Here is a 144,179-nt window from a genome sequence, read left to right as displayed (position 1 = left end):
TGGGGGGTGGGGGCTGAAGTGGGGTGCAAGGGGGTCCATGGGGTGAAAGGGGCATCTGTAATACTTAACAATAATAAAGATAAAGAAAAGAAAAAACAACCACGAGCACAATAGGAAAGGAGGCAAATAACAGCAACAGGCCAAGAATTGCAAGTGTCCAGTAGATATGGGAAACGAGTATCGGCACACAGGGCCCATGGTGTTGGCAAACATTTAGCACCGGAGGGACAGGTAAGTGAGTCACCTCATGCCCTTTCGGCGGCAGAGGGTGCTGGCACTGTTTCTCCTAGACTAGAGGGCAATGAGGCAGGACCTATCCAAATGTTGAAAGCACATACTCTTTGACGCACAAGCCTGGTTCTGGGTGTTATTCTAGAAAAACAGAATTGCGCAGAGATGCGCAGCGCAGCACTGTCTGTATTTGCTGGGGGACATGGGGCAGGGGTCTTGCTCTGACCCATGAAGAAAGGAGAATGCTGGTGTTAAGGCTGGTGAGAGGCCAGGCCAGAGGGGAGACTGCAGGGCCTGAGCAGGCCAAGAGGGTGGACTCTGGCCAGGTGAGCAAAGAGGCCCTTAGTGGCCCTGACCCACACAGCTCAGGCCGGGTGTCCTGTCAGTGCTCTGTGCTGGCTGGCGCCACCAGGGATGCCTTTGTTCACCCCTCACCTGCCCAGCTTTCAAGCCCTCACAGACCCTCAGGCTGAGTCCAGGGCCTCTCTCAGCCGCCCCCCCGCCCCCCAAGACCACAGGTCACCTCTGCTCTTCACAAGCCTCATCGGGAGCCACCGATGCATGGGCCTCCCTGAAGTCAGGGAGTGGGCGGCAGTTTCGCTCCCCCGCTCTTGGCTCAGCCTGGCTGAGCAGGCCTCTATCAGTTGGCTGCAAGGACGGGTGAGCTCTTTGCCCAGCTCCTCCTTTTATTTCCAGTTTCGCCCTTGGGTACCAGGCCTCCCTGGGGGAGCTAGGAGCTCCCCCCCCCTCCATCTCTGTAAAGGGCCACATTCTTGTACTCTCACCCGCACCCGCCCAGGGATCAGATTCTGGCTGGGGAAGGCCTGGGGGGAGCCGGATGTGACGCCTCCCACGCAGCCCCGGGTCTTTTTCCGTGGCTCAGAACACGCTACACCAGGTGGCCGCCTTTGCCGGGAGGCACCTTATTTCTCACAGCCCCCTCGCTACTCACATCCTGTTTCCACTCCTCTGACACCCGGGCCCCTGCCCTGGGCCCCCACTCCCGCCCCCGACCCCTGGGTTTTCCTGGGTCGGTCTGGGGGGCACAGGCCTCTTGTTTTCAACTCCTGGGGGTTAGAAGGAATTGATACTCGATTCTGCTCTCCTGAAGGGATGGTCTTAATGTGTCAAATGTGGTCTGAGCAGCAGGCTCAGCTTAGGCAAGTGCCAAGGTGGAGGGAAAGGAGTGAGGGTGAGGGTCAGGTCAGGGCCAGGAGGCTGGGCTCCCAACCTGGTCCCTCCCAAGTTGCCACATGGCCTTGGTCGAGACCCTTAAGTGACCCGAACCCCACCTTCCTTGGCTACCAAGTAGGACCCGAGGGGGTGGCCTCTCTGGTGAAAGCCAGCAACAAGGGCACCACAGACCGGCCAGGAGGCCCGGAGACCCCAGTCCCGTCTCTCCAGGGACAGAAGCCTCATCATCACACCCACCGCACACATTATCACACATGTGTTATTTCCCTCGTTGTCCCAGAAGTCTCTCCACTCTACGGAAGCTGGAACAGGGGGAGGGGGAGACAGTGCAGCATCACCCATAACTCCCCCTCGGCTCACTGTCTCACTGTGGTGTCACTTCCTTCCCAGGTGTGAGCCCTTTGTAGTCGTAAGAAAGGGCGGGAAGGGGCCCCAGTAGCACGGAGGAACCCCCACCCCTTCCTTCCTGAAGGCTGGTCTCACAGCCCCTCTGTGGGGGGGGGGGGGGGGTAGGCCTCCCTGGGCCCTGCAAGGCCTCCATCAGCAACATGTCCCCTCCAGGGCAGGTTCCTGGTGGTCTGGAAGCCCAGGCAGGCCCAGGAGAAGGCCAGTCCTGAGCCATCGCACATCCTGTGGTGGAGGTGACTGCTGGTGGCAGGTGGGCAGAGCCAGAGGACACATTCCAGCTATTGAAATGTCACTTCTAAGCTGAGGCCTACAGAGCCCTGTGGGATTGTCCGCTCTGGGTCTCCTCCTCTGCCCCACGGGTGGGGAGTCCCTCGAGGCAGAGCAGCCTATCGTCGGGAGGCCTGGGAGCCAGCCCTGAACCTTTGTTGACGGTTATGGGATACGTGGCTGGCATGTGGGACTGTAACGAAGTGTCACCCAGCCCCCTGACCACCATGGCTCAGCTGCAGAGCTCCACCTCTGCTTCCACTGGGACAAACCTGCTCCCCTGCCCCCCAGCTTCCCTCTCACATCTAGGACTGTTAGATCCCTCTGCTTCCTGCCACCTACCACCACCCTGGTCCCCAACGTCTCCACAGCCTTCAGACAGCTAGTATATAATATTTGGTTTCACAAATAAAATAAACTATTACAGAATTCTAATTTAGTATATACAAGGATTTTTTGCAATTCAAGAAGAAAAAAGAAGAATTACATAAAAATATCAATAATGGATATATCCATAATGGACAATTCACATAAGGGAAATATGAATGGTTAATAAGTTAATAAGTTTAAGAAATACTTAAACTTCCTAGCAACTAGAGAAATCAACAATAAAACTGTGAGATATCCCTCTACACCATCCAGAAAAAAAATCAAAAGTACTATAATACCAGGTGTTGTCAAAGATGGAGAGAAAAGTGACAGTATTGAATCAAAAAAGTATGCTACATATTGGCAAAATATCTCTGTATCTTTACTGTTAAAAAAAGACAAGCATGAAAAACATAACCCAGAAAAACCTTCCCTATAAGGGGTGTGAGATGGGTGGAATAGGCTAAGAAGAAGAATGATACTCCCATTTTGCTTCACGTGAAAGATAAAATAAAATTCAATGTTAACATATATGTAATAACATAGAACAAGAAATAATTGGCCTGGCCGGTGTGGCTCAGTGGTTGAGTGTCAACCTATGAACCAGGAGATTACGGTTGCAGGCTCGATCCCCAGTAGGGGGCATGCAGGAGGCAGCCGATCAGTGATTCTCTTCATTGATGTGTCTATCTCTCTCCCTTTCCCTTCCTTCCTAAAATCAATAAAAATATTTTTTTAAAAAGAAATAATTGGAAATATCCTCGGTCAAACATGATGCTTACCTCACATCATATTCAGAAATACTTGAGCAGATCACAAACCTAAATGTAAAACCTAAAACTGTAAATGTCTAAAAGAGAACATAGGGGGAAATCCTTGCATCTTTGAGTTAGGCAGACGTTTCTTAGATAGAACACAAAACATAAAATAAAAAATGATAAAGTGGACTTTATCAAAATTATATACTTGTGCTCTTTGAAAGATCCAATTAAAAAAAAAAAAAAGGCAAGCCACAATCAGGGAGAAAATATCCCCAACACATATATCAAACAAAGGACTTGCATCTGAAATATATAAGTCTACAACTCCACAATAAAATGACAAATGACCCAATTAAAAATAGGCAAAGGTTTATAGCAGACATTACACCAAAGAAGATATCATTAGTCATCAGGGAAATGTAAGTCAAAACCACATTGAGATACCACGTCACACCCACTTGAAAAAACAACAACAATAACAACTGTTGGTGAGGATGTGCAGAAACCGAACCCGTGTAAGTTGCTGGTGGGATGCAAAATGGCGCAGCTGCTTTGGAAAACGGTCGGGCAGTTCCTAAAAAGGTAGACACAGGCTTACCATGTGACCCGGCAATTCCACTCCTAGGTGTTTACTCAAGAGAATTGTAAGCATGTGTCCATACAAAAACGTGTACACACTTTTTCACAATGGCATTATTATTCATAATAGCCAAAGTAAGAAAAACTCAAATGTCCAGCAACTGACGAATGGATAAACAAAATGCGATTTGTCCTCCATACAGTGAAATATTATTTGGTCATAAACTGGAATGAAGTACAGATTCATACCACAGCATGGATGAGCCTTGAAAACATGATGCTGAGTGAAAGAAGCCAGGCACAAAAGATCACATATTGTGTTAATTCCATTTGTATCAAATTTCCCATAGAGACAGAAAGTAGAATTGTGGTTGCCAAGGACTAGGGGGAGGGGGTTGGAGGTGTGATTGCTAAGGGTCTGGGGATTATTGAGGGGGGGATGTTTGGGGTTAGGTAGTGGTGATGATTGCACAACTTTGTGAATATGCTTTAAAACCCACTGAACTATACTCTTCAAAAGGGTGAATTTTATGGTATGTGAACTATAACTCATTTTTTAAAGGAGAAAAAATTAAAATTCTTATGTTGTAAAAACATTTACAGTGTAATAAGACAAACAAGCCAGTAAAAATGAGCAAAAGATTTAAAATGACACTTTACAGAAGATTTATGGATGCCAATAAGCACATAAAAAGATGCTAAACATCATTAGTCATTAGGGAAATGCAGATTAAAGTTATAATGAGAAGACTGGTCATAACAAGTTTGGGCAAGAAGGTGGAGCAGCTGGAACTCTCATATACTACTAGTGGGAATATAAAATGTTACAACCACTTTGGAAAACAGTTGGGTAGTTACTCAAAAACGTTTAAACATACACCTACCACATGACTCATCCACTCCACTTGTAGGTAGTTACCTTAAAAAACCCTCAAAAGCATATTCACACAAAGACTTGTACATAAATGTTTAGATTAGCTCTACTTATAATAGCCAAATCTAGAAATAATGCAACATGTCCCTCAATAGTGAATGAATAAACAAATTGGTATATCCATTCAATAGATAATACTTAGCCATATAAAGGAATGAACTATTGATAATGCAACATGAACAATCTCAGAATCATTGTGCTGAATGAAAGAAAAAAAAAAAAGCCATAGAAAACATTTGGTATAGCCCTGGCCCAGTAGCTCAGGTGGTTAGAGTGTCATCCTGATTCACCAAGGTTTCGGGTTTGATCCGTGGTCAGGGCACATACAAGAATCAACCAATAGGGAACATTTGAGATTTTTTTTATATATATATTTTTATTCATTTCAGAGAGGAAGGGTGAGGGGGAGAGAGATAGAAACATCAATGATGAGAGTCATTGATCAGCTGCCTCCTGCATGCCCCAGGGGATCGAGCCCACAACCTGGGCATGTGCCCTGCCTGCCTGGTTCATCAGTCAATGCTGCCCTAGCTGGTTTGGCTCAGTGGTTAGAGTGTTGGCCTGTGGACTGAAGGGTCCCAGGTTTGATTCCGGTCAAAGGCACATGCCCGGGTTTTGGTCTCGATCCCCAGAAGGGAGTATGCAGGAAGTAGCCAATCAATGATTCTCTCTCATTATTGATGTTTCTATTTCTCTCCCTCTCTAAAATCAATAATAAAAAGAAAAACAACCATCAGTCAATGCTCAACCACTGAGCAACATCGGCTGGGCAACATTTGAGATTTTGTTCCCCAGCACATGTCATCAATTTGGCTCCAATAAACTCTTACAAAAATAAAAATAAAAAAGAATCAACCAATGAATTCATAAATAATTGGAACAACAAATCGAGATTTCTCTCTCCTTCCCTCTCTCTAAAATCAATCAATAAAAATGTGTAAAAGAAAAAGTTAGTATATACTATGTAATTTCATTTATATAAAATTCTAGAAAATATAGACTATTTTATGGAGACAGAAAGCAGATCACCCTGGCTAGGTGGCTCAGTTGGTTAGAGCATCGTCCTGATATGCCAAGATTGAGAGTTCCATCCTGGGTCAGGGCACATGCAAGGATCAACCAGTGAATGCATAAATAAGTGGAACAATAAATTGATGTTTCTCTCTCTCTCTCTCTTCCTCTCTAAAAAAATCAATTAAAAAAAAAAAAGTATTGCCCTGACTGGGTGACTCAGTTGGTTGGAGAGTCGTGCCATACACCAGAAGGTAGCGGGTTTGATTCCTGCTCAGGGCACATACCTGGGTTGCAGGTTCAATCCCTGGCTGGAGAATGTACAGGAGACAACTGATCGATGTTCTCTCTCTCTCTCTCTCTCTCTCTCTTTCAAATCAAAAAAAAAAAAAAATCCTCAGGAGAGGATTAAAACATATTCTTGGGTGAGGATTTTTTAAAAGTATTAAAAAAAAAAAAAAAGAAAGAAAGTGGATGAGTGGTTGCCTGGGGATGGGGCTGGGAAGAATGTCAAAGGGATTCAAGGAAACCTTTGTGGGTGATGAAGTATTCATTATCTTAATTGTGATGATGATGTCACGGGTGTATACACATATCAAAATGGAATAGATTGTTCAATTTAAATACATGTAGTTAACTGTGCTTTGATTAAACATCAATAGAGTTGATGTAATAAAGTATATAAATAAATAAACAAAACATACCCAAGTAAAGATGTCAGGTTGAAAACACAGGTTTACTTTTGCTCACTCTTGCAACCCCACTTCAACAAGAGTAAAGGAGGCAGAGTTTAAGGCAAACCCCTCATGATCAAGGAGAGGGAAAACAGGAGAATGTTCTGGAAACTGGAAAGCGGGACACAAAATGGTAAGGGGCTTAGGAGAAACAAAAAAATTGAATTCCTAGCCAGGAGTGGGGACAAGAGCCAATCCAATTTACACAGCAGAATCCCTAAAAGGCTCAGGATATGTGAGACACGGGGCCGGGGGTGGGGGTGGGGGTGCTGAGGAGAGTAGGGGAGGAAGAGGTTAAAGAGAGGGGCTCTGTGTATTACATAGCAGAAAGTCTGTGCAATACACAGCCAGCCCGCCCTACAGTGAGTGAAGCTCACAGCCAGCCACCGACACATACATGCCCAGAGCCCCAGTCTGAGTTTCTTCTTAATATGAACTAACAGACAATAGCTTTTAGCCACTCTTGCTCAAGAGGGGGATCTAATAGAAAAAAAGCAACTCGGACTAAACAAATTAAGTGGGGAAGAGAATACTTTAACAAAACTCACAAATATCCTTAGAGGGGGAAGATATTGCACTCATAAAACAAGGATGGTTACCACAAAAAGGGAACATTCAGAAAGCAATTCTCTTGGGTAGTGAAAATAAGAAAGCAGAAATTAAAATTCAATATCAGGGCTGAAAGATAAAGATGAGGGAAACTTCCAGAAAGCAGAGCAAGAAGACAAATGGGTGAAGATCAGAAGAAAAAAGAAAATAAGAGGACAAGTTCAAGTGAGTGGACATCTGAATAACAGAAGGGCCAAAAGGGAGAGAGAGAAAATGAAATAATTCCAGGAAATTCTCCAGAACTGAGAGGCATGAATTTACAAATGAGGGTCCAGTAAGAGCACAATAGGTAAAACAACTCAGACAGAAACCAGGAATGAAGAGCAGAGCTCACAGCCCTAGCCAGTTTGCTTAGTGGTTAGGATGTTGTCCCAATGACTGAAGGGCCAGGGTTCGATTCCCAGTCAAGGGATGTACCTCATTTGCAGGCTCCATCCCCGGCCCTGGTCAGGAATTAATCATTCAATGAGTTTCTCTCACATCAATGTTTCTCTCTGTCTCTCCCCATCACTTCCACTCTCTCTAAAAACCAATGGAGGGATGCTGCATGGACATGCTCCCAGGAAAAAGCTGGAATTATAACTAAACTATGGAAAGGCTTCCTGAATAATCAATGGAAAACTCACAGGAGAGAACCCTGATACTTGAGGATCAAAGGTGGAGACCACATAGAGACTGGTAGGAGGGGCAGAGGCGCGAAAGGGCTGGCCCAGCACCCACAGACAGCAACTGAAGTCCTGGAGAGATATCTCAGCAGTGGGGGCGGGAGGGGGGAGAGTGGGGGGGGGGTGTCACTGAGAATTCTGGGATCTAATCCCCAAGCTGGGCTCCCCAGCAGAGAGCACCAAATCTGAGGGGGGTACCCACATAACATCTAGCTGTGAAAAGCAGTGGGATACTGTCTGCCAGGGAGTGGCAGCTGACAGTTCGAGCACCCTCTTGAAGGGCCAACGCACAAAAATTCCCTGTGGAGCCACCCACCTTGCTCTGGCAGAGGAAGGGTGAAGTGGACTGGAGCTGTGAGAGCAGAAACCAGGACTGGGGACTCAGAGGGATAAAGCTTAGAAGGCATACACCCCAAGTTTCCTGGACTGAGTCATTCCCTCACACAGCACAGGGCATCTTCCCCACATAGACATCTGCCTTGCCTGCGGGGAGGACAGTCTACTCCAGCTGTGGGCAAACTACGGCCCGTGGGCCAGATCCAGCCCGTTTGAAATGAATAAAACTAAAAAAAAAAAAAGACCGTGCCCTTTTATGTAATGATGTTTACTTTGAATTTATATTAGTTCACACAAACACTCCATCCATGCTTTTGATCTCTCCTCCAGTCCAGTTTAAGAACCCATTGTGGCCCTCGAGTCAAAAAGTTTGCCCACCCCTGGTCTTCTCTATTGGAGAACACCTTGCCCTGAGGCCACTTAAGAAATTGAAAGACAAAAATTACATGATATGATCATATCAATAGAAGCAGAAAAAGCATTTGACAAAATCCAACACTCATTTTTGATAAAAACTCTCAGCAAAGTGGGAATAGAGGGAGTATATCTCAACATGATAAAGGCCATATATGACAAACCTACAGCCAACATCATACTCAATGGGCAAAAACTAAAACCATTTCCCCTAAGAACAGGAACAGAACAGGGATACCCACTTTCACCACTTCTGTTCGACATAGTACTAGAAGTGCTAGCCATAACGATCAGACAAGAAGAAGAAATAAAAGGCATCCAAATTGGAAAAGAAGAAGTAAAATTGTTATTATTCGAAGATGACATGATATTGTACATAGAAAACCCCAAAGACTCCATCAAAAAACTACTAGACTTAATAAATGAATTCAGCAATGTAGCGGGATACAAAATTAACACCCAGAAATCTATGGCTTTTTTTAAAAAACATATTTTATTGATTTTTTTACAGAGAGGAAGGGAGAGGGATAGAGAGTTAGAAACATTGATGAGAGAGAAACATTGATCAGCTGCCTCTTGCACACTCCCTACTAGGGTTGTGCCTGCAACCAAGGTACATGCCCTTGACCGGAATCGAACCTGGGACCCTTCAGTCTGCAGGCCGACGCTCTATCCGCTGAGCCAAACTGATTAGGGATCTATGGCTTTTTATACACCAATCATGAACTCACAGAAAAAGAGACTAAAAAATCAATCCCATTTACCATTGTACTGAAAAAATTAAGATACCTAAGAATAAACTTAACTAAGGAGGTAAAAGACCTGTACTCAGAAAACTACAGGACATTGAAAAAAGAGACAGAGGAAGACATAAACAAATGGAAGAATATACCGTGTTCTTGGATGGATAGAATCAACATCATTAACATGTCCATACTACTCAAAGCAATCTATAGATTCAATGCAATCCCCATTAAGATACCAACAGCATATTTCACAGAACTAGAACAAACTCTACAAAGGTTCATCTGGAATGGAAGAAGACCCCAAATTGCTGCAGCAATCCTGAGAAGAAGAACAAAATTGGAGGGATCACAATACCAGATATCAAGCTATATTCCAAGGCTGCTGTTCTCAAAACTTCCTGGTATTTGCACATATAGACCAATGGAACAGAACAGAGAACCCAGAAATTGACCCAAGCCATTGTATTCAATTAATATTTGACAAAGGAGGCAAGAGCATACAATGGAGTCAAGACAGTCTTTTCAATGAGGGGTGTTGGGAAAGTTGGACAGATACATGCAAAAAAATGAAACTAGACCACCAACTTACACCATACACAAAAATAAACTCAAAATGGATAAAGGACTTAAACATAAGACAGGAAACCATAAAAATTTTAGAAGAATCTATAGGCAGCAAAATTGCAGACATATGTCATAGCAATATCTTTACCGATACAGCTCCTAGGGCAATGGAAACTAAAGAGAAAATAAACAAATGGGACTACATCAAAATAAAAAGCTTTTGCACAGAAAAAGAAACCATCAACAAAACAATAAGAAAGTCCACTACATGGGAGAACATATTTGCCAATGTTATCTCCAATAAGGATTTAATAGCCAACATTTACAGGGAACTCATACAACTTAACAAAAGGAAGATAAACAACCCAATCAAAAAAGGGGCAATGGACCTAAATAGATACTCTTTGAAAGAAGACATAAGGAAGGCCAAGAGACATATGAAAACATGCTCAAAGTCACTAATCATCAGAGAGATGTAAATCAAAATGACAATAAGGTACCATCTCACATCTGTCAGAATGGCTATCATCAACAAATCAACAAACGACAAGTGCTGGCGAGGATGCGGAGAAAAAGGAACCCTTGTGCACTGGGAATGCAGACTGGTGCAACCACTGTGGAAAACAGTATGGAGTTTCCTCAAAAAATTAAAAATGGAGCTCCCATTTGACCCAATAATCCAACTTCTAGAAATATATCCAAAGAAATCAGAAACACCAATCAGAAAGAAGGTGTGTACCCCTATGTTCATGGCAGCACAATTTACAATAAGATTTGGAAACAGCCTAAGACTTAGCCTAAGTGCTCATCAGCAGATGAGTGGATTAGAAAACTGTGGTACATCTACAAAATGGACTACTACGCTGCAGTAGAAAAGAAGGAACTCCTGCTGTAACCAGTTTGGCTCAGTGGATAGAGCGTCGGCCTGAGGACTGAAGGGTCCCAGGTTCGATTCTGGTTGGGGGCATGTACCTTGGTTGCGGGCACATCCCCAGTAGGGGGTGTGCGGGAGGCAGCTGATGGATATTTCTCTCTCACTGATGTTTTTAACTCCCTATCCCTCTTCCTTCCTCTCTGTAAAAAAATCAATAAAATATATATTAAAAAAAAAAAAAACCTCCTACCATTTGCAACAGCATAAATCGGCCTGGAGAGCATCATGCTAAGCAAAATAAGCCAGTTGGAGAAAGATAAATATCACATGATCTCACTCATATGTGGGATATAATGATCAACATAAACTGATGAACAAAAATAGAGCCAGAGGGAAAAAATAATATTTTAGAATATAGTAGAAGTAATCCTGTTACTTGCAGATTTTTAATATTTTCACAGCTTTTGTGATATCATACTATTTTAGTACAGTTTTGGTAATATTATTATACTTAAAATCCTTTTTTTCTTGAAATATTAATGTTTATTGCATGTAATATTATTATATTTAAGATCGTTTTTCTTGAATAATTGGTTCTTACTGCATGTAACATTATTATATTTAAAAAAATTTTCTTGAGATATTAATTTTTATTGCATGTAGTATTATATTTAAGATTGTTTTTCTAAAAAAAAAAAAAGAATCAATGGGGGTGAGCAGAAAAGCAGAACTCACAACTTGGTTGGGGGAGCTACACATCACGGATAAAGGATCAGGAACCAAAGCATTGTCAGACTTCACCCAAATTCTAAAGGCAAACTATTTCCAGCTGATAATTCTCATGACATACCAGGACTCACTGAATTAGCCAGCCCATAAGAAGCTGAAAAATTCTACCTTCTGTGGACCCGTTCTCCTATGACCATCAAGGAAAACAGAGGGAGAATGGGATACAGATCACCCGGGTGGACATGGAAGGGTCCCAGGTGAAAGGGAAGGGAGGTCTTAGGTGCCAAATGGGCACCAAGCTAGGCACCATCTGCCCAGACCTCCCGAGGGAGGGGAAACTTAATACCTGATTGACTGAACATCGAGGGTTCATGAGGGCTACAGAGGATAGAGTTGAATTTGTGATAACACAACAAAGGAAGCAAAAGAAACACCAAGCACTCACTCTCAGAAATGAAAAGGTGTGCAAGAAAGAAGTCACTGTGGTGCCTTGTCTTGTCTGTGAATAACATTTCCATGCTCATCTCAACATAAATGTGCAATAATGCTGGGACTGAAATTCAAGGTAACTTAGAGGGGATAAGGGGATGGGAGGGTTAGAGGAAGAGAGGAATCTATAATAATAAAAGCATAATATTCTAATTAGACTGGAATCCTTCTGGATGACCTTCTGGATGAAGCTGGGGCTGTGAGGGAAGCCCGAGTCCCTCCTGGATGCCAGAGGGAAGCCGGTGCCAGCAGCTGGAGGAAGGAAGGCCTACTCTTGCATGAATTTCGTGCATTGGGTCTCTAATCCTATCTAATAATAGAGAAACATGGTAATTAGCCGTACGTCCGCTACCCTTCCCATTGGCTAATCAGCGAGATATGCAAATTAACTGCCAGCCAAGATGGCGGCCGGCAGCCAGGCAGCTTGAAGCGAACATGAGGCTTGCTTGCTTCAGTGAAGGAGGACTCCAACGTTCCCTGCTTGCCGCTGCCGGCCTCTGAGCTTGCAGTTTGAAACATTGTTACAAATATAGAAGCTAAACAAAACCCCAGAAACCTGCTTTCAGCCCACCGGGATCTCAGAGCTGGAGTTGAAACAGTGTTTCAATTATAGAACCCAAACAAACCAGATACCTGCTTTCAGCAGCGGGGGCCTAAGAGCTGGAGCCAAGCCTCAGAGCTAAAGCTGGCCCAGAATAAAAAAAGAAAAAAGAAAAAAAGGAGCGGTTGGGAGCTTCAGTCACCCGCCAGCCTGAAAACAGTCCTCAGCCCCTCACCCAGACTGGCCAGACACCTCAGTGGGGACCCCCACCCTGAAGGGTCTGTGACCAGCTGCAAAAAGCCATCATCCCCTCATCCAGGCTGGCCAGACACCCCAGTGGGGACCCCCACCCTGATCCAGGACACCCTTCAGGGCAAACCAGCCAGCACCCACCCATGCACCAGGCCTCTATCCTGTATAGTAAAAGGGTAATATGCCTCCCAGCACTGGGATCAGCGGAGCCGCGAGGCCTCCCGGCACCGGGATCAGCGAGACAGGGGGCAGCGCCCAAACCCCCTGATCGCCCTGTGGCTCTGTGTGTGACAGGCTGCAGTGCCCCAACCCCCTCATCAGCCCTGCTCTGTGTGTGACAGGGTGCGGCGCCCCAACCTCCCCCCCTCCCCCCGCCACGGACCCTGCTCTGTGCGTGACGGGGTAGAGACATAACTTCCCCATCGGCCCTGCCCTGAGTGTGACAGGGTACAGCGCCCCAACCTCCTGATCCGCCCTGCTCTATGTGTGACAGGGGGCGGTGCCCCAACTCCCCTATCGGTCCTACTCTGTGCGTGACAGGGGGGAGCTCCCCAACCCCCTGATCGACCCTGCTCTGTGGGTGACAGGGGGTGGCGCCGCAACCTCCCCATTAACCCTACCTTGAGTGTGACAGGGGGCAGTGCCCCAATCGGCCCTACCCTGAGCGTGACTGAGGGTGGTATTGCAAACTCCCGATCTGCCCTGCTCTGTGCATGACAGGAGACAGCGCCCCAACTCCCCAATCGGCCCTGCTCTGAGCCCGATCAGGGGCTGCACCTAGGGATTGGGCCTGCCCTCTGTCACCCGGGAGCAGGCCTAAGCCAGCAGGTCATTATCTCCCGAGGGTCCCAGACTGCGAGAGGGCACCGGCTGGGCTGAGGGACCCCCCCTCTCCCCCGAGTGCACAGATTTTTGTGCACCGGGCCTCTAGTCTATATATATATAAGCCTAATATGCAAAGTGTCCCCTCAGGAGTTCAACTGACTGAGAGTTCAATCACTTGCTATGATGTGGGCTGCCACTAGGGGGTGGCGCTAAAAGACGGAGGGCCCCGGATGGCAGCCAGCAGCTGGCAGCTGGGGAAAGGAGGCTCTGGCTGGTGGCCGGCACGAATTTCGTGCTCTGGGACTCTAGTTTTCATATAATGCCTAAAATGACAAGTCAGGGAGTGGTAATGTAGGACATTCTCTACTGACCTGGAGGAAAATACTAATATAATCCCTTTGAGAGATGAAGCAGGCCATCCCTGGGAAGGGGAAGTGGCAGTTTGTTACTTTACAAGAACAAGTTGACTTTTTAAACTGTGTGCACAAATGTTTAGATAAAACTACAAAAATGTTATGTACAGATAGAGGTAGAAAAGGACTGATTTCTTTGGTTTGTAAGGATTATAGTTCATTTTTCTTTATATTTTTATGCATAAAATGTTTTACCCTTTCAATCACACAATTACTTTGGAAAACAAAAATATGAAGGAAAATCCAAAAGAGTGTCAAGAATGTTCTCAGTGAAGAATCAATCAGCAGACAGTGGTCTCTGCATGTTCCAGGCTATTTGGCTCTCCTGACGGCCTGCCCTCTCCTCACCACTCAGAAATCATGCTCCTTCATACCGTCTACTTTAGTGTCACCTCCCTAGGGCTTCTGAAAACCCTTGGGCAAATAGTGGGCCTTCATTAATTTCTTCTGAATATCAAAGAACACAGCAGGCAAAAAAGAAGGATTGGAACCTCACAGGGCTGGGTCCCCCACTTGGCCTACCAGTCCTGCCTGGACCTGAGGGTACCCCACCTCCTTAGACTGAGAATTGGATGGGCCACCAGGAGCAAGAAGGCTGAGAGGGAGGAGGCAGCAAATCAGGGCTTCTGCCTCCTTCTCTTCACCTCTGTCCCTGACTGGTGCATGGTTCGGGGCTAGGAACTGGGAGTCTCCCACTGGCCCACAGCCTCCAACGCACCCCCCCCCCCCCCGTTCCCCACCTCCCCGCTCCCTGCCCCCTTCCCCCACCCCAGCCTACATGTACGCACACAGGTTGTGGTCGTCTGACCCACTTCCTCTCATTTATTCATAGGCTTCGAGGACAGTCAAGGCTTTGCAGGTGGGGTGGCGGTGCCCAAATAGACTCACATTGAACCTTGGGTTTTTATGGGCTAAGATCCCTCTGCAGCCCAGGGCAGCCTGAGAGGCTCCTGGTAGGAGGTGCAGCCCTGCCCCCTGCTGCCAACACATGGACACTACAGGACCGGGGATCCGCCAGGCAGGGAAGTCTGTCCGGACTCCGTAAGGGGCCTTTTCTTTTGAAAAGCTATCCTTCAACTGCATTCTCTGCAGTCTCCCTTTGTTGTGAATTGAATTGTGTCCCCTCAGAATTCATATGCTGCAGTCCTAGCCCCCAGGACCACAGAATGTGACTTAACTGGAACTAGTGCTGGTGCAAATGTAATTAGGTGGTTTAAGAGGATACGGGAATAAAGTGGGCCTCTAATCCCACGTGACTGGTGTCCTGACAAAAGGAGACATTTGGACAGAGGCATGCACACAGGGAGAAGGCCGTGTAGACAGGGAAGCAGAGATCGGGGTGATGTATCCACAAGCCGAGGAGGCCACCAGCCATCAGGAGCTCCATGACGCTCACGCCTCACAAGGAACCCACCCTGCCTCACCTCAAGCTCAGACTTCTGTGCAAGTCACTCAGTTTGTGGTTCTTTGTCACAGTGGCCCCAGAAAATTTGCTGGGAGTTTTTTTGCCTTTCTGGGGTAGGTTAGTAAGAAACTGGGAAAATTCCCTGGCAAGTGGAAAAGATATCGGACCAACTGAGGGGTCCTCTTCTCCACTGGGAGCTGCTGAGGGTGGACTTCTTACGATATCCCCAGAAAAAGAATTTTCTAAGACTCACATGGGAGAACGAGGGATTTTTATTTGCTTGCAATTAAATCCCTGTGTTTCTAAAGTCCCATTTCCCTTAGTCCAGTCAGAGGAGTGTAGCTGGGGTTTCAGTAGAGCTAGAAGCCAGTGTCCAGTGTCTGTTCCATGTTGTAGCAGGTCCAGTACAGCATCACACTAAATGCAGTCCATCAGTCCATTGTGTGTGGGGGTCCGCATGGCAGTGCGCCAAGAAGCCAAGCATGAACCATGAGCTAGCGTGCCAAGAGGAACCAAGAGAGCGAGTGTCTTTGTTCAGGGTATTAAGTATCCCAAATCTTTATGAGTTTGCATTGGCCATGCCCATTCTAGCCAACCACCTGTCCCCAGGTGTGACTGACAGGCAACTATCTACCCTGTCACCCCAACTTAACTGGGCATGTCTTTATCTTCCATTTGTCCAGTCTCCTTGCCCAATGTTTTGCAGGGAATGTGCCTATGTCTAGCCTTCCTTTTGCTCCTTTACTGTTATTAATAACTAGTGGCCCGGTGCATGAAATTCATGCACGTTAAAAGGGAATTAGAGGAAATATTCTAATATTGCTATTTGCCCTTTCTCTATAACAAAGTGTCATAGATGAAAGAAAATTAGTAAAATGTATATAAAAATCTCCCTCCTCTCAGAGTCTGCGGCACACCATGGTACCCAGAGTCAAGTCCCAGCCCACCCACATACGCCTTGAAATTGTGCAAGAACCAGACCCAGCTGGCCCCACCCCCATCAAGCCCTGCAGGGCAGGGGGCGCAGCCTCAGGTCCCCCGGCCCCAGTGCTGCGGGTGTGAGGGCGTGATGATCATTTGCATATTAGCTCTTTATTATATAGGATTAGCTAATTCCAGTGGTATCAGAATGAGGAAACAAACAGCCCGAGCGGCTGAGCAATCACCAGCCAGCTAATAAACCACAGGGCCCTGTCCTCCCTAACCAAAGACACCTAGGAGCGATGGTTTAAATCTCTCCTCCCCAACCAAAGATATCTAAGAGCAAATGGCTTAAGTCACCCTACTCAGGGGAACACGTAACAAAAACCCAAACCCAGAAAACCAATTAGATCAAGAGTAATCCAAGATAGAGCTGAAAGTGACCAAGCTCATTCTGATAAATCGACATACTCAAGGACACACCTGGAGAGCTAAATATTGTTAAGATCCTCACCAGGGACCTCCCCTAAAATCCCCGCCTAGGAAAACAGGTAAAACCCTCAAGACAAAGGACCCAGCACTTGCCCTGCTCTCGCTCCCTTGAGCCTCCCTTTCCTCCCATGTACTTGACTTTCTAAGCTCAAGGACCCTCTTCTTGCCTCACTTTTCTCAGGTCCAAAGCAGCTCTCTCAGCTCAGTCCCACTCCTGATTTTGCTTCCTCGATCCTGTCCCAAGTTTTAATATACTTTCACCTGGATTCCTGTCTTGACATGTTGTCTGCATAAGAACCCACAGCCCTAGCTGGTTTACTCAGTGGTTAGGTCATTGGCCTGCAGACTGAAGGTTCCAGGGTTTGATTCCAGTCAAGGGCACATGCCCAGGTTGCGGTCTTGATCCCCAGTAGAGGGCGTGCAGGAGGCAGCCGATCAATGATTCTCTCTCATCATTGATGTTTCTATCTCTCCCTCTCCCTTCCTCTCTGAAATAAATTAAACACACACACACACACACACCCCAGACTGTGCCAGGGCAGACCTGCTGGGGGCTTGGCCCCTTCCTGGTGACATTTCTAACTGAATCCAGTCTTTGAAGAGATGCCTTTAAAGTTATAGGTAAATATGTTTTAGCAATAATTTGGCAAAGCCTGTCAGTTACCCCCATTTCCATTCTGGCTGCCTGAAGCACAGGTTCTCTCAGCAGTTGGATGTGGCCTTGTGACTGAGTTCTGGCACTGGGATGTAAGCAGGAATGGCGTGGCATTCTGGGGAGTGTCCTCAAGGGGAGGGACATTTTCTTCCCACCCGAGGCACCGAGGACTGGGCAAGCCGGCAATGAGCAGACACAGCCTCTGTCCTTCGGGTGCTTACCCACCAGGGAGCACTCGAGTCCAGTCCTGGATTCCACATTTTAGGAAAAGCACTAACAAATTATAGTTTATCAAGAAATAGAACACAATGCCATGTGATGGAAGGGGGTTCAAGACAGCAGTAGCAGGGGTCTGGGAGGACATAATCCTAACTCATACACACACACAGCAGAGTTTTAAGATATGAAAAAATGCACTAACCAAAAAACACCTAAATATTACTACTTTCAAACATTCACCCTACATTTCTGGGCATGGTTAGGCTCTTTAAAAGTAGATAAAGTTAGGCCATTTTGTAAGTTGTTTGAAAAAATTTTAAGTGTATTTGTGGAGCATAATCACCCATGAGGCTCTAAGAGCAATTGTGACGACAGTGTATGCCCTGAGGATTCTTTTAGAATGATGCTCTATCAAGTAATCACTGAAGTTAGTAGAAACAAGCTTATTTTACATTGCGATCACTTCCATCCACGTGCTATAGTTTTTTTAGACACTTTCAAGTTTATTCATTAGAAATCAGAGTTGTTAAATTTTATGAAGATTATTTTCAGACCCCTGTCCTACCACACTGGGTACAGAGACAGGTCATCTTGTAATAAACATTTTTAGAACATGAGTCCTCAAGATGTCCCCAAGAATACTGCCCCTCCCTTTATACTAAGTATTGTACACCCTGAAAGTTTCAGTAAAGATATTTATGCTTTGATCCTCCAAGAGGAGTGGAAGTAGGGATTTAAAGCACATAAAAGTTAACAAAGATAGATAAAAAGAAAGCCTACGATCCAGGTTCTGAAGTAAGTCAATAACCCCAGGAAGAAATTTGCAATGCAGCATTTATGAGAAACTAACCGAGCCATGCTGCTAGAAGTGTCTTTGGAAAGGTCACAGCCAGGTCTGTGTTAAGGCTCTGTCACTTCTTGTGACCTTGAGCAACGTAATTTCTCTGGTCTGTTTCCTTCCTGTAAAACAGGATAGCTACATACTCACAGGGAGGTTGAAGCAGTGTCCAGCACAGGGAGCGCTCAGTAATCCCAACGAGAGCGAACAGCATGATGAATTAACGACAGCTCAGCTTATATTGGTAGTTCCAGATCAAGAGAGGCTGCATAAACATGCCACTTTGGACCCCAGCAATTCTGTGATTTGCCTTTGCAGGTGGGGCCCAGGCCCAGCCGAGTTGGAGAACCCCTGCACTAAACTGTGCTACCCAAAAGCACCCGTGAAGCTAATTCCACCTGAAGGACAGGCTGCGGCTGCCTTAGTTACTTGGTCGCTATTACAACACGGGACACTTAACTGGAGCCTGGATCTGGGGGAGGTGCTAGGAAAGTCCTTTGGGGGCACAACTGGGGAACTTTTAATATGGTCGTTAGATAGATTAGTTATGTGTGTGCGAATGGTAGTGTGGTTACACAGACCATTATAAAAGAGCACACTCAGATGTTTAGGAGTGAAATATGGTGATGATTACAACTTACTTTCAAATAGTGATGAAAGTGTATCAATCTACTTTGGTTGCCGTAACAAAATCTTATGAACAACAGAATTTCTGACAGTTCTAGTGGCTAAAAGTCCAGGATTGATGTGCTGGCCAATTGTTCCTGGCGAGAGCTGTCTCCCTGGTAAAGCTTGCCAATGGCCACCTTCTGTCCTCACCTGGCGAGAAGGTAGAACAAGCAAGGGCACTAATCCTATCATGGGGGCCGCACACTCTGACCTCATCTAATACTAATTACCCCCCAAAGGCTCCGCCTAGAATGCCATCACATGGGCCCCGGCACATGAATTTCACAGGGACACAGTTCAGTCCACAGCAGTATGTGTAGAGAGAAAAAGCACACACCACAGCAAGCTCTTAACTATCTGCAAAGGTAGGGGAGGGGAAGAAGTCTACAAGGTTTATTACAGGGTGGGGCAAAAGTAGGTTTACAGCTGTGAGGACACAAAAGTTAATGAAGCTACTGTAATAATCACAACCGGCCTTTTTCCATTCAAACTATAAACGTACTTCTGCCCCACCCTGTACTGTTACTCTTTCAACTTGGAAGATTTTTGAAGCTGCTGGAGACATGAAGCCTGAGAAAAGCTGAATCCCATAAACACTGTCTCCAAGAATGGCAGCATTTTTCCTGCCAATCCAAGGACATAAAGAACTTGCTGGGAGCCAGAGCTGTCCGACCCAGGACATGTTGCTCTCAGCCAGAGCTCAGCTGCTGAGGATCAGCATTCAACTCAGCCTGGAGAACCACAGCAGGGACATGTGCAGGGGCCTCTGCAGTGGGGAGACCGGAACAGCACCTGTAAGCATACACTCCGACGTTCTCTCCAGTCATCTTGGAGAAATTTGGGAGAAAAGAGTTAAGAGTCTGGGTGTGCATTTGTGTTGACCTAGTGTGTTTCCCATGAGCAAAATCACATATCAATTCGAGTTTCACATTATGTTCCCAGTGTCTCCATCAATTGCCTTGGAACAAATCTGCATTCTAGCATAATTGCCTGTGTGACACTACTTTCCACAGGCCATGTGCGTTTTGAGCTCACCACCCTCCCTCTCCAACAGAGCCCTGATTCACCCCTCCATAATCTAGACTTGGGCTTGCTCAAGTCCCCTCCTCTCCTCATTTCCTCAAGTCTTTATCAGCAAAGCTCTATCTCTGTTTCCTCCAAGTTGACCCTACTTTAAAGAACAAAGGACATGGGTTAGTAGATCGGCACAAAGTGGAAATAGCTGGCTTGTTTTCAGCTGCCAACTGGTCACCTGGAAAGGGCTCAGTGTCTAGACCAGCCGTGGGCAAACTACGGCCCGTGGGCCGGATCCAGCTCGTTTGAAATGAATAAAACTAAAAAACAAAAAGACCGTACCCTTTTATGTAATGATGTTTACTTTGAATTTATATTAGTTCACACAAACACTCCATCCATGCTTTTGTTCCGGCCCTCCGGTCCAGTTTAAGAACCCATTGTGGCCCTTGAGTCAAAAAGTTTGCCCACCCCTGGTCTAGACAAAGTGGTTAGCTGTGCCAGCCACCAGCAGGAAAGATCATGACTACTTCCACATGCCAATCAATGAGTAGAAACACTATTCTTCTCAAACTTTACAGTCAGTCAGGAAGAAATGATAAGCAAAATATGCAGTATTTCCCCACCACCAACTGTCCAAAAACAAACACTCTTTTATACCAATCTTTATGTATTTATTCACACATTTGAAAAAAAAAAAGATCAGGAGAGAAATCATTATGATGACATAAGTAACTGTACAGACCTACCCCAATGCAGTCAAATTCCTCAATATCAGAACATGAGCAACACCCAGCTCCTTGACACCTCCGCACTCACACTAATGCCCACATCCACCCATGCCTGGCAATCACAGGTGCTAAGTGCAGACATAACCCAGGGCCTCTTCCTGGCCTGTCAGGCTCTAGGGATGAGAAGAGAGAACTGATCAATAAAAGCTGGGGCTGTTTGGTGCATCTCTGCTCTGCCAGACTCAAAGAAGGCAAGACACGAAACACCAGGCAGTTATTTCCTTGGCACAAAACTTCACAGGCAACAAAAAGGTTGAGGGGCTTAAGTTAGTCTCAGTTTTAGAACCAAGTTAAAAAAAAAAAAAAAAAGGGTGGGGGAAAAAAAATCTGATCATTTTGATTATTTTTTTAAAGGGGGAAGGAGGAATTTAAAACTTGATCCCTTTCTTCCAGCAGATGGCAGCATGACCATAAGCAGAATCAGCGAGGCCAAACTGATGCATACCATCTGACTGTGACTTCATCCAAACAGCACAGTTTGCTTTTATTTTAGCTCTGAAGAGAAGAGGAAAAACTTTCAGAGGAATAAGAGAGTCACATAAACCCATTACATTAGTGTTTGGGGCAAGATTTCATCTAATGGCTCACACAGCTTGTCTATAGCTCTGAGAGCTCCAGGGAGTGGCCCAACCCCATTCCTCTGCCTTTAGGCTTCTGAGGTGGACAAGTCCTCAGGATCCAACCGTGAGTGTGAAAAATAATGCCTAAATCAAAATGTTTTCTAGACAATGGACTAGAGAAATTCTGTTCAACTCCCCAATCCCTGCTTATTGACACAAAGATTAAAAATATATATATACTTCAAATTCAATAAGTGAAACACTGAACTAATAAACTTTTAACATCAAAAATATATATATTAATGTGGGATGTTTTGAGCATCTCCACTGATCCTATCAAAACAGTAATAATACAGGAAGCTACTGTCTGAAAGGATTCATTTCCCAGTGTTCTTGGTAAATGAGCCAAGAAAGGAGGAGCCAAGCCAAATTAACATAGTGTTTGAATATAGCCAGTCCAAAAGAAAAGGCTTTGGGTAGTCAGTGGGTGGTATTTGGGAGGCGAAGAAATTTCCTGGTACAAACTTGATGTTCCTAAAGATAGAAGCAAGGTGAGGACAAGGCACTTACACTGCCAAGCAACAGTTCACATCCATTCAACAACAGGACTACCTAGTACCAAGGGACTCCCAATGACCCCTCAGAGAACCATCAAATGGCCACCTTCACTTTCCAGTTGCACCTTCTGACTAAAGGAAGTCCAAATGCTGCAGGACTGATGGTAGAAACTGGAATGTTGGCAGAGGAAACTATTCAGAGGAAGCAAAACAAGTTATCCTCTTCCGGCCTGAGGTGCGGTTTGTTCCAGATTAGCTCAATGGAATACTGAATTGCAAAATGCCTGGCCTGAGAATATGACAACGCCCCCATGGATGCCTCCTTCTTCTCTGTTTTGATAAAGAGAAACGGCAGTTCTGAATGAAATCAGACACCAGTTGTTGAATTATCTTGCACTGGTGGTTACAGCAGACGCGTTCTGTATCAGAGTGATAGGGACCGAGACAGGACTAGCAGCAGCCTGTCCCTCCTTATCCCAAAGCCCTTCAAGCATACTCGATCCGGGCAGGGCCACAACTACTCTCGTTCTTCCGCTCAGAAGACGGGGTGGTGGCCTTGGCTTCACTACCCATTTCCACAGGCTTAGATGAGATATAGTCCTTTACTTTGATCTCCATGTTCTTGGCTTTCAGAGTGGCCATGTGCAGCTTCTCCAGGAAATCTGGCATGCCTGTTGGGAGAGAGGGGAATGTGAATAGGCTGACAAACCAGCAGTGGGCTCAAAATTCCTTCATGGTGGAGCCTATCCTCCCTTAATGTATAGGGAGTAAAAACAACTCATGACCTCTGAAATCCTTTAAAAAGGCATGTGAATCAGGCCACTTAAATCCTAAATAGCTCTTTCAGGTGATAGACATCACTTTTCAGTGGCACAGCCTACATACCTGCCTATTTTATTTTGGTAAATATCCTCTGCATTCTGCCCCGGCGGTACAAGAAGATTTCAGAAGAAAATCACATCAGGGTGCTTTAAAAGGCAAGACACTGAAAGGGAAAGGTGTAGGCACAGCCGTGATGTGTAGCCTTTGTTAGGACAGCTGCTGCCCCTTTCTCTAGGCGACTGTCCTATAACCACAACATTTTCTCTGCCAGTATAAGTCCCCAATATTATCCAAGAAGAAACATTTTAAGTGCATTAATGCCCACAGTTCATATTTAAGGCTTCAAGCAAATGCTCTTCTTAAAACTCCCCTGAACACAGGTCCTTTCTGGGGCTTCATATTTCTCATCCCTCCAAATCCAGCTGGAGGCTTCCTCAGCTTTGTAATATTCAAGCACAAGTTTGGAAGGACATTTAATTTCCGCAACAGGGCTCCAGTGACATAAGTACTAATCTTGCTGCTGTCAATAAGAAGCTAGAGAAAAACAAAACGCTCAACAGAGGTTCTAGACCAGGGGTGGGCAAACTTTTTGACTCAAGGGCCACAATGGGTTCTTAAACTGGACCGGAGGGCCGGAACAAAAGCATGGTGGAGTGTTTGTGTGAACTAATATAAATTCAAAGTAAACATCATTACATAAAAGGGTACGGTCTTTTTTTTTTTTAGTTTTATTCATTTCAAACGGGCCGGATCCGGCCCGCGGGCCGTAGTTTGCCCACGGCTGTTCTAGACCCTGCACACAAGTGCCCACTTACCACTGGAAACCATCCAACTAACACAGTAGCGAGGAAACACAGTCTGGGGATTGTCACTGTATGTCAGCAAGTAGTCAAAGCCATTCTGGAAAAGAAAAACAGCAAAGATGAAGGTACCAGAATTACCCACCACAGCCTCCACTATCCAGGCCCTCAGGATAACCATGACCTGAGTGTGGGTTAGAGTGCCATTTTTTTTACACTAAGCAGAGGAGTTCATTAACACTGAAGACTGGGAGGTTGGCATCCACAGAAGGCCTGCTTGCGAGGCTGGCGTCTGGGAACTTGGCTCCCAGAGTGTCCCCAGTCAACTGCTAAGGGTGACCCCCTGTGTGTCTATTAGTACAAACCAAGCAATTTATATTGAGCACTTGCTTTCCTCCTGGGGCTCTGCAATTTTGTTGTGTTGGACAGAGGGTGACTAGGTAACCATCCCCAATAACAATATCAGGTGCCAGGTGTCTAATGGGCTTCCCTGGGCAGGAACATTACAACCATGTTGCTGCACTGTTGTTGCTGGCAGAAGAATGGGCTCTCTGTGACTCCCACACAGAAAGAGGGTACGGGAAGCATGCACGTGCTTTTCATCTTCTGAGGTGGACTCTGCCTTTTCCCCATGGTCCAGCTGTGCAGTCTGATATGTCGCTGTGATGATCTTAGCTGTGAGGACAACTACATGCTGAGTCCCGTGAGTACTTCTAGTGAATTTTCTAATGTGAGGTGGTCTTGAGTACCCCAACACATACCCACCATGTTTAAAGATCTTAATCTTTGCCAGAATGGTATTAACTCTACTACTGACAGCAAACATTTACATAGTGCTTAACTATGTGTCAGAAACTGCTTCAGTTCTTCACACAATCCCAGGATGCAGGACCTATTAGCCCTAGTTTTACAAATGAGGAAACTCAGTTCAGAGAGGTTAAATAACTTGGCCCAAGGTCACCCCCCATATACTCAACGAGAGCGAGAGCCAACATGAACCCAGGACTCTGACCATGGGGCCCATGTATCCACGTTTTCTAGGTCACCCCCTCACTGCCTGACAGTGTGGAGGAGGAGGACTAAGAGACTTATAGGTGTCCTGATCTTAGGAGGGGGCCGAATCAATTATGCTCCAACCAAAGGAGCAAGAGGGAACTACTTTGTGTCTGCATTTTGTAGGGCAGATGGCCACAACTCCAGGTGGCAGACCTAGACTTTCTCTTGTGCCTTTATAACAAAGTCCATATCCTTTTCCCTGAGTGAATGGTTTATTCTTTTATCCAGGTACTCAATATTATCTGAATGTCGGCTATATGTCTGGCATTGTGCTAGGCACTATAAAGAAAAGAAAAATGTGCTAGTCCTTGTCCTTGGGGACTTCCAATTAGTAGGCTAACTGGGTACCTAAATGTGGGCCATAACAGAGCCACAGAGGAATACTAAGGAGAGGTAAGGCCCAGGCAACGGGAATGGGAATAGTACCCACCGCAGAGGCCAGTTATAAGACTTAGGAGACACATTTTTCTCAGTCATCACATTATTAATCTTGTTGGTATTACTAGTCTGAGGCTGATTTGTGTGTTTTAGGTTAAAGTAAATGAGTGTTACCTTGGAGTGGTGGTGAGAATTTAGATTCAGCACAGGGAAAAAGGGTAGATATAAATATAAATAACAACTATACAATCCTTGCCCTGGACGGCGTGGCTCATTGGCTCTAGATTGTCAGCTTGTGCTACCAAAAGGTCACAGGTTCGATCCCTGGGTCCGGTTGGGGCTTATGCAAGAAGCAACCAGTCTATGTGTCTCTCTCACATTGATGTTTCTCCCCCCTGCCTTCTACTCCCTCTAAAAATCAGCGGGAAAATATCGTTGAATGAGGATTAGCAAAACAAAACAAAAAATTCTTCTCTAGAAATAGTTCTGAATTAAACACAGAGATCTCCCAGTAAAAAGAGAGGCATACACCATATTGCCTGAGGTGAACCACAATTTCTATGTGGTTTTTAAAGTCCCACTTCAGGTGGTATAAATAAAACAACTTGAGCCCTGGCCAGTGTGGCTCAGTTGGTTGGATCATCATTGCATACACTGTAAGGTTATGGGTGACCACTTGATGAAACAATAAAACCGTACTAAAGAATACAGTTCATATAGCTTTAAAAGGCAGCACAAAAATATGAAGTGAAGTAGAACTAAAAACAGCAAACATTAAAATCAACATGTACATTCAACAAAAATTTTGCTAAAAACAAATAAAACACCCACTAAGTTAAAGAAAATATTTTCAAAAAATGGCTACAGAATTTTAAGGAAGGCAGAGAGCATTAGTCTAACCCAGTGATTTTCAACCATTGTGCCACAAGAATTTTTAAAACATGCAACACCTGACTATTTAGTCAGGGGCACTGCCCTCTTTCCTTTAAACTGTTAAATTAAAAAATGACAACAGCCCACACAACAATAGTTGTCTGGTGTGAATGATCAATTATACCTATTTTTTTTTTGTCAGTTCAGCAAAAATTATATTTTTTGGTGTGCCACAGAATTTAAGTAATTAGCTTAAATGTGCCATAAGATGAAAAGGTTAAATATCGCTGGTCTAACCCTCTCATTTTATAGACAAGGAAATGGAAGTCGAGAAAGGTTATATCTGATCTGCTGATTGTGGTGAAATTTTAATGATTCCTAAAGAATGCTGCTAACCATAGGCTGAGTTAGGGGCTGTCATCTTCTCTTATCTCTCAGATAAATGGGACTTTGTCATATGGGGGTCCCCCAGGTCTATCAGCCCACAGCAGAGGTTCCCAAAGTGTGGTCTCCAGTCCAGTAGCATTAGCCTCATCTGGGAACTTCTTAAAAATGCAACTTTTCAGGCTCCAGCAGATTCTGAGAACCAATGCACCCATGCCCTCTCCATTTCAGATAAAAGGCATTCCTTGAGAAAATTCCAAAGCCACATCACATCACCTCTTGAATGATGTAAACTCACCTCATCAAATGACTTGTGGGGACGGATAACCATTTGGGATTCATATGATTTGACCCTTACAAATTCTGGAGATTCTGGCACACTAGGGTGCTCCACAGCACTGATAAGGAGAAAAATTAAGGAAAATTAAGGAAACTGAGTAATGTCTACATACAAAATAGCACAGGAGCTAAAGTTATGAGAAAAATCTAAAAAGCTGACGCTAATATTTAAAATACAACAGAGAAGCCCAGCCACAATGGCTCAGTTGTTTGAGTGTCATCTCATACACCGAAAGGTTGCAGGTTTGATTCCTGGTCAGGGCACATACCTGGGTTGTGGGTTCAATCCCCAGTTGGGGAGTGTACAGAAAGCAACTAATTGATGTTCTTCTCATATTATCAATATTTCTCTCTCTCTCCCTCCCTCTGGTGAAGATTAAAGAAATAAAATGAAACTCTCTCCTCCCTGCCTCTCTTCCACTCTCTAAAAAACAATGGAAAAAATAACCTCAGGTGAGGATTAACCCCCCCCCAAAAATAAATAAATAACAGACGAGTCACCAAGACAAACTTGTGCTACTCACTTCTAAAACAAAGTGAGATTACATGGTAAATCCCAGTTCACTAGGCCTTGTGTTGAAGACAGAGCACTTCTTTTTTAAATCATCAATATTAAGAAACTGAAGAAATGATTTAATGAAAAGCATATATCCCTTCAAACTCATGTTCTAGTTGGGATGGATGGGCCTGGGCTTCACTTATATAAGGGCACTGAGAACATGCAAACCCACTACAGACATATATGAGTAAAGGACACAGCTAACAGAACTCAGCAGGAGTAACCATACATACCGTGACACCAATACCATCACATTGTTTTCCTGATCCACGCTGTACCGCCGAACATAAACATAATCCCGTGAGTACATTGGATACTAAAAAACAAAAAGGAGCAGGATTATTGTTCTGCCTCATATGTATGTGGTAAAAGTAAAACCAGAAGTAAAAATACTCACAGGAAAATGTGTTACCCAGTGAAGAACCTCAGAACCACTAATGACATCCCTCTCAATCACTTCCAGCTTGATTACCAGGGCATCCCACTTTTTTCTGTACTCTGTATCAAGCTATGGAAAGAGACAAGACCCAAGGGATTTAAAACAAAGCTGCAGAAGCCTTCCCCAGATGCTTGGGCCGCTGACCTAAGAACTTTCTTGTAAAATTGTGATCCAACCTAAAAGACAGCGTTAACTGTGAAAGACATGGTTGTGTTTACTACATATAAGTCTTAAAATCTCTTCTTGTAGGCCAATACCAGTACCTTGAAAGCAAATCTTAACAAGAAAAAGATAAACTAAAGAACAATGTAAGAAAAAAGAAATACTCTAACAGGTAAGTACGACTGAGAAAAATACAAGAGATAGTGACACAGATGTGTAAGGGTAAAACAATTCTAAAAGTTTTAAACAGACAAAAAGTACAAAAGGATGAACAGACACCTCATACAAAGAAATGCAAGTAGTGTATTTTTTTAAATTTCCAGTATCACTAGTAACTAAGGAATTGCAAAATAACACACTATCATACACATCTAAACAAATAAAAATTCAATGTAAATTCACAAAGTTCAGTCCTTAAGGGAAATGTGTGCACTTGCATATTACAGTGGGTGCTATAATCAACTAGTTATTGAGGGGGTAGAATTGGTCCTGTCCCCACTGGACAAAGAAATTGTAAGTCCAATGTTTACCCCGATGCTATTCAATGTGAGACGAGGGGTACAGAGGTAGATGAATGTATTGAAGCCACAATATATTTTCTGAGTCAGAGAAATTATTCATGTGGATGGTGAATTTCTAGGCTTAAAGGCTCCAAATTAGGGAAGAAAAATTACTCACCTGAACATTGAAGAACTGCCGGGGCGTAACATCTGTGTAGGTTCCAAAAACTAGAATGATAAGAATCAGGGATGTTTACCACACTCTCATCACTCACCACATTCCTATCATTTTACTGTATTTCAATTATAATACTGACAGATCTTAAAGGCAGATTCAGAAACTAGAAGTCATACTGGGGTGGCAAAGACACCCTACTGCATAGTACAGCAAAGAAGACATTGGGAGACTCTTGTCATCTAGGAGAGGAAAAACAACAAACAGTAAACCATGTAAAATTTCCTGAGAAACAACCAGAACAGACAATTTAGTCTGAGGAACAGAAGTCCTGAGCACCTGGGGTAACCATGGAACCCACAAGGCAGCCAAGCTGGACTCACCTCTGTACTGGTAATGATGGCTGCCTGTAATAGGGCGACGCCACAGCTTAAAGTGTTTCTTATCCATCACCATTTCCCATGGTGCCTTTTTGCCCCCTGAATCTTCATTTCCTTCTGTTTGGCATTTTGGTTCTGGAGGGTGGCGCTCAACACCAGGGCTCTGAAACACAGCTGACATTTCCTCCAACCGTTTCATCTCATCAATGGACCTGGAAAGGAGAAAAACAATAGTTATGTTGCAGGTGGTTGGAATTACCCTGGGAAATAACATATCCACACAGAGACTTGTAAAAGAATTGTGTGGGTTTAAAACAGTATAAAGTGTGAATAAAATGTGAGTTCTCTCTCTAAGCATGTCCTCCAATGAGGATTAAAAAAATAACATAAGACAGCCCTGGCCGCTGTGTTCAGTGGTTAAAGCATCGGCCTATGCACCAAAGGGTTGTGGGTTCGATTCTGACTCCAATATTCATTAAATAGTATATTGAATTACTGTCCCTATTTCTTAACCTGTAAAGTGGGAATAACAATAGTGCCTATCTCAAAGTTGATTATAAAAATTAAATACATTTATATCTAAAGTGCTTTGTACCTGGCACATAATTAGTCCTCATATGTTAACTATTAAGGTTTAGGACTGTCAAAGGTCATTTAATACCCTTTGCCCATTTTTTACTGTTGGTTTTTTTTTATTGGGTCCTTTACCTTCCTATTACGTTATGAGTATTTATATATATTTCCTCCCCTCTTAAAAAAAATTCATATACCACAAGAATCATCCTTTTACAGTATACAATTTAGTGCTTTTTAGTATAGTCATAAGGTTGTGCAACCATCACCATTAATTCCACATTTTCATCACACCCGAAAGAAATCTATACCCATCAACAGTCACTTTCCATTCCTGTCTCCCCAGCTCCTGGCAACCACTAATCTACTCTCTCTGTGGACATTTTATATATATGGAATCCTACACTATGATCTCATGTGCCTTTTTTTCTTTTTTTTTACATTTAACCTATTTTCAAGGTTCAGTCATGATTTTATTCTTGTATGACTAATAAATAATATTGCATTGTGTGGATACATCACATTTTATTTATTCATTCTTTGGATGATGGATATTTAAATTGTTTTCACTTTTTGGCTACTATAATATGGCTTTGAATATCTGTATACATGTTTTTGTGTAAATGTAGGTTTTTAGTGCTCTAAATCCTAGGAATGGATTTGCTGGGTCATGTTTAACTCTATTTTTAACTTTCTGAGGAACTGCCAAATTATTTTTCAAAGCAGCTGCATCATTTTATATTCCCACCACAATGTATGAGAGTTCCAAGTGCTTCACATCCTTGTCAACACTTGTCATTGTCCATCTTTTTTATTCCAGCAATCCTAGAGCATGTGAAATGGTATCTCATGTGGCCTTCAATTTGTATTTCCTTAATGTCTAATGATGAGCATATTTTCATGTGCTTATTGGCCATCTGTGTCTCTTTTGGAGAATATCTACTGAAATATTTGCCTATTTTTAAATTGAGTTATCTTTTTATTGCTGAATTATAAGAGTTCTTTATATATTCTAGAGATACTAATTCCTTACCAGATATACAATGTATAAATATTTTCTCTCATTCTGGGGGGTTGTCTTTTCACTTTCTTGATAGTGACCTTTTATGCACAAAAGTTTAACTTTGATAAAGTCCAATTAATCTATTTTTCTCTGATTGCTTATGTATTTGGAATTACGTCACACCTTTGCCCAACCCACGGTCTTAAGGAGTTATGCCTATATTTTCTTCTAAGAGTTTGTTTATATTTAGGTCTTTGATCCACTGAGTACATTTTTGTGTATGATGTGAGGTAGAGGGTCTAAATTCATTATTTTGCATGTGTATCTCCAGTTGTCCCAGTACCATCTGTTGAAGACTATTCTTTCCTCACTGAATTGTCTTGGTACCTTTGCTAAAAATTAATTCACCATAAACGTAAGGGCTTATTTCCAAACTCAATTTTTATTCCAAAAATTTTGGGTTGTAGGCTTGATCCTCAGTAGGGGGCATGCAGAAGGCAGCTAATCAATGATTCTCTCTCATCACTGATGTTTTCGGGTTTTTTTTTGGTTAAACATATTTTCATTTATTTTTTTTCCCTTTATTGTTGAAAGTGTTGCAGATGCCCCCTTTGTTTGTTGAGTCAAATGGGAGTTCCATTTTTTTTATTTTTTGAGGAAACTCCATACTGTTTTCCACAGTGGCTGCACATTGATTCCCCTCAACTCTGTCCACCTCAACCCACCTCTCCCAGTCCTTCACCACTCTTGTCTGTGTCCATATATACATACTAGAAGCCCGGTGCACGAAATTCGTGCACTTAGGTGGGGGCCCCTCAGCCGCGCCTGCGCCCTCTTGTAGTCCAGTAGCCCTCGGGGGATGTCTGACTGACAGCTTAGACCCGCTCCCCATGGGGAGTGGCATCCTTAGGGCTACCATGGAGGTGGGAGAGGCTCCCGCCAACACCGCTGCACTTGCCAGCGGCGCTCCCTCTGTGGGAGCGCACTGACCACGAGGGAGCAGCTCCTGCATTGAGCGTCTGCCCCCCTGGTGGTCAGTGTACATCATAGCGACCGGTTGTTCCACCATTCGGTCAATTTGCATATTAGCCTTTATATTATACTAGAGGCCCGGTGCACAAAAATTTGTGCACTCGGGGGGGGGGGGGGAGGGGGGTCCCTCAGCCTACCCTGTGCCCTCTCGCAGTGTGGGACCCCTCGGGAGATAACGCCCTGCTGGCTTAGGCCTGCTCCCGGGTGGCAGAGGGCAGGCCCAATCCCTAGGTACAGCCCCTGGTCAGACTCAGAGTAGGGCCGATAGGGGAGTTGGGGCGCCACCCCCTGTCGTGCACAGAGCAGGGCGGATTGGGAGGTTGCAATGCCACCCTCAGTCACGCTCAGGGTAGGGCCGATTGGGGGGTTGGGGCACCGCCCCGTCAACTCAAGGCAGGGTCGATGGGGAGGTTGCAGTGCCACCTCCTGTCACGCACAGAGCAGGGCCCATCAGTGGGGTTGGGGCTCCTTACCCTGTCACGCACAGAGCAAGGCCCATCAGGGGGGTTGGGGAGCTTCCCCCTGTCACACACAAAGCAGGGCCCATCAGGGGGTTGGGGAGCTCCCCCGTCACACACAAAGCAGGGCCCATCAGGGGGTTGGGGAGCTCCCCCCTGTCACGCACAGAGCAGGGCCGATCAGGGGGTTGAGGAGTTCCCCCCTGTCACTCACAGAGTAGGGCCGATAGGGGAGTTGGGGCACCGCCCTGTCACACATAGAGCAGGGCGGATCAGGGGGTTGGGGCACCGCTCTCTATCACCCACAGAGCAGGGCCGATCAGGGTGCTGGGGCGCCGCCACTGTCACACTCAGGGCAGGGCCGATGGGGAGGTTATTGCTCTACCCCATCACACACAGAGCAGGGCCAGTGGGGGGAGGGAGGGTTGGGGAGCCGCCCTCTATCACCCACAGAGCAGGGCCGATCAGGGGGTTGGGGCACCGCCACTTTCACACTCAGGGCAGGGCCGATGGGGAGGTTATGGCTCTACCCTGTCACACACAGAGCAGGGCCCATGGGGGGGGTGGGGAGGCCTTGGGGCACCGCACCCTGTCATACACAGAGCAGGGCAGATCAGGGAGTTGAGGCGCTGCACCCTGTCATACACAGGGGGTTGGGGAGCTCCCCCCTATCAGGCACAGAGCAGGGCTGATCCAGGGGTTGGGGCACCTTCCCCTGTCACACACAGAGCTGCAGGGCGATCAGGGGGTTTGGGCGCTGCCCCCTGTCACGCTGATCCCAGTGCTGGGAGGCATATTACCCTTTTACTATATAGGATAGAGGCCTGGTGCACGGGTCGGGGCCGGCTGGTTCGCCCTGAAGGGTGTCCTGGATCAGGGTGGGAGTCCCCACTGGGGTGCCTGGCCAGCCTGGGTGAGGGGATGATGGCTGTTTGCAGCTGGTCACACACCCTTCAGGGTGGGGGTCCCCACTGGGGTGCCTGGCCAATCTGGGTGAGGGGCTGAGGGCTGTTTTCAGGCCGAATGAAGCTCCCAACTGCTCCGTTTTTTCTTTTTTTTTTTTTTTATTCTGGGCCAGCTTTAGCTCTGGCTCCAGCTCTGAGGCCTCTGCTGCTGAAAGAAGGTATCTGGTTTGTTTAGGTTCTATAATCGAAAAAATGTATAACTCCAGCTCTGAGATCCCGGGCTTGCTGAAAGCAGGTTTCTGGGGTTTTGTTTAGCTTCTATATTTGTTACAATGTTTCTTAAACTGGAAGCTCAGAGTCCGGCAAGGCAGGTGGGGAACGTTGCAGTCCTCCCTCACTGAAGCAAGCAAGCCTCATGTTAGTTTCAAGCTGCCTGGCTGCCGGCCGCCATCTTGGCTGGCAGTTAATTGGCATATCTCGCTGATTAGCCAATGGGAAGGGTAGCAGTTGTACGCCAATTAGCATGTTTCTCTTTTATTAGATAGGATAGCATACTTTCCCAAGTTAATCACTCCCCACCCACACTTTCCCTATGAAATTCATCAGTCTGTTTATTCCATGCTTCTATGTCTCTGGATCTAGTTTGTTCAATAGTTTATTTTGTTCATTTGATTCCACATATGAGGTCATGTGATAATCTTTCTCTGACTGGCTTATTTTGCTCTACGCCCATTTATGCTGTCTCAAAGGGTAATAGTCCTTTCACTTTTACTGCTGCATAGTATTCTATTGTGTAAATGTACCAAAGCTTTTTTATCCACTCATCTGCTGATGGGCACTTGAGCTGTTTCCAAATCTTAACTATCCTAAATTGCACAACTATGAACATAGGGTACATATATTCTTTTGATTGGCATCTCTGGTTTCTTAGGATATATTCCTAGAAGTGGGATCACTGGGTCAAATGGGAGTTTTTGCATTCCCACCAGCAGGTACTAGAGTTCCCTTTTTCCACATTCTCTCATCATTGATGTTTCTATTTCTCTCTCCCTCTCCTTTCCTCTCTGAAATCACTAAAAGTACTTTTTAGTTTTCCATAAAATAGCCTATGATTTTAATAGGAATTGTGTTGAATTTGGGTAGTACTGCCATCTTAACAATATTAAGTCTTCTAATTCATGAACATAGTAATCGTTCCATTTAGCTCTTTCAGTGACCTTTTGTAGTTTTCAGTATCATGCACTTTTGTTAAATTTATTCCTTGGATTTTATTCTTTTTATATTAATTATAAATGGAATTGTTTTAATTTTATTTTTGGATTGTTCATTGCTAGTGTATAGAAATACCATTTTAAAATATTGATCATTTATCTGTTAGGGGCAGAAATAGAATATTGGAATCATATAAGATTCAACCCTGTCTCTGCTTAATTAGTTCGAGTAGTGACAGGCAGCTCAGACCCATTGGTTGTCTGGTTACATATCCTGCAACCTTGGTGAACTCATTTATTAGCTCTAATAGGTACCTGTGGATTCCTTAGGATTGTCTATATATATAAGACCAGGTCAGCTTCAAAGAAGAGATAGTATTACTACTTCTGTTCCCATCTGAATGCCTTTTATTTCATTGTCTTGCCTGATTTCCCGGGCAAAAACATGCAGTACAATCTATCCTATCTAATAAAAGAGAAACTTGGTAATTAGCCGTACGTCTGCTACCTTTCCCATTGGCTAATCAGCGAGATATGCAAATTAACTGCCAGCCAAGATGGCGGCCGGCAGCCAGGCAGCTTGAAACTAACATGAGGCTTGCTTGCTTAAGTGACGGAGGACTCCAACGTTCCCGCCTGCCTTGCCGGCCTCTGAACTTGCAGTTTGAAACATTGTTACAAATATAGAAGCTAAAAAATACACACACACACACACACATATATATATATATATATATATATATATATATATATATATATATATATATATATATATATATATATATATATGGCAGCTAAACAAAACCCCAGAAAACTGCTTTCAGCCAGCCGGGATCTCAGAGCTGGAGTTGATACAGTGTTTCGATAATAGAACCCAAACAAACCAGATACCTGCTTTCAGCAGCAGAGGCCTCAGAGCTGGAGCCAGAGCTAAAGCTGGCCCAGAATAAATAAAAAAAAAAGAAAAAAAGGAGCAGTTGGGAGCTTTAGTCACCCGCCAGCCAGAAAACAGCCCTCAGCCCCTCACCCAGGCTGGCCAGGCACCCCAGTGGGGACCCCCACCCTGAAGGGTGTGTGACCAGCTGCAAACAGCCATCATCCCCTCATCCAGGCTGGCCAGGCACCCCAGTGGGGACTCCCACCCTGATCCAGGACACCCTTCAGGGCGAACCAGCCGGCCCCGACCCGTGCACCAGGCCTCTATCCTATATAGTAAAAGGGTAATATGCCTCCCAGCACCGGGATCAGCGTGACAGGGGGCAGCGCCCAAACCCCCTGATCGCCCTGCGGCTCTGTGTGTGACAGGGGGCGGGGCCACAACCTCCCTATCCACCCTGCTCTCTTTGTGACAGGGGAAGGTGCCAAAACCCCGATCAGCCCTGCTCTGTGCCTGATAGTGGGGAGCTCCCCAACCCCCTGATCGCCCTGCGGGTCTGTGTGTGATAGGGTGTGGCGCCCCAAGTCCCTGATCGGCCCTGCTCTGTGTGTGACAGGGTGCGGCGCCCCAACCCCCCCCCCCCCCACACACACACACAGGCCCTGCTCTGTGTGTGATGGGGTAGAGCCATAAACTCCCCATCAGCCCTGCCCTGAGTGTGACAGTGGCGGCGCCGCAACCCCCTGATCAGCCCTGCTCTGTGGGTGATAGAGGGCGGGGCCCAACCCCCTGATCCGCCCTGCTCTGTGCACGACAGGGGGCGCGGCGCCCCAACTCCCCAATCGGCCCTGCTCTGAACCCGACCAGGGACTGCACCTAGGGATTGGGCCTGCCCTCTGCCACCCGGGAGCAGGCCTAAGCTAACAGGTCGTTATCTCCCGAGGGGTCCCAGACTGCGAGAGGGCACAGGCCAGGCTGAGGGACCCCCCCCCCCCAAGTGCACAAATTTTTGTGCACCGTGCCTCTAGTATATATATAAAAGTCCAGTATATGGAAAAGCGGGACAACTGGAATGACTGGTCGCTATAATGTACACTGCAGTGGCCAACTGGCCTGATCAGGGCCCTGATTGGCCACCCCCCCCCAATCTCCTGTGGCCCCTCCCCCAGGCCAGCCCCACCCCCAATCGGATCCCCACCTCAATTGGGGGCAGGGCTGGCCAGCCAACAGCCCACAGCCCCTCCCCCTAGCCAGCCCCACACCCAATCAGTCCCAACCCCTGATTGGCCAACCACCCACAGCCCTCTCGCCCCGATCCAGCCCAGCCCTGATCAGTCCCCATTGGAGCGGGTTGGCTGGACCCCACCTGTGCACAAATTTGTGCACTGGGCTTCTCGTGTTAAATAAAAGCTGTGAGAACACATTGTCTTGTTCCTGATCTTAGGGGGAAAACTTTCAGTCTTTCACTATTTACTATGCAGTTAGCTGGCTGTTTTCCACAGATGCTCTTTATCAGCTTGAGGAAGTTTCCTTCTATTCTTTGTCAATTTTTTTTTTAAACATGAAAGGTTGGATTATGTCAATTTTCCCCGCAGCATTTATTGAGATGATCATGTGGTTTTTGTCCTTTATTTTATTTTTTAATTTATTTTTTATTGTTGACAATATTACAGATGCCCTCTATTTTCCTTTATTGTATCAACATAGTATATTAAATTGATTTTTAAAATTTTTAGTTATTCATTTTTTCAATATATTTTTATTTATTTCAGAGAGGAAGAGAGAGAGAGAGAGAGAAAGAGAGAGAAACATCAGTGATGAAAGAGAATCATTGATAGGCTGCCTCTTGCAAATCCCCCACTGGGAATCAAGCCCGCAACCTAGGCATGTGCCCTGACCAGGAATCAAACTGTGACCTCCTGGTTCATAGGTCGATAGCTCAACCACTGAGCCATGCCAGCCGGGTTTTTTTGTTGTTGTTGTTGTTTTTATGATGAATTAACCTTGCTTTTCTGGAGTCAATCCCACTTGTTCATGTGTATAAAATCCTTTTTATATGCTGCTGAATTCAATTTGTTACTATTTTGTACAGGACTGCATAAAGCTTTAAAACATTCAAAGCAATACTGTTACAGGACAGTGAAAAGCTAGGAAAATTCCATAGCAAGTGGAATAGGGAAACTGAGACAAGAAAGTTAAGCAAGGCCAAACAGTGTGGCATTTTGCAGCCAACTTGTAAATGTACAGCCCTTTATCTTCCCCAGCTAAGGATACTTGAGAGAAAATGGTTAAAAGCCTCCTTAAGAAGAGAATGCAGGAAAGGACAGGGGAAGGGGAAAGGAAAAGGGGCAGTTTTTGTCTTTTTAACTCCTTAACAGAGAAGCCAGCAGTCTCAAGACTTGGTAAGATAAATTGCCAGGTACTTCTCATGAATTCTGGGAAGGCCACAACAAAGTAAAAAAAGACCATGAGAATTAATCTATACCATGATATTCAACAGAGGAATTTGAAACCTATAGACAGGAGGATACATAAAGAAAGCCTCAAACCCCCACCCAACTCACTCTTCAGATTAGCTGAGAAGCCATGTGCACATTATGTTGGATGACAGATGTGCTTCTTTAGTAAATTTGTTTGCTTTAATAAATTGGGTTTATCACAATATGATCAGGATCTCATTTAAATTCATTTGTACTAGAATCGAGGTAGGAACAAGCCCTCTCCCTCTGACTTGGGGCTCTCTGACAACACATTTTCTGGGGTCTGGGCTGCCTGTAACAATACCGTATATCACGCTACGTGTCATTTTAAGACAGGCCAGTAAGCCAGGACAAGTGGAATAGAGAAACTGAGACAGTGCTGACCAAACTGACAACGCAATTTAGAGCAGATACAGGTCGCCTCGCTAGAAATAACATCCAGGCCTCAGTTGTATTTTAGCTCCAGATCAAGAAAAGCGCAAAACCAGTTGTGATGACTGACAACCCCCTGACACTGACCAACCAGTGAAGACCATGACTCTGAAGGAGGACACCTAGAAAACATGAATATTCTGCTGAAACCCTCCCCTGAGCCTCCCCTAAGATTCCCACCTGTGAAAAAGAAAGAAAGCCTCAAGACAAAGGAGCCAATGTGTGCTCTCCCTCTGGGGAGCACCTCCCCATTCCCTTTCCCCTCTTCTTCCCCCAAGGGCATGCATCTTCTATGAGACTTGCAACCTAGGGATCAATGGGCAGTGGCAGCTTATTGCAGGCTAGACCCTTGAACCTGTTCCCAAGGCCCCCTTTTTCTCTGACTTCCCAGAGAGCTAGGGCAGCCCAGCCTAGGCTCTTCTGTTGCTTCTGCTATACTAAGTCCTTTCTTGTTTTACTGTCCCCAGCTTTAATAAATGTTCCCTCACAGTCATCTGGACTCACCTTGTAAAATTTTTCCTGCATAAAGTAAAGAACCCACACACTACAGGCTGGCCCCTAGACAGACTAGCCAAGAGCCAGGTCCCCTTTCCAGTAATAATTATGCATCATATATAAAATACAACAGAATAAACCGAAGGACTTGTATGCATGCATATAAGCATAACCAATGGACACAAGACACTGGGGGGTAGGGGAAGCTGGGGGAAGGTCAAGAGGGGAAAAAAAGGAGACATATGTACTACTCTTTGTAATACTTTAAGCATTAAAAAAAAATAAAAAAAATACAACAGATAGGTTTTATTTATAATATTTTATTTCTTAAAAATAACTGTATAACATTCATGTTACTCTTTAAATCTTTTTATATATCTGGGAGCATTTCATAATTTTTAAAAATATGGCTTGTATTTTCCCCTTAACCTTTAAATAGCAGACATGAAAGAAAGATTGTTTGTTGGTTGTCCATGTCATTTACAACTAACTCTTCTGTGATTCAAGACTAAAAGGTATGGGATCTTTTGGAGATTATTCTCAGTGATCCTGAGGGAGTTGAGAGTGCAGTAGTGCAACCAGTCTAGGGGAAACAAAATCAGCAACAATGCCCTAAGATTATTCCTATAGCTAGATAGTCTTGGCAGTTCTCTTGGTCAACCTGTTCTTTGGCATTCTTACCAATGCTTTGACTGACCTAATACCTTTCTGATTAATTCCTTTTTGTCTTAAGTTAACCAATATTGGTTTCTTTATTTGCAAACAAGAACCTTTTATTTATACTGATGTCCTGATAAAAGATTTAACCATTTTAGAAAAGTTTTAGCTTGAATTAAAAGTTGCAAAATAGGATTGACTGCTACCACTGCAAACAGGTACAGAAATAGGGAAGGAACTCTAGAGTAGGCAATAAGATCTTGCAGAGGAAAAAAACAAAACCACAGCCAAACTTGCTCAGAGAACAAGTCAGGCATCACATGGCTACTTTTCAGGACTAGTAAAGCATCCTTTAATTAAAATAAACAACACTCCCAAATGTCATTCTTATCACATAATAAAGACAAGCAGGAACATCTTATTAAAATTACATGAGAGGCTCACTAAATTACACAGTAATAAGGTTTTGAGAAAATTAAACTACAGAACTATAAGCTTAATGGCCTTCTAAGACTCCAGGTGGCACAGAGCTCTGACCCATATAATTGAAGTAGCCTTTTATTAAAATTATGAGACTAAGTTCCTACAGGGGACAAGAAATAGCCTGTGAAGAAATAACATTTATTCTTTGAATAGCACAATATGAATGCTGGAGCAAGATTGCATCAGGAAAAGGTAAATGATTACCTCCCCAGGTTCAAAATCTCTGAAAGGTCTCAACTGCTAAATGCTGACATGACAGATCCAGGTGCACAAAGCCACTCAATACCCTGTATGCAAAGGAAGGAAAACCTCTCACTACATGTATCTGTGTAGCCTGCTGTGCCAAATCTTGTTTGGGCAGGATGGATGTCTACACCTTGTTATCTAAGAGACTTAAACAAGTAATGAGAAGGAAAGAAGGACAAAAAAGATTATTCCAAAAATAGTAACAGAACCAGCAGATTAGTAAGAGGATCAAGGAAAGATAGTCGATGCTTCTTTCCTTTCTCCAAAACTAAAGTGGGCTCAATATTTGAGAAAGGCCGGACTGAGAGCTATGAAAATTGAAGGCATAAAACGGACGAATAAGTATAACCATGGTTGGTTCATTTCTATGGGGTCCTGCCGTCAGTGTAGAGTTTGATACAAGGCTCAAAAATGACACAAATGAAGCCAACCCTTCATTACAACAACTAATTCATTTCACATAATCCCCTCCTCAAATTCCATATTGTCAAAGTTAGAGACTTTTAAGTATAACTGTTACGGGACTCACCTAGAAATAAAAGACATCAACTACCTCATTGCAATTCTTGGCCAACTGGCTAATGATAAAATAGTGAAAACAATATAAAAAAGTTCAAGTAAGCTTTTATGTAGTTCTATAAGAAGGGTATGTTAGTAAAATACCCTCAAGTGAAATGGTTTTAAAAAAAATCCTTTAAGCCAAAAGGACATTTTATTGATCATTTATCTAGTTAATAGGATACTAAAAAGTATTCTGACGCCCTGAAAGGCAAAAATGAGAGTTTTCTGTATGAAACTTTACTGGCACTTATTTACTCAAATTTCTAGAGCAATGAACTGTAATCTTTTTAAAAAGACGGGAGGTTAATGGGAGATTTTCCCCTAGCCTTGCATATTTCTTAATTTCCTTCCTCTTTTTGTTCCTGCAATTTTTTCTTAATGTTTCAAAGTAATCAAAACGTACTATTGCCTGACCGGTATTGCTCAGTGGTTGAGCGTCAATCCATGAACCAAGAGGTCCCAGGTACGATTCCTAGTCAGGGGATATGCCCGGATTGCAGGCTCAATCCCCGGTACAGGTGGTAGGTAATCTATGTTTCTCTCTCATCAATATTTCTATGTCTCTATCTCTCTCCCTTTCTAAAAATTCATAAAAACATTTTCTAAAAAAAAAATTACTATTGTGTTTTTCCATAAGATTTGCCCTGGGCTCACAGAACTCAAGGTAGCACCAAAAATAGTAATTGAATTTTTTTGTTTGTTTAATTAAAGCTAAGTGGGTAAGAATACTAGACACCAAGCATTAAGAGGCTTGATTTCTACATCTGGTGCCCTTCTTTTCTCAAATTTTCTTCCTGTTGCTAGATTAATGAGACCCTATTTATTGTTAAGATGATCTTAAACACAAAAGAATAGAAAGCAAGGTTATTCTTTCTCATTCTGAGTAGAAACTCCAATAACATAAGAAAACATAAGCCACTTTAAAGCACACATTCAAAGAGATATCCTGCACACTCCATCACTGTTTAACCAAGACAGCAGTCATTGAATTAGTTTGTACCAGCTCAAGTTGGTACAGAAACAGCACAGAAGAGCTAAAGGCTGTGATTTAAGGGCCATGGGACAATTATTCTCTTCTTCCATTAACAATGAAAGAAATGCACTTGTCCTGAGGCACACTCAACTGTGTTCCACAGAAGCTACCCAAAATCATCTCACCAGAACAAAAATCTAAGATGTTCTAAGCTAGCTATGACAACCTCAGCAGTGCCTGTTAAAGCAAACACTAGGCAAAAGAAGTTAACCTGTACCCAGAATATTGTATTAAATAAAATGTAAATATGACAAGCTATCAGAACAAAGATCTATGGAACTACTGTACAACCAAGATATAGTTGAATAGCATACTGTTTGCCTTCCTATCACGATAACAAATATTTTTTTTTAAATCTGAAAAATGGGTAACTTGATCAAATTTTAAATATATGATTGAATTCAAGCATGAACTGGACAATAAAGTGTAGATGAGGCCCTTTACTATAACAACCCTGGAGAGGGTCAACAGGCACCTTAAGTGTTCTGACTGGCCTTCACCTAAGCTTAAGAAATTCCCAAGCAGGTTAACCCCAAGCAATATCCTTTTAGGAGTTGGATTAGAACCAACATTATTTCAACTACCTCCCCCTTTCAGAAACACCCGGAAGAGAGGGAAATGGAATAAATACTAGGCCTGGTCATCAACTGGTCTGATCTTTCTGCTCCAGTGGACAGTTAACTACTAAATCCAAACATTTACAGCTTCGATTTCCTATCTAATTTTCCCCTCTAACTCCTGCAAATGGGAGATCTACAGAGACTCCAGGCCATTTTTCCATAAAAACACACGGAGTAAGCCAAAGAATGTCACCTGCCCCCTAGGCTCCAACACCATTCAACTCCCACCCCCAAAACAGCTTCCCTCTCTTTTGTACCCAGTAGCCCCTTTCTGGACTTTCTCCTCTTCCCCAAAGAGATCCAACGGGAATTTCCCCACAAACGTCACCCCTGTAGAACAAGCGTATTTCATCATCAAAAACAAAATGAAAATTCAAACAGCTAATGGATAATTTCTCAATTTAAAAGTTTCCTTTTATTTCTTACACCTGAGATTGCTTCATTAGAACAAAAGGCCAAGTAGCAAAAGAATACTAACAAAACTAGGCAAACTACCAATCATGCTTTGATACCTTAACTTTTTTGTGAATAAGGCTATTTGTGGTTATGACTTTAAATTGCATGTATAGAACAGTCATCCTTCCTGCTAGGAAAAGTATTACCAATTCTTCAGGTAAACTTGCAATACCCACAACTCAGTGTTGCACAAATATGCCTGGCATCTGGGTGCTACACCGCCAAACAGGTCACAATATTCACGTTAGTTAACTATGTCCATTTTTAACCAAACTAAAAATGTGAAATAACAGAAGAAATATCTGGGATAAATAGACTTGTATGGGATTTACAGCGGGGCGGGGCAGTCCTAGGTTCCTGAAATCAGTTTCATAGTTCAAGGGGCACGGTGTATGTGTGGTGGAGAGAGAGAACAGTTTAAGAACATCTGTTAAAAAGAAAATACAGAGACAGTGTACAGCAAGAGCCGAAGCGAAGGCTTCTCTGGGATATTACTTGAAAACTACAAAGCCTCCGACGTCAAGTCGCAGGTTGACAAATTCAGCCAATGACACGCACTGCTCCCGCGGAGGTTTAACGGAGAGCACAACCTCGGAGCCTAACGAAACAGTGCCCTCCAAGGCCCGGTCACAGCGGTAAACACCGACCCAATCCTTACAGGCTGCAGTGTCCGGGCTATGGCTTGTGACAGGAGGGCAAAATCCCTTCCAGCTTCATCCTTCTCAACGAGGAGAGCTCTCCTGGCCCTTCCGACCAAGTCCCATCTGAATGAAGTCGCTCTGTGAACTGCACGTCTGTCCCCTTACGTCAGATCTGCAGCTTGCCTTGAATGTGCACCTTTCTGGGTGTGCGAACGATTAGGCGAACGATGGCCGCATGTAAGTGCCGTCAACATCTCGTATTATTTGCTGCTCCCCATTCCAAGTCTCTCTCTACATTAACTGACGCGAGCTGCTATTTCCGGCAGGACAAGTCAAATTAACAGAGGAAATTAAAAGCAACAACAACAGGGATGGCTAAAACAGGAGCCAGCTCCTGCACCACCGCTTCCAGGACTACCGGGTGCGGCCCCAGGTTCAAGGTCCCGCCCTACCCTCGGGAGCAGCGCCATTCCCCCCCCCGCCCCCCCCCCCCCCACCTCCCGCCCCGAAAGCAGCGACCTCGCCCCAGGGCCTACCTCTGCAGCTCCTCCTCCTTGATCCGCTCCTCGTCCCAAACGAAGCCCGCAACCGCCGCCATCACGGCCGAGACATGGCCAGCGCGGCCCCGCAGCCGGCGCCACAGGCGGCCCAGGAGGACGAGCCGCGCACTCTCCGAGTAGAGGCGGCCGTAGAGCTGCGCGATCTGCTGCGCGCGGCGCACGCGCAGGCCCGTCACGAAGCGGCACTGATTGGCCAGCAGGGCGAGCAGGCCACCGCCCCGCGGCACCGCGCCGGCCGCCACCACCGCTGCCGCCGCGGCCGCGGCTCCCACCAGCCTCCGCGGGAACATGCCACCAGCCGGGCGCCCTGGACAGAGAGAGGAGCGAGTCTTCGCGGTCTCGGCGGGCTCCTGCCGACCCTCCTAGTTGGTCACCGCCAAGCCTGCCATGTCTCTCTGCAGCAGCCGCTGAGGAGGGTCCCCTTTGAAGAGGTGGCCTGTGACCGCTGCAGGCAGCGGACGTGGGCCAGGGATGGGAACCTGGCGGGCAGCCGGCACCGGCCTCCTCAGTGTTCTCACGCCGGCTACCGGGTCGCAGTGCGGAGCGCGCGGGAAGCAGCGAGGCGGACGGCTAGACCCCAGGCATTCCTCACCCGCCACACACGCTGCCCACCTACAACCTACTCGCCTCGCTGCAGCCCGGGCTCTAATTGGGCGCCGCCCGGACTCCTCGCTGCTGACTGGCCGCTCCAAGTGCTCGTGACCATTCCTTCCCGCCCCTTCGCGCACGCGCAGGGGCCCCTTTCTAGCAAGGTAGGTGGCGCGGCGATGGGAACTAGTCAAGGGCGCCCCGAGAATGACCGTCGAGCCCCGCCGTCGCCGCCATGTTCGGGCTGTCCGGTTCCGCCCCGCGGAGGAAGGGGTGTGGCCAGGTGCCTAAGGGATCCGGCGCGGTGCTGCAGGGCCGCACTTAACTAATTCGAGGTTTGGGTGGGATGGGGACTTGGCTTGCCTCTGTGGAGGCTCCGGGGTGCCCAATTAGTGGGGGTGTTCAGTTAGTTGCGGTAGTGTGGCCTGACGGCAGTTGCCATCTCTCCGTTCTCGGCCTCCCCTCTGGCTGTCCCCGGATATCTGGGACGCGGACACGGTTCCCCCGGGTCGGAGTCTGAGCACCCGTCTAATCTTTGCAAATCAGGGAGGACAGCCTTAGAGCCCCACACTTTTTGGAGAGCCACGTGGACAGGTGGCCCGGCTAAGTCTGGGAAAGCGGTCGCCCTTTGCAGTTAGTTGCATACACCCTGGGTCGGGGAGTACCTGCTCCTCTCCTTGTGACCCAACGGTACCAGCTTGAGGGGTGAGCAGGTTCCCTAAAACCTACTTTGCAGCTCGCATGAAAAGCCTGGCTAAATGACCTCAGAGGGCATTCAATGACTACTCTGTCCCTGACCTCATAGAAATGAAGCTGCTGAGTGTCCAGTAGGAAAACCTTACACCAAATTGCCCCTCGGTTTTTTTCCACGTGCATTAAGCACCTTGTAGACAAAATATTGAGAAGGACATCTTGATGTTAAAGGGACTGTGCTCATTCCAAGGCAATGCACTAGAAACTTTTCTCTTTATCTAGTGGAGCAATTTTAGATGTTTTTAATAAAATATGTTTTTCCAAAAAGAGAAAAAGAAAATCATGCTTTACTGGGAGCTGAAATTTATATCTATCCTATCAGACTGTCTGATTTTACTCTGGGGGTTGGTATTGATGTTTATTTTCCCTTGAAAGCAGGTAAGGAGAAATGGACATATAACAGAAAGTAGTATTTGACACTTTGTTGAGCCAGGCTTTTTCTCAATGATGGTAAGATGGCCAGGAGGGGGCAGTTGGCAGAAAGGTTGAACTTTCCTACTGTCCTGCTTCCCATGATTAAAAGAAGCTTAGCACTTCTGCTTCGTCTTTTTGTTGTGTTCCTGTTTTTAATTTGTTTTGTTTATCAAATTGAGCCCCTCTAATCCCTCCATTTTTCTCCATCTCTACTGCCTCTTTCTCTTAGTACATAAACACAATCAAGCCCATCTTCAAATATCTTTGGGAAAAAATGAGGCTTTAACACTTCTTTCCAGATACCACCCCCTTCTCTTTTCTTTCACAGCTATGGTTTTGTTTTTAAAAGGATAGCATAAATGTACTTGCTGTCTCCATTTCTGTATCTACCTGTCACTTCTTCCTCCTTAGAATTTTAAAAATTAATATCTTCTATACCATTTTCTCAACCACTTTTTTGTTTAGACCCTAATAGTACTCTCTAGCCTAACCTCCCAATCCATTGTCAATAAACTTGCTTGTGTATTCCAGAACAATATTGAAAAATTTAATTCCCTTTGTATATTTTTAAGTTGATCCAAAGTACTTCATCATGAGCTCATCTTATTTAAGTTAGGTTCTGCCTATTAGATCACCAAAACATAGAGTGGAGTAGGCCCAAAAATAACCCATAGTAAGACAGGAGTGGTACATTCAGAATTGGGCATGAGTAGGGCCAGGGAGTACTGATAAGCTACACTGCAGATTGCCTAGACACCCATGTCACCTACCATTTTGCACCAACATGTAGGGAGCAGCTCTAGAATTAAGCCTCAGATTGGCATGTGGCAAAGCCACAGACAAGTCCCAGCTTAGAGGGCAGAGCCCTCTTAGCATAATTAAGCTTAACCTTATAGGCTCCCTAGATCCTTCCTGGGTAGCTAATGGGCTGTGGGAGCTGCAGCAAGTGCTGCCAAAACAAGTGAAACTCACAAGAATATTGTAACTATGTTGACCACTGCCTTGTTTTTCTCTGACTATAAAATAAAGCCTCAGCTTTCTGGCTGGATCCTTCTCTCTGGACTCATCCAGGCACAGGAAATCCACCGAGCCCCAGCTATAGTCTCTTTGTCTGTCTTTTCTTTAATCCTGTGCCCCCCCCCCCCCAGTCTCACCGACCCCTTAGCTGTGCTGGCACAGCACACCAACACCTCTCCCTTAGCTTACACATATGACTGCATAAGACATGGGTCCCTTTATGACCAGCTGACCAAGGAGGGGGGAAAAAAGCAAAGTTTGATTTACTGATATATCCGAATGGTTTGTGGGTGCAAGCCAAAAATGAATGATGGCTGTACTATAGCTCCACTCGGGTGATCTTGAAAGACAGTGGCAAGGGAAATTCTCCCAATGGATAAATTCTCTCATTGGCGTACCTGGTCATTCACTTGGCATGGACAGAAATGTAGCCAAGGTTAGAATATATACGAGCTCATGTCACCAGCTGTTGGCTTGGCTGGTTGACCAGGTTCTGGGAGGAGAAAGATTAGAATATCAAAGACGAGGACTGGGTGGATGGACTATGTGGGTGAGAAAGAAATGTGTGGAATCCCTCCAGACAGCATCTTCATGAAAGAGGCATTGAACAACTAAATAGAGAGAATGACTTACCAATTAATGTCAGATGCTACTAGCCATCTCATTACTGGCACAATGGGAACATGGAGTAGCCATGGTGGCAGAGATGGGAGCCATACATGGACCCCAGAGCATGGGCTCCATTCACAAAGGCTGAAAGAGATACTGCCATTGCTGAATGTCCAACCTGCCAGCAACAAATTCAGTGCTGTCCCCCTCCCCCCCTCCCAAAATAGCTGTCTTCCTCTAGGAGAGCAACCAGCCACTTAATGACAAGATGACTACATTGGATACCTTCCATCCTGGAAATGGCAGCAATTTATTTTGACTGCAGGTATCACATTCTGGATATGGTTTGCTTTTTCTGCCTGTAGGGCCTCAGCCAGCACCACTATCTTGTGTTTACTGAATGTCTGACCCATTGGTAGATCCCACATAACATCATATCAGACCAAAGGACCCCTTACACAGCAAAGGAGTCATGACAGTGGGACAAGACCATGGGATACACTAGCCCTATCTCATTCTGTACCATCCAGAAGATGCCACCCTGAGAGAGAAGGAATGGCCTGTGAAGGCATAGCTGGGTTGCCAGCACAGAAATGCTACTATCTAAGGATGGGGCACCATCTTCCAGGACACAGTGTATACCAGCAGTTGACAAACTTTCGGACCTCACAGACCACTAAATTCATAATTTTAAATCCTGTGGACCACTAATATGATTTTTTAAAAAGATAAATACATTTGTAAAATAATGATCTGAGACCTTCCATTTTATTAATATGAAATGCGCCTATTTATTATAACAACATTATAAATACTTATTTAATCATAACAAAATCTTCAGAGGTTGCTTAATCAAAACAAATTTATTAAAGTAAGCTTAATTTTTACAAAATAATTGAAGCTTATTTAAGTATTACACATTTTTACAGTGTGATATTTGCTCCTCTTTATTTGAAATAAGTTAATGGATTTTTGGCTGCAATGACGTTACTGCAAGACAGAGAGCCATATTTATTTCAAGCCGAGACTAGTTCTGAGCTTTAATTGCTGTGACAGATGAAAATGTTTTTTTGCACAAATATGTTGTTGAAACTTGAATCAAAATTTTCATTGCTTTTTCACTCAGCAATGGGTATTCACTTTTAATGGAGATCCAAAAATGTGGTCTTGATAAGGATGACTGGAATTTAGCTTTGAGACTGTTGTCAGATGATAGATCGATGAGGCTTTCTTTTTCATTCACGTTTAAATTGCTATCTTCAGTGTTTGCTGCAGATGGATCTATTATCCATGTATTACCATGTCTGGGATCTTCTTTCTTTGGGTAATAACGACCAAAAGGTTCTGTGAGTGATTTAAGTGCTGTTGAACAATGGTTACCACCTGCCGGTTGACATCCTTCTCTCTCATTTATTCATCAAAGTCTGAAAACATTTGCAGATCTTCTTCAGCCAACCGCGTTTGCCACAGTAATATTTTCTTTTGAAAAGCATCCATTTTACCTCGTAGTGTGAACACATCCTTACATTGTCCTTGCAAGGATATGTTTAGTTCATTTAATAGCAAAAAAATATCTGCCAGGTATGCAAGCTTGGCTACCCTCACATCGTCGGAGAAGAGTTCTTATAATTTCGGATTATTTTGCCTCTGGAAAAATATTTTTACTTGTTCGCGCAGAGCAAACAGGTTAATATCTTGCCCCTCGACAGCCATCTCACCTCAGCGTGAAGAAGGTGAGTATACTGGAAACCCATTTCTTCACAAAGTGCCTCAAATATTTAAGGATTGAGCTCTTTGTGTCGAATTTCATTTATAATTTTAATAACATCTGATAATACTTCATGTAATACTTCTGGGTACATTTTCCCCCCCGCAAGTTGCTCATTATGTATAATGCAGTGTATAGACAAAATGTCTGGGTGACCCAACATTTTTCACCTTTGCAACAATTCCTGAAAGATGTCCAGTCACGTTTGCAGCACCGTCTGTACATATCCCAATACATTTTTTCCATTCAGTTCCGTGTTCCAGGGAATAACTATTAAGTGCTTCAAAAATCTCAGAGCTAGTTGTTCCACCCGGCAAGTTGAGCGAACAAAGTAGTTCTTCCTGTAACTCTCCTTTACACTCATCCCTCACAAAGCAAAGAAGTGCCTTGTTACTTACATCCGTTGATTCAGGTTGAATTGAATAAAATGGTAAATTTTTCACCATTTTTATAACTTGATTTTCAATATCTTCAGCCATGTCTTCAGTTCTGCGTTTGACAGTGTTAGCGGATATAGGAATTGCTTTCAGTTTCTGGACAGCCTACTTTCCCAAAACCTCTTCACAGGCTTGTAACATGCAAGGCTTAATTAATTCTTCTCCAATCGTATTCGATTTTTTTTAAAAATATATTTTATTGATTTTTTACAGAGAGGAAGGGAGAGAGATAGAGAGTTAGAAACATCGATGAGAGAGAAACATCGATCAGCTGCCTCCTGCACACCCCCCACTGGGGATGTGCCCGCAACCCAGGTACATGCCCTTGACCGGAATCGAACCCGGGACCCCTCAGTCCGCAGGCTGACGCTCTATCCACTGAGCCAAACCGGTGCTGGCCGATTTTTTTTTTCTCAATCTGAAGCACTATCAGATAAGAAGCCTTTAATAAGGATTTATCTCCAACAGTCATTTTTGTTAAAGCAATTACTTGCTTTTGCATATTTTCACGCATTCTTTGAAAATATTCAAGTGGTTTTTCAGATAAATCCAGGTGTTTTGATTGCAAGTGTCTTTGAGTTTCGAAGGCTTCATGGCATCATTGGATAAACTCTCAGAACACACAACACAAAGCGGCCGTGGATCCAGCTAACTATCAAGTTCTTGAACAAATCCAAATTTCAAGTAGTTCGAATCATATTTTCTTGATATTTTGAGTTTTTTCTTCTCTCCGCCTCCAGTTCAAATATTCTTCCTAATGGTGCCTGACGAGGGCTCTGGAGACTCACTCATTGATCAGCTCACGGTTAAGTGAAGTACACATATTATTATTGTTATTATTATCATTAGTTGCATTATCTTTTGAATTACTAAAGAAATGCAAAATATTCCTTTGCCTTTTTTCACTCATTATGGGTTTATTTCATTTGAATCTAAAACCAAACAAGAAATGATAGTTATTAAAGTCAAGCTATTTTATGCCATTAAACATAACAGTTAAAGAAAATACACAGTTACATACAATACACAAATAAAACAATCAGATGAGAATCAGTAATCGCGGAGCGGGTGACTGCCATAATGGTCGAAACAATACAGATGCCACTTGCACCTCTCTTGTTTCCCCCTCTCTAGTTACTGGAAAGGAGAATTCACAAAATGTACTAGACCAGTGGTTCTCAACCTTCCTAATGCCGCGACCCTTTAATATAGTTCCTCATGTTGTGGTGACCCCCAACCATAAAATTACTTTCGTTGCTACTTCATAACTGTACTTTTGCTACTGTTATGAATCGTCATGTATATATCTGATATGCAGGGTGTATTCTCATTGTTACAAATTGAACATAACTAATGCATAGTGATTAATCACAAAAACAATATGTAATTATATATGTGTTTTCCGATGGTCTTAGGCGACCCCTGTGAAAGGGTTGTTCGACCCCCAAAGGGGTCGCAACCCACAGGTTGAGAACCGCTGTACTAGACTCTAGTACATTTCGTGAATTTAGTACAATGTAAAGGCAAAAATTGTCATTCAGTCAGAATATAAGAATTTCTTAGAATATTTTTGGTTTTATTATTTATTAGGATTAATAAAATGTAAAAAATGCAAATAATGTCCAAATTTTTCTACAGACCACCAAAATTTTCTTGTGGACCACCGGCTGGTGACCGCTGGCGTATACTCTATCAACAATCAATATGGTGCTATGTCCCAATAAGAAGAATGGGTAGGTCCAGGGACCAAGGGGTGGAACTAGGAGTGGCTCCTCTTGCCATTAATCCCAATGATCCCACTACAGGTATTTCTGTCACGACAACTCTGAGCTTTGAGTGGTTTGAAGCCCTGCTTCCTAAAAAGGAAATATTTCCATTAGAGGATAAGAGCAAGAGCCCTCTTGAACTTTAATTTACACTTGCCACCAGGCACTTTGAACTCCTCATGTCAAGGGACTCGCAGGCAAGAAGGGCAAGGCACCGTCCTGGAAGGAACAATTGACCCTGCTCATCAGGAAGAGCTAGGGCTTTGGTTACACAATGGAGCAAAAAAGATGTTTGGCACCCAGATGATCCAGTTGGGTGTCTGTTACACCCTTGCTCAGTTTTAATGGTAAGTAGACAGGTACAGCAGCCCTGGCCTGAAAATGGCATGGTGACCAGAGGCTTAGCAAAGATCCTTCCTGAGGGCGAGAAGAATCTAAAATGGCCCTGGCCAGTTTGGCTCAGTGGATAAGTGTTGGCCTGCGGACTGAAGGGTGCCAGGTTCGGATCCTGTCGAGCACATGCCCGGGTTTCGGGCTCGATCCCCAGTAGGGGGCATGCAGGAGGCAGCCAGTCAATGATTCTCTATTGATGTTTCTATCTCTCCCTCGCCCTCTCTGAAATCAATAAAAATACATTTTTTTAAAAAATGAATCTAGAATGGCTAGTAGAAGAGGGAGATGACAATTGGGGCTTCAAAACCAGCTGCATAGGTTGGGACTGTGGTTTATCCCATTAACCATCACTTTCCTCCAGGAAAAGGAGAGCTGCTTCCAGAACTTACACAGAGAAGTGACTCTTGAGTAGCAAAAGAGTAATGGACAACGTGATAAACCATCCAGGTCTACCTTCATGACTAAAGGTAGTTGCTGGAAGTGTAGGGCTGGCTACAGCTCTCTTCGGGAATGTCCCCCAAGTGAAGAGAGCTACATAACCCAAGGTCACCCCTCCTTTCTGGGGACAGCAAGCATTTACAGACTGGCTGAAGCTGGGGTATAAAGACTGTCCCTCAGGACACCTCAAAAGGCCATTCAGTTTCAGAACTCTCTCAATGGGGTCAGCTGAGGCCTTTGTCGAAACTATACCCCACCTTCTCCCTCTAACCCAGGGCTGCTTCCTTCCCTTCCTCCATAGGTGATGAACCTGAGAGCAACCCAATACCATCTCAAAGTCAGCTGTCCAGGGAACCCAACCTTCAACAGACTGTCATTGAGCTCAATAGAGTGCCTGTTCAGAGAAGTTGTATTGAGGTTTAGGTCATGGGCTCTCCATCTCTCTGACCAGGAAGTGCTGGGAGCACTGCACACTCCCTTCTGCAGCCAGCCGTCTCCACTGTCCCTCAACAAATATCCTTGCCCTCTGCCCTGCCCTTCCTCGTGGCTTGCAGGTGAGATGACTGGACATCATCTCTCCCAGTTTGGGAACCTGGCAGAGAGTGAAGAAGCACCAATTAGCAGTGTTGTATGTAGAAATTTCTCCCCAAGTACCAGGCTCCAACTGTCAGGCCACAAGGCAGCAATAATTGCCTTTCTTTTCCTTCAAAGTGATATATAACCCGAAGCTCTATTATTCAGAATGGAAAGGGTTTACAGTGTCCATCCAGTTACTAATCAGTATGTGAATCTCTTCATAGCAGGCAATTTCCCCCTGATTCATAATCTAAAACAGTTCATGAAAGCATCCGGGTTTGTCATCAAGGATGCAGCTGCATATAGGTCAACCCTTCTCAGAACCAGGTGAAAATTCCCAGTGAAAATCTTCAGCCAGCCTCCACCAACCCTGCTCTGGGAGCAAGGCTTCCCTGCCTCCTGTAGGCAAGAATTTCCCCAAGTGGACAGTGGAGGGCCTAGAGCTCGGAGTGAATTACATGAGACTCCTACCCCTCCCTCCCTTCATCCAGCCCTCCCTCCCTCCCTCCCTCCCTCCCTTCCTTACAGTCAGCACTTTGCTGGCTCAGCTTTGGTTACTATCTGTCTCCAGCCTGGCCCAATGCACAATGAGAAGAAGTCAAACAGCTGGGGCTGCCACACCTGAAGATGGACTGGCTCATTGCAAGGTAGCAGATGCAGAGAAACCAAGCCAGCTGGAGCTGGGAGAGTATCTTAGGGTTCAGAGATGCAAAACCATGTGCCAGCAACTCAGAACCCAAACACCAGGATGTAGAGGTTCTGCATATAGCAGCCCAGGCCGGGAGGTAAATAGAAGGGTGGTCATTAGAGCCTTGAGACAACGGTAGGACCACAGTGGGGTGACAAGAAGCTGCATCTAAGAGTGTTGGCCTGAACGCCCTCAATCCCTCCTGCTTAGGACCTAGGTAGACCCATCTTAAATGCCACTTTTTACAAACCTTTGGAAACCTGACCTGTTGCCTTCTGCATGCAGGGAGCTCTAATAGGGGTAATACTCCTGTCCTCTCGCTGCTCAGGAAAAGTAAAAGATGACCACTCTGGTGATGGGGATGGAAAACTGGTCATGCACGGGCCAGCTCCTTCTTGTGAGTGTGAGCTGCCTGCAGGGTACAGAATCCCACTGCTCTTGCTGAGGTGGGCTCTGTGACTACAGGGGCCGGGCAGCAGCTGGGGGCTTTCTCTAGGTAGGTGGGTCAGCCTCATGGGATTTGTATTAGCCCAAACAAACCTGACACTATGTACTCCGGCCCAGCCTCTCTAACAAGGATACATTTTTGGACCCTGGCTGCCACTCCACTGTTTCTAGAGACCCTAGAATCGCTTTCCTGATCCCTTCAGTCTTGCCCTTGAGTTCCCACTGCATTTTTTAAAAATATATTTTATTGATTTTTTACAGAGAGGAAGGGAGAGGGATAGAGAATTAGAGACACTGATGAGAGAGAAACATCGATCAGCTGCCTCCTGCACACCTCCTACTGGGGATGTGCCTGCAACCAAGGTACATGCCCTTGACCAGACTCGAACCCGGGACCCTTCTGTCCGCAGGCCGACGTTCTGTCCACTGAGCCAAACCGGTTAGGGTGAAACGGTGTCTTTAACACATGGTGCTGGGAATACTGGATATACACATGCAAAAGAATGGATGTGAATCCTTTTGTCACACCATGTACAAAAACTAAAAGTGGAGGAAACATAAATTTAAGAGCTGGAAGTATAAAATTCTTAAAAGAAAACAAAGGGGTAAATTGTATAATGTTGGATTTGGTAATGGATTCTTAGATATAAGATCCAAAGCCTAAGCAAGAAAAGAAACAATAAATTCCTGAGACTTAATCTATTAAGACTTCATAAATATGATACACTTATTGCATCAAAGGACACTCTCAGGAGAGTGAAGAGACAACCGATGGAACGAGGGAAATATTTGCAAATCAAAAATCTGGTAAGGCTCTAATGTTCAGAATACATAAAGAACTCTTGCCATGCCGAAACCGGTTTGGCTCAGTGGATAGAGCGTCGGCCTGCGGACTGAAGGGTCCCGGGTTCGATTCCGGTCAAGGGCATGTGCCTGGGTTGCGGGCATATCCCCGGTGGGGGATGTGCAGGAGGCGGCTGGTCGATGTTTCTCTCTCATCGATGTTTCTGACTCTCTATCTCTCTCCCTTCCTCTCTGTAAAAAATCAATAAAATATATTAAAAAAAAAAAAAAAAAAAAAAAAGAACTCTTGCCGCTTGTGATGGTTTGTCTGGTATATCAACTTGGCTAGTTATAGTACCTTGTGACTGAATCAAACACATCTGCAATCAGTTGACTTTGGAAGCTACTACCCTTGAAAACATGGGTGAGTCTCAGTTGAAACATTTAAGAGGAAAAACTAAAGGTTCCCAGTGAAATCATGCCTCAGATTGCAATATAAAATCCTGCTGAATTTCTAGTCTGCTGCTCTACCCTACAGACTTCACACTTGGAAGCCCCCACAATCACAAGAAAATTTCAAGACATAAGTTCATTCGCATTTTTCTCTTTGTGTACCTATACACATGCATACATGTGTTCATATATGTATATACACACATGTACATATGCACACACATATTTTCATGTTGTAAATATAGTTGTTTTTTTTTTCTCTGAAGACCACTGACTGATGTGACTAAGGCAGATTTTGGTCACTAGGATGGTTCTTGAGGAACAGAATCTTAAAAGATGTGTTTTCTGAAATGGTTCTGAGGTTTCTGGTTTTCTAATATGAATAAATTTAAAGGTCCTAACAGCTCTATTTTGGTGTTAAAGAAGGCATTGATAGACCATGGTACAATGTGGCAATAAAGATATACAAAAGATCCTCACTGGATATTCTTTTTATTTTATTTTATTAAATTTTTTTTTATTGATTTCAGAGAGGAAAGGAGAGGGAGATAGAAACATCAATGATGAGAGAGAATCATTGATTGGCTGCCTCCTGCACGCCCCCTACTGGGCATCAAGCCCGCAACCCAGGCATATGCCCTTGACTGGAATCAAACCCGCGACCCTTCAGTCCGCAGGCCTATGCTCTATCCACTGAGCCAAGCCGGCTAGGGCATCACTGGATATTCTTAATCAGATAGTTTTAAAAGGCAAAATTCTAGGTGGTTATGGGAATCACTAAAAAAGACTGACAAGGAAGTTTTCCCAGTAGGTAGGACATTGAGCAGTGCATCTGGTTGCTGATGGTGCTTGAAAGATAAATGGCGAGAAATATGTCTATGTTATTTCATGATTTGGCTGAATGTTCCAGGGCTTGGAAAAATGGTGGGAAAATTGGTGATAAACAGGTGTGGGGAATAAGCACACACTTAGACTTCTGTGAATGGGCAAAAAAATGTGAGTTTATTTTAGACCCATAAAAATGATCGCCAAGAGCGAGAGGGGAGGGGCTGGGTGAAGTAGGGTAGAGGAGGGAAACGGGGGACCTCTGTAATACTGTCAATAATAAAAAAAATTTTTAAATAAGTAAATTAGGCCTGGCTGGCATGGCTCAGTGGTTGTGTGTGGACCTATGAACTGTGGAGGTCACAGTTCAATTCCTGGTCAGGGAATATGCCCAGGTTGTGGGCTCGAGCCCTAGTGTGGGGTGTTCAGGAGTCAGCCAATCAGTGACTCTCTCAGCATTGGTGTTTCTCTCCCTCTCTCTTCCTCTCTGAAATCAATAAAAATATATTAAATAAATAAATATCTAGTGGGTGTCTAAATGTAAAAACAAATTAATAAGGTTCACCAAAGGGTGCCCTCAGCCAATGAGGAATTTAATAATCCAATGGATAGGATGACCTATTCTGTGGATACTACTCAGACCTTTCCCTAGCCACTCTTCAGGGAGACTGTCAGGGCACTTTTGGACATTGGATGCCCAAAGATGCAATATATTGTCCCTCCTCTGCTATATCCTTAGGCACAGGAATTATTATTGCTACTAGTATATGCAGGATCGGCTCTCAGGAGCTTCACAGTCCTGCAGTGGAAACCATTTGGGGACCCTGCCTTCCCCTGGCCATATGTAGCCCTGGAAACTGGCACGTTTCTTTCTCTGTGAAGGTGTGGTCTTACCTGTCTTTCTTTGAACAAATCATGTTCCTGGAGGGCTGTGCCATGTCAGAAAGAGCCTGGGCTATTGGGAATTGGGATCCATACTCAGCCCCTGGCTACACAGAAAAGGCCTCCCTGGCAGAGCCAGCCTGCTGTGAGTCTGAGTGATACCTGCAGCCTTCGGATGGAGAGGAAGAACTCAGAACTGCTGAGCAGTTCATCTTAGTCTTGCTTTTACAGAGTGTTTCCAGGGCATGATGTTCAAATGGCCAGGTGGTAACCCTTTGGTTCCCGATCATGGGCTGCGTCCTCAGGGTGAGCTCAGAGCAGTAACTGTTTCCCACCCAGATGGGAAGCATTTCAGTAGAGCATTTCTATGGAATTTTCCAGAAGCTGGCATGGTGTAAAGTGAAGTGATTACCCCTAATTTCTATGGCAAATTTTTTCAATACAGGCGTAATGTCTTTACTTTGTTCATTGTGACCGAAATGCTTGATTACATCGAGTTTTACACCAATGTAACACCCTTTTGAGCTCTTTTAGGCTTCTCTGCTACCCTAGGACACAGCTTGCTAACAGACACACAAAATCAGTGGAGACAAAGCCCAGACTCTCACAGACACAGCTCAGAATTCTGGGTCGATGCTGAGATGCTGAGATATTGAGAGTGGTTCCGGGGAAGAAACTCAGCAGGGCCAGTCTCACTGCTGGGGTCCTCCTGCCTCTATTAGCTGCTGCAGAACAGCTCTTTTTGCTTTTTGCCTTTTTTGGTAAAAGAAAACATCCTCCTCAGATTTCTTTCAGTTAGCAAAGAGAAGTAGGTCTTTTATCAACGTTCACCTTCTTGTATGCCTAGTTATCATATAGGAATCATTTGTTCTTATTTGGTTAGACACCCACTCTGGATACAGAGTTGCCTTCCCTTCACACAGCGTTCCTGTTAACTACCATCCGTGGACTCGCAGAGTCCCGTATCCACCATCATCATATTCCACTCAACATGGCTTCTGATTAAGGGACTCACCGCTGAGGAATAAAGTGTGGCCATCAGCCCAGGCCCGTGAATTTCCTGGTCTTCCCCGATCCCCATCGTCCTGAAGTAGCCGACTTGAAAGGGCTGTGATGTCTGAGTTGAAGCACCACCTGGGTGGCCACACCTTGCAGTGTGGGGCAGAGTTCCCAGGAGGCTGCTTAGGCTCTAAGTCTGTCAGGGCCCTCAGAGGTCTTGCCTGGAGAGGCAGACTTGAAGAAGTGTGTTTTGGATTCTGTCAAAGAGAAGGATGGAGGCTCAGCTTTCTCCACAGCATCCCTGCATGCTTGTCCATGCACTAAGAGGAAATGATTCGCCCTAGGGTCCTACAATCAGGCACATTTACTTAACACTGCTTACCTACCTCCCCTACTCCCAGGCTCTCAGAGTGTGTGCCGTGGGACAGGCGAGTGAGTTCAGCACAACACCCAACCACACAGGGACTCCTCTGCCCACTCACCACAGGGCATGGTAATACTCAGAAAGCCCTAAGGAATCTCCTGCATTTTTATCTCCACTATAGAGCAGCAGTCCGATTTCCCCCTGCTAATCAGAATCACTCACCCAGCCAGTAGAACCTCCCTTCTTTGCTTGTTGATTCACAGATCTGAAGAGCCCTAAGGGGCCGGGTGCCTGTCTTAATTTTCAGTCCAGTGAAATCACTGTGTTTCCTGGTTGAAGCTTTTCTCCCTTTGGAATGAAGACCCACTGACCATGAGGTCACATGGACATGAAGCATAAACTATGCTAGCAAATCACTAGGGGTAGCAGTGTTAATAGTGGGTGGGGCCACACCCATGTCCACCCTTGATTGTTGGACTCGAGAATCAGTGCTATATAATGGACACAGATTTAGAGCCTAAGCAGTCTGTTTCCCACCCAGACGGGAAGCATGTAAGTACATTATTTAATAGGGAAGGCTGTGTCCATCATGCCCATGGATCATCAGTTTGGTGGCATTTTCCTACTGGATCCCCCTGTACATGGCTCAGCGGGCAGAGGGAGCCATGGAGACAAACATTCTTGCACAGGATCTAGCATCTTGTGAGCCGGCTGACCACACAACTCCCTCCAACCCAGGCGATTTCTACTGCTTGTTAATAGCAATCAGGGCCCAGCAAGGTGAACCTCAGTGCAGTCTTAGTGAAAACCTAGAATCTAAATTTTGAACTGCAGCAGATGTCCAGATGGGAGAAGAGAAACTGGAATCAAAGTCTGCCCAGCTTCCTGACAAGTTGAAAATCTCAGTCCTCAACAAAACCTGGACCTGCTGTCAGGCCACCCTTCTGCCCTGAATTCCCAAGGAGAAAGTGTTTCTACAAATATTGAATTGAACTTCTTACCTGTCCTTATTCTCATTTTCCTTTTTTTTACTCTAAATACTTTTTATAAGATATGTTTTTAATGATTTTAGAGAGAGGAAGGAAGAAAAATAGAAACATCGATGAGAAACATCGATTGGCTGGCTCTTGCACACCCCCTACTGGGGATTGAGCCTGCAACCCAGACATGTGCCCTGACCGGGACTTGAACTGGTGACCTCTTGGTTCATGGGTCGATGTTTAACCACTGAGCAACACTGGCCGGGCATTTTTTATTTTTCAATCACAGTTTTGAAGCTCTCTGAGAAGTCACTCTGGACTCCTTGGGCATGATCAGGTGCCTGTCTGGGTGTCTTCAAGGGCTCTTGCCCCATCTCAGCTCCTACTGTGGCTTTCTTCCCACCAGGACTCCCAGTACCCAGCACGGTGCCCGCTGCAGCAGACCCAACACGTGCCTGTTGAAAAAGTGAAGGCATGCATGAAAATGAATACAGTAAAAGCATAATTTTTGGCTAAGAGCCCACATTTTATTTGATGCAACATAACATCTAGTGGTGACTAGTGTCCATCATGAACCCAACAAAACCAGTTTAAGTCCATCGGGCATTTCCTTTTGGTCCAGCAAGGGCCTTCTGAGTGCCAGCTATGAGCCAGGGACCATGTGGGAACATGGGGACACTTGGATGCCTTGGTCAGTACCAACCCTCAAGGGGCTTTAGGCCAGAAGCATGGACTGCTGCTCACGGCACAGCCAGCATTGGCACTGATACCACACCATGGTAGGGAGAAAGGAAGGACACGTGGGTTCGAATGGTCATGGAATGGGCGTGGAGAAGAGCGACCTCTGAGGGCAGTGGAAGCTATCACACGAGCTACCTCAACACCATCCTGTTTCTCATCCCTTAAAGGAAACTTGGGGGTTCCAATTCTATTTCTGGCTTCGGCCGACATTTCTGGGAAGCTCACACCTGAAGCCATCCTGGCTCCCTTTATTTCTGGTCCTCTGAGCAGAGAGGATGCTGGGAGGGGGGTTCAGAGAGGACCCGGCCCTGCTTTTTAGCCGCTGTTTTCTGCCGCCTCTTTTTTCTCCACCTTTCCAACCAAGGCTTTAAAAATAAATCCTGATTGGCTAGCCACTTGGGAAGCAAAAATAGAGTTGGGTCTCTTATACTAAAATTATAACAGAATAAAAGAAGATAAAAAGACTAAAATACCAGGGGGGAAAACATAAATGGCTTTTTTTAAAAAAAAAACCTGTGCAACCAGATATTTAAAGGAAAACACTGAAACATTTAACACTGTAGCACTTCTACATGGCAATAATGGAATAAAATAGAAATAAACAACTTCAAAACAGATAACCAGAGGAAAAAAATACAAGTAAACACATGACAAAATGCTAGTACCCTTAATATGCAAAGAACAATTACAAATTTTAAAAAGGAAATACCTCAATAAAAATGGGTAAAAAACAGTCATACAAATGACCAATTATATGAAAAACTAGAGGCCTGGTGCATGAAAATTCATGCACTGGAGGGGGTGTCCCTCAGCCCAGCCTGCCCCCTCTCACAGTCCAGGAGACCTCAGGAGCAGGAGGCAATCCACCGATCAGGGGAAGGCGACACCCCCATCACACCTCTGCTGCTGCCACTGCCAGAAGCGCAAGCCTCAGCCAGCCCTTGTTACCTGAGCCTCGGGCGGCCCTGGGAGGCTGGGAAGCTGCCATCTGAGTCTTGCCTGCACCTCGGGCATCATCTGGGCATCTGCCATCCGAGGCTTGCCTGTGCTGGGGGGCTAAGGGCGGGCCAGTCACACTGTGCACCTGCCACCCCTCCGGCGGGGCTGAAAGGACTGGGGGACTCCGGTGGGGCTGAGGGGTTTGGGCACCACCATCTTTGTGACAGTATGATGGTCAATTTGCATATTCCCTCTTTATTAGGATAAAACTGCTTGCCCTACCACTGTGGCTCATCGACAAGTGGTTGAGCATCAACCTATGAATCAGGAGATCGCTGGTTCAATTCCCGGTCAGGGCACATGCCCAGGGTTGTGGGCTTGATTTCCCGGTAGGGCGTGTGCAGGAGGCAGCCAATCAATGATTCTCTCTTATCATTGATGTTTCTCTCTCTCTCTCCCCCTCTCCCTATCTCTCTGAAATCAATAAAAATGTATTTTTTAAATAATAAAACTGCTTGATTGATATTATATAGCTTGATTGATATGATTTGTTTGTTTACAAATCTTGGTATATACCTAATGCTGACAAAGGTGTTTGTGGGAGGGTAAACTGGTACATTTCCAAGGGGGAACTTCAGTAATCGAAATCTCAAAATAGTAAATGTATACATCTTTTACTCAAGGACACATACATCTTTTACTTCTAGGAATATATACCAAGAAAATAATTAGCCAACTGCATAAGGATGAATGTGCAACATGTTCATTAAAGCATCCTAGATATCCTATATAATAAAACCCTAATATGCAAATCAACTGAGCAGTGGAATGACTGGTCGCTATGAACTGACCACCAGGGGGCAGACACTCAATGCAGGAGCTGCCCCCTGGTGGTCAGTGAGCTCCCACAGGGGGAGCACCATTCAGCCAGAAGCCAGGCTCACGTCTGGCGAGTGCAGTGGCGGTGGCAGGAATCTCTGTGGCAGCACTAAGGAGCAGCAAGCCGAGCAGTAGGGACCAGCAAGCAGGAGAGGGGTCCTGGACTGTGAGAGGGCACAGGCTGGGCTGAGGGACCGCCCCCCCCTCCAGTGCAAGAATTTTGTGCACTGGGCCTCTAGTATATATATAAACATGAAATCATCTGTCTTTCAATATGTAAAAGAATAATTTTTAGCTATAGGCCAAATTTTCCTTGGCTCATTATGACACATAGTGTTATTAAATAAGTTATGGGGTACTGATCCTTTGGAATGCGTTTGCCATTACTAGGTATTATCATAAAAATAGGTCCCAGAATATATTTAACATCAGCAATAAAACAGAATTATCTCTAAATTCACAAAAATATTGTGATTTGAAAGTATATTCATCAAAAAGTTAACAGTGCTTTATTTGTGTGTGGCTGGATTTAAGATAGTTTACTTTGTATATTTTTAAAATTTTTATATGGTAAGAATGTATTAATTTAAAATCAGAAAAACACAAACTTTTTTTCACATAAGAAAACATTAAGCCCTGCCTTTCAAATATGTCCAATCCAGCCCTTGACTGCTAAGGCAGGAGATATATGGAAATGTAGAAACAATAGGTATGTAGATTAATAGATATACAGCATATATAGAAATATAGAAACGTTGCTCAGTGAGAACAAGGGAAAAGCTACATTCTGAGATTGAAGGTAAACTAGCCCAGCCGGATGGCTCAGTTGATTGGAGTATCATCCAGTGCACCAAAAGGTTGCAGGTTTGATTCCCGGTCTGGGTGTGTACAGGAGGCACCTGATCAATTTTTCTCTCCCCCTCTCTCTAAAAAATCAATAAAAACATATCCTCAGGTGAGGTTTAAAAAAAGAAAAAGAAAAAAAAATGAACTATAGGGTTCTTACTTTCCTTTGGAGTGGCAGGGTCCTTTTAAATAGCCCTGGTAAGAAGGACACTGAGAACTATCCATAACAAAACACACTATAAACATTCAAAACACAAAAGCAGCAGTCGGCTAATGATTTGGGTTTTCCATGTCACAAGCACGATAGAGCGTCTCTGCCTAGAACAGACTCTTCCTCGAGCTCACACTTACAGTAAATGTAGTTATATTTCAATGACATTCATCTCATTCTGCCACTTTTCCCAACCCTCCTATTTTTAATCATCACCATGGGAACATTTGTCCTCGGATTCACTGATGAGTTTTCAGGCCAGGAGTGTGGCTTTTAAGAGGATAGTATCCTTAACCCCATGGCTGATTTTAAAAGTGAATTAGCAACCTATAACTAAAACCATGGAGCACAGGCAACCTCAGTGGGCTAAAGATAGCAATGCAGCACTAGTTCAGGTACCAGGATATATCAGCCTGGTGCTGGAAGGCAGGACATGCAGAGCAAGGTTCAGATCCTGGCATTGTGGCCTTGCCAGTCACTTCAAAGTCCTGCACCACAGTCCCTATGCAAAGTGGCATGAGTCTTAGAGTCCTCTCAGGCAGGCCCACCTAGCAGGGGTGACCGGAGTCAATGCAGGGCTCTGCTCCTCTGGGAGCACCCTGGGTGGCAGCTCTGCCCACTCACTCAGTGCACATGGGACTCCCAAAGCAGACGGGGCTGTGGAGGCTCTCCTGTCCCATAAAATACCATGGAGAGGAGGGGTCTATATCACCTCCCCTTGAATATCAGCCTGGGTGACAGCTTCAGCCAGTACAGGGTAGTGGGGGTGACTCCCTGTGACGTCTGGGGCTCAGAAACAAAGGGCAACATGGCTTCCTTCTGACTCTTTCACATGCTCTTGAAACACACTCTTGGAACCCAGCTCCCAGGATGTGCAAAGCCAGGCCATGACCAAAGCATGAGCAGGCGCTCTGCCCATGGTCCCATCTGGCCTCAGAAACATGAGTGAAGGACCGGCCCCAGCCACCTGAGTCCCCCCAGCATTCAAGTCTTCCTTGCCAAGGCCCCCAACGTTATGGAGCAAAGGCAAGCCATGCCTACTGGATCTTGACCACACAACATGTGAGCATACTAAAAGGGTGGTTGTTTATGCCACTTGGTTTGTGATGGGTTATTGGGCAGTAATGGTACCTGGAACTCCAGGTCTGATATATGAGTTCACTTAACACATTGTATGCGGGAAACGTATTTATACGTTTTACGTATTTATGCGTTCTACCAGTGTAGTAGAGCGCAGGACATGTAGTAATACGTTTTTTATAGACTAGCAGTAGAATGCGGGTAACGTATAAATACGTAAACTAAAGTTATCGTAATTTTACTGAACGTTGCCATTTGCGCAAAAAATTAGCAAAAATGGCCCATGCCACCTGTTAGCGTGCTATAAAAACTACCCACAAACAATGTGTTAATAAACAATTACCTAATGCTTACTATGTGCGAGTCCCTGTTCCAAGTAAGATACAAATATTACTTTGTATTATAATCTAATCTAATAAAAGAGAAACATGCAAATTGACCATACCTTCGCGACACCCCCAAGCCACGCCCACCAACCAATCAGAGTGACTATATGCAAATTAACCCAACCAAGATGGCAGCCGCCAGCCACGGAGCTGGAGCAAGCAGGAGGCTTGGTTGCCCTGGCGATGGAGGAAGCCAAGCTTCCCGCCTGTCCTGGCTGGCTGTGAGCTCCACTCAAGGCAACAAAGTTTCAATTATAGAAGATAAACAAACCCCAGATACCTGCTTCCAGCCAGCCTCCACTGGGAGCTTGGGTGGCTGGGGGCCGTGGCCAGCCTGCAAACAGCCATCAGCCCCTCACCCAGGCTGGCCAGGCACCCCAGCAGGGACCCCCACCCTGAAGGGGCTGTGGCCAGCCTACAAACAGCCATTAGCCACTCACCCAAGCTGGCCAGGCACCCCAGCAGAATCCCCCTCCCTGATGGGGGTGTGGCCAGCCTGAAAACAGCCCTCAGCCCCTCACCCAGGCTGGCCAGGCACTCCAGTGGGGATCCACACTCTGAAGGGGGTGTGGCCAGTCTGAAAACGGCCCTCAGCCCCTCACCCAGACTGACTAGGCACCCCAGCAGGACCCCACCCTGATCCGGGACACCCTTCAGGGCAAACCAGCTGGCTCCCACCCATGCACCAGGCCTCTATCCTATATAAGAAAAGGATAATATGCAAAGTGACCCTAACAGCAGAACGACTGGGAATGACTGGTTACTATGACACACATTGACCACCAGGGGATAGACCAGGGGTGGGCAAACTTTTTGACTCGAGGGCCACAATGGGTTCTTAAACTGGACCGAAGGGCCGGAACAAAAGCATGGATGGAGTGTTTGTGTGAACTAATATAAATTCAAAGTAAACATCATTACACAAAAGGGTACGGTCTTTTTTTTCAATAGTTTTATTCATTTCAAACGGGCCGGATCCGGCCCGCGGGCCGTAGTTTGCCCACGGCTGGGATAGACGCTCAATGCAGAAGCTGCCCCCTGGTGGTCAGTGTGCTCCCACAGGAGGAGCTCTGCTCAGCCACAAGCCAGGGTGACAGCTGCCAGTACAGCGGTGGTGGTGGGAGCCTGTCCCGCCTCCTCAGCAGCGCTAAGGATGTCTGACTGCAGCTTAGGTCTGCTCCCTGCTGGCAAGTGAACATCCCCCGAGGGCTGCCGGGCTGCCAGAGGGATGTCTGATTGCCATCTCAGGCCCAATCCCCCAGGGAGCAGGCCTAAGCCAGCAGGTGGTCATCCCCTGAGGGGTCCCAGACTGTGAGAGGGCACAGGCCGGGCTGAGGACCTGTTCCCCCTCTCCCCCCCAAGTGCACAAATTTTTGTGCACCGGGCCTCTAGTTATAATATAAACCTTATAACATCCTGGTGTTATATTATTGTCTGTATTTTACAGTTGAGGAAACTGAAGCTCAGAGAAGTTAAGTAACTGGTCCAAAGTTACACTGTTACTAAGGGGCAAAGGTAGCATTCAAACCAAGGGGCTCTAGCTCTGGAATGCATACTCTTTTTAAAAAATATGTAATTTTATTGAGTTCAGAGAAGAAGGGAGAGGGAGAGAGAGAAACATCAATGATGAGAGAGAATCATTGATTGGCGCTTCCTGCATGCCCCACACTGGAGATCAAACCCAGGCATGTGCCCAGACCGAGAATCGAACCATGACCTCCTGGTTCACAGATCAACGCTCAACCACTGAGACATGCTGGCCAGGCTAGAATGCATACTCTTAGACCACAGGACATGAACTTTGTTTCTGCCCAAATCTTTGGGGCTAAAACTTTCTGCATCAGCACCACCTGTGGGCCTAGCACCCAGGCAGCATCCTTTGTTTCTTTCTGCTTTGTTGCTAAGATGTGATCAGACACTCCAGGGCAGTGGTTCTCAACCTTCCTAATGCTGCAACCCTTTAATACAGTTCCTCATGTTGTGGTGACCCCCAACCATAAAATTATTTTTGTTGCTACTTTATAACTATAATTTTGCTACTGTTATGAATCATCCTGCATAATCTGATATGCAGGATGTATTTTCATTGTTACAAATTGAACATAATTAAAGCATAGTGATTAATCACAAAAACAATATGTAATTATATATGTGTTTTCCAATGGTCATAGGCAACCCTGTGAAAGGGTTATTCGACCCCCAAAGGGGTCGCAACCCACAGGTTGAGAACCGCTGCTCTAGGGAAACACACCTATTTTGCACACCTGGACAAAAATCTCATAAAAAGACACTTTCTCCCTAGGAAAGGGCAAGTTTATTATTCACCTTTCATACCAACCCCATGATGACTCCTGGTCCTGCCCTGATGTTCTTCAGGCCACAGGCAGCAGCTACTTGACATCACGGCAGCCATTCATGCAGCCAAAAATTGCTTCTTGAGCTAAAGGCCCTGCTTAGCAGTTGTTTTATTTGGGTACATGTGAATATCTTGCATTCTTGTGTGCTTACTCAGTAGGCCTGCTGTCTCCCAGTAGCATATCCTTATCAATAAAAGACAATGCCATTTTAAAGGTTTTCCTAGAATCACAGGGTCAAATCCTGAGTGCAGTGCCATTCGATATGCAAAAATCCTATACGTAAGTCTCCTCTACTCCAGTGATCAATCTAAAATGAACAAAACTGCCCAACTCGTGTGGCTCAGTGGTTCAGCGTCAACCTATGAACCAGGAGGTCACGGTTCAATTCCCAGTCAGGGCATATGCCCTGGCTGCTGACTCAATCCCCAGTAGGGGGCATGCAGGAGGCAGCCAATCAATGATTCTCTCTCATCATTGATGTTTCTGATAAAAAAAAAAAATGCAGGCAGATAGGGCTGGGGTCCAGTGAAAAACAAAGGCAGGTGGGACATAGACAGGGGCTGACATGGTAGTTTGAGCAGCTGAACTACAGGAACCAACCAAGCAGAAATAATAAATTGTTTCTGGACTCAAATCAGGAGGCCTAGGAAATCAAGGGAGGGTCTGCAATAAACAAGTTGTACGAACACATAGAAACAGAGAAAGTTCAGCATAGGAACAGAGAAGAGCACATAGAAACAGGGAAAGTTTAGGTCCGTCGCTGGGCAAAATCAATTGAGAGAGTCAATCAGGTGCCAACACAGGCAGACATAGAGCAGGCTTGTAGCAAATATATACCCCTGGACTACAAGGCTTTAATGGACACCCATTATTGGGCCCTCCTTCCCTTGCGGGGAGTCTGAATCTGCTTGTAATAAATCTTCCACACTTTTGTTTAAATTTTCTGGTCCACAGAGCTCATTCTTCGACATCATGAGACATGATCCCGGGTAAAACACCTTGGCTCACCGTTCCAGTTATCATTTCTATCTCTCTCCCCCTCTCCCTTCCTCTCTGCAATCAATAAAAGTATCTATAATAATAAAAGCATAATATGCTAGTTAGACTGGATGTCCTTCTGGACGAAGCTGGGGCTGCAAGGGAAGCCCAGGTCCTGGGTGCCAGAGAGAAGCCAGTGCCAGCAGCCGAGGGAAGGAAGGCCTACTCTTGCACGAATTTCGTGCATCGGGCCTCTAGTATAAAAGAAAATGAACAAAACCTTCCATTTGGTTGATCCTTTCCAAACAAATAAAAGCCCTGAATAAAAAAGGCTTAGCTTCTTACCAACCTACTATTCTGCCACCTACTAATCTGTCTGCGTAAGAGAAGACACAAACGTATTAACTTAAAAATAACTGCCAAGGCAGAGCCTCCAAACATCATTGATTCTTCCCTCTCTCTTCTTCCATCCCTCCCCATTTCCATCTTTCTTTCCCTGCCTCCCTCACTTTCTTTATTCTTTCTTTAGATTATGTGCTTTTGGGGTTTAGGGTAAGACTGGGAAAGTGCTGGGAGAACTTCATGTGTTTGACATAAGCCATAGCATGTTACAAGATCAGGAGAGACAGACCCTATATGACTCAGAGTTCATTTTGAACAGCCCCGCTCCCCCGTTGTTTTCTTAGAGGCATAAAAACATATCCACTAACACTGGAAGTTCATTCTCTCAAGACCTCTCACTGCCAAGAACATGTAGGGCATAATATAAGCAGCAGGACCTGCTGAGGCAAGTTAGGGGAGATTAAACAAGATGCCTGGGAGGGAGGCCTCAAGGTCAGAGAACTTCCATTCTACTTCACATTCTGCTCCTGTCGGAGTTTATTTTCCTCTCATACTCATTTAACAAAATGAAAATTATGCCTTGAACCCAGTGACCTTCATGTTTCTCTCTCTGAATGTGGCTCTGGGCTTCCATTAGCTGTACATTATTCTAAAAGAATTCATGACTTGGAATCCTGGAAGAGAACAGGTATGGCCCAGATGCTACAGCCCAGCACATGGCCTGATATTGCTCAAATCCCCTCTCCCTCTCCATGTTAATGACATTCTGTAATACAGAGGGTTCAGCCATAAAGAGGGCTGATGAACACTCCGAGATAGCCCATTTAACTGTCACGCAAGAGACGTTAGATTAGGGGTGGGGAACCTGTTTATCTGCCAAGGGCCATTTGGATACTTATAACATCATTCGCTTAATATAATTAACTTAATATAAACTTATGTTGCTATGAAAAAAGTTTCTAGATTTATTGAATTGCGAGCCCTGCCTGCGGTTGCCTTGGCAGGGCCAGACCAAATGATTTCCCGGGCCTTACACAGCTCACAGGTCAGACGCCCCCCCCGCCCCCCGCTTTAGAGAGAGAAAATCAGTGTGAAAAACAGCACTTACTCCGTGTGCAGGAGAGTTGGTTGCCTTGGAAAGTGACCAATGTGTCACACTGTGAGAACATGGAAGCTTCATGTGCTTTATACTGAGATTTTTACTCAGTAGGACACCAAATAGTAAAGGATAACTGTGTGAGAGAGAGATGGGCATTTCTTAACATGCTGAGAAAAATGTAAAAGAGCATTAAAAAAGTAGATTATGCAATGAAGATTATGTAGGGGTGGAAATATAAAGGAGAAGAAAGCTATATGAAGTTCCTCAAATAAGAATGCTAAAAGATATAATTTAAGATTTTTTAACCTGTATAATCTTATTAACCAATGCCATTCCAATAAATTTCATTTAAAACAATTTAAAAAAAAAGTTTTTTCCCTAAATGTATTGACACACTTACCGTAAGAGTTCTTGGGTTATGTGAGGCCCAGTTCATGATTGCAAGTATTAGGACCTAGCAAGTAATCTCAAATGAGCAAATCTATCATGATGCCAAAACCTAAATGTCCTCAAAAAATAGGATGCTGGTGACAATGATGATGATGTTGATGACAATTACTATTATCACATCAACAATAAAACTTCTGAGAACTATTCTAAGTACTTTACAAATCTGAGCTCATTAATTCCTCACAATACCCACTTGAGTTGGATTCTTTTTAGATAGAAAAATGGAAGCACAGGGACCGTAAACACACTTGAATGGCCCTATGGGAAGCCACCAGCTCTGCAGCAGGTAATGACAAAGAAGAAGCTGTTTGCTTCATGAAGGCTGGTTCTATTGAGGGACTTTGGAGTCACCCCAGGTTTCAGGGTGTAGCCCTCAGCTTTTGAATATCCTTTGTTGAGTTAATCCACAGGTAATCAAGACCCAGGATGGATCTGTACCCACCAAAATAATCTCAGATTTAATTATAAACCGAATGCCAATTTGTCAAGTTAGAAGTTCCCAACTTCCATTAGCTCATAGCTTAGAAGTTGTTTCACTGTTGTCCCTAAGCCAAAAATAAATAAATAAATAAATAAATAAAATAAAAATCTGTCTCTTTTAGTAAGTAGCTAAGCCCAAACAACTTAATAAGCATTTATGCCCCCAAATGTTTAGCTGTTTGAAAAAATATTTGAAAAATTGAAGAAAAATATTGCTTACTTATCACTTATTAATGTGATGTGAGTGCCTGGTGGGCTCTGGGCACTTTACCCAGCTGTGACATTTGCTAAGGCGCTACCACTCATTTCCTGCTCCACGTTGACTTTTGAGCTGTACCTGCTTTAATCGCAGCAACTGCTAAACCCCCTCTCTGGAAAGATATGACACCGTCCAAAGGAATGTAGTGAAGTAAGTGTTGACTGTGAACTCCTCGGAGCTGGAAGCTCCTGTGGTGTTCGATCAATAGGCAGTATTGCTACGTTCCCCTTGAAACCTTAGAATATTCTTCTCCCATAAAGTTCCTGAGGGCACGGAGGCATGTCGGCACACAGTTCAGGAAATACATTAATTCACACTAGGAAATATAACTAACTGCCAAGTGTACTGGATTTGTCACATTTTCTTCCCAGTTGCATTGGGAAACCAAAACAGAATCAGAAAGCCTTTGGGAACTGACAGATCTCCCCTGACTTCGATTTAGTTAGTTAGTCCAGTTCAGTTCCGTTTGCTTTTGTGTGTGTGTATCAAACTATGTCATTTGGATCTCTCAGATCCCAGGATAGAACAAAAAGTTTCTTGTTATTCTTTTGTATAACATTTGCTAAAAGACAAAGGATTTAACATTTTACAAACTACAACTTTTTATGAAATATACTAGTGGCCCAGTGCACAGATTCGTGCACATTGAAAGGAAATTAATTAGAATAAATATTTTAATATTTCTATTTGCCCTTTCTCTATAATAAAAGTGTCAGAGATGAAAGAAAATTAGTAAAATGTATATGAAAAGTATAAATTGATTAATAAACAATAACAACATGATATAACAACAAAGAAATGACATAAAAACAAAAACATGATATAAAAACTACATTGATATAAACAGTGACTGATAAATTGATTGAACTTATTCCAATATCTCCCTGTATATCACATTAGGAGTAAAAAACACTTTCAGAGTGCTTGACTAGTTTCCCTTGTGATGAAGTATTTACAACTTTAACTTTAACGTCACATGCTCTTCGAACTCGAGAGAAAGCAACATATAACTGACCATGTCCGAAAACAGGTTCAGGTAGGACTATTCCTACTCTGTCTAGAGTTTGTCCTCATGATTTATTAATAGTCATCGCAAATGCTGGCATCACTGGAAACTGTCTTTGAATTAATTTAAATGAGAGGCCAGTCTCAGACAGGGATGACAAATCAATTCTTGGAATCAGAACAAACACTCCTTCCGCAGATCCTGTGAATACTTCAGCTTCAATTATGTTAGGTCGCAATCTTTTGATAATAAATCTTTAATTTCTTTTTGGCTCTGCTTTTCCTTTACAGAAACCTTATGCTTTTGATGCAAGAGGGAGTTGGACATTTATGCATAGATTATTTGCTTAGCTCTTTTTTTTTTTTTTTGCATTAGTATTGAATTTAAGTAAATGTATATTAAATTCTAGGAAGAAACACACGCGTGCGATTGGCACCAGCGAGAGCTTTATATGTATCATGCATGCGCGAGTCAATGCTTATTTCTAAATTGCCAGTGCACGTCATATGTACCAACTGGACAGTCTGTCGGTTGGATGGTTGGTCACGTAGCCTTTTATATATATAGATATGTATTGTGAAATGTTTTTTTAAAACTTTTAATCACCATCTCAGAGAAAGTTACTTACAAAAGAGAAATATTGGTTTCTAAAAAACTGTATTTGCTTTAATAGGTATACAAGAAAAAATAGCAGCATTTTTTCTATTAGCTAGTTGGTATTTTCAATATTTTAAATGTGGAAACGCAGATTCAGTTAATGATTTGCTTTCAAAGTTAAAAGCTAGAATGGTCAAGTTAAAATAACCAATGCATCTTCATCCACTGTGAAATATAACTACCTCATTTCATCAGTTCCAAGTACATTTCCCCTCAATTCTTTTGTTGTTGTTGTTGTTAATTCTCACCCAAAGATATTTTTCCATTGATTTTTAGAGAGAGGGAGGGGGAAGAGTCAGAGAGACAGAGAAACATCGATGTGAGAGAGACGCATTCATTCCAAGGCTGGGGATGGAGCCTGCAACCGAGGTTTGTGCCCTGAGACAAAATCGAACCCAGGACCCTCAGACCGTGAGCCAACACTCCATCCACTGAGCCAAACTGACTAGGACCTCCCTCATTCTTAACATCTCTGAGGCCAGGGTGCATTTTGCTGTAGTTGCTGTTGTCCAAGCAGCAACTGTGATCAGGTTGTCACTGCCTGCCACCTTTTGGTTGGATCGGGGAAGTGCAGCATCAAATCTAGCAGAATATGGAGTCAGAACTGGTCTCTTCCTGGAAGGCCATTTTAGGAATACCTTAACCAATTTATTTTGATTCTATTTTTCTTTGTATGTATGCACAAGAAATATACATGACAACAATATATGTTTGAATGTGTCTAAGCAAGCTCTTTCAAATGTATAAATTAGAACTAATTTTCATGCAATTCCAACTCATCTTGCACCACCAGCATCCCACCTAAAAGACACACCATGTCTGTCTGTCCAGATCCTTCTCCCAGACACAGATACTTGCTCAGCCTTGGTGCAAACACAGCCCAGAATTGCAAGGACATGAACCCCGCTGGGAGCAGCCTTCAAGCAGTAGGGGCCAGGATTGGGAGGTAAATAACTCAGGCTCCCATGTGTAGGTGGACAACTCTGCTTCTTAGAGGGATCGAGTTTTCACTGCCTACAGCACTGACCTCAGTCTCTCACCCGTATGTTTGCCCTTTCCCCTTCCCTGCCGCCCTCTCTCAGCTCCTCATTCTTGCATCCTGGGATTACCTCTCAATTATAACTAATGTCAGAAAGGTGGCACTCTGTTCTTGTCAGGTGTCTATAGTTTGGGTCTGTCCAAATGCAGAGCCATAGCCAAGGATTTGAATGGAGGAAGGCTCTGGCTGGCAGCCAGAAGGCTCCCATTGGCCCTGATTACTGGCCAGGCCTAGGGTCCTTATCTGTGCACGAATTTCATGCACCAGGTCTCTAGTAAAACATAATTAGGTTTCAGAATATAAAGTTGGTAACATTCCTAGTTAAATCTTTCCATTTCTGTAAGTGCTTGCAAGTAAAGGCTTCTTATTTATTTTACTAGAGGCCCGGTGCATGGATTTGTGCACCAGTGGGGTCCCTCAGCCTGGCCTGCTGGGATCGGGCCGAAACCGGCAGTCTGACATACCCTGAGAGGTCCCGGAGTGCAAGAGGGCACTCTGCAAAGTTGCTGTCGCTTGGCAGCTCCTGCATTGAGCATCTGCCTCCTGGTGGTCAGTGCATGCTATAGCTATCAGTCAGTCAGCCAGTCGCTTAGGCTTTTAACTTAAAAGCAGGAGTATTAACGGGGGCTGAAGTCTGGAAGTTTCTGGCCTTGGAGGCATGATTTCCCATATTAATGTTTTATTTTGAAATCTTTGGAGTCTGAACAAATTTCTAGGGATATTGTGTAGAAAGGAAATCATTATCTTCATCTGGTTAAGGGGCAGCTTATGGGTTGAGCTCCAAGGGGCTGTCACCTCCCGAGTCTCATTCAACCCTCTTTACATTTCTTGGTTTCTTTCCCTGACAGTCTAATACAGCTATGAGGGCTCAAGTGCTAGGTAACCAACCTATATGTGCATGGCCCCAGAAGAGTCAGGTATTTAATAACAGTTGGTTGGAATTTCCTGTGCGGCTCCTGCACATAGTGGGGGATATCCTCGGACAGCTCCACAAAGCTTGTTAGTCACCTAGGAATACCTGAGATTTGGGCTGGAGGAAGTGCCCTTCATCTTCAGAGTTGAATGAGTTCAGGCTCTCATTTATAAGGTAAAATGTTTTGCTCAGACTTTCAGAAAGCAATTCCAAATGAAAAGCCAAACTAATTTTTCCCCCTCCTGTTCTTAGTTATCTACACCCTTATCTTTAGCCTAGGTTCTCTCAGCCATTTATATTTAGCTCCACCTCAAGGATTAAAAAAAGAAGAAAAAAAAGAGCTGAAATAAAGTCATCCTCTTACCTTAAAACAGGGAGGTCTGAAATTCCAAGGGAGACTCACCCAAGTTCACCTGATACAAAATGAGGAGTCCTTGGGCCCCTGCTGGTACCTAGAATGAGTCTGGGTCTGCAAGATGGTCCTGGGAGGGCTTCTTTGGAATCTTGCCAACTACACCAAGTAAGTGTCGACATAAGGAAAGTCCAAACCTGTAAGATTTTTTACGAGTTTATTTGAGTCAAACTGATGACAATTGCCAGGAAGCAAAATCTCAACAGACTGAGAAAATGCTCCAGAGAATGGCAGTTTTGCACCTCATTTTATACATTACAATCGAAGGATGACGCCTAAGGAGGGTTACATGAAACCCACTGGTGACAGATTAGGGAGGTGGGAGAAAGCAAAGTGGGGAAATCTCTGGGATTGCATAGAACAAATAGACACATGCTTCTTTTACCTTGGTGGGTATAGGATAGTTAATTAATTAACACAACAACGAGCGGTTTTGTGGTCTCTGCGCTGGTGTAGTAAGGGGTCCTGAAAAAAGGAAGTTACACTGACATTCCCAAGGTATGTTATCGTAGATACAAAAAGATTAGACAGGCTCGGTTAAGGTAAAGACTCATCTTCGTAAAGGAAGATAAGGCTTGGGGCATGACCACTCGCCGTGACTGTTTGGTTAGGAAGTTTCCATTTCAGACCCTCTTCTGTGGTCACCTTCAGCCTCAGTCTGTAAGACCAGCCATGCAGGCTTCCTCTGTGCTTGCCAGGCCCCCTTTGCACCCACACCCGCTCCGAGTGCCTAGTTCTTCACACACTGGAAATGGAAGTCCTAGATTCTGACTCATGAAGTTACTGGAAGGCAATGACGAAGTAGAGGCAGGAATACAGATGCTCTTCTGTTGGTCAAGCCATTTGAGAAGTGGGGAGTAGAAAGCTAGGGTGACTGTTTTGTTGTTATTTTTTTGGCAATGGCCTGGTGGCTTTCTCAGGAGATGCCGCAGCTGCTACTAAGAGAAACCAGGATGAGAGTTACTTCTTTTGCAATAACAGAAGTCTAGTGAGGGCAGTCAGGAGCTGGTTATAGTGGCCCCACAATGTCATCAGGAATGTTCTGCTAGGTTGCAATCACATGGACGCTCTAGTCAGAAAGTAGAAGGGGATTATGCCCAAAATGGGCACATGCCAGCGTGTCTCTTATGGAGCTTGCCCAGAACTCCCAGCCGACTTGTGCCCACCTCCCTCTGGCGATCTGTAGCTCCAAGAGAGGCTGGGAGTTTGATCCTTTAGCTGGTCCCGTTGCTGCGTGAGTGGAACTAGAAAATCCTGGATACAGTACTTGGTAGGCAAGTAGCAATCTCTGCCACAGGACCCAAACACTCCTACTGCCTAACGCTGTGCACCTAGGGAGAGACTGAAATCAAGATGATTTACTGGAACAAAGTCCTAAAGAATATGGGAGAGAAGAAGGTCAGACAGAAAAACAGAAAGAGAAGACAAGGATGGGCATGGGGTGGTGAGACCGAAAGCCAAGGAGAGTCCTCATAGCACGCAAGTGACAAGGTCTCCAATGGAGCTGCTGAGTGGGGGGCGGTGTGCAGAGGGTAGAGGGTCTGTACCACCTGCTGTGTAAATGTGAACAGTATCAAGAATATGTGTTGAAAGCCACTTGTCAAAAGGCTGTATTTATGAGTAACAACTGGTTTCCATAGCAGGACAAAATCACTTTCATCAGGACATGTTTCTAAAGGAGGAAACACAATCACAACACATTTAGCCTGTCACATTTGAAAAGCACTTTGTCCAAATTTGTGCTGATTATTTAAGAAAACTGAATTAAAAGCTGAAGGTAACAGATGACAACGAATTCAGGCATTGGTGACAGGGGACACCCTTCTAACCCAGCGGTTGCCAACCGGTGGTCCGTGGGTCACTGGTGGTCCGTGAGGTCCGAAAGGTTGGTGACGGCTGTTCTACACAGCCTTTCACATTGCTCAGAAAGTGCCTTCCCATCCGGTACGACTTTTCTGCAGTGCTCCTGACGCCCCAGAAACCACCGTGTGAGGGCCTCTGCCGAAACAGTTGTCTGTACCCTCAACGAGTGAGAATGGAAACTTAGGTTTGCAATGGAGAAGGTGTACTCCATCTATTGACAGCCTTTTTCTCCTCCACAAATAAGGAAAACAAGAAAAAATCCGCTGTGCTTGACCGTAGTCTTAGTGTGTTTCACACGCCCCCGAAGACAGGCTCTGGATCCCTGGTCACTTTTCTGCTGTGAAATTAGATGAACTCAGTGCTCAAGAGCCAAGTTGTATCATTTTTGTCACATCACAAATGCTCCAAATGAAATAGAAGGACATTAATGGTGAATATTATAGGAAAATCTCCCAGATTTCTATTAACTTGTAGAAATCTGCAGGTCAGGTTCTAAATCCCAATAGTTATTTTAGGATAGAGATGCTTCTCTCTCTCTTTTTGGATGAGATTGGGCGCATTCGGTGATGTGGCCATAGCCGGTCTCTCTACCTTTTTGTATCAAGTTTGGTCAGCATGACTAAACAGCAGCCTGGCGCCTAGGGCTCTGTGGCCAGATGGGGCTCATGAGCCAAATCCACAGGCAACTGAGCTTTAATTGACCACAACCTAAGTGTCTTAGTCTGGTCTGGAGGCAAGATTATGAGGCAGTTTACACACTCACATAGCTCCAAGTGGTACAGCAAACATTTAGAATTCCATCTGGTATAGGCGCCGTCACTGTGGACCCTGCTCACCGGCCCGCCAACATTCAAGCACAGTTCTCTTCTCCTGGGAGCTGCGCGAACTGCAGCCCTTAGGAGGTGCAGTGTTCGAGCCTTCACCTGTGTTCCTCCCACCGCATTTCATTTCACTGTCAGCTAACAACAGAAAACCTAAGAAAGCAGCTCTCCTTCAACTGACAGACCTGCCCAAGCTTGTATGAACCCTGCAATGAAAATTTCAGAAAAGATCCTTCAAGGTAAACCGTGACAGAGTAGCTTTTTATCAGCAGCGCTGGCTCTCATGTGTGTAGAGAAACCAATATTCACTAACACGAACAGTTCTGACAGATGAATCAAAGCTACTTGTCATTGGTGGAATTACAGCAAAAATAAATTTTACAGTATAATCGGAAGGAACTCTGTTCCCTCTCTGATTCATATTTTTAAGATTCAAACCAGCATTAAATGCTACACCATTCAACACAAATATTAGGGAATAATATTTCCCCTAATTATTCTGTTAATGTTGATTTGTTAAGAAGTGATAAATGCTAAGAGGATTCTAGGCAGAAAAGTATCTTGATGTGCTTTTTATTAACTGGTTGAGATCCTGTTTATCTGCGTGCATGCTTATGTGTTTATTTAAAAAATTAAGGTAGCCTTTTGCAGTAACTGAGATTAGCTGACATCTCAACAGTTTGAGACAAAAAACTACTTTAGCTGGAAAAAATATTTAACCCAAGTGGCAGTAAACTGAGATCTTTCAGTTATTGCTTTAAGAAGACAGTGTTTGTTTTTATAAAAATCATTGCATATTCTTTTAAATAGGATAAATACTAAGATTTTTTTCCCTACCAATCATCCCTTTGAGCTATTAATTCTGTTGCTACCTTTATAAAAGAATAAATATAAACAATAATGTAACTGTAAAGCTTAGTTTGCAGTTTTTCCACTGTATATATTCACATTAAAAAAACCTCCATATTCCTTTGTATATAATGATATGTGAATAAATAGTGAATACTTTTATAGCTTTCTTAAACCACAAGTGAGGAAAACAAAGACATTTGCCATACCAACAGCTGGTCTTTATTTTTTTAAGAAAATGTTATTAATTTAAAAAGAGTTCTAAGAAATCCAATAGGATTCCCAGCAATGATTATTCCTGAGAACTATGAGATTTGAAACATAATTATAAAAGGCTAAAAAACAAAGGATTCATTCCTACTTTTTCCTTTTTAAAAAAAAAAATCCAGATCATCTGTCATATCAAGAAAGCTCAGGCCCAGCCGGTGTGGCTCAGTGGTTGAGCATCAACCCAGGAACCAAGAGGGCACTGTGCGGGGCAGGACAGTACCGGCACCGGCACAGCTCAGTCATCCTCGGAGTCGCTGCCCCTGCTCATGGGGATGGAGCTGCGCACCGAGGACAGCAAGGCGTCTTCAATTGGCTTTTTAGGGTTTTCCTCCAGGTCCGTCTTGATTGCTCCAGACTCAGACAATTTCCACTCCAACTCTAAGTAATAAAGAAAAAGCGAATCACCTCAGTAAGACTGCACAGGGCTCTACCGAGTCAGTTGTTTTCTTTGCAGAAACTACAACATTTGATGACAATTTAATTTTAGTGCCATAATTATAAGGTACCTAGAAGAAAGGAAAAAAATCGAACCTTGAAGAAGGAAAACAAAAATACTTTAAAACACTTTTCCAGACAATGAGATCAGATGAGATATTACATACATTGGGACCTATTTGGTAATTAAAAGAAGGGACTAAACCTGTCTCCTATTGACTTCAATTTCTCAGACTCCACAATTTCCTAGGAAGGAAATCAGTCTGAAGCATTTAAAGGAAATTCTTTCCAAAGTCCTGCTGGCTATCTGATCATTAAGTCCTCTTTTAGTTAACAAAAGAAAATTCTTCAGCCTCATGTCCAATATCTCTAATAGGAATCAAAGGCTAAATGGGTGATGACATCCTTGAACTGATCATTTGTTCCAACTAATTAAAAAAATATATCACAAAATGAATGAGTGACTAATGCCTCAGTTACTGTATTTCACTCTCTGATAATCAGTGAGACCTTGTGAAGCAAAATCAGTAGAGGGTCCAAGCAGAATTAAGGGACTGGAGGAGAAAGTCCACAACAGCCTGGTTTAAAGCAATCCTCTGTTAATTAGATCCTGCCATTAAAGTCAGACAACCAATTTTACTGAAGTCATAGTACTTTAAAGTGCTCATGGAGATGAATAACACCAGTATTTTCAGTTTTCTCAGTTAAATGTTACAAAAATTCAACCAATTTCTTAAAAAAACACACACCACAAAACCCAAGTTTAAGATTTCTGATTCTTGACTCAAAAATACATTAAATCCACACATACATTCATACATATAAGTATATGTATGCTGTATGCCTTTACACACTGGAATAACTGATGTAACATACTGATGTGCATGTTTACACTTTTCCCAGTTGAATATCATATAGAGCTATATAAAGTAGTATATAATCATATTTTAACATGTTTTTAAAGGCTACTAAAGCATAGTTAGACAGGTTATTTCAATAAAGAGGTTTTGACCTAGCAGGAAGCCCTCAGGCCTCAGTCTCTCTCTCTCACATTATATGTGTGGTGAATTTCCTTTAAACACACACACACACACACTAGAGGCCCAGTGCATGACACTCGTGCACTGGAGTAGGGGGTGTCCCTCAGCCCGGCCTGGGCCCTTTCGCAGTCCGGGAGCCCTCAGGGGATGTCCAACTGATGGCTTAGACCTACTCCTCGTGGGCATCCTTAGTGCTGCTGCAGAGGCGGGAGAGATTCCCGCTACCACTGCTGCACTCGCCAGCTGTCAGCCCAGCTTCTGGCTGAGTGGCACTCCCCCTGTGGGAATGCACTGACCACCAGGGGACAGCTCCTGCATTGAGCGTCTGCCCCCGGTGGTCAGTGCATGTCATAGTGACCAGTCCTTCCACCGTTTGGTTGATTTGCACATTACCCTTTTATTATATACTAGAGGCCCGGTGCACAAAAATTTGTGCACTTGGGGGGTGGGGGGGGGGCCCAGCCCAGCCTGTGCCCTCTCGCAGTCTGGGACCCCCTCAGGGGATGACCACCTGCTGGCTTAGGCCCGCTCCCTGGGGGATTGGGCCTAAGATGGCAATCAGACATCCCTCTGGCAGCCCGGCAGCCCTCGGGGGATGTCCACTTGATAGCGGGGAGCAGGCCTAAACTGCAGTCAGACATCCTTAGCACTGCTGAGGAGGCAGGAGAGGCTCCCATCACCACCGCTGTACTGGCAGCCATCAGCCTGGCTTCTGGCTGAGCAGAGCTCCTCCCATGTGAGAGTGCCCTGACCACCAGAGGGCAGCTCCTGCATGAGTGCCTGCCCCCTGGTGGTCAGTGTGTGTCATAGTAACCAGTCATTCTCAGTCCTTCTGCTGTTAGGGTCAGTTTGCATATTACCCTTTTACTATATAGGAGAGAGGCCTGATGAACAGGTGGGGGCCGGCTGGTTTGCCCTAAAGGGTGTCCCGGATCAGGGTGGGGTCCCGCTTGGGTGCCTGGCCAGCCTGGATGAGGGGATGATGGCTGTTTGCAGCTGGTCACACCCCCTTCAGGGTGGAGGTCCCCACTGGGGTCCCTGGCCAGTCTGGGTGAGGGGCTGAGGGCCGTTTTCAGGCTGGCGGGTGACTGAAGCTCCCAACCTCTCCTTTTTTTCTTTTCTTTTTTTTATTCTGGGATTTATTTACCTTCTATGGCTGTCACTGGAGCTGAGAGCAGACTTTAGCTCTGAGGCTCGGCTCCAGCTCTGAGACCTCGGCTGCTGAAAGCAGGTATCTGGGCTTTGTTTAGCTTCTATAATTGAAACACTGTTGCAACTCCAGCTCTGAGGCCCAGCTGGCTGAAAGCAGGTTTCTGAGGATTGTTTAGCTTCTATAATTGCAACATAGTTGCTTAGAGTGCAGCTCAGAGCTAGGCTGCGGCAGGCGGGGAACCTTGGCTTCCTCCATCACTGGAGCAAGCAAGCCTCCTGTTCACTTCAGCTGCCTGGCTGCTGGCCACCATCTTGGTTGGCAGTTAATTTGCATATCTCCCTGATTAGCCAATGGGAAGCATGTTGGAGGTATGGTTAATTACCATGTTAGTCTATTATTAGATAGGAAGATTTGACACCTCCATGTTTAACAGGTAGAAAGGAATAAAAAGACATCAGTTATAAGTTAAGAGGAAGAATTAAATAAACTTTTAATTTAATTTAAAAGTTACTAAGATATTCAACTGAGAAAATATTATAGAGATGATTTACATATATATGTATGTGTATATATACATATGTATATACGTGTTTGTGTGTGTGTGTGTATATACACTACATACACTAGTGACCCTGTGCACGGATTCGTGTACATTGAAAGGAAATTCATTAGAAGGTGGCTGGTGGAGCGGGACTGGGCGAGATGGGCCAGACACGCCCTGGAGCCAACTTCCCATGATCTCTCTGCCCGTCGGTCCCTCCTGCTACTGGTCACACTTGGGGTGGTGCTGTGGCTCAAAGGGCATCTGTGGAATGAGTGGGGTCCCTCCAGCAGGTGGGGTCCCTCAGTCTGGCCTATGGGGATCAGGCCGAAACTGGCTCTCCAATATCCCCAGAGGGGTCCCTAAGTGCAAGAGGGCACTCTGCAAAGTTGCTGTAGTATAGGGTGTGGAACGCAAACGCAAGGGTGCAGTAAACCAGATTCGGGGCCAATAGTGGCCCAGCAACAACATAACCCACAGCTCAAGGTGGAATCCACAGCCCCACGAGGAATCGGGCTCCCTGCTCTCTGGTTTCAAGGTGTGTCACCCGAGAACCGCCACTGCCAAACTGCAGTTCAGCAGCTACTGCATTGAGGATCTGCCCCCTGGTGGTGTGCATCATAGCGATCGGTAGGACACTTAGCATATTAGCCTTTTATATAGATAGATAGATAGATAGATAGATAGATAGATAGATATATGCATCTGTCCTAATATGTTCATGTGAATTAAACAAAAACGAATGATATGATCTCAAGCTATAATTTAAAACATTCAAATATAGGGACAAATGAAACATTAATATTAAGTATATTTTAAAAGTCCACCTTGTCCTCTTTTCACTGAGAATCATTAGAGCCCAGTTATTCTGCCCCACTGACTGGTCTGAGATGAGAAATTAAATATGCTTCTCCCCATCTCTACCATGCACTAGCCACCTCTCCTGTGCCCTCAACCATCTCAAAGAGGCCCTTACCATCTATTGTCAGGTTCATGCCACCAAACACTAGAGGTCCAATAAACTGAGCCTTGATATCACCTTCAAGGTAAACAAATATTGTGGGCAGATTCCTGTCAGGATAATTGGGTATGCAGGTTGTTGAAATGGCTTTGATAAATTTGACGTCAGGAAACTTCCTGGCAAGTCTACTGAAGTGCTGGTTTATCAGGGAACAGAGGGGAATCCTGTAAGACAGAAATAGGAAACAATAGTGAGAGAAAAATCCTACAAAGTAAAAATAGAAGCAGTTATGATTCTGCATTTATACAGAACAAAGCTCAACTAGCCTTCTGCCCTAAGTGAAAACTCACAAGAGGATCTGCTACTCCAGTCAAGATGAATTAACATTTTTAAAAAAACGTTCTGTGGCTTAGTGGTTGAGTGTCGACCTATGAACCAGGAGGTCACAGCTCAATTCCCGGTCAGGGCACATGCCCGGTTGTGGGTTCAATCCCCAGTGGGAGGCGTGCAGGAGGCAGCCAATCAATGATTCTCTCTCATCACTGATGTTTCTATCTCTCTCTCCCTCTCCCTCCCTCCCTGAAATCAATAAAAAAATATATATTTAAAAGAGCCACAAACCTTCTAATATATTCAGGAAAAGTGAAGAACTCAAAATCCAAAATCCAAATTAATATTCCGAAATGTAAGTCGGAAAAACAGCGTCAATGTAAAAGATAATTGTTATGCCCTTCTCCATGACAGAATATTCAAGATTCAGAATGTGTAAAACAGGTCAGAAAGCATTTCCTGCTCTAAAGAAACCCTGCACAAGCTCGACTCTGAGGACAGGCCTGGAGGTGAGGAACATGGAGGACCACTGACCACTCATGTGGACAATCATTACAAAGGCCACCCTCGCCACCTACGAGAGTGACCCACGCGTGGGATTATGAAAAGCCAGAGTTTCTCCAGAGGAATAAATACCTTAGGAATTTCTTTTCTTTTCTTTTTTTGGAATTTATTTTCAATAAAAGTAAAGTCTCTATTATTACACCGTAACAAACGCATTTGTGTTAGTCACAAACATTAATTTGAAAGTCTTGAGACAAAAATTAGGCATTAAGGTTTGGGCAAATCAGCCACAAAAACACATAAGATAAAATAATCTCCAATGTGGAATAAACCCAGGATGTTCAAGATATAAACTCAAATGAGCACTGAGAGACGCAGCATACGATCACTCACCCTTGTTTGTAAAGGTGCAGGATCACCCACAAGCCCTCTCCGGCTTTGGTAACTTCCTGAACATAATCCTTTCCTGAGATCTCCAAAACTTCTCCAAATTTATTCCTCAGCTGAGCTGCTTTCAGTTCAGCCAGTCTCTGCTGCCTGCACAACAGGAGGAGTGAGTTATCTCATACACACACATGCATGTGCACACACACACATGCACGCATGTGCACACACGTGTATCTTTCAGACAGCAACCTTCATAAAGTTCCAGGTTTATTTATGTGCCACGTGGCAAAAGTCTAAGACCTGTTTGCCGAAATCTGAAATATTATTATTTAATTATGGCCTTTTCCAAACGTGATCTCAGTCAAAAAATTCATTTTCCAAATGACACACATTGTAGTGCCACACAAAAAAACAGTCCCTCTGAGTGTAGTCCCTACAGTGGCACTAACCTGTACATTTCAATAGCTCGTTCATCTTCCTCATTAAATTCATCTTCATTATCCTCCAATTCTTCCAGAGTCATATCTTCATATGTTTTCACTGAATGTAATTAAGTTAGCAAAACCAAAAAATTTAAAGGAAGAACAAACATGCATTTTGGTTTTTTTTCCTTCACTTTTCTCCTAAAGATGTGCATGCAACACCCAAGACTCCCAGCCCACCAAAACCAGGATGCAAAGTACTTCAGGCATTACACTAGTAAAAAAAAAGTTGGGGTGTTTTAAAAAGACAGAACTAGTGTGTTGTTATCTACAGGCTTGACTTTCCTACACACCATAGTAAGGACATGAATGAGAAGTTTCCCAAGTTTATAACTCACCTGGCAGAGCAAGCCTATACACTAGTGGGTGGTGTATCACAGCTCTCCTGTCTCCCAGGAGATGGAAAGAGAGCAGCGGGTGTCCTCCCACTGTGAGCACACCCTTCCTAGAGTTACAGGGATTATCACAGGCTCTTGGTATTTCCAGGCCGCTCTATCTTTCCTTTTAGGAAAATGCTATAACATTTGTATTTTGTTTTTATTGCCATAAACGCTCTTGCTTTTGGCCATCAAAGCAGGCTTTTGTCCCTGACACCCACCCCATCCCAACAAAGAACTGCTTTTATCAAGGTCAACAATGATCATTCCTTGACTGAGCAGCACGTGATCCCACCCACTGCCCTCCGATGGCTCCCAGGATCCCTACGCTCTCCCCTCCTCCCACCCCTAAGACTGCCCTCCTTTGGACCCTTTGTTGGTTTGATCCCTTTTCTTCTTTATCTACAGCCACTCCCTTGTTGATGGTATCTCATGGCTTGTAGTATGCTGACAACTCCCAAATTTATGTCTTCAGCCCATATTTTCTGATATGGAGAAAAACATACCCAACAGCCCACTTACCATCTCTAATTTGTCTAATGAAAATCTCAAAGTTACTATGTCCCAAACAGACTTCCTGATCTCACCTCCAAACCTGCTCTCTCCAAGCTTTCCTCATCTCAGTCGGGGTCCCTCCATCCGTCTGGTGGTTCAAGCCCAAAGCCTTGTAGACATCCTAGACGTATTTCTCTCAAACCCCTCAGAGGATCAACCCATCAGCAAATCCTGTTGGCCCAACCTCCAAGATATATTCAGACCTGATCACTCCTCACCATTTCCACCACCACCACCACGCTGGTCCAAGTCAACGGTACCTCTTGCCTGAATTACTGCAGTAGTTTACAGACCAGCCTCATACTTCCTGCCTTGCCCCCCACTGTCCCCTCAGGAAGGCGGCCACAGGATGGTGCTGCCAACATGGAGGACACATGTCACTCCTTTGTTGAAACATAAAACTCCAATGCCTTCCAACTCACTACATAAATCAAGATCCTCACTAGAAGCTACAAGGTTCCAAGTGGTCTGACCCCTAGTTACCTCTCTGAACTTACTACTCCTCTCTCCGAATCATACTGGCTTCCTTGCAGATTCTCCAACATACTTTTCACTAAACTAGCTCAGTTTACCTCCCTCAGGTCTACCCAAATGTCATTCCTAGTGAGGTCCTCTCTGACCCTATCTAGAATTATACTCAACTCTCCTCCAACCCTTTCAAGGCCCTTTCACTGCCTTAGTTTCCTGTATTTCATTATGTATTGTTTATTGTCTGTCTCTCACTGCAGTGTAAGTCCCACAAGGACAGGGGTTTTTGTCTGGCCTGTGCACGGTTAAAGCCCCCCTGTCCAGAAAAACACATGGCACACGGTAACCGTTCAATAACCACTCGCTGGATACATGCTTTGTAGTAAGACCTTCTCTAAATTAGCTCTAATATGTAAACGAGATTCTGTGTCAGTAGGTCTCAGACTCTAGTGGGAGTCAGAAATCCTTTGAGGCACTTGCTTAAAATGCAGATTCTTGGGCCTCGCCTCCCCGCTCCCAAGACTCTGATTCAGTAGGAACTGAGTTTTTACAAGCACCCCAAGGATTCCAATTCAAGTAGTACAGCTACCTTTGAGAAAACCCCTCTCTCAGATCCCATACATTGTAAGCATCTTATGCTTCCCCAAATTAAGGTATTTAAATATTTTCAATCAAGGCAAAAGAGACTAAAGTATAAGCTCAGAATTATACAAACACTATAAACTTTGAGCAGAGTTCCATGACATTATTCCAAGTGAATCACAAACTAGAAAGTCAAGTTCAAGACTGTCATGTGCTCATCTGACACATACAAGGGATTGAGGTGCCAGAATTAATGCTGTGGGGCTGCAAGCGAGTCATAGCATGTCTCTACCTTTGTCTTCCTGGGCCCAACATTAATTCTGGCACCTCAATCCCTGGCTCCCAACTCTTGCTCAGAGGATCCTTCCACCAAAGCAGTTAGAGGCTCAGAAAGTTGTTTCCTACCCAGATAGACACAGAACAGAGAGTAATAAAAGCAAGCTCACCAACTGACTGCTGAAGGACTCGCTGCTCTTCCTCTTCTGCCTCCCTTTCCAGTTCCTTCAAACTTTCCTTTGCGGGCAAGATGCCCTTTTTGCGTAAGATGTCATTCCACTCAGTGTCTGCATTGGGGTCCTAGAGCAGGGGGACCAAAGATACATGCCATGAGTGCAAAGTCCACTAAGGAGGGTGCCATATCGGGCAAGGGGTCAAATGGGAAAGGTGGTGGGAAGAAAAATTCAAATTATGTTTCTGAAGAAAGTGTCAAAAGACTCAAAGGCCCCGTTCCATTCTTCCTGTCCTCCACTCCACCCCCATCCCCATCCCTGAGGGGTATAAAACAGGATAGGATGTGCAGATCAACATCAAAGCTGAAACCAAGGCTCTGACCTGACTTTTATCCAATATTCTTGTTAATGACTTAGAGTGATTCATTCAACATATATTTACTGAGCATGTACTATATGTAAATTATTGCAATAGTAGGGAAGAGTGGTGAATACCAGAGCCACCGATTTTACAGTCGAGAGGAAGAGACACACATCAAACAATTAAATACACAATCACAGACTTATTACAAACTATAGCAAGTGCAATGGCCAACAGGCTGCTGACCTAGAATTACGAGGGCCTGCATTCCTCAGGATGGGGAAAGACGGTCCCTCAGAACAGGTGACATTTAACCATCTCTGGAGGGTGAGAAGGAATCAGACATGAGTGAGAACTTAGGAAATTACTTTCCGGCAGAGGGACCAGCATGATCAAAGGGCCCAGGTGAAGCATCCATCTTATATAAAAACTGCTGTTTGTCATTTTAACCCTGCTATTTCTGGCTTCTGTAAATGCTTGGTGGCTTAAATAATAAGGAAAATAAGACTACTCCCACTTCAGAGAAGCCATTAAACCTTCCCCAGACGAAGTTATCAGTGCTGGTGTCAGGCCAAGCTTTTGGTAGAGGTCTCAAAGCGCCAGCACATAGGGCCCTTTAAGAACTTGCCAAGGGAACCGGAAAAACCCCATATTGGGGAGACAAAGAGGGTAAGATAGTATAAATACAGGAAACTTCCTCTGTGATTGCACCCAGAATTTGAGAGACATTTTCCTCTGGGCCCACGCGTAATAATAAATATAACTCCATCTCTCTAAGCGTTGCTTGGTTCTTCTCCGGTTTTTCTGTAACGCAAGAGCAGCGATATTGAACATCTCAAAGTCCTGTGGCTGCAGGAGAAGCACGAGGAGAGCCTGATGCTAGGCTGACAAATTCTCTAACAGCCAAACCTGAGAGGAAGAGCTGGGACCTACAGACTAGCTCACGATGGCTAACACCTGAGTGTTGGGCGCTGGATACTTTTCTAAGCCCTTTAGTTGTATCTACTTAATTCATCTTAACAAGCCCAGGAGACACTGCATTTAGGAAGCCACTGCCATGCTGGGACAAGTCAAAGTTACCCAGCAAATGTCAGAAGGATAAATGTCAAAGTGGGCTCTTAGCTCCAGAACCCAACTGTTCAAACGCTGGCCTTGCACAGCTCTGCAGGAACACTGCTAACGCATCCGGGTTGAAATGTGAAATCAAGGAGCCCTGTGGAAAGGGCGCTGGATAACCGGGCTCCAGCCCACTCCACGTCGCGGTTTAGCTGAGATAGAGCAAAGGAAAGATGAACAGAATCCTTTCAACCGGCTGGTCAGGGAAGGCCTCGGAAGAGGTGACATTTTTGAGGGGCCTGAAGGATAAAGAATGCAAAGGAGCCCTAACCGGTTTGGCTCAGCGGATAGAGCATCAGCCTGCAGACTGAAAGGTCCCATGTTCGGTTCCGGCCAAGGGCATGTACATTGGTTGTGGGCACATCCCCAGTGGGAGATGTGCAGGAGGCAGCTGATCAATGTTTCTCTCTTATCAATGTTTCTAACTCTCTACCCCTCTCACTTCCTCTCTGTAAAAAATCAATAAAATATATTTTAAAAAAAATGCAAAGGAGCCATGGTAGCCCCAGAGCTTCCCCACCAACATTTGCGGGTGTCTGATTTGTGGCAGACACGCTGTATTTGCAGGGGATCATCCTCTCCAGCCTCAATGCCTCCGGCCCCAACCAAACCCACACGAACTTCATTCCCATTTCCCACTGAGCCAGAAACCATTCAATCAGAATTCCCGCCCACAGCGAGGTCTGGAGGGCAGCAGGATGACCTGTGGGGCAGCGTCCTTGACGACTTAGTTATCACAGGTTTTTGCTCATAAAAAACATCCATTCTCACTGTGTTTTCCTTCATTTTCTTTCACTTTCCTTTGGGTTTTAGTCAAGTTCCAGAGACAATTAAAGGACAATACAAGAGGATCTTGTTTTAAGACGTAAAGTAACTGAGCATCGGGGCTCTTCGGGCTGAGTTCTGAAAGCCAGGAGAGCCCCCTCAACCTGAACTCCAACGTTAGAGGAAAGAGTGGAACTAACCGCTCCCCAGGCTCTAAGTGGAGTCAGGAACAGGGGTGCCACCTCTGCTTTATATTATGGGACCCCCAGGAGGGGCCCTTCACATCTCCAAGCTTCAGTTTCCCGATCCGTGCAAAGGGACCATAACACACCTGCTCAGGTGCTCAGTGAGGGAGTTACTAGGAAAGAAGTAACTGCCAGGTGGGAAACGGCCTCAAAGAGAGGTAGCCCCAAAGAACGGAGGTGGAGACGCCCAGGCGGCAGGAACGCGCCCGCCCTCCCGCACTGCGCCTGCGCCTGCGCCTGGCCTGGACTAGCGAGCGTCCCCCGTGCCAGTGGCCTTTGGCGCTTCCCGCTGGCCCGGACGGGACTGTCCGCCGTCGGCGCGGACCTAGCGGGGTACACGAGCAACCGCAGCCCCCAGGCCTCGCGCCCCTAGGCTTGCTCACCTGCATCTTGTCTCAAATATCTTAAGCCAGGCCGACCACCGCGCCCGATCCCGCAGGTCTCTTCTGCGCATGCGCGCAGCTGTCGCCCGGCCTCTTCTCCCAGCCCAGCTGTCGCCCCGCCCACCGGGAGCGAGCTGGGCGGAGCCCGGGAGGAAGCGAGCCTCTGAGTCTGCGCGCGCTCCTCAAGAAACCGGCGCAGAAGCTGTGCGCACATGGGAACCGGGAGACGTCTACCTTCTGGCTGTGCCGCAAGTCACGTGACCCGGGGCCAGCCCTGAGCGCTACCTTATTAGGGCTGGTCTTCGGCTTTGGAGCGGTGGGCTGGGTGGAGCAGACTCCAGCTCTAGGCCTGGATGTGCAAAAGAAGTCTAATGTAAGCCTAGAAGTCAGAAATAGAAATGTTTCAGTAATGCAGTGTTACAATAAAACATGATACAGGGTCACCTGGAGTTAGGACTATCATTTCAGCGTCGGATAAGGCAATTCATTTATAAGACATTTCTTGAGAGCCTGCTTGGTACCAGGTACTATTTTAGGCTCTACGCATTCAGCAGTGATCACGACAGACAAAACCAGAAAGGCGATCCATATTTGCACAAACGTTTAGCCTTTTATGGGCACACTGGAGGCACTGAGTAAAGATCAGCAGAGTCTGATTGTGAAGTGCAGGTGCTAGGCTCCAGGCTTCTGCCTATGAAAGTCCTACGAATTTGAGTTAAAGAATCAGTTTCCCTCCTTGGACACTTGGGCTGGTCTTTGAGATTTTCTCTGCCCTCCTCCCCCTGGGCAGAACCTAAGCCATGGAGGCTCTGATGCCCGAGCTGGAGGGAGGGGTGAGGAACTCACTCTTGACTGACTACCCCACCTGGATTCTCCTTACTGACCAGGAGCTGTGTGTGTGTTGTCGGTGAGGCAAGGTAGGGATGGGAGTGGTGCGGAAAGTGGTCCCATACCAGGGTGCAGCCACTCCTAAGTAGAAGCTGGGGAAGATGGGAGCTGTCATTCATCTGTTGGGCCCATGAGGGCATCTCTATAGAGCTATGGTGGAAAGGGAGGTTTTACTCTTCAATGGTTGCTGAGCTCACTGGGACAGTTAGTTCTTCAACAAGGCAGAGCCGTGGGGAGATGGATGCAGTCCCTAGCTTCAATACCATGGATTTCCACTGTTCCAACTAAATTTCCATAGATTTTGTTGAATTGATGTTTCTCAACCTGTTGTAAACCTTTTGATCAATCTCTAAAGATTTTTGTGGTAGTCTTTATTAATCTCCACCAGTTTAATGGTTTCCCTGAACACCTTATGCTACCATTCTGGAGGTCCTACCTGGGGTAATTTGTTACATAGCAATAGATAAACTAATACAATAGCCAAGCAAGGTTGTATAACTTAAGACAAACAGCCAGTTACATGGAGAGCAGGGAAGGCATTTCAAGCAGGAGAAACAGAAAGTGTAAAAGTATGGAAGGTGGAGGCAATGAGGAAGAGCTGAGTTAGAGAAGTGGGTCTCAAAGTATGGTCGTTGCATCAGCATCATCAGTATCACCTGAGAACTTGCTGGCACTGAATTCTTGGGCGCCTACTCCAGACCTATTGAATCAGAATCTCTAGGGATAGAGAACTGCAACCTGGGTTTCAGCAAGCCCTACAGGTGTTTCTGGAGCACATTAAAGTTTGAGAACCACTGGAATATGAGTTGTTTCTCATCAGCTATAATAGCTGGGCTCTTAATGTTTCCAAACTCTCAATGGTCCCCCCCCCCCTTTATTTTAAGAAATGAGAGAAGAGGAGCTAGTAAGTGCTTCCTCTTAATGAATGCTTTAGGGCCTTAGTAGAGAAAAAAGTTCCTCAATACCAGTCACATGAAACTGATCATGCCACAGCAAGCAGATGCTCACCCCACTTCTGCTGGGACTAAGTCACCTCTAACTTTAGTTTGTACTTTATTTGGTTCTAATTGTTTAATGAACCACCCTACAGTTGTCCTGCACATGCCACCTTAGTCTTTGCAGGATTTTGCTCCTGCGTGTGGTTGATGGTCACTTCTGTAGAGGGAAATGTGGACATTAGATTTAGTATGATTTAAGAGGGAATATTTAAACTTGGCTAAATCCAGTTAACAGAAAGAGCTAAAACTTGTTTGGGACTGAAAGAGTGAAAATAAGCTTGGATTGAAAAAGAACAAAAGCAGCCCCGCTGTTACCCAGGCTGGGAGGACAGATTCAGATAAAGCCAAATGCGAAGTTCACAGAGAACAGCCTTTCTCCCAAGGTCTGGCTGCAGCTGTGAAATGCCATAACAATGCCCACTTTGAATGACCACTGCTTTCTTACCAATGATGCCCCCAGACCTGCTTTATCTCACCCATCTTTTACTAGGGATTCCCAAATGCTGAGCCACCCTTGCTCATTATGCCACCCAAACCCTAATTAGTCCCACTTTTCATAATTCTGCCTTTGGACTTTCCTGGATCCTTCAGCAGGAGCTTGACCTTACAAGTCTCCCCTTTTACTGAGAAGCACTTCATGGCTCTTCTGGAGTGCCTCCCTCATGGCATCAGGTCAATAAGTCTGATTCTGTCAGATTTCAGGCTTGTCCATAGTGGTTTTTGTCTGATTAAGCTTAAATAGAAAGAAAATGGTCCTTGATCTGTATTTGGGGGAGGAGGATGGTAGTGTTTGTTTGCTTATATTTGACTCGATTACCAATTTTAGATCCCAGGTCACAGAAAAGAACCCAGAGGACTGGCCACCATGAAATTGTCAATGATTACTTCTTATCACATTTCAAATCAGTCCCTTCTTCTGCCTCTCCGTGATCATTAGATGTTTTCTTGTAAAAGACCCACACAGAGATCTAACATTCTCAGTCATGATCAAGCATGACAACCTTTCATTTAATATAATTACAATCTCTAAAGTTATTAACGATACCAGCATCCTCCACCTAAGGAACTTGCAGTGAGGTTGGGGAGAGAACCAGTGGGCAACCAGAGTGAAGAGATGAAAAGCTCTGTCAATGAGGTGGTCAAGAACCCCAAGCCCAGAGTGTCAAACAGATGTCCACAGAGGCTTTGATGCCAACCTGAATGACACAGGACATGAGGTGGAGAGGAGGGCCATGAACAAATTATGAAATCCCTTGAGGGAAGAGGAAGTGCAGCCAGGATGTCTGTAGATGAGAGCACTGAGGAAGGGTAGGATGACTTAGCCAGAAGAAAGGAGCCATCAAGAAATGTGGAGTTTTAGGGGAGGATGGAGGACAATTGGCCTGGAATATTTAAGGTAGTGAGGAGACTCTCTCTTCAAGGTGTCCTGGAATACCTGGTCTGCTAGACACTGAGCAGCCTCTCCCAACTCCACCCCCTAGGATATCACAGTATTAGCACTTTGCTGAAGGATCCCTTCCTGTACCTCAACGTTGAATTCTGTTAGTGGTGGTTGCCCTCCAAGAACTCTTCTCCTCCTCTTCTAAATCTAAGGCAGCAGACTGTGGCCACCCAAGTGTGAACTACATCCCAAGTGTTGCCCTGTTGTTGATTTCTCCCCAAGGCAGGGAAGCAATGTTTGCCATTTCCAGGCCCAGGACTTAAAACATTGTTCTGGAGCACAGATTGGGGGCCACCCAGATTTGATAATGTGGGGTATAGTGAACAATGATTTTCAAGGTCCTTTCCTTCTGCACAGCTCAAAGAATAGAAGTGCTCTACTGGCCTGGGTCATTCACATCTGGACTCCAAGTAATACAAGTCCCATTACCAAATATCTGTTTCCTTGCTGAGTGGGAAGGGACCTTATCCCCTGATAAAAAGATACATATTGCAATGCTGTCCATTGCTTAAGTGACAATCAAGGATAAAATTACTCTCCTGTGCCTTTTCTTCCCACAAATGCTCCTCACTCTTCTTTACCTACTTGAGGTCATGGTGACTTTTCCCTAGGGAATAGTGATAAATGGTAACTCTTCCCTTGGCCACATTTTCTTCTGAGTCTGTGCCACAACCTTCACAGCTAGGTTCAGGATCTGAAGGAGGGACCAAAGCACAAATGAAAATACTATACAAGAAATATGAATTTAGAAGGCATTGTGGGCCGGGTGGAGCTTCTTTCTTGAAGAGACACACCCACCTTTGGCCTGGTCCACTTTTTATTTACTTGAATACACATTTGCCCTTTAGCAATGCATACAGGCAGATCAAAGGTAAAGTTTGGTAAACAATGTAAGGATTATCAGATTAGGAAATTGCTTTGAGCCATTGAGCCCACAACAGGGCAATTTTATGCTGATTTTCAGCCCTGATGAATATCAAAGTCCATTGGCCTTCCAATGTTTCTTTTTGCATTTTTATGCTAACTGCTGTTTGCTTTAGCCTCCTGGTCTACTTCCCAGCTGCCCAGTGCCCAGCATCCTTGCAGCTGCCATGCAGTGAATGTCTCTCCTCCTGGGCTCTGCTTTATTACAGCAATTCCCTACATCCATTTCACCAAGGTCTGGAAGACTAAGTGTTTAAATAAAATAAGTCCTACTGCCTGTTCCTTCAGGGTTTCCATTGATTGTGACTTAATCTCTTGAAGCAAATTGATGGTTTAATATTAAGCTGAAATACCAGGAGTCAGCAAAGACATCAGAGAATTGAGCAAAAAATAAAATTGTCCAAAGTGGAATTTTTCCAACTCTTCAAAGGGGTTTGTTTGGTCCAGGAATATTTGTTCTTTCAGGTAGTGAGATATACAAGATACTAGTAAACACTTTCATAAAGACTAAGAAAACCAGAGTGTCTAAATATGTTGAATTGGAAAAGAACCTGGAACCCCAAGCAGAGGTAGGGGAGGGTCCCTGCTTAACTTCCCCCAATTCATCTAGATGCCTCTTCAGCCTCCTATCAGGCACTGCCCTGCATTGCTTGGTTGGGGTGAACTCTTGCTTCCCTCTGACCTGGCACTGGGTACATCATCTCTACCTAACAAGTCAGGGCTCACGCAGTAGGGCTTGTAGCTTTGTGACTTCATGTACAGTTCAACAGTTGTACCTTATCCCATTCCACTGCTGCCCCCAGCCAAAGGCTAACTGTCCCTGGGAGACAGCTTGTGCTGGTGAAGAGCCACAGATATTGGGGTCAGTTGCCCCGGGGGTTTGAATTGTGACCCTGACATTTAGTGAAAGACCTTGGGCAAGTATTTGATTTCTTTGAGTGTCAGTTTTCTTGCTCCCTAAGGATAATACTTACACTACAGTAGATAGTGACTAGCTATTCACCAAATCTGCCTCTCTTCCTCCAAGCCACACACAAGGTGACATTTCCAGCCTCCTTTCCAGTCAGACATGGTCATGAGACTGAGTTCTACTAAAAGGAAAGGCCTGGCCCATAAAAGCCTCGCTCCTGACAGCATCTTCTCTTTCCCAGTCCAATCAGTGTCTAGAGAGGGTGGGGAGGCTCACTGAGCCCATCCTGGGCAGAGCCTACAATGTAGAAAGGAACTTGGACTCTGAACTAAACAACTAGGAGCACTTGCAGTGGACCATGTGAGAGCTGCATAGATTGACCTGTGGCAAGTGTGTCACTCTTTGGAAATGTGGCCCCTAGGAGCTCCTGCAGCAACCTCCATGGAGCCTCCCCTAGTGGTTCCAGAGCCCATCCTCACGCTGCTACTCTACGTGCCCATCGAGTCCAGCCTCCTTGTCCTGCACCTGTGCTTTCCAATTCAGCAGTGCACTGCTGGGCAGCATCGTTTGCGGGTTGGTGGTGCCAAACGTGCGGTGCTGGGGCTGGCCAGCAGGACTGCAGACTCAGGGATCACTGTCTCAGGGTCCTCATTCCCAACTACCTGACACCTTTCAGCCACAACATAGTCAACCTGCTCCCCAGCTGTAGCACCTTCCTGGCCATTTTCTATCCAGGATGTTGTATAGCCTCTTACCCTTGGAGTCCACAGACTCTAGTCTCTGTGAAGGTGTCACATGCCTACTGGGTCTCAGAACTGCTGTGGTCACTATTCGTGCCTTTCATGGTGTATCAAGTGGCTGTGTCCTGCTCATCGCCAGCTGGGGGAGGGGAATGAGGAGTTCCCTCTGTGTACAACAGCTGTGGCCAAAGAATTGGGCCAGATGGGGCATGACTCATTCTAGCATTCAGAACAGAGTACCTGAAGCGGCAAAGACACCCTAGACTGCGGCCCCAGTCAGCCAGGACTGGTTGCGTAGACTTGACCTTCACCAATATACTTGAGGGAGTCGTAGCTTTCATACCTGAAGACATCCTTGAGGGGACCCAATCCCTTCCCTGGCCTCTGCCCCCAAGACCCTACCACAGTGCCTCACTTGCAAAGTAGGCATTTGGTGGGCGTTTATGATGATTGCACAATCCCTCTGACATTGCATCACCTCAGTTCCCCATCCCTGGCCTGGGGAGCCCTCAGCCCACAGCTATAACATTTGCCAGGTCCTCCTGGGCCCAGCAGGAAAACCTACAGGAGTGCAAGCAGGCACTCTATGAATAGGAGAGAAGGAGATTCAGAGACAAGCCCAGGAGACTGACTGGGGGCAGCCTTCACCCAACTCACAACAGGTCTGATGAGTGAGTGGTAGAAAGTGAGAGATGGGACTCCCTAATATCACATTAAATTCAGGGTTTTCACTCAAAAAAAAAAAAAAAAAAGGAAGAAAGAAAAAGAAAGAAAGAAAGAAAGAGAAGGAGAAAAGAAATGTGGCTTCTACGCTAGGCATGGAACTTAGGGCTTTTGTAGTGGCATTAATCACCCCCATTAATACAAACATCATAAAAATGAAATTCCATATATATAAGCATTCACATTTATATAGCATAGTAATGTAACTTTTAAACATTTAATCTAGCATGTTCTGTTTTGATTTCTAAGAGTTTAAAATTTATAGATATTATCAACTGGGTCACTAAAATTAAGTTTGAATACTCTAAACATAATGTCTAAAATTTAAATTACATTTTAAGAGCCTCTACATAACATTTGTGACAGGTTATGAAGCTTTCAGTCAGTAAAACTTTTGAGATGTATGTAATGAAGAGTTACGGTAAAACATTATCCAATCCCTATGAAAATAAATGTATTCAATGAACAGAATTACTTTAATTAAATCAACATTGTAGGGTAGTTTATAAGGCTATAGATAAAGTTTAAAGCATGGGTTAAAGTAACTCTAAAACTTAAGCCCAAACTACTTGTTATTGCATATCTGATCTATAAAATTAATCTATAAAATGAATCTTTCAACCTTGTAGCAATCTTCTTTTCCTAGAAAGACCACTATTTGGCCTTTATGTAGGCTGAGATTCAGGATTAACATTATTTTAATAATACACCTCAGAAAAAGTATTTTCTTTGTAGAAATGAAAGAAAGGGGAGGCATGATATTCCATTTATCATATCAGAGAGTTATAAGTGGTTGGCTCATAGAAATGTCATTTCTTTATAAGTACTTAGCAAAATATGATAGCATGTACTTTAATCTGATGTGAAAGTTGAGGAAATCAACATCATCTCCCGCCTCAGGTTTCTGCTTGCCTCCTACTGATTCAGTGGCATGTGTTATAATTTGTCTGCTATAAGGCTTTTGTTTCTTAGTCAATATGAAAATACATAATTTTCCATGCCTGTTCTCCTTAAGGAGCTTATCCTATATAATAAAAAGCTAATATGCAAATCAACGAAATGGCAGAACGACTGGTCACTATGATATGCACTGACCACCAGGGGGCAGACACTCAATGCAGGAGCTGCCCCTTGGTGGTCAGTGTGCTCCCACAGAGGGAGCACAGCTCAGCCAGGAACCCTGAGCCAGGCTCACAGCTGGTGAGTGCAGTGATGGTAGAGCCTCTCCCGCCTCCACAGCAGCACTAAGGATGTCCAACTGCCAGACATCCCCCGAGGACTCCCGGACTGCGAGAGGGTGCAGGTTGGGCTGAGGGAACCCCCTGAGTGCATGAATTTTGTGCACTGGGCCGCTAGTATTTTAGATAAATGGTGAAAATCTAACCCAAAAAGTATTACCAATTTATAGGTGCCTTAATAAAAAATAATGAGGCAAAAAGGAATGGTGAAGTGTTCACAAGAGGGCATCAAACGTCTTTATACATGAGAAAGTATTGGGGCCAAGTCTTAGAATATAACTATTAAATGTGCAAAAAAAGCAGTTTTCCTATAAATATTTCATTGCCGAACAGTATAAAGCATTAGCTATTTTAAGACCCAACTGAATAGCCGAAGCCGGTGTGGCTCAGTGGATAGAGCGTAGGCCTGCGGACTGAGGTGTCCCAGGTTCGATTCCGGTCAAGGGCATGTACCTGGGTTGCGGGCACATCCCCAGTAGGAGATGTGCAGGAGGCAGCTGATCGATGTTTCTCTCTCATCGATGTTTCTAACTCTCTATCTCTCTCCCTTCCTCTCTGTAAAAAATCAATAAAATATATTAAAAAAAATTTTAAAAAAAGACCCAACTGAATAAATATTTGTAGGGTATGTAAAATTCAATAATGCTTTTAAACAAGATGTATTATTATATTTCCATCTATTCATCAGGGAAAAGGTTAGAAAAATGTTTATTTTACTATTGTATTAGGCAAATATATTTTCTATAATACAAGTAAAATTAGTTACCTGAATGATATAATCATGAAACATATATCCAGAACATTCATTCAATTTTTCACTCCATTTTGGGGGGAAAAAATTATAGTAGGCCAAGCCACCAAGATTCTGAGGTTTATCTGTTGTAGCAACTAGCATTACTCTAACATACTACTTTGCAGGACTGTGAAGATTAATAAAAGCACCCACTTTAGTGCCTTAAAAGACGGTTACATGCATGTATCATTAGGGCCCCTCATTGCATTGTGTGCCTGTCTTCTGCATCACTGTCTGTTCCTTCAGATGATCTTGAGGAGTCTGGAAGTCAAATACTATTTATAGAGGAGGAGCGTGAGAAGGTAACGGCCTGGGCCTTCTGGTTCCTTGAGGAGTTTGGAGTTGTTATGCATTAATTTAATGCTGTGACCTCTGGCCCCTGGTCAGCAACTAGAAGTAGCTCTCATTAGGGTAAGTCCCTTTGATACCATTTGTGTGATGAAAATCATCTTTGAGGTATAATTAGAGTCAACACAATTGAATGCTCACTATGTACCTCCATGCTAAGCCCTCTACATGGACCAGCTCTTCAATCATCACACAAACTATGTGTAGGTGCCATTATTACCAACCCCATTTTACCAGAGCCTGAGGCACAGGGGTAGGAAGTGATCTGCCCAAGGTACCCCAGCTACAAAATGGAGTAAGGATTTGAAAGCAGCCCATCTCTCTCAAGCTTGTGTGCTCAGTTCTCAATAATAACAAGATAGTTGGGGCGTGCTAAAATGATACCCCAAAAAGTACTTTAAAAAAAGAAAAATCCCATTATTTTAAATACACACTGATCCTTCCCCCAAGATTTTCCAACAAGAAATGAAAATGTGTCAATGCTACTTTATTCTTTAGATAACTGAATATTTCAGTGAATATAGAGCAAGAGCATTATCTTTACATATTGTTCATAGGAAGAAATTTGACATTTGCCCCAAATAATTGCTGGGTTGTCTTATCTGATCCAGCTTCCCTTTGCCACTGAACTCTGGAAAAAAAAAGAAAGAAAGAAAACATACAACTCAGATGAAATCATTCTCAGAATTGAGATGAGACCATGGGCATGTTATTATATAGCATATTTTAAAATTATACCTCAATTTGATGTCATAAATGCCCATAGTCGATACTTATAAGGTCTGTGTTTGCTGTATCTAATTAAACCACTAGGCCTGTGTGAGTGCTGTGGCCCTAGGGGACACCTTCCCCTTTTCACCTGGACAGCTGTTACCCAGCATCTGGGCAGCTTTCTCAGGCACCTGGGCCTACTGGGGCCCTGACCACGGCCTGCAGGTCAGGATCAGGTTCCAGGTGGGAAGATGCATAGCCTCCGCAGGACAGTGGCCTCATGGTCCTGGGACATCACATCACCACTAGAGGCAGAGGAGACCTAGAGCTGCCCTTGTACAGGGATGTCTGCTTCCACAGGCCGAAGACCAGGAATCTCCCCAGATTGAAACTCCGGTCTCAGAGCATCATTGCATGGAAGGAATGGCCTTGTCTGGCTGTGCTCTGAAATGTTCCCACTATAGGGAGCTTATGCCCTGCCCCAAGCATCTCAGGGTAGTTTTTTTCCTCATTAGAAGAGCCAGGTGAGAATTCACAGAGAATCAGATGGGCCAAGTGGAGCTTGAAGCCCCTCATAGGCACAGCTGAAGACAGTTCCCTTGCAAAGAGCCAGCATGAAGTGAAGGCGGCAATGTTTGCCCAGGGCCGGCTGGAATGGGGCTCTGTGGGGCTGAGAGCAGGAAAGGGGATGGGGCAGAAGGTCCTCAAGAGTTCCACGGGGCTCTCCTTTCTTTGAACTATCACCCCTCTGGCTGCCTCTCACTACCCCCTGTCAGACTCATAACATTTCCTTGGAGGTAAAAAGCTGTAATGGGCTGACCTTGGTCTATCCTACTGGGTGTTCAGTGTTTCTTCCATTCCTTGGCTGAAAAAAAAAAGGAGCAACTTAGAAACATTGGAACAAAACTGCCTGGAACCTGTTTCTTGGTTTCAGATTCTTTCTTCATGAGCCCTAAGGCCTTGTTCTCCTAACTAGGGTGTCAGCAGCCTCCTGGGGGGCTCACTGGGTGAGCCTTAGCCCCGTCTCAGTCTGTAGGTCCTCTAAGGCAGGGCTCCAAGACCCTAGCTGCTTAGACACTATCTGTACTCCACTACCCTAGCCCAGACACTGTCCCCCCTCCTGCACTCCACCCCTGAGCCTCTGTTTCTGTGGCAGGACAGTCCTGAAGCTATTTGTCACAGGACTTCTCACCCCAAAGACATCATGGAGACCCACTGTTTCATAAAGTCCTTTCCAGAGAACAACTACTAATAGGTCATGCAGATTAAAAAGATGCATGTGGGGTGGCATTTCCATAGACAAAACAGTTTGGGAAACAACATATGATAAAGTCAAGTTAAACAGGCTGTTTTCTGCATTAGTGTGCACTGTCAACCTTCAGGAATGTTGGGTGCAGGGTTTTCTAATCTGATTTGATCTTCGCATAGCAGCTCTTAGCACCAATGGCCCACAGAATGCAGTTTGAGGGGTACAAGTCTGGCTGATTTGCACATTTTTCTGATGCAAACATTGAGTATTTAGGGGTTGAAACAAAGTGAGTGATTGGTAGGTCAAATACTAACAGATAACTCTCTGGCTCCATGATCTTTGCAAGAGGCTCAAGTCCCCTGGGAGGGAGGAGAGGATGGCACTAGACTCCTCTTGCCAGTGTGTTTTGGGGCTAGGTATCCAGACCTTCATATTCAGAAACACAGACTCAAACTCTGGTTGGTCCTCGTGTCTGTCCATCACTAGAACTCCCACTTCCCACCCCTGTGTTCCCTGGTGCTCTCAGCCTGTGTCCTGGTGGATCCTTTCCTTTACAAGCATTGACTTTGTAGGGGAAAACTTTGAGAGTCACCCCCTAACTAAAGGGTTAGAGAGTCCGCACAATTGTTCACCAGTTCATCATGGGGCCCGCTCTGCTCATTCAGCAGGAGGGAATCAGGGTTAAAAACAGAGAAAGCATGTTATACCCTGAATAGAAAAAATGGTCGTCCCCAGGTAGCAGCGTGCTCCTGCAACATAAAAACACAAACCATTATGCAACCATGTTGTGCCGAAGGCCTCTCAAAGATGTCTATGACAGCAGTTTTCAAAGCATGGTCCCCAGTCCCAAAGCATCAATAACACTTGAGAACTTGTCAGAAATGCACATTCACAGGCCCCTACTGAATCTCCAGACTTTAACAAGGTCCCCAGATATCTTTAATGCACTGTCAATGTGGAGAAGTACAGGTATATAGGGTTTGTGCCACTTGCAGTACCTCTCCAAGTTGGTACAACTGGCATGTGGGCCCTGAGCCACAGAAAGCCAATTCCAGGACAGATGGCCCCAGGTGGCTCTTCCACAAGCCTGGAGATAAGATATTCACAGCCAGAGGATTGTCAAGGTGGCCCAACTCCAAGTGCTTCCCTGTCCTCTCGCAGATCTTTCTTGGGAGGTTGTGTTCTCCACAAGGTTTACATACCTTCTTGGTAAAGTCAAGTGCCACAGCCCCCAGATCCTGTGAAGGAAAAGGCACAGGTTAATTTCACAGGAACCATATCCGTGAGGCTAGCTGTTATTCTGCTGGGATTGTGCACCTCCCTGTTCAAGGGCACAGCTCTGTGGCCAATTTCAATTTCCTGTTCAGGAAAGCAAGCATGCTTTCTTGATTGAGTTACCATTTGTGTCCTGGACAATGTTATATTTGCTTGCTCTTCTCAATAGCCTCAACTTGAAATTGACCCCTGGTTTAGACACATGTCCCAGATAAGGCATTTCAGCTTCTTCAGCTTGTCTTTGCCCGTGAATCTGGCATTCTACTGGAGGCAAGACCCAGCCTGGAGAGGTGCAATCAGATCAGAAAAACGGCTCCCTGTGCTTGGGGTGATCAACAGATTTCTCAGGAACTGAGCAGTTTCCTGAGGGTCTTGGGATTTTCAGAGCTAAAACCAGGAAAGTCCTGGGCATACTGGAATGCATTGGTCACCTGACCTGGGCTCACAGTGTTCAAAAGAAGTTTTCTTTTTGCTACCATGCAACAAACCTTGATGAAGATTTTGAGGTTCAGCTATTACTGAAACTGGCGATTTCTAAACTTAATTTTTTAAAATATATTTTAGTGATTTTCGAGAGGAAGGGAGTGGGAGAGAGAGATAGAAACATCAATGATGAGTGAGAATCATTGATTGGCTGCCTCCTGCACGCCCCCTACTGGGGATCGAGCCTGCAACTCAGGCATGTGCCCTTGGCCGGAATCGAACCCGGTACCCTTCAGTCCGCAGGCTGAGGCTCTATCCATTGAGCCAAATCAGCTAGGGCCTTAATTTTTTTTCTTAAGAAAAACAAAAACAAAGCTCTGAGGTATGGACAAAAGGACAGGTGGGGTAATGGGAAACAGAGAGCCCCCAAGGCAAATGTTCATGTCAAGAGAAAGAAGAAGGGACAGGAAAAGAGGCAGACAACACAAAAGCTAAAACAAACAAACAAACAAAATGTGGATGAAGCCCTGGCCAGTTTGGCTCAGTGGATAGAGTGCAGGCTGGCCGACTGAAGGGCCCCTTCGGTTCCAATCAAGGGCACATACCTCGGTTGCAGGCTCAATCTCTGGCCCTGATGAGGGGCTCATGGGGGGAGGTAACCAATCAATGTGTCTCTCTTGCATGAATGTTTCCCTCTGCCTCTCCCCCTCCCTTCCACTCTCTCTAAAAATCAATGGAAAAAATAGTCTCCGGTGAGGATTAACAACAACAACAAAAATGTGGATGAAGAGTTCAGCAGAGGAGAGGACGGAGCCACGAGGGGCCAGTGGACGGGGTCAGTGGAGGAGACTGTGGCTGGAGGAGGTTAGTAACTTGCGTAAGGTCAATGGGCCAGAGCTCCCTGCCGCAGGGAGACACAGATTTAAGGAGAGAATGCAAGTGAGTTCCAAGGCGAAGACACGCATATACCATGGTTAATGTACCTTTACCGGCATGAAATATGGCGGAAGAAAAAAAGCACATACGCGCTTTAGAAATCTCTTCATCTTCCCATTGGCGAGCTTGGCGGCCAGCCTTGTTACAGGGCGCACCGGAGGAAACTGCAACAGATGGGCGCTGTGAGGCTGCAGGCAGCGGAGCCCAGCGTTCTTCCACCCTTTCCACTCCCTTACAAATGGGTTTAATTTTCAGAGTAATATAATTTCCGAGCCCGAGCTTGAAATTTTATGTTTTCAATAAAGACTCGCCTGCTTGGATAGCAGGTTTCAATTCCAACACATCACTTCAAAATATTCCCTTAGGATAAACCAGACTTTAATCTGCATTGACCCCAAATTTTCCGTGCTTTGGTGTGGAGTGCATTGTTCCAAAGAAGCATCTCCATGCAGATCCTTCTGCCCTCCAGGTGCGCTCTCCTAATCTAAGGGACCAACTGGGAGGGCAGCACCCTGACCCTCTCTCCCCGATGCATTTATTTTCCCAGACTTCTTGTCTGTGACTGCCCACAGGCACTCAGACACACACACCTGTGTCTTATATAGTCTTTCTGAATCCTCCTGAGAAGTCTGACTCAGAGTAAAGGTTAATTTGTGTCACAGACCATGTTTATCTTTCCCCTTCCATTGCCCCCTGCAGTGCCCATGGCCTTTCTTGAGAAAATCCCCATCATACCTTGATTCCCATTCCCAAACCTGTACTAGGCATGAATCTTTGCCTCTTAAGGAGGAAAAAGTACTTTGCTGGGTCTTTTAAGGGTCTTCTTGAAGACTTGGAAAGCTTTGATTACATAAATAAGAGCCTTTCTAATGGTTAAATTTCAGTTGTTGTGTCAGGGCACCTGAATTAATTTTATTCTATGATTCTAATAATTCTCAAATCATACCCTGCAGAAATTCACTTACACAACCTGTACCCGAGGGTAACTCAAGTTTATGCTAATAAAGTTAGAGGGGATGTTTATTATTGGAATAGCACCCACACATTGTGACGGTGACGAAAAAAGAACAGCCATGGACCACTATTGGGGGGTATGGTGCTTTACACTTCACAAAAACACTTTTCATAATTTAAGAACAGAAGGTAATATGGAACAATATTAATAGAGTTCCATTTGTCAGGTTCTTGTACATCTGTTTAAGTGCATAATGAAAAGTTATTTCTTACTTATTTTTCCTTTTCTATAAGTTATTCTCTGTCTTTTTAGATCTGTCAGCCTCCTCCCACTCCAACCTAGGGAGGGAGACAGGTAGTCCCTACCGGCCTGGGGAAAGGCTTCTGGGAAGCTGTTACACAGAGTCTAAGACCTTCGGCTGATCTGCACGTATTAATTAGGAAGGAACAAAGGCATGCAGAGGGGAGGGACTTTTACAAAGATGATTACGATACAATACCAACCCCAATTTTAACTGGCTGTGTTGGCTCCCGAGTTCTGGAGTAGTCAAATAAAAACTGAATAAGAAAAAAAAAAGGTTCATTTTAGTATTGTGTCACTTGCTACAAAGTAGAAGTTGCATGCCCTTGCTACTGGGCTGGGCGGTACTCACCCTTTTGTATATGTCTTGATTATCCTGGAAAGAGAATTGTGCGGGTAAGTTACATGGAATTTTACTGAGGCAGGTAACCGACAAAGTTTTCAGTATCTAAGTTACACCATGAAATATATAGGATGTACCTTAATATTATGAAATAAATTGCCAAGCTAAAAAGAAAGTCATTACATAAACTAAGATTATACTGATGCAGGATCTTATGAAAAACAAAGTTGACAGCAATACACCATCATTTTAAAACTTAATCTCATTTTACCTTTTCAAGCTTCAGGGGAAAACATACTCTATGATGTATAGAAGAGATACCAGAATCTATTCCCAGATAACCACCTGATATAGAATTGGAACAAAATAATGATTGTAATTTTTAATTTGCTGCTGGGTATATCCTAGAATTCAGCTTTTTTAATGATTGGCTCCAATGGACCAAACTTTTTTTCCTAAAACATTCAACACGAATCTTCACTGTTCTTGCACAAAGCATAGTTTTTCATTTCTAAGTCCTTGTTAGAGTACCACCTGCCCTTGTTTGCATAGATGACAACCTGGAAAAAGGTGTGTGGGAAGCATATTCCACTCAAGGATGCTGTGAAAAAGGGTCTCACAAAATGGTAGCACAGGATTCCATGTCTGTATTTTATAAAATTGCTAGAGATGATTACTGTGAATGCACTTTTAAATATGTTGATCTGGCTGCTATTGATCATTCATATCTCATTCACATTAAAACATTATGGAATCAGCTTAAACTCCATTAACACAGAAATAAAAAGTTTTTAACAACACTTCTAATTTTGTTGCTCTGAATATGATTACATCTCCCTGTAAACTTTGTGGAGAGTTTCTGCAGCAGCCAATATCTATGCAGTCTCTCTCTCTCTCTCTCTCTCTCTCTCTCTCTCTCTCTCTCTCTCTCTGTCAGGTACATACATGCACATGCATACATATGGGCACAGACACACACTACAGGGGGTGGGCAAAGTAGGTTTGCAGTTGTTCATATGGAAAATAATACACTTAATAAAAATATAAGAATAGACTCTGTGTTTCATGTACTTCCAACTGTAAACCTACTTTGCCCACCCCATAGAATTCCAACATCATTAATAGCAGAGGTTCTGTAGTGAGTTCCTCTATTTCCTTATAATTATAAATTCTAAAATTTACCATTTACTATTTTTATAGCTTTTGGTCTCCTTGTCAGCATCTGTTTGCTGTGTGTGTGTGTGTGTGTGTGTGTGTGTGTTCTGAAAACGTACTGGGTGAACAATTGTGTGTTTTTTTTGTACCACGTTTATCAACTTTTTACCATTACCTTTCAGACCAAAAAGCAAAAAGAAATACGAAGATGTTTTTTCAGTTGCTAAACACCACTCTCAACATTTTATATGAACCTTCTTTCCTTTTTTTTTTTACTCTAAAAAGAAAAATGTTTAAATGTACTTATCTAAATTATCTATTTCCCTAACTACAATGTAAGTTCCATGAGAACAGGTAGTTTTGTCTGTTTTGATCGCCACTGTATGTCCTTAGCACCTGGCACATGGCATGCTTTCAATAAGCACCTTTTCAAAGGGATGAATAGTGGAGCTGTGTTCATACGAATCTGTTGCCCCCTTTCCCATCTAAATTCTTCTGATCCCACATAGTGACGAGAAGCACAAAACACACAGAGTGTTACAGTCTGCAGATTTGTGATGCTTTTTGAGTGGGCTTGTTATGAAAGTTCCCTAGAGACACAGACCTGGACTCTCCTGGAGACCAGCACCGAAGGGGACCTAGAGCCACGCAAGTCATGCAGACACTGGGTAGGAGAGGAGACCAAAGCCCAGGAGAGGAAGTGACATGTTGAAAGTTACACTTCAAGGCAGAAGAACCGCAGTCTCTCTATTAATAGCTTTAAAATATGGGTAGTTGTATTCACTGAGCAATGCCTTGCTCTGTTGCGTTTGGAAACAATGAACAAGATCAGCCATGGGAAAATGCAGACAATGAAGGAAATTCATCCAAGTGCACCTTTGCAACTGGGGAATCACACAACCCAATTGAGTCCTGAAGGGTAGTACATGTGAAGCCACACTTCTACTTCCTGTGCTTATGGAGGGGCACCCCCACAGCCTTGGTGTGAGTGAGGAATAAGGAGCCCTTTCGGTGTGAGTGAGAAGGCAGTGGCAAGGAGGTGGAGAACTCTCTCACCCTGGATTTTTGCTCTGGGTATCAAGGTTGTAATGATTAGTTCTAAAAGATGACAATTGTCTTCAAACATATGCATAATGGTAAACTGAAAATGAGAAGAGATGGGCACGATATACTCATGAAGTATAAGAGAGAAACTGATGTTGAAGTCTTGAAGAATAGAAATTCGTTTCATCAAGAATCAATGGGGGGAGGGGGAATAAGAATCAATATGGGGAGAAGGGGACATCTGTAATACCTTCAACAATAAAGATACATGAGAAAAAGAAACAATGATAACAGCTAGCACTTAAGTGCTGTCACTTTCTATCTTGTAGACACTGTTGAAAATACTTCACAAATATTAAAACAATTTAAGTGAACATTACTTACATAATATTGTGAGGCTATTACAGCTATTATCCCCACATTACAGATGGTGAAACGGAGACACAGAGCAATTATGGCACCTACTAAGGTTAAATAGATGTGGGTTTTGAGCCCAGTTACTTTGGCTTTAGAGTCTGGGATATTAACCACAGCCGGCAAAGGAGGCAAAGGCATTTTTGGCTAAGGGAAAGTCTGTGCAAAGACATAAGAGCCTGGTGCCTGTGGGAAATAGTAAGAAGTTCATTGTTGCTGGAGCACGGGATACTGTGAGTTAGGAGAGGTAGAGGAGGAAGAGATGTAGCTCAAAGTAAAAACATGTAGTCTATGCTAAGAATCATGGACTCTTCCTTGACACCACGCTCTTGTACTTTAGAATAAATCAACATTCACTTTGTACCCACTGAAATATTTCTATTGTGGCTACTATAGTTATTCCTAGGTCCTTTACATGAAATCTATTGTTTTGGAGAACTGTCAAATCACAGTGTATCAATTTTTAATTCATGTTATGCTATAACACAACATATTCATTTAATGTAATTAGATATGCATTCATGATTATGGTCATTGTAAGAATGCAGATGAACTACAAATATCTTACAGTAAATTATTTAAGAGATTCAGTTGTTATTTCCTAAAACTATATTCTTACACAAACACACATAAAATTCTCCTGTAGATAGCAAAATAGTGCAGTTATTACAGATATCAATTATGGCATAAACATGTTATAACTAAAATTTATCATATGTATATTAGGGTGGCTTTTTTACCTTAGGTTGCCTAGAAAGAGTTGCCCAATATGCCAGCCACTAAAAAATGAGGAAAATGAATCAAAGTTAAGTATAAATTCATTAGTCCATAGCATTCTATTATAACACATATAATTCTAAAATTGTCCCAATTAATGAACCTTGTATTATCTTCTCACACAGTGGCAGTAAAGTTCAACACAATTCTCAGGATGCCTTAAATGAGGCCATGAAAATGACAATAGTGAGCCTGCTGCGGCCAAGAATCTGTTCTTAAAATAGTTTTAAGTGAACATTACCCACATGATATTTTCAAGGCCAAGACTAAATAAAAACCTCACATTACTGAACAACAGTGTACCTCCAGCTGCGCAATATCCAAGCCATCTGGAGAATCATCTAAAGGTTGAATATATCCTATTGTGAGAAAGCATAAAAATATCAATTAGGAGAAAAGAAGTCATAGCATGAACTTCTAAATCTTTACCATGAAAAACATACAGAGATTCTATAAATGCTGTTAAAAAGGACTGACAAAGAAAACACACTCTACCTTCCACTAGCAAACATGAGATTTTCACCAAAATAAATTGAAATAGCTTGATTTTCTATTTATCAGGAGTTAACAGTACAAGAATTATCAAGTCAGGAAAAAGGGCAAAATGCCTAGGCAGCAACTTAATTTATATTTTGATGGAATTTATGAAGATGAAATACCAGGAAACGGTGTCAAGTATGTGCATCAAAATCACTCTTGAAACATTTAAGAAATATGGATGCCTGGCTCTGTGCTTCATTAGACTCGTCAGGGGTAGGATTGTGGGAAAGGTTGCTACCAACATGCAGATGGATCCTGTGCCTGTCAACCTGTATCTGACCTAAATGAAGTCTTTGCCCCATTTTCACATAATACAACACTTGGAGGAATAACTAATACTGCAATGGGAAGAATCAACTAAATAGGTCAAAACTGACCAGCCAAAATTAAGTGGGATAAATGCAAAACTCCGAACTTAGATTTTTAAATGTGAGAAAAGAAATATCTGGCCCAAGAGTAGAAAATATATTTTTAGATGAAAATTGATATTTTGCTCCCTGAAATCTCTCTATGAGTCAAGAAAAGGCTAAACACTAAGGCAATCTTGTGCTATATTCAAATAATAGTGTCCAAACCTTGACAGATAATAGTCCTACTTGAAATAGTAAGATGCGTGGTAGAATAAAAGGAGCCAAACATAGTTTTTTTTGACAAAGAGAAAAATTAGGAAGCATATGTTAACTACCTCCAAATATATTGAGAACTGTCCTAAGAGTTATTAGACTTATTCTGTACACCCCCAAAGGAAAGAGCTAGGGTTAATGGTTAGAAGTTACATGTGATCAGATTTCAGTTTAGTGTAAAGAAGTTCTTGATGGTTGGTGCCATTCAAAAATGCAAATTAATTCAAACCAGTCCTATAAACAGTTATTAATCAGTTCTGTGTTAACAATACAACCACAAAGACCATAGGGACCATATCCTCAGGGAACATGAAGCCAAATAGAAAAATTAATGAGGTGAATATAAATATATGCAGATATATAAAAGACAACAAATTTACAAAAGTGTAATAGAAACAATATTCTATTAGAGCCCAAAGGAGGCAGCTACTGGCTATCTCAGGCTGGTTGTGCATTGGGTTTTACTGAAAGTAATCACATAGGAAAATCATAGAGGAAATCCCTGTTCTCCATGAGAGGCTAATCAAATGACTTTCACAGTTCCTTGAAATACGTAGGTTTTGTGATTATGCGACATGATTAAAAAACACACATACTGTTTGAAACATATTTTCTGTTTAAATATATTTTCAAAGATTTCTACTCCCCTAAGTCAAAATTCTAAACAGTGTGTGTTTACAACCCAGCTGTTCTGCCACCCCATCCTTCCCTGCGCCATACGGAGGGTTACCTGAGATGGGTAATGGATTCAGACTACTGACCCCATACAAACGCACTGGTTCTCTACAAACCACTGGTTCCAGTCAGCACCTCGGACAACGCCTCAACCTGGAAGCTATGGGACCTCCGCTGGGAGCCCACAACAAGGCTATGCAAAGATTCCCTTTTCCTGTGCGCACTCCTACCCCACCCCTCTCCAACTGCCGCTAATCTCCAGTCTGTAATCTCAATTCTACAGTCTCTAGTTCTGTTCAGGATTCTGGGAGCACAAATGGCTAAGAAGTTAGGATTTCCCCAAGTCCTATCCCTCGCATCCTCAGGACAGTGGCAAGAGCCTGTGAGACCGTTCAACGAGGGAAAGTTGCCTGCGTTAGTAAAAGGCTGTGATATCTAGCTCTGTCCACCCTCTCTTAGAGGTTAGAGATAAACGAGAAGCCAGAAATTGAAAGGGTGGAAATAGGGGCAGGTGGAAGAATAAAGTTTGCCTCCCTCCATAAGGATCAAGGAGCATCTCAGTCTTTCTTAGAGCTCAGGCCAGCCAGGATCTGATGAAGGGGTCCCCTTACCTGAGGAGGGATGCTGTAGCAGGCAGAAGCAATAGATGGCCAAGATGGAAGGGAATTGGGGAAGATACTTCATCTTTAAAATCTGGTTGCTCTTTGATGGCCACAGATGTGTCCTGCTCAGACAAGACGTGAGCGTTTTCTGAAGTTCAGCAGGTACAGGCAACCCTCTGCTCTGTGTCTGATAAGTCCAGTAATGCCCGGAGCCCATTGGCTAAGCACCAATCAGCTTTGCGCAGGAGGACCCCGGCTTTCTCATAAATGTCATGCTGGGTTCTTATTTGTGAAATAATATCCTCCTGGTGTTGGCATTGTAGAGAGTCATCCTTTTAAATCCAGCAATAAAACCAAAAAGTGGAGAATCATAATTGTTATTCTATACTGGTTTGAGAAACATTACTGACTCTCAAGAAAGGCTTTTTCTCTTTTTTAAAATCAAAGATCTGGACATAAATCTATAAACTCTTGCATGATCAAGTCTTGTTCCTGAGGAAGCTGTTTTGTTTCCATCATTAACAAAGGATGTTTTATAGTCTTTGGTGCATCTGAGAACAAAATTTGGAGTCCAGCATATAACATTACAAGAAACTAAAAAGTTCAATTATGTAAGGTTCTTTTAAAGAAATCATGGTTGGCCGAAACCGGTTTGGCTCAGTGGCTAGAGTGTCGGCTTGGGGACTGAAAGGTCCCAGGTTCGATTCCAGTCAAGGGCATGTACCTGGGTTGCGGGCACATCCCCAGTAAGAGATGTGCAGGAGGCAGCTGATCGATGTTTCTCTCTCATCGATGTTTCTAACTCTCTATCCCTCTCCTTTCCTCTCTGTAAAAAATCAATAAAATATATTTAAAAAAAGAAAAAAAAGAAAAAGAAATCATGGTTGAAAATCAGACTCTTTAAGGTTTCTCCAGATTCATTTATATAAGCAAGTAAATATGATCTGTTAAATCAGTATTCAAGAAAACATGACAATGTTTAATCATCATACTAATACTCCACCTACTAAGATTTTGTCTGTTTTAGACACTTCACATAGGTTATTTCATGTAATTCTCACAGAAAATCCATAAGGACTATAGTATTTTGCTAATTTTATTAATGGGGAAACTGAGCCTTGGAAAGATGAAGGAACTTGCCAAGGTCACCAACCTATCAAGAATGCAGATGAGGAATTTGGACCCAGGGATGCAGTCATGTCTTTAAGAGTGTGGGATAACAGGTAGGTGTTGTTGTTGTTGTTGTTTTCTAAAACGAGTCCCCTTAAGAATAGATATGGGAGATTAAAAATGGCAGCAGAGTAGGAGGATGCTTCATGGACATGCTCCCAGGAACAAGCTGGAATTTCAACTGAAATACAGAAAGGCTTCCTGAATAATCAAGGGAAAACTCACAGGAGAGAACCCTGATCCCCAAGGACTGAAGGTAGAGCTGGCATAGAGACTGGTAAGAGGGGTGGAGTCATGAAAGGGCTGGCCAGGCACCCACAGATAGCAACTGAAGTCCCAGAGAGATATCTCAGCTGTTGGGGGGGGAGGGGCGTTCCACTGAGAACTCTGGGATCTAATCCCCAAGCAGGGCTCCCCAGCAGAGAGCACCAAACTGAGGAGGGTACCCACATAACATCTAGCTGTGAAAAGCAGTAGGGTGCTGTCTGCTAGGGAGTGGCAGCTGAAAGTACGGGCACCCTCTTAAAGGGTCAATGCACAAACATTCCCTGTGGAGCCACCCACCTTGTGCTCTGGCAGAGGGAGGGTGAAGTGGACTAGAGCTGTGAGAGCAGAACCCAGGTCTGGGGACTTGAGGGATAGAGCTCAGAAGGCAGACATTCCAAGTGTCCTAGGCTAACTCATTTCCTCACACAGCAGAGGACATCTTTCCCACATAGACATCTGCCTTGCCTGGGGGGAAAACAGTCAACACAACCTATTGAAAATACATTGCCCTGAGGCCACTTAAGAGATTAAAAGTAACAATTAGCTTCCAGGCAGAAGCAAATGCCCCACCCTGATGAAAAAACTCTCACCACACTTAAGGACAATTGCCTGGAGGCAATTCAAGTCAGAATCCTATTAGTCTGACTCTGGAGGCTTTGAGTCTTTGCCTGATACAATTAGTCAGAAACAGCCTCTAACACTGTCATGCACTAGAGACTGAGAGGTGTAGAGGATTTACCAAAACAGTCACAAACCCAAATAGACAATCAAAATGAGGAAACAACTCCCAAATGAAAGAACTAGAGAATTCTCCAGAAGAAGAGATAAATGAAGCAGAGATAAGAAAGTTATCTGAAACAGAGTTCAGAGTAATGATGGTAAAAATGCTCAACAGTTTGAAAAAAGACATAGTAACTATGAAAAAAAGAACAGTCTGAGATAAAGAATGACATAACAAATAAAGAACACATTAGAAGGAATACACAGCAGATTAGGGGAAGCTGAGGATCAAATCAGTGAATTAGAAGACAGAGTTGAAAATATCACACAGAGAACCAAAAAGAAAAAACAATTAAAAAACAGGAGGATAGCTTAATGGAGCTGTGGGACAATGTGAAATGTAACAATATTAGAATAGCAGGTGTGCCAGAATAGGCAGAAAGGGAGAAAGGAAAAGAGAAAGTGTTTGAAGAAATAATGGTAGAAAACTTCCCTGGTCTGGTAAAGGAAAAAGTAACACAAGTTAAGGAGGCACAGAGAACCCCAAACAAGAAGAGCCCAAACAGACCTACGCCCAGACACATCATAGTTAAAATGCCAAAAATTAAAGACAAAGAGAGAATCTTAAAGGCAGCAAGAGAAAAGAAAACTGTTACCTACAAAGGAGTTCCCATAAGGCTGACACCTGATTTCTCATCAGAAACTCTATAAGCCAGAAGGGAATGACATGAAGTACTCAAGGTAATGGAAAGCAAGGATCTGAGAACAAGATTACTATATCCAGCAAGGCTATCATTCAAAACAGACGGTCAAATAAAGAGCTTCCCAGACAAAAAACAAACAAACAAACAAAAAGAAAAACACACACACACAAAAAAACTAAAGGAGTTCATCACCACCAAGCCAGCATTACAAGAAATGTTAAAGGGATTGCTGTAAGGGATTGATGTGAAGAAGAAACACGGAGAGAAACCTCACCATAAAGAATTAAAATGGCTATAAATAAGTACCTCTCAATAATAACCCTAAATGTAAATGGATTAAATGCTCCAATCAAAAGGTGTAGAGTAGCTGAATGGATAAAAAAAATGACCCAACTATATGCTGTCTAATAGAAACCCACCTCAAAACAAAAGACACACACAGGATGAAAGTGAAAAGACGGAAAAAAACTTTTCCATGCAAATGGAAAAGAAAAAAAAAGCTGGAGTAGCAATACTCATATCTAACAAAATAGACTTTAAAAGCATCATGCTAAGCGAAATAACCCAGTCAGAGAAAGATAAATATCATATGATCTCACTCATTTGTAGAATATAATGAACAACATAAACTGATGAACAAAAATAGAGCCAGAGGGGAAAAAATATACTAGACTGTAATAGTAATCCCATTATTTGCAGATTTTTAGTATTTCCTACAACTTTGTGATATCATACTATGTTAGTACAGTTTTGGTAATATTATTATAATTACAATCCCTTTATTCTTGAAATATTAATGTTTATTGCATGTAATATTATTATATGTAAGATCATTTATTTGAATACAGTGGGGCCTTGACTTACGAGTTTAATTCATTCCATGATGGAGCTCGTAACTCAAATTACTCGTATGTCAAATCAACAGTGAACGAGTGAGACACGTGATGCGGGGCTGATGTTGTGGCGTTCACTGTGACGTTCGCTGCGCCAACTAGCAGTGGGGTATCTGAAGCTGGCTCATAACCCGAATTTTAGCTCGCAACTCAAAGCAAAAAATCGGCCGAGAGACTGCTCGTATCTCGAAAAACTCGTTAGTCGGGACACTCCTAAGTCAAGGCCCCACTGTAATTGGTGTTTATTGCATGTAACATTATCATATTTAAAATAGTTTTTCTTGAGATATTAATGTTTATTGCATATACCATTATGATATTTAAGATCGTTTTTCTTGAAATATTAAGGTTTATTGCATGTAACATTGTTATATTTAAAATTGTTTTTCTTGAAATAAAAAAACTGAAAAAAATAAAAATAAAAAATATCTTTAAAATATGTTTTCATTTGAGAAGCTATGCAATACACAGTGGGGCAAAAGTAGTTTTACAGTTGTTTGTATGGAAAATAATACAATAATTAATAAATAATCTATAGCAATAAAAGCATAGTATGCTAATTAGACTGAATGTCCTTCCGGATGAAGCCAGAGCTGTGAGGGAAGCCCGGGTCCCAGGTGCCAGAGGGAAGCCAGTGCCAGCAGCTGGGGGAAGGAAGGCATACTCTTGCATGAATTTCATGCATTGGGCCTCTAGCAATATAATAATAAATTCTGTGTTTTGTGTACTCACAACTGTAAGCCAGCTTTTGTCCCACCCTATATTTCTAGAGGCCTGATAAAGTACTTACTTGTAAAATGTTATTCTTCTGTAGTGAATTAGATTTAAAAAACTTTCAAAGACTATTTAACACAGGGGTGAGAATCTATTTTATGACAAGGGCCATTTGGATTTTTATAACATCATTTGTGGGCCATATCCAGATGTTCCCCACCCCTAATTTAAACAAACCTTGTTTTAAAAACTTGCACACGAAATTTATGATCATTATAGAAAAATTAAGGCTCTGGTTGGGTAGCTCAGTTGGTCAGAGCATTGTCCTGATACACCAAGGTTGAGGGTTCAATCCCTGGCCAGGGCACAAATAAGAATCAACCAATGAATGCATAAATAAGTGGAACAACAAATTGATGTTTCTCTGTCTCTCTGTTTGTCTCTCTCTAAAAATCAATAAAATTTTTTTTTAAAAGTTTAGATATGGGACAGAAAGAAGACAACCGGGCTGGTGTGGCTCAGTGGTTGAGCATCAACCCATGAACCAGGAGATCATGGTTCCATTCCCGGTCAAACAACATGCCTGGGTTCTGGGCTTGATACCCAGTAGGGGGTGTGCAGGAAGCAGCCAATCAATGATTCTCTCTCATCATTGATGTTTCTATCTTTCTGCCCCTCTCTGTTCCTCTCTCTGAAATCAATAAAAACATATTTTTTAAAAAGAAGATAAAAAAATGAAGTCTGGTATTGTTTACAAGAGAGGAAACAGACATGGCCTATATTAAATAAATGTTTGGATTTTTTTCATCATGCATATCTTTATGTTTTTCTCTTTTATGGACTAACTAACAACTGTTGAATACTTACCATATGCCTAAAACATGTTAATAATTTACCTGTCATATTATGTAATTTTTAAATGAATGAAGATTTAAAAAATAATTTTGATTAGGAGTTGCTCAACACAGAATGTTTATGACTTAAACTATGAATTTTGCCACCAAATTTCTAATTCATAAGAGTGGGAATTACTGGTATGAACTACTTTATAGCCATAATATTTTGCCTACTTCTTTGAACCAGTGAGAAATAGAGATTTCTATTTATTAAAGGATTTCTCGCTTTTGTATAAGGAGAATAACCCAAAGTCTTTAAAATATGCCCACTGCCTAGGAACAAGTCTTTACTGAATGAATGAAGGAATAAATGCTTTTTGAACATAAACCACTTATCAATATGGTATTAAACACAACTACTTCTGGACATTTTAGACACAGAACACACACATAATAACAAAGGTTGTGGCAGTTCTACTAAATGTCAATCACCAAGCACTTTTGGGACATTGGTCTGTGTATTCCAGTGAACTAGGTGATCTATATCCAAACATACCTTTCTCAAATAAACCTCTGTGATAACTCTGATCTATATCAAATTTATTTTGTTTTCTTTGCATATTTTGCTCACATTATTTCTCATATATTCAGGATTTTAAAAAATCAAAATGTTATTTTTAATGCTATTTCAGAAATAGGAAAAAGGAAACAAGCAATAAAAAATCTGAATTCAACATTACTATAGATGGAATTGTGTCTCCCACCCCAAATTCATATGCTGGAGCCCTGACCCCCATGTATTTAGAGATGGGGCCTTTAAAGAGGTAATTAAGGTTAAATCAGACACAAGGATGAGACCCTAATCTGTTATGACTGATTTCTAAGAAAAGGAAGAAATACCAGAGTTCTCTTTCTCTCTCCACGCTCAAAGAGAAAAGGCTCAGAGAGGACACGGCAAGAAGGCACTGTCTGAAGGCTGAGGAGAGAAGTCTCACCAGAAACCATCTTGCTGGCACCTTGATCTTGCCCTTCCAGACTCCAAACTATTATAGACAATAAAAGGGTAATATGCTAATCAGACCAGGCATCTTCTGGATGTCCTTCCTGACAAAGTCGGGGCCAGAGGGAAGCCAGCCCAGGTCCTGGGTGCCTGCGGGTGACCAGAGGAGAGAAGCCCGGATCCAGGTGCTGGAGGGAAGCCAGTGCCAGCAGCTGGGGAAAGGAATGTCTACTCTTGCACGAATTTTCATGCATCGGGCCTCTAGTGAGAAAATAAATTTCTGTTGGTTAAGCCACCCAGCCTGTGCTCTTTTGTCATGGCAGCTTGGGCAGACTAATGCAAATACAGGGGATTTTAGCAGATTCAATAAGTAAAATAAAATAATGAAATAAAAAGTAAACATTAGAAATTCTCATTCCAAAGATATGATTATCTACCCCAAAAAATCCAAAGGAATCAATTGGTAAATTATTAGAATACAAAAGAGTTTACTGTGGCTAGATTTAGAGAAAACTATTTTCAGGAATAATTTTCTTAGACATGAACAGAAATGAATTATAAAATGTATTAGAAAATGTAACTAGCTTTAAGAACTATAAAATACTGCCCAGCTGGCCGAAACCGGTTTGGCTCAGTGGATAGAGCGTCAGCCTGCGGACTGAGGGGTCCCGGGTTTGATTCCGGTCAAGGGCATGTACCTGGGTTGCGGGCATATCCCCAGTAGGAGATGTGCAGGAGGCAGCTGATCGATGTTTCTCTCTCATCGATGTTTCTAACTCTCTATCTCTCTCCCTTCCTCTCTGTAAAAAATCAATAAAATATATTAAAAAAAAAATACTGCCCAGCTGGTGTGGCTCAGCGGTTGAGCATTGACCCAGGAACCAAGAGCTTGCTGGTTCAATTCCTGGTCAGGGCACATGCCAGGTTTGTGGTCTCCAGTCCCAGAATGGGGCGTGCAGGAGGCAGCCAATTGATGATATTACTTTCTCATCAATGTTTCTCTCTCTCTCTCTCTCTCTCTCTCGCTCTCGCTCTCGCTCTCTCGCTCTCTCGCTCTTTCCCTCTCTCTAAAATGAATAAGCATGTCCTCTGGTGAGGATTTTTAAAAAAGAAGATCTATTGAAAAGTTAAACTCTTCCTAACATAATGAGTACAGAAAAGAAGTTATAAAACTCCACACCATATTGGTCTAGCATCAGTTTGCTTCTGTTCATAACAAAAGCCTTTAAAGCTTAGTTCTTTAAATCAATAATTTATTTAGCTAAAATTTTTGCAGGTCAGTAATTTGGGCTGGGCTCGATTTGCCAGTATTTATGGTTTGGGCTGGGCTCAACTAATTAGCTGCACTCATTTAGCCGCTTGTATTCATCTGGTAAATACACTGGGTGTCTGGGGCCTTTTCCCATTTAGTCCCTCATTCTTTAGGTGACTCATCCAGGCTTGTTCTCCTGCTGGTTTCAAGGTTCTAAGACAGTGAGAGTAGAAGCTACGAGGGCTCTGAGTGCTATGTTTGGAACTGGTACAACATCACTTCTGCATTCTATTGGTCAAAGCAAGTCACATGGCTAACCAGATTCAAGGAGTGGGGAAAATAACTCCATCTGTCAATGAGAGGAGCCGAAAAGTGGTAAGGCCAATCTTGCAATCTACCAACCTCCATTTACGTACAAGTTTATTCAAAATAGCACATGTAATTCCATAAGTACCTATGGAGGTAGATGCAAAGAAAAAGGGTGGGACGCTACACACCACACACAAATAGCACTGATTCTAGAGTAATGGATTATGAGGGGCTCATAAAAACCTTTTGCATTACCTGTACTTCTGAATTTTTGCATTGACTAATTGTGAATTAATTGTATAACCAAAATTAAATTCAAAAATATAATAAACTCCAAACAATATTATCAGTAAATAGATTAACATATGTAAAGACCTGAACTTATATATGTGAAAGATCAATTCTTCTCTTTTAAAATTACATTTATTTCTCCGAAGTGCTTTATTTGTTAGGAATTATTGAAAAGCTTGTGACCAGTGGGCTTGTCAGTGCCAAGCCAATTTAATGAGGTACAATTTAAAAAAAAATAAATGAACTCACTATGTGAACTTTCCATACCACTTGAAACAGAAGCAAACGCCAGAGAATTACACTAAAATTCCTTCTCCTTCCCTCATTAAATTAGCTTCCGCTTTACAAGTTATTATTATGATAAAACTCAGCAGGCTTTCAAGGAACTGAACTTTAATCTGGAGGATATACAAAATGAAATTTCAAAATCAATGATAAGTTTCAGTGTTCAAAGTATAATTCCCTGAGTTCTTGTGGTACCCAATGTTCTTCAAGAATCTTCTGAGTCTAAAGTAAATTATGATTTACTTTACAGGTACAAGAATTAATGTTTGAGGGCATCTATATATGTAGCACGATTTCACAGAAAGTAGTAATAGGTTTATTTCAGAGGCTGGCTGTCAAATCCCCTAAAAAACTGTTTGGTGGCAGTAAAGGCCAACCTCACCCATCTGCTAACACTGTCCCACCCACTTGAATACACCTTTTTTTTTGCTATTTAGTAGTTTCAGGGGGCCGGAGAGCCACGTAACTCAGGAGAACCAGGATGTGCTCACAGACAAGATCCATGAGATGGCAGAACCATGCCTCTGCATATTTTATACTTTCCTTTGTCAAGAGCTGTGCCCGTTACTTGTCAACTAGTCTTCAGCTTCATAAATACCTTTCCTAATTCCCCTCCAATCACAGAGAACTGGAAACCTACAAAATAAACTTTCTTCCCAGTTGCCTTCTGTCAATGGAAGAGGAGTCTGAAAGATAGAAGGGAGAGCCATTTATTTTTTCCTGCACTGGGAGATGGCTCCAGTGGAAGCAACACTTAGGGGTTCTAGCTCTAGCAGCAGCATCTATACACACCTTCTCACTCCCCAGGTTCTAGAGGATAGAGAGAGTGCATGCTCCCAGCCTCCTGAATAGAAGCAGAGATTGTAACTGAAACAGCAGCCCTAGCAGGACCCCATTAGTCTTAGTGGCCAAGGAACATGGGCTCCGTGAACACCAGTTTTCCTTATGCTCCTCCAACATCATGGGTAGATGGGACTTTCTGCAGCTGCTAACCTCTGCATAATGTCACCTTTTACCATTTTGCACTTCTAGCCTCCTTCCAGGACAATTTATTTACAGTTTTGTTGTGGTTACCTGTAAGTATTTGAACTGTGTAATTTGAATAATTTTAACAAAAGTATACATGGTGATACAATACAAACAAACATATCCACCCCCCGCCCCCAAAGTTTCTCTTGCCCCTTTGTAATCTCTCCCTCCCCTTCACTTGCCACTGATCTGGGGTCTGTCATTATTGCTGCATTTTCTAAAATTTTATATAAATGGAAACTTAAGTATGTACTCTTTTTTTAAATTTGAATTCTTTATTCAGCAGAATCAAACAGATCTAAGTTGTTGGCGTTTTTAATCATTCATTCATTTTTATTGCTGAAGAGTATTGCATCGCATGTGTGGATCACAGTTTGTTTTCTCAGTCACTTCTCGGTGCAACATTTGGGTTGCTCCCAGTTTGAGCTATTACAAATAAAAGTGCTGTGGCCATGATTAAATGAAAATATGAAGATTCTATCTGAAGCACAGACATAGAGAAGTCAGAAAAGAATCTGTAGCAAACACAGGGAAAGATCCAGAGGTATGGAAAGGGCAACGCTTAAGAGTAAGAGAGAAGACAATGGACACAGACATTAGGGTGGTGGGGGCTTGCCCGGGGTGGGAATGGCTGGGGGGAGGGGGGGTCAATTGGAGAAAAAGGAGACATATGTAAAAATTTAGACAATAAAAATAAAGAGTAAGAGAGAAGAGTTATCACTAGTGTTTGGAAAGAGAGACTAGTGGAAGAGTTCAGGTGAAGGTTAGTAATGTAGCAAGCAGAAAAGAGTACGTAGGGATGGCAATCAACAGAAAAGAAAACTGCTCATATCAAATGGAGTTCTGTGTAAGAACACACTTGGATGAGAAAAAGAAGTTGCATAGGGACCAATTAAAATAAGAGTTTAAGGATTAAAAATGGCGGGGGAATAAGTGAGTGCTGCACATACACACTCCCAGGACCACACTGGAATTACAACTAAAATACAGAAAACTTCCTGAATAATCAGCGGAAGACTCTCTGGAGAGAACCCTGATAACCAGGGATGGAAAGTAGAGACGGCACAGAGACTGGGGCGGAGGTACGAAAGGGCTGGCTGGGCTCCCACAGGCGGCAACTGAAATTCCAGAGAGATATCTCAGCTGTGGGGGTTGCCACTGAGAACTCTAGGGTCTAATCCAGCCGTGGGCAAACTACAGCCCGCGGGCCGGATCTGGCCCGTTTGAAATGAATAAAACTAAAAAAAAAAAGACCGTACCCTTTTATGTAATGATGTTTACTTTGAATTTATATTAGTTCACACAAACACTCCATCCATGCTTTTGTTCCGGCCCTCCGGTCCAGTTTAAGAACCCATTGTGGCCCTCGAGTCAAAAAGTTTGCCCACCCCTGGAATCCCCAAGCTGAGCCCTCCAGTAGGGAGCACCAGAACTAAGAAGGGTACCCACATAACATCTGGCTGTGAAAAGCAGTGAAGTTGCTGTTGGCCAGGGAGAGATGGATGAAAAGGGCGAATGCGCAAAATTCCCCGTGGAGCCACTCACCTTGTGCTCCAGCAAAGGGAGGGCAGAGTGGACTGAAGCTGTGTGAGCAGAAGCCAGGACTGGGGGCTCTGGGGTTAAAGCTCAGAAAGCAGAGACCCCAGTTTCCTGTGCAGAGTCATTCCCTCACACTGCAGAGGTCATCTTTCTCATGCAGACAACTGCTTTACAGGTGGCTTTGCCTGCGGGGAAGGGGGAAAGACAGCTGACCTACCCTATTGAAAAACACTTTGCCCCAAGGTATGGAGTTTCTGAGACCCATTAAGAGACTGAGAATAACAATTAGCCTTCAGGCAGAGGTAATTGCCCCACCCTGTTGAAAAACTCTTGCCACATCCATGGATGATTGCCTGAGGGCAATTCAAGATGGAATCTTATCAGTCTGTAGGCAAAGGTGGCCTCTGGAGGATTTGAGTCTCCGCCTCATCTAATTAGTCAGAAACAGTGTTTGACACTGTCCTGCACCAGAGATTGAGAGATGTAGCAGATCTATCTAATCCAGAGTCACAAACCCAAACAGGCAGTCAAAATGAGGAGACAAAGAAACAATAAACATAAGAAAGAACAAGAGAATTCTCTAGAAGAAGAGATAAATGAAATTATATCTCTGAGTTCAGAATAATGATGGTAAAGATGCTCAACAGCATGAGAAAAGTATCCTATATAATAGAGAGCTAATATGCTAATTAGACAAGATGGCGGCGGAACAACCTTCCAGAATGACTTTCCAGAATGACCAGTGGGTGGGGCCAGGGGGCCACAAGGCTGTGAGGCCGCCAGGGCCGTGAGGCAACTCGGCTTCGAGGGCTGAGGCAACCATGGCTGTGAGGGCTGAGTCCCTTACACAAATTATATGCATTGGGCCTCTAGTAGTAACTATAAAAATAGAAATAAAGAATAGCACTGGCTCCAGTGGCTTCCCCAGCCGAAGCCTCTGGCCAGGTGACTGGGGTGGGGAGGTGGAATGAGTCAGTTTGCTGTGAGCAGGTACATGAAGTCCTTCTAGCCTGATGAATCAAGAACTGAAGGAGAAGGGGGGCTACCAGATTGGGAAAGAAAGGATGACTCTTGCTTGGATGCGGAGTAGCCTGAAACAGTGCCTCCTCCTCTCAGCCTCACCATTTATTTGTCAATTCCACTACCTTGTCATCTTAAGGAGTTTCCTAAGTATTCACTTTGCATCAGATAGTAGTGCCTTTAACCCTCAGGAGGACAGGAGATGTATTTCTAGTCCTACTGCTCTTCCATAGCACTCAGAAAGTGATAGTCATTCATTCATTCACTCATGCATTCAATTCTTTTATTTATTTATTTATTTATTTGCATTCAATTCTTTAAACAACATTTATTGAACTGATATTATATGTTAGGCACCGGGGGTAGGAAGATTGATTAGACACAATCCCTGAGCTCAAGGAGTATAGCAGGAAAGACAGACACATCAATAAATCCCTATGACAGCATGTGAGGAGTGCTATAAAAGAGGCACCCACTGCAGGGGAAGGAACAGGGAAGGCTCTACACTGAAACTGGCTTAATCTTTTGGTTTCAGGAACACATGGGAGTTTGCCAAGCAGAGCAGGCAGAGGAGGGGGGATAGTAATATGAGAGGCACAAAGGTGCAAAAGCAGCAGAGAAAAATGAAGTTTGGTGTTTCCCGGTTGGGGACAGGCTAGTAGCTGGAGTGGGAAGAGAGAGAGTTGTGGCACCTTTTGGAAGGTTGTTTGGACTAAGACAAAGGTGTTAGGGAATCAGAATGAAGCGCTTCATGAAAACAGGTTGACAGTTCAAAGCCCTGTAGAGAGCAGCAAATGAGTGGTGTCCTTTTATAAGGTTACTCTTTCCATCTGCAAACTCAACTGCCCACCACTCTTGGTTATCCTCTGATGTAGAACTGGGCCTCATTCTGAGGGGAAGGGAAGTGAAAAGTGAGAGGAGCACACTGCTTACAGTCACGCTAGCATTTGAAGAGCCTGATAGCCATTCAGGAGTGGGATGGTACACTGTGCAAATGTCAGGAAGTCATCGAGGTTTGAAGCAGGAGGTGTTGGGATGTGACCCAGCTGTGGCTCCTGAGAGAAGCTTAGGTGAGAAGTGAGACCTGAAATGGGAAATCTGTTAGGAGGCATCTGCAGGTGAAAAACAGGGAGGGCCAGACCCAAAGTAGTGGCACCAGGAATGTAAAGGAGGGGGCGGACTCAGACATTTTAACTGGAGAACTGGCAGGAGTCGGGATGATTGTCTGGAGGCTGAAGGAAAGGAAGGAGCTGGAGAGGCCTCCAAGGGGTCAGGCCTGCAGTGCAGAGTGTAGAGGGGCTGACTGGACTGAGATGGTGCAGGTGTGCAGGGAAGAGAGTGGGTTGGCCTGTTGGATTCATTCCTGCAGAGGCTACATATGGCGGTATTCAGGCTGCAGCTGGAAGAGACTCAGGCCACGTGTGTAGATTTAATCATTAGGACCACATGTGCGGTGGCTGAAATCACTAGGGAAGACGAGGTCACTCACTTTGTGAGAATGAATGGAGTGAAGGAATGTGAGACCAGTGACCAGACCTTGGGGAATAGCAATGCTTAGGGCAGGGAAGGAACAGAGGGGGGAAAGGGATTGGAGAAGAAATTGTGGGGAGAGGTCTGCAGAGTGGAGTGGAGTTAGCAGTAGCATGTCTTCAGGGAGCAACATCAGCAGGCACTGGGGTGAGAGTGGCAGACAGGGAGACTCCAGGGGAGGCAAGTACAGACCATCCTTTCAAGGACAGAAGGTGGAGGGGCTTGAGACAATGACACTTTATCATAAATTAAGAGTGAGGGAGACTTGAGCACGTAGGTAGGTAGAGGAGAGGAACTGGTGGGAACGGGGAGATAGGAAACTGAGGAGCCAAAATGATAGAGTAATAGAAGGGAAATAATCACAAGCCAAGAGGAGGGATGGGTCTTCTGCCTCGGAAACAGGGGAGAGGGAGGTGAAGGCACACCCGGGCCAGGAGGCAGTGGGAAGGAATTGGAGCCAGATCACATGACCTGTGTAAAGAAGAGGCTAAATTGCCTGGCCCGAGGCTAGGAGAAGCAAGGAATTCATGCATTACCTCTCACACCATATTCAATTTGGTCAATTCCCTTTCACTTTTTCCTGCTCTATTTTAAGTTTTAAAATATTTTACCAAAGCATTCCTGCTTTATTCCTCGCAGTGCTTAGTAACAGAATCTAGGCCTTGAAACAATGGATTCCTGTAGTTGCTGGTAAGAGATATATCAGTTAGTTAAGAAGAAACTATATCCCTCCTTCTCTAACTGAAACAAAACAAAAAACACAAAGAAATGTTTACATCATCCTATATAATAAAAGGATAATATGCAAATCAACCAAACGCTGGAAGGACTGGTCGCTATGACACACACTGACCACCAGGGGGCAGACGCTCAATGCAGGAGATGCCCCCTGGTGGTCAGTGCGCTCCCACAGGGGAAGCACCCCTCGGCCAGAAGCTGGGCTCATGGCTGGCCAGCGCAGTGGCAGTGGCGAGAGCCTCTCCCACCTCTGCGGCAGCGCTAGGGCTGTCTGACTGCTGGCTTAGGCTTGCTCCCAACTCCCCACTCCCTGCTCCCCACAGGGAGCAGGCCTAAGCCGTCAGTCAGACATCCCCCGAGGGCTCCCAGACTGTGAGAGGGTGCAGGCCAGGCTGAGAGACCCCCCCTAGCGCACGAATTTGGTGCACCGGGCCTTTAGTTTAACTATGCTTGTCAGTGCTGGTTCTAACACAGGATTCATGAAACACCTGAACTTCAGAGATTGCTGCCAAGGGTTGTGGGAATAGCCTGCAGTGCACAGGAAGGCACAATCCTAATTGGTCTTTTTTAAAAATGTGCTGCTCTGGTCACCTTCTGTTTGGGATGTTTTCTAAAAGGCACTTGCATTGTGAGTCTGCTCTCTAAGTCAGACGAGGGTTATCTCTCATTGTGCAAAGGTAAAATAATAATAAACTAAGAACTATGGTTTTTTTATTAAAGCAAAGAGTTTGAAGAATAAATTATGTAAATTAATGGTAATAAATGCTTGAGAAGCTATGTGGGAAATGAAAAAAAACTGGCTAAGCTCAGAGTTAAGGTGAGCATGGTCATTGGGGGCACTCTTTGCAATTGTCGGCTATTCTTCACAGTTTTGCACAGCCCAAGGGACAGGAGAAAAATATTCTAGAAGCTCAAGAAGTTCTGGAGGGGGCACTGGAAATGAAGAGCCTCCTCTTTCTAGTTAGACCTTTGACAGAGACTTGGCCCACTTCTGAGAGTCATTTCCTCGGAGTGCCCATAGTGCATATAGCTAAGTGCACATAGATCTTTTCACAATCCCTTTTCATGAACCTACATCACAGACAACCACCCACTCTCAGGAGAGGGTTCCTCTGAATGTAGTCACCAGACTACACACTTCAGAAATACCTGAAGTAGCCCTGGCTGGTGTGGCTCAGTTGGTTGGAGTGTATTCCACCGAAAGGTCGTGGGTTCAATTCCTGACTGAGGAAGACCAGCTCCCAGGGGAGCTTCATGCTCCTTGGGGTGTCTTTGGGAACCATTAGCAACTGCACTGCTATCTTTGCAGAAATGAGCTGCCTGTCCACCTGATGTATCTTTTGAGTAACTTTCCCAACATAATGATGACAAAGTCAGAGACCCAAGCCATTCTTTCCAACCAGAACTTTCTCAGTGCCAAATGTGTTCATACTCCTGTGAGATGCTGGATGGGTTCTGGGGAGCCATCTGAGGCTGGAGGTGGAAATAGAGATATTAGCTTTGTGTGACCATGTTTTATCATGGTTTGTAAGTTCTGAGGGGACATGGATCCTTCTGAGTATGTGAGGAAAGCTATGGATTCTCATCTTTGAAAAATTCACAGACATATCTGAATGCCTGATTTTCACATCTTTTCAGAGGTTCTGGCACATAGCTCTTTCCACAATCCCTTTCCATGAACCTACATCACAGACAGCCACCCACTCTCAGGAGAGGGTTCCTCTAAATGTAGTCATCAGACTACACACTTCAGAAATACCTGAAGTGGCCCTGGCTGGTGTGGCTCAGTTGGTTGGAGTGTATTCCACCAAAAGGTTGTGGGTTCAATTCCTGGTCAGGGCATACACCTAGGTTGTGGGTTTGGTCCCTAACTGGGATGAGTATGTAAGGCAACCAATCAATCTTTCTCTCTCACATCAATGTTTCTCTCTCTCTCGCTCTTTCTCATTCTCTCTCCCTTCCTCTGTCTAAAATCAATAAACATATCAAAAAACTTTTAAAAAAGAGAAATACCTGGGGTGCACATGAAAATGCAAGTTGTGGGTCCCACTCCAAACTTTCTGAATCAGGATTGCTGAGTGTGATGCACAAAAAAATCTGCATTGTAAACGAGCTCCCCAGGGGTTCTGCTGTAATCTGAGTTTAAGAAGCCCTACCATAGGTTCAAGAGCAGCAGGTTCAGAATCTCAGTTCAAGCAGAACTAGGCAATTTTTCTTCACTCAAGGGTGCATTCTCAGTTCATTTAGGCTCTTCCTGCCTCTGCCTCTAGCCAGCATGGTCCTGGACTTTCCTTTTCCATCACCTTAGGGATGCTCAGGACACTCAAAGTTATTTTTATACTAGAGGCTCAGTGCATGTATTCGTGCGCCTTGAAAGGTACTGTGGGCCGCTACGCTGAGGTGGGCACAGGGGTGGGTCTCAGCCCATCCTCCACGCCCTCACCAGGCCCTTCCCGCCGTGGCCCCCAGTCCCCTGTCTGCCAGCAGCCCACTCCCTCCGCACCTCCCACGCGTTGATGTGTTGACAGCGCCGGCCCCACTCGCCTGTCCCAGTAGCAAGTGTGAGTGACGGCTGCTGCCCCAGTCGCTCCTCAGGGCCAGGGGGAGGTAGAGAAGCCCTCAGGGGCGATATGGGCCGGCAGCTGCCACTCACACCTGCTAACAGCGCCGAGCGATCAGGACTGGTGCCGGGTGCCAGCAGTGGGTGTGAGCGGTGGCTCCAGCGCCGGCTGCAGGTGCAAGTGCTGGGCGGGACCACAGCATGCGGGAGCAAAGAATTTTCACTAACCACCAGAGGCTCGTCCTGATGACAGCGACCAGCACCCTGCCTTATTCTGGTGCCACTGCTCACCTGCTCACCACCCTGCCCTGGCCAATGCCTGCCATATCCAGTGCGCACCCCCTGGTGGTCAGCGCATGTCATAGCAACCAATTGTTTGGTTGTTTGGTTGTTCGACCATTTTGTTTATTTGCATATTAGAGTTTTATATATATAGATTAGTTCTGGAAAATTACTGACTGAAAAGTGTTCCTGGACCCAGTTCCAGTGTGTGTGTGTGTGTGTGTGTGTGTGTGTGTGTGTGTAGGCTTCCCCACATCAACAAGCAATTCTCAGACCACTGCAGGATGATTGAGATTTCAACTCAATTCTGACACTATCTACCCGGAAATAGAATCAGATTCCACAAGTAAACGACTCAGTCCCACAAGACCACCCTCCACTTCAGATGCTAGTCACAAACCCAGTTTGTTACTTGGGCTTCTGACTGACTGGCTACAAACTGGAGGTGCCAACAACCCTCTCCAACTCAGAATGCAAATCACAAGTCCAGGTTGTTTTCTGTACTTCTGACCTAGTGGTTGTAAATCACAGGTTCACACAATCAGCTCCTTGGGTTTGATTAATTTGCTAGAATGGCTCACAGAACTCAGAACGTTCTATCTCACTGGTTTATTATAAAAGGATATATCTCAGGAACAGCCAGATGGAGGAGATGCATAGGGCAGGTAAGGGGAATGGACTGAGATCCCATGCCCTCTCCAGGTGCACCACTCTCCCCACATCTCCACGTGTTCACCAGTCTGGAAGCTCTCCAAACCCTGTCCTCTTGGGTTTTTATGGAGGCTTCATTATATAGCCAAGGTTGATTAAATCAGTGGCATTGTCCACTGATTCAACCTCCAGCCCCTTTACCCTCCATGGAGGTGGGGGTGGGGAAGGCTGGTGGGACTAAAAGTTCCAACCCTCCCCTGACAACCCACCCTCAACCTTAGATACTTTCCAAAAGTCACTTTATTAACACAACCAAAGACACCTCATCATTACGCTCTCATCACTTAGAAAATGCCAAGGGTTTTAGAACTGTGAGCCAGAAACTGTGGAAAAAGACCAAATGTATATTTCTTATAAATCACAGTATCACACTGACAAAGATAAATCTCCTGCCAAAAATAATAGAGGACTTCCAAGAAGCCGTATAGGATGTCCTGGGCGATCTGTGCCACAGCCCGGCTCCGTCACAGCTGCTAATGTTTCTGTGATGCGCGCACAGACATCTGCGTGTGTAAAAATACCATTTGTGCACTCGCCCTGCAGCCCTGGTGGCTGGGAAGTTTTGAGGCTTTTACGACTAGAATGTGTCATTTAGAGAAGCCGTGTGCAAACAACCCCCCAGCGTTGCTGGCTGCCCCTTCTGTTGACCTCTTGGCATTCTCATTTTATGACCCACTGTGAATAACTCTCACAACCCTCCATCTCTCCATTAGTCAGATGTCATAAGCTCATTTCACTTTTTATTCTGGGGTCATCCTTAAACCCTTCCTCAGGACTCTGTGTTTTCATTACCCATCATGACCCTACGGGGGCGTGAGCTTCCCCTGGCACTGAGAACACATTGCCCACTACTGAGGAAGCAATCCGTTCACAGGCAATAAAACTGGACTGTGACTGCACTTTACTCCTCCACTTTCCATGTTAGTAATTTTCTTTTTGGAGAGTTTGCCGGTCAATTTATGGACTGACTCAGGTTCCGACTATGAACAGGCTACAGATTTCCTGCCATTATAACTACCCAGCTGTTACATCTAACCCCACCGTATTTACCAGAAGGCACACTTCCAAGTGCGGAGTCCATGGCATACCATTAGGCAAGGCATCTGGAGAGAAAGGCTCCGTGTTGTGTTATGAATCTTTAAACACTGGAATGTGTCACTGCAAGCAAATGTGTCATTTGCTTTAACGTCAGCTCTGAAGCATTCGGACTTTACAAAGCAAAAGCAAAATGGCCAACATTTGCAGATGTCTGTTTCATGTGGATGATGTTAGCTACTGTATTCAGAGAGATCTTGGCCATTAGGAGGTCTTTTGTGTGGGAGATGTTACCGGTTTCAGGGAAAGACTAGTCAATTCATGGAGCTGGGAGAATTGTGTCATCTCCTGGCACCAAAATCACAAGAAGGCCTAATTAGAAATGGAAAGGAAGGCAGAGTTGTACCAATATCTTTATGAGATCACAGTGCTATCTTACGTTTTGATGTGACTCTCCTGGGCCCTCTCAACCTCCAAGATAATGTAAAAGGCAGGCTGTCTTGATTTTGCAGCCTCTGGCACTTTCCTCTCTTGGGCCTGCTGAGACACCAAATATCAGATGCACTTCCGTGACCACAAAGGAAATTTTGGAGAGCTGTTCTATTGTATGAATGCCCTTAACTTCCTGTGATCCTTTGTCCTGGTCATTGACTGGCTCCCAAGTAAATGACTGAGAGTGAAACGGAGCTGAGTGCAGGTCATCGCCCTCACCAGTTCTCATGCCCATAACCAGCACCTGTGGCCCTGGCCTAACTCAGCTTTCTATCTCCTCACACCAGATACAAATAAATGCCAGGGAGATTAAATATCTAAAAGTGAAAGTCAACATTTTAAAACAACTGGAAGAAAGTATGCTACTTTCTTATTGACCCACTAAGAAATAACGAAAGAACTACTTCATTATTTGGGGGAAAGATGATTTCTTTAAAAAGATAGAAATTATTGGGGAAGATATTGATATATATTATTATAAAAATTTGAAGCTTCTGTCTGATCAAATATGCTATAAACTAAGTTTACGGACAAGTCACAGAGAGCACATATTTATAAGAGAACAAATGAGGACTTTATATCCATATAAAAATTAACACATGTTCTATGAATGAATAATAATTAGTTACACAGTGCTTACTACACATGAAGCACAGTTTTCAACATACATGAAGGCACTGTATCCTAATAATCGCCCTGCAATTATAAAGTAATCCTATTATACATTTTTCATCCCACGGATGAGGAAACAGACACAGAGAATTTAGGTAACTTGCTCCATATCACATAGCTGACGACAGCCTGAGCCAGGACTCAGCAAGGGATATGAACAAGCAATTCAGAGAAGAAACCTAAAGACCAGTAGACTAGGATTAGAGACACACAAAGTAAAACAATTAGATACCACTTCACACTCATCAGATTGGCAGAAATCAAACAGTCTAACAATACTAGGTGTGGCAAAGTAGCGGTGGGAGAGTAAAAATTCGGAAATACCTGGTAAAGCTGAAAATGTGCCCACTCTATGCTCACCCGGGCTGCATGTAGGTGTGTCAAGAAACTCATGTGCACACAGGAGACAGGTGCAAGGAAGGATATTCAATGAAGCTCTGTTACAACAAAGATGTTTGAAATAACATACATGCCCGTCATTGGGGGAATAGGTAAGTAAATTTAGGTTTAGTCATACAATGGAATACTATACAGGAGTTAATTAGATAAACAAATCATTCTAAATGTGCCATTATAAGTACAGTTTAAAAGCACAATGTTGAGTGAAAAGCAAGTCAAGCCTTGTTCCAGGGCAATGGAGCAGAGGCCAATTTCTCTATTCTTCCCACTACGTACAACGAAAAGCACTGGCCATGACATATAAAATATAAGAGGCTCTTAAAGGTATAGAGAAGGCAGACTGACATGGGACCTCAGGGCCCCAAGAACAACATGGTGGTGTGTTCTCTGGGTTTTCTTTCTGCCTCCGATGCCCCAGACTCGGTGCTGGAAAAGCCACCAACCCTGAAATGTGCCAATGAGCGCGGACCAAAAAAGCCCCAGCAGAAGCTTGCTTTCTATATCCAAAGGTCTTAGAAAGGGTCGGCCTAGCAAGACAGAAAACTTTTAGAAAATAACCACTCTACTGCAGCAAGACAGCGCAGCAAGTTGTCCTGCCCCAGCCCCTGCAGGCAAAGGCTGCTTGGGGAGCCTCGACTTTCACCTTTGCCAGGCCCAACCCTATGGCCAAGATGATGTCAGAGGAAGCTGAGCAGAGACCCACCACCCTGGGCAGAGCAGGTGTCTCCTCCAGCCCATCCACGTGCATCCTCACCCCCGGGGGCCATGCTGCCAGGGCCTGGGGATGAGCTGCAGGGCGGCCAGGAGGAGCTGGATGCTGCGGTGCAGGCAACACAGGAGAAGCTGGTGCTGAAAACCAGGTGTGAGGTGCCCACCTGGAGCAGCTGAGGAGGACAGGCCCACGGCCAGGAGGGACTGCCAGGCTGGAGTCCAGAAGGAGCAACCAAGAACATTACAGCAATTAAGAAACAGCGTCCTACAAAGGGATAAAGCTGCAATAATTTTTCTCGAGCTTGAATCACCTCTGGTCTTGTTAAACATGAGGATTCTGATGCAGCAAGTCTGGGGTGGGGCCAGAGATTCCAGGTGGCGCGGATGTTGCAAGATGCTGAAGAATTCTCTCTCCACACCAAGCAATGCAACTCAAGGTGAGATAAATTGCCAATTCCTCCAAATAAATGGGAAAATTTTCAAAGCAATAAGAGACTAGTGCAATCAGTGCATGTGTTGCATTCTGCTGACTTCAAAGAGAAGCCCTTACCTTCCAGCTACCTGTGATTCAATGAAGGAGACAGCATAACTATGAGCAGTCAAATAGGAAAGGACTAGCATCAATCAAACTTATAATGTGGCTGCCAGTAGAGCACTTAAACACACACACTTACACACACACACATACACTGCATCCATCATCAATGTTTTTGGTGGCACTGATGGTGCTATTGTATTGAAATCACTTCTGTCAGTGGCTCTAAGTTGAAAAGTAATCAGAAGAATAGGATTTAATATGTGATGTTTAAAATTTTTTTTAATCAATTAGATTTCTTCTTATATTCTTTTGAACTATGGACATAAATAATATGTGATGTATAAACTTTATGTGAAACTTTATGTTTACATTATCTTTCTATAATGTAAAATTAAGGGTCTAAATGCTAAAACAAACAATCAAAAAGACTGAGTGGGGAGTCAGGATGGTTATCTCCACTGGGTAGTCACAACCCCCTTCCCCTGGTGTCAGTGGGGACCATGTGAAGAGCCTGGACTTCCGCCCCACCAGGCAGAATTGAGACACATCTTCCATTCCTAGGAACAGACTTGGATGGTAAAGAAAACAGAGTGCACATGATGAATTCCTACCTTTCCATTGGTGCAGAGTGTTTGTTCTATGCTTTGTGAATGCAATATCAGAAGAGAGTTAGAACCTATTTTCCAAAGTGCCAGCCTAGCACTACATTACTTTACTATAAGAGATGGTCCCACTGCTCTGTTCCAAGCAGCATGCCCTGAATGAGAAATGTAATAACTTTATTTTAATTCTCATAAGTAAGAGACATAAAAATAGGTCCCGTCCTTCCATGATTGAAGAGACAATAGTATATCTGTATTTTTTTTAGCTAACATTAGCTTCAGGTGTGCAACATTATAATTGAACATCTGTATATACTACATCATGTGTACCACCAAAAGTCTAGTTTCCATGTTACCATACAATTGACCCCCTTTACCCTTTTAATCCTCTGTCACCCCTCTTTCCCTCTAATAACCACCAACCTGTTGTTTGCCTCTATGAATTTGTTTTTGTTTTCTTGTTTGTTTTGTTTTTATAGTCCACGCTAGAGGCCTGGTGCACGAAATCCATGCACTGGGGGGTGGGGAGGTTCCCTCAGCCCAGCCTGCAACGTCTTGCAGTCCGGGACCCTTCGGGGGATGTAGCAGTGTGTGAAGTGGCAGGTGGCCAGGGAGGAACCCGATTCAGGGCTGGGTGCCACTCACGTTCATCCTGGCCCACTGTGCCTGCTGCCGCAGAGTTGGAAGAGGCTCCTGCCTTGGCAGCTGCACTCGCCAGCCATGAGCCCAGCTTCTGGCTGAACAGCTCCCCCTGTGGGAGCACACTGACCACCAGGGGGCAGCTCCTGCATTAAGCATCTGTCCCCTGGTGGTCAGTGTACATCATAGCAACTGGTCATTCTGGCCGCTCGCCATAATGGTTGTTTAGGCTTTTATTATATAGGCTAGAAGCACGGTGCACAAATTCATGCACCAGTGGGGTACCTTGGCCTGACCTGTGGGATCGGGCCGAAACCGGCTCTCCAACATCCCCTGAGGGGCACCGGTTTGTGAGAGGGAACATGCCAGGCCGAGGGAACCCACCGGTGCACAATTGGGGCCAGGGAGGGATGCAGGAGGTTGGCCAGCCAGGGAGGGCTGCGGGAGGGCTCCAGGGTGTGTCCGGCCATCTTGCTCAGTCCCAATTGGCTGGACCCCAGCAGCAAGCTAACCTACTGGTCAGAGCGTCTGCCCGATGGTCAGTGCTGTCATAGTGAGCAGTTGTAGCGGCCTCAGCATATCATTAGCATATTACACTTTGATTGGTTGAATGGCCGACCAGTTGACCAGACACTTAGCATATTAGGCTTTTATTATATAGGATGAGTGAAATCACACAGTATCTATCTTTTTCCATCTGACTTATTTCACTTAGCATAATACCCTGAAGGTCCATACTATAACAAATAGCAGGACTTCACCTTTTTTATAACTGAATAATATTCAATTGTATGTAAATACAACATCTTCTTTATCCATTTATCCATCAATGGACACTTAGGTTGTTTCCATATCTTGGCTATTGTAAATAATGCAACGAACATCGATATGCAATATACTTTCGAATTAATGTTTGCATATTCTTCACATAAATACCCAGAAGAGAAATTGTTGGATATTATAGACCTATTCTTAATTTTTTAGGAACCTCCATACTCATTTTTTACTGACTATATTAATATACATCCCCAACAACAGTGTGTGAGGGTTCCCTTTTTCCACATACTCTCCAACATTGTTGTTTTTTACCTTTTTGATCATAGCTATTCTAACAGGTGTGAGATGATATCTTATTGTGGTTTTGATTTGCATTTCCCTAATAATTAGTGATGTTGACTATCTTTTCATGCAATCCATATGTATGACCTCTTTGGGAAAAATGTCTTTTCAGATTCTCTGACATTTATTAATTAGGTTGTATATTTGTTGTTGAGTTGTATGAGTTTTTTTTATATATTTTGGATATTAATTCCTTATCAAATGCATCATTTGCAAATATCTTTTCCCATTCAGTAGGCTGCCTTTTGGTTTTGTTGATTGTTCCCTGTGCTGTGCAAAAGCTTTTTTTGTTTGATGTAGTCCCACATGTTTATTTTTGCTTTCGTTTCCCTTGCCATTGGAATCAAATCCACAAAAACATTGTTAAGACTGATGTCAAGGAGCTTACTGCCTATGTCTTCTTCTATGTACAGGGTGTGGCAAAAGTAGATTTACAATTGTGACTATGTAAAACATAGAGTTTATTCTTGAATTACTACTTATTATTGTATGATTTTCCATATGAACAACTGCAAACCTACTTTTGCCTCACCCTGTATTTTTATAGTTTCAGGTCTTATGTTCAAGTCTTTAATCCATTTTGAGTTAATTTTTAGTTCAACCAACTAGATGGATACTTAATTATCTAACTATGTGCCACATATACAAAAAAATCTACTTACTCATTTCTTATTTTTTTCTCCTTATTTCTCCTATTTTTTTTCCTTAGATGAATGTTTCTGACTTTTTTTTTTCTCATTCTACACTTTGCTACTTTGTTATAGGACTTAAACTCAGACATAAATATATATTCCCTACAGCTCTATACAGATTCACATCTAACTTCCACAGAATGACAGGCTGTTAGTGCAGGAAAGGAACACAGAAATCATTTAAAAACAGGCTGTTTTCATATTAGAAAACTGGAGCCCAGAATTTAAGTGACTTCCCAGAGTCTACCTCAAAGCCAGAATGGAAATCACATCTCCTGTTAGCTGAGCATTCTTCCCAGCTACCATTTTGTTCACTAGATAACCACAATGAAGTGAATTGCAATATATGCAATATATTTTTAAAAACCACTGCACATCACCTTTTAATAACATTTTTATTGAGACATATTTCACATACTCTACAGCTCACTCATTAAAAGCGTACAGTTAAACAGCTAAAAGTAATCACCACAGCCCAATTGTGGAATATTTTCATCACCCCAAAAAGAAATCCTATATCTACTAGTCATTCCCAATTCCTGACCCCCACTCCAGCCCCAGGCAACCACTAATCTAATTTCTTACTTTATAGATATGTCTATTTTTGACATTTCATATAAATGGAAGCATACAATAAAGGGTCCTTTGTGTCTGGCTTCTTTCAATTAGCATAATGTTTTCAAGGTGCATCCATGTTGTATCAGTACTCTGTTCCTTTTTTCTTTTCAGCCAAGTCATATTCTACTGTATGGATATACCACTTTTTGTTTATTCATTCATCATCTGATGAACATTTGTGTTGTTTACCCTTTGGCTATTATAAATAGTGACGTTGTGAATATTCACATTCATGTACAAGTTTTTGAATAGACATATGTTTTCATTTATCTTGGGTATATATCTAGGAGTTAAATTGCTGGGTTATATGGTAACTCTATGTTTAACATTTTGAGGAACCAAGAAGTTTTCCAAAGCAACTGCACCATTTTATAGTCTCAACAGCAATGTATGAGTGTTGCATTTCTCCACAACTCATCAACACTTGCTATTGTCTTTTTTATTCTAGCCTGGGACTCCGGCAGCCTCTGTGTCACTCAGCCGCAATCCCCACTGATTTTTACAGCTCTAAGTTATGGGGGACTTCTCTTCCCAGCTCTGGAACTCTGGGCTGGGGCTCTGGTGTGTGGCTGGGATCCCTTGCTTCTCATGGGAGGCCTCCACAGCAGAGATATCTCTCTTGACTAAAAAAATGCCACACATGGGTGTTGAACCAGCCTGTTCAGCACCTCTGCCCCTCTTACCATCTCAATGTACTTTCTTCTTTACTTCTATAGTTGTAGGACCTCCATTCAGCCAGATGTCAGTTGGTTCTGAATGATGGTTGCTCTGTATTTTAGTTGTAATTTTGATGTGATTGTGGGAGGCATTTTTCTACAGCAACATCTTGGTTCTCCTCTAGAATTGTTCTCTTAATTTCATTTTTGGGTTGTTCATTGCTAGTTTATAAAAATACAATTGATTTTTTAAATGGGTGTACATCCTATAATTTTGTTCAACTCATTTTTAGTTCTAGCAGGTTTTTTTTAGTGAAGTCCTTAGGAATTTCTGTCATGTCATCTGAAAATAGAGTTTTACTTCTTCCTTTCCAATATAAATATTGTCAACTATAAACAAAGGTCAAATAAGTATTCCCTCACCAAAACAATTTATTTGGGAAAAAGAAAGGATTGCAACCTAGTACATGCAGCCATGGGGAGCCATGTACTAAAAGAGAGCAAGAGGAAGCTGGATGACCCTTTTTATAGAAGGGAAAGGATGTTAAGGGGCGGGGCTGTTATAACCATAGCTTTGTTGTAAACCTAGAGATCTTCCTGTAGGGATTCTGTGACTGACACAGGGTGTGAGAGCTCCTTCCACTGGCCCTCCAGATTTCTGTCTAGGTTAAGGTCTCCGTCACATATTTTGACAATACTTCTATTTTTTTTCTTGCCTAAGGGTCCTACCTAGAGCCTATAGTAAAATGTTAAATAGAAGTGATGAAAGCAAAAACCCTTGTTTTGTTCCTGATTGGGGGTGGGAGGGAGTTTCAGTATGATACTTCAGTGAGGTTTTACAGATGCAATTTATCAGGATGAGAAAGTTCATGTTTTTGTTGTATGTGCTTATTATGAAGGAGAATTGAAATTTGTCAAATGCTTTTCCTGCTCCTATTCTATGATTTGTCTTTTATTCTATTGATATGATATATTACATTATTCTTCAGATGTTAAAACGACTGCATTCTTGGGATACATCCCACTTGGTCATGATATATAATTCTTTATATATATACTAGAGGCCCGGTGCACAAAAATTTGTGCACTCGGGGGGGAGGGGGTCCCTCAGCCCGGCCTGTGCCCTCTTGCAGTCTGGGACCCCTCAGGATATAACGACCTGCTGGCTTAGGCCTGCTCCCAGGTGGCAGAGGGCAGGCCCAATCCCTAGGTGCTCAATCCCTGGTCAGGCTCAGAGCAGGGCCGATTGGGGGGTTGGGGCACCGTCCCCTGTCACAATCAAGGCAGGGTCGATGGGGAGGTTGCGGCGCCACCCACTATCACGCACCGAGCAGGGCCCATCAGGGGGTTGGGGCGCTGCCCCCTGTCACGCACAGAGCAGGGCCCATCAGGGGGTTGGGGCGCTGCCCCCTGTCACACACTGAGCAGGGCCCATCAGGGGGTTGGGACACCGCCCTCTATCACCCACAGAGCAGGGATGATCAGGGGGTTTGGGCACTGCCCCCTGTCACGCTGATCCCGGTGCCGGGAGGCATATTAACCTTTTACTATATAGAATAAAGGCCTGGTGCACGGGTGGGTGCTGGCCGGTTTGCCCTGAAGGGTGTCCTGGATCAGGGTGGGGGTACCCACTGGGGTGCCTGGCCAGCCTGGGTGAGGGGATGATGGCTGTTTGCAGCTGGTCACACACCCTTCAGGGTGGGGGTCTCCACTGGGGTGCCTGGCCAGTCTGGGTGAGGGGCTGAGGGCTGTTTTCAGGCTGGGGGTGACTGAAGCTCCCAACCGCTCCTTTTTTTCTTTCTTTTTTTTAAATTCTGGGCCAGCTTTAGCTTTGAGGCTTGGCTCCAGCTCTTAGGCCTCCGCTGCTGAAAGTAGGTTTCTGGCCTTTGCTTACAATGTTGCAATCCTGGATCCTGCTGGCTGAATGAAGCCCGGCGGACTAAAGCAGGTTTCTGGGGTTTTGTTTAGCTTCTATATTTGTTACATAGTTGCTTAGAGTTGCAGCTCAGAGGCCGGCAGCGGCAGGCGGGGAACGTTGGAATCCTCCGTCACTGAAGCAAGCAAGCCTCATGTTAGTTCCAAGCTGCCTGGCTGCTGGCCACCATCTTCGCTTGCAGTTAATTTGCATATCGCCCTGATTAGCCAATGGGAAGGGTAGCAGTCGTATGCTAAATACCATGTTTCTCTTTTATTAGATAGGACTAGAGGCCCAGTGCACAAAAACTTGTGCACTCGGGGGGGGGGGGGGTGTCCCTCAACCCGGCCTGTGCCCTCTCGCAGTCTGGGACCCCTCGGGAGATAACGACCTGCTGGCTTAGGCCTGCTCCCGGGTGGCAGAGGGCAGGCCCAATCCCTAGGTGCAGCCCCTGGTCGGGCTAAGAGCAGGGCCGATTGGGGAGTTGGGGCGCCGCCCCCTGTCATGCACAGAGCAGGGCGGATCGGGAGGTTGCGATGCCACCCTCAGTCACGCTCAGGGTAGGGCTGATTGGGGGGTTGGGGCACCGCCCCCTGTCACACTCAAGGCAGGGTCGATGGGGAGGTTGCAGCGCCACCCCGTCATGCACAGAGCAGGGCCAATCAGGGGGTTGGGGCACTGCCCCCTGTCACTCACAGAGCAGGGCCCATCAGGGCGGTTGGGGCTCCGTACCCTGTCACACACAGAGCAGGGCGGATCATGGGGTTGGGGTGCCGCCGCACCCTGTCATACTCAGGGCAGGGCCAATGGGGAGGTTATGGCTCTACCCTGTCACACACAGAGCAGAGCCTGTGGGGGGCGGTTGGGGCGCCGCCCTCTATCACCCACAGAGCAGGGCCGATCAGGGGTTTGGGGCGCCTTCCCCTGTCACGAACAGAGCAGGGTGGATAGGGAGGTTGTGGCCTTCTGTATTTGAAACTTTGTTGTGACTCCAGCTCTGAGTTCCCGGCAGACTGAAAACAGGTTTCTGGGGTTTTGTTTAGCTTCTATATTTGTAACAATGTTTCTTTTTTTTTTTAATTGCTTAAAGTATTACAAAGGGTATTACATATGTGTCCATTTTATCCCCCCACCCTAGACAGTCCCCTAGCCTTCCCTTTCCCCCAGTGTCTTATGTCCATTGGTTATGCTTATATGCATGCATACAAGTCCTTTAGCTGATCTCTTACCCTCCTACCTCCTGCCCCCCAACCCTCCCCGGCCTTCCTGCTGCAGTTTGACAATCTGTTTGAGGCAGCTCTGCCTCTATATCTATTATTGTTCAAAAGTTTATAATGGTCTCTGTTATCCATGAATGAGTGAGATCATGTGGTATTTTTCCTTCATTGACTGGCTTATTTCACTTAGCATAATGCTCTCCAGTTCCATCCATGACGTTGCAAATGGTAAGAGTTCCTTCCTTTTTAGAGCAGCATAGTATTCCATCGTGTAGATGTACCACAGTTTTCTAATCCATTCATCTACTGATGGGCACTTAGGCTGTTTCCAGATCTTAGCTATGGTGAATTGTGCTGCTATGAACATAGGGGTGCATATATCCTTTCTGATTGGTGTTTCTGGTTTCTTGGGATATATTACTAGGAGTGGGATCAAAGGGTCAAATGGGAGTTCCATTTTCAGTTTTTTAAGGAAACTCCATACTGTCTTCCATAGTGGCTGCACCAGTCTGCATTCCCACCAGCAGTGCACGAGTGTTCCTTTTTCTCCACATCCTCTCCAGCACTTGTCGTTTGTTGATTTGTTGATGATAGCCAGTCTGACAGGTGTGAGATGGTACCTCATTGTTGTTTTGATTTGCATCTCTCGGATGATTAGTGACTTTGAGCATGTTTTCATATGTCTCTTGGCTTTCTGAATGTCCTCTTTTGAAAGGTGTCTATTTAGGTCCTTTGCCCATTTTTTGATTGGATTGTTTATCTTCCTTTTGTTGAGTTGTATGAGTTCCCTATAAATTTTGGAGATTAGGCCCTTATCAGATATGACATTGGCAAATATGTTTTCTCACACAGTGGGTTTTCTCGTTGTTTTGTTGATGGTTTCTTTTGCTGTGCAGAAGATTTTTATTTTGATGTAGTCCCATTTGTTCATTTTTTCTTTAGTTTCAAGTGCCATAGGAGCTGCATCAGTGAAGAAATTGCTTCGGCATATGTCTGAGATTTTGTTGCCTTTGGATTCTTCTAGAATTTTTATGGTTTCCTGTCGTACATTTAAGTCCTTTATCCATTTTGAGTTTATTTTTGTGTATGGTGTAAGTTGGTGGTCTAGTTTCATTTTCTTGCATATATCTGTCCAGTTTTCCCAACACCATTTATTGAAGAGACTATCTTGGCTCCATTGTATGTTCTTGCCTCCCTTGTCAAATATTAATTGAGCATATTGGTTCGGGCCAATTTCTGGGCTCTCTATTCTATTCCATTGATCTATATGCCTATTCTTGTGCCAGTACCAGGCAGTTTTGAGTGTAACAATGTTTCTTAGCAGCTCAGAGCCCAGCAGCGGCAGGCGGGGAATGTTGGAGTCCTCCATCACTGAAGCAAGCAAACCTCCTGTTCGTGTCAGTAGCCTGGCTGCCGGCCGCCATCTTGACTGGCAGTTAATTTGCATATCGCCCTGATTAGCCAATGGGAAGGGTAGCAGATGTATGGCTAATTACCATGTTTCTCTTTTATTAGATAGGATTGCTGGGTTCAATTTGCTTGAATTTTTTGAGGGTTTTTTTTTTTTTGGTGTGTGTGTGTGTGTGTGTCTATAGTCATAAGAGATATTGGTCTGTATTTTCCTTATGATGTCTATGTCTAGTTTTGGGATCAGGGTAATGGCCTCATAGAATGCATTGAGGTATATCCCACCATCCTCTTCTGGTTTTTAAAAAAGTTTGTTAAGGATTGGTATGGATTCTTCTTTAAATGTAGAATTCAACTGTGAAGTCACCTTGGCTTCATCGTTTTCTTTTGTAGAAAATTTTAAAATTACTAATTCAATCTCTCACTTGTTATATATCTATTCATATTTTCTGTTACTTAGTGAGTCAATTTTAGGTAGTCTATGTCTCTCTAGAAATTTGTCTATTCCATTGGGTTATCTAATTTTGTTCACATACAATTAATTGTTCATAGTATTTGCTTATAATCCTTTTTGTTTCTATAGGTTTGGTAGTAATGTACCCCCTTTGATTCCTGATTTTAGTAATTTGATTCCTTTCTCTTTTTTTCCTGGTCAGTTTAGAAAAAGGTGCATCAACTTTGCTGATCTTTTCAAAGAATCCATTTTTTGTTTTGTTATTTTCTCTATTGTTTTTCTAGTTTCTCTTATTTTCACTCTAATATTTATTATTTCTTTGTTTTTTCTTGTTTTGGGTTTAGTTTGCTGATCTTTTTTTGTTTGTTTCTTAAGATGATAGGTTAGCCCTAGCCGGTTTGCTCAGTGGTTAGGGAATTGGCCCATGGACTGAAGGGTCCTCGGTTGTACCTGGGGTTCAGGTTCAATCCCCAGTTGGAGCACGTGCAGGAGGCCACCAATCCATGTGTCTCTCTCACATCGATGTTTCTCTCTCTGTGTCTCTTCCTCTCTCTTCCATTCTCTAAAAATCAATGGGGAAAAAATTCTTAGGTGAGATTAACAACAACAACAACAAAAAATGAAAAGTTAGGTTGAATTTGAGATCGTTTTCTTTTATAATGTTCCCATCTGTGGCTATAAAGTTCTGAGCATGCTTACAGTGTATTCCATATGTTTGGGTATGTTGTGCTTTCCTTTTTTTTATTTGAAAGTATTTTCTAATTTCTTGTGGTTTCTTATTATTATGAAGAGTATATTTAATTTAATTTTGTGCATTTTCCAAATTTCCTGCTGTTATTGATTTCTATTTTAATCCCATTGTAGTTAGAGACCATACTTTGTATAACATCAATTCTTTAAAACTTATTGAGGTTTGTTCTACAGCATAGCATATAGCATATATGTCTTAAAGGATGTTCTATGTACCCTTGAGAAGAATGTGTATTCTGCTGTTATTGGGTGGGGTGTTTTAAGAGGTCTATTAGGTCTGATTTTAATACATGAGGAAAATGAGATCAAAATGGGATTTGTGGATTATTCAATGTTACATATCTAGCTGATTACAGAGGAGGAACTATTAGTATGAATTATATGAAATTGCCATTCTTGAATATTAAATACTACTAATTATCAGCAATTTCTTATAGTCCAACCTCACTGAACCTAAGTCTTCTGATTCTGAAACCAGTGTTCTTATCATTAAACTAGGATATTGTATTAGGATAGGCTGTGCTGTATAAGGCATATACCCTGAACTGTCCTTGGCTTAGCACAGTGAATACTGATTTTTTGCTCATCTTATTCTGTGCAGGTACTGCAACTTTCCTCTAAATGGTGACTCAGGGATCACAGCTGCTTCCATTCTGGAATATATAGCATGTTCTTAAGGGTGAGTCCTATAGATGGCTTAGATCAGTGGTCGCCAACCTTTCGGACCTCATGGACCACCAGTGGTCTGCAGACCACCGGTTGGCAACCACTGCTCCAAAGGTTTCCTTAAACCAGCAGTCACCAACTTTTCAGAACTCATGGACCACCAGTGGTCCACAGACCACCGGTTGGCGTCCGCTGGCTTAGATCATTTCTGTGTACATCTCACTGGCCCAATCACATAGTCCAAACATACTCTGTGTGGTCACTTTACTTTAAAATATAATTTTCTATCCTTAGCCAAGTATATTTGAAATGTAGTCTAACCTGGGGCATGTCTGTGGTCTCTTTCCATCTCAAGAATTCACACCTTTTTGGATTCCTTCATTTTAGGCATATTTAAAATATATTTCCAACAGTTCAAAATATAGGTCTTAAAATGCCTCTGACTTAAATTCTTTTGGTGAATTTTCACAAATGTGAAGCCCTATCATATTTTAGCAAATTTAGGACACATTATTAATATATTAGAGAAAACATCTGTCCATAATTAATATCCAAAATTTATAAAGAACTTAACTCAACACCAAAAAACCAAAATATCCAATTAAAAAAAGAACAGAGGACCTAATAGACACTTCTCCAAAGAGGACATTCAGATGGCCAAGAAACATATGAAAAGATGTTCAACGTCACTAATTATCAGAGAAATGCAAATTAAAACCACAATGAGACATCACCTCATACCTGTCAGAATGGCTATCTATATATATAAAAGCCTAATATGCAAATTGTCCCCTTGGGAGTTTGACCAGGAGTTCGATTGATCACCATGACATGTGCTGACCACCAGGGGACGACACGGAACGAAGGAAGGCCCCAGCTGGCAGCTTGAAGGCCCGATTGGCCCTGATCATTGGCCAGGGATAGGGACCCTACCTGTGCACTAATTTCATGCACCGGGCCTCTAGTTATCAATAAATCAATAAACAAGTATTGGCAACAATGTAGAAAAAGGAAACCCTGATGCACTGCTGGTGGGAATGCAGATTGGTGTAGCCATTATGGAAAACAGTATGGAGACTGCTCAACAAATTAAAAGTGGCCCTGTTTTATGACCTAGTGATTCCACTTCTGGATATATATCCAAAGAAACCCAAAACACTAATTCCAAAAAATATATGCACCCCTATGTTCTCTACAGCATTATTTATAATAGCCAAGCTAAGGAAGCAAACCAAGTGCCCATCAAAAGTGGTGATACACATATACAATGAAATATTACTTGGCCATAAAAAAGAATGCAGTATTACCATGTGTGACAGCATGAATGGACCTAGAGGGTATTATGCTAAGTGAAATAAGTCAGTCAAAGAAAGATAAATACCATATGATTTCACTTACTAGTATATGTGAGTCTAAAGAACAAAATAAATGAACAAACAAAATTAAAACAGACTCATAGAAACAGAGAACAGACATAATTTCCAGAGGGTAGGTGGGTGGGAGGCTGGTTGAAAATGATAAAGGGATTAAGAAGTACAAATTGGTAGTTACAAAATAGTTACAAGGATGTAAAGTACAGCATAGAGAATATAGTCAATAATATTGTAATAACTGTGTATGGTGCCAGTGGGTACTGAAAATATCAGGGGAAACACTTTGTAAAGTATATGATTCTCTAACCACTATGGTGTACACCTGAAACTAATACAAAGTAATATTTAAAAAATAAAAATATAGTGGAAAAAAACATAAAGGCCATAATAAACTCACTAGAGATTTTCTGAGGACAAGAGCATGGGCTCCATCCTGTTTCTGTCAGCCATTTACTGGTAAAAATAACAAAAACGAAAAACAAAAACAACCTTTGACTTGTAC

General features: G+C 44.0%; 3 protein-coding genes across 4 annotated transcripts; all 3 read right to left on the bottom strand.

Annotated features, from left to right (window-relative positions):
- Positions 1–20,810: 20,810 nt before the first annotated feature.
- STARD7 (StAR related lipid transfer domain containing 7) lies at positions 20,811–45,253 on the bottom strand. The gene is made up of 8 exons (XM_081100676.1): positions 43,633–45,253; positions 28,937–29,145; positions 28,557–28,606; positions 27,675–27,785; positions 27,511–27,593; positions 26,678–26,777; positions 23,704–23,788; positions 20,811–22,737 (listed from the first exon to the last, which is right to left on the bottom strand). The coding sequence occupies exons 1-8, from the start codon at positions 43,944–43,946 to the stop codon at positions 22,553–22,555; spliced, it is 1,137 nt and encodes a 378-aa protein (XP_080956802.1). The 5' UTR covers positions 43,947–45,253; the 3' UTR covers positions 20,811–22,552.
- Positions 45,254–74,061: 28,808 nt separating this feature from the next.
- Positions 74,062–88,922, bottom strand: PDCL3 (phosducin like 3). Of its 2 annotated transcripts, XM_081100719.1 has the most exons (6): positions 88,848–88,922; positions 85,975–86,104; positions 83,514–83,604; positions 83,071–83,214; positions 81,859–82,067; positions 76,161–78,091 (listed from the first exon to the last, which is right to left on the bottom strand). In XM_081100719.1, exons 1-6 carry the CDS (start codon positions 88,851–88,853, stop codon positions 77,949–77,951), a joined length of 723 nt encoding a protein of 240 aa, XP_080956845.1. In that variant the 5' UTR covers positions 88,854–88,922; the 3' UTR covers positions 76,161–77,948. The 2 variants fall into 2 exon arrangements, with proteins under 2 accessions (XP_080956846.1, XP_080956845.1); XM_081100720.1 differs by lacking the exon at positions 83,071–83,214 and having other exon boundaries at positions 74,062–78,091; positions 88,848–88,918.
- A 9,404-nt stretch (positions 88,923–98,326) lies between these two features.
- On the bottom strand, positions 98,327–109,954 carry NMS (neuromedin S; the record flags this gene model as incomplete). The annotated part of the gene is made up of 9 exons (XM_081101518.1): positions 98,327–99,426; positions 100,518–100,559; positions 101,013–101,048; positions 102,534–102,608; positions 103,903–103,956; positions 104,052–104,075; positions 107,396–107,434; positions 107,736–107,791; positions 109,882–109,954. The coding sequence occupies 9 exons, from the start codon at positions 109,952–109,954 to the stop codon at positions 99,388–99,390; spliced, it is 438 nt and encodes a 145-aa protein (XP_080957644.1). The 3' UTR covers positions 98,327–99,387.
- Positions 109,955–144,179: the final 34,225 nt, after the last annotated feature.

This window comes from Myotis nattereri, assembly GCF_964212035.1.
Source record: "Myotis nattereri genome assembly, chromosome: 10".
In the NCBI taxonomy this organism is placed as follows: Eukaryota; Metazoa; Chordata; class Mammalia; order Chiroptera; family Vespertilionidae; genus Myotis; species Myotis nattereri.
Note: the sequence above shows the minus strand (reverse complement) of the source record. Positions and strands in the feature narration are given on the sequence as shown.

Coding starts and splice junctions, on each gene's coding strand:
- STARD7 (XM_081100676.1), bottom strand. CDS start 43,946: ATGTTCCCGCGGAGGCTGGTGGGAGCCGCGGCCGCGGCGGCAGCGGTG. Junction 28,607..28,936: donor CCATCATTACCAGTACAGAG/GTGAGTCCAGCT, acceptor TTATCATTCTAG/TTTTTGGAACCTACACAGAT. Junction 27,786..28,556: donor GGCAGTTCTTCAATGTTCAG/GTGAGTAATTTT, acceptor CTCTTTCCATAG/CTTGATACAGAGTACAGAAA.
- PDCL3 (XM_081100719.1), bottom strand. Junction 83,215..83,513: donor CGAGCTATTGAAATGTACAG/GTTAGTGCCACT, acceptor CCTGTTGTGCAG/GCAGCAGAGACTGGCTGAAC. Junction 82,068..83,070: donor CTGCACCTTTACAAACAAGG/GTGAGTGATCGT, acceptor TCTGTCTTACAG/GATTCCCCTCTGTTCCCTGA.